The sequence below is a fragment of the Zonotrichia leucophrys genome, chromosome Z, assembly GCF_028769735.1.
Source record: "Zonotrichia leucophrys gambelii isolate GWCS_2022_RI chromosome Z, RI_Zleu_2.0, whole genome shotgun sequence".
NCBI classification, from domain to species: Eukaryota; Metazoa; Chordata; class Aves; order Passeriformes; family Passerellidae; genus Zonotrichia; species Zonotrichia leucophrys.
The window spans coordinates 26,117,151-26,261,329 of NC_088200.1; the positions used below are offsets into that span (position 1 = coordinate 26,117,151).

Consider the following 144,179-nt stretch of genomic DNA (forward strand, 5'->3'; position numbering starts at 1 on the left):
TACGGGCAACATTATTAAGCAGGATGTGTTCCCCCAACACTTTGTGTGTTCTGAGGGGAAGCTTCTCTTGCACAGCGAGATCCATACACCTGAGGCACTTTCTGTGCTGAAATGTGAGACCTGCTGGTAACTGTGCCGCAAGTTCACCCTGAACTTGCAGCTCTGCACACATTGCACAAGTTTGGCACACCTGTGCTATTAACAGCAGGCATTAGTGTTTCCTAATGGAATTCTTTTGTGGCTACAAAGTAGGCTTTGTACATCTGGAAAGAGAACCCACACAACTTTGCATTGATTGATTGTATTATGGTCTTGCTTAGTCAGAACATGGTGTTTATTGATATGCTCTGGTATCAGCGCAGACGAGTTTCAGCACTTAGTCCCATGCTGTTGGCTTATGAACATAGAATACAGGCTCTGCCCTTGTAGGGAAAAGGACTATCACATAACCTGCACTTAATATTAGCTACTGTAAAGCAGCTTTTTTAGCACTCATTTCATAAAATTGCCAAAAAGTGTTTCTCTCATTTAAAACAAACTTGAGGCTATTTTAAGAGTTCAGCACTTCAGGGCAGGTCTTTTCATCTTAACTTAAAGAAAGTCATTAACTATTTCGTTATGTAGAAGACTCTGATCCTGACTGACAGGTGAACAAAGCCGGATGCTAGAATTCTTGGGAAATGTAAAAACAAGGTTACTTAACAGATGGACTTGACAGGGGAACTCAAATGCTGAAGTATGTTCCAAGGCATCCTACTATTTTAACATGGTAATGCACACAGTTAAAGTACAATTCTGAGACAGAGTTTAAAAAAAATGATAATGGGGTTATAAGCTATAACCATATAACCATAAACAATAATACATAAATCTAAAAAGCATATTTAAAGAATAAATATATTTGAAGTTATGCAGTGATGCTTTTCCTCTTTTGCTATTAGGACTGCTATTACTATGGACATTTTCAAAGGTGGAAGGCTGACTGGAGATGGATAGGTGGGTATTTTCTATAGGTCAGGATTTTAGGATGGGGTTTTGTCCATCAAATCGTGATCACTTTGCAAGCTGTGTGTCTTCACAGAACATCCTTGGTGCTTGGGTTACAGAGCATCAAAGAAATGCAGGCTGAAAATTGGCAAACCAGAGTGTAATATTGATGTGGTAAAAAAAACTATTGACTGCCTTACCAGAGGGGGGTATTTCTGCTATTCCTAGCAAAAATAAACATCACAATGTCTTGCATATTAAGATGCAGAAAGAATCTGTCATTTCAACAGAAATCTGGTTTGTTTCTATAAAGAAATACATTTTGATAAGAGGAAACCCATCTCCCACACTTCACAGCCCAGATTAATATTACTGGAATACCTTCAGTAGGATAAGTGCAGATAACTTCTTTGGGAAATCTCAGACAGTCTTATTTAGTTGTTATTCCTATGATATAGTGTCAAACATTTTATTTGGATGCTATTACTGTATGAGAATTACCAAATTTCTCCTTTCATGTCTTCAAGATGAAATATGTGTAGGAGTTTCCAGAAGAGAGCTTTTGTCTTCTCAAATTGAAATTCAAACCAACCATTTCTGGAATGAGCTCCATTGTCCAGGCTGCTGCACAATTTATGCAGTGCTGCCTCCTTCACTGCATGTGTGGCACCCTGTAAATCCCTGGCACTGAGATGCAATCATGGAAGATTACTGGGATTTTTGAAGTAAAATTTCAAAAACTTATTTTGAATCATATTATGGGAAATAGGGGTAGAGTATGTGGACGGGGAAACCCCCATCACACTCTACAGAATACCTTGATCTTTGTTGTCTGGCCTTGTCTGGCTGGGTTATTCTTAAGCCTGTAGCTAGGTGTGATTTTGGATGACAGATGGCTTTCCTGGCCTCTGTCAACAGCTGCCAATTCACGTCCACAGGCAGAGGAAATCTCTGTAGCTGCCAGCCCAGATCTTACTTGCATGTCTACTGTCACCCTGAAATAAATGGATGCATAAAGCCTAGGTAGGGCTGAGCCCAAATCTGGTTCAGCTCAGGTAGAGCATGCCCGTAATCAAAATTCTGTAACCTGAAATCCTGCTCATTTTTATTGTGGGTTCTGCCATTTGAGCATTGCAGTCAAGGATGGAGCACGTCTGTTTGAGGAAAGTTGGGTGCTAAAGGCATTTCCCCCATGTCAGGTGGTTCAGTGTAAAAGAACACTTTCTAAGAGAGCCTTTGCTTTGGCCTGTGCATGCAGGTGTCAGTTCTGTTGTGCAAGACCTTGCTGACTGGCCAGATCATATATCCAGACCAAAAGTACTTGCAGAATATTCCCATGCCAGCAGGTGTAGTGGCCATTTTAACAGGATAAAATTCTAAGGCAGATTTTGTCCATGTTATCAAAATCCTCAAGGAATTCCACAATTCCTACTCCTACAGAAGCCAGAAGAGCCTGAGATGGATTGTCCTGAAGAAAGTGCTCCAGAATTAACACAGAGTTACCTTCTCTGTGAACACAGTCCATTTTACAGTAAAAAATTACAAAGAAAAAGTAAGGATTCAAGCAAGCATTGCCTAGATGGTTTTGAAAACTTTTAAAGTTGTTTAATTTTAAATTTTTTGTAAATTTAAAGTTTAAAGTTAAGTTTAATTTTTGAGTGTTATTAGATCTCCTGAATCCTTGAGACATGCTGCACTCAACACAGAGCAAAGTTGCATGCAAAACTGCTTTTCTGCTGGGAAAAATCTCTTACTTGAAGTTTGTCATAAAAAGTTTTTTGAAATCTGTGCTATCCAGGGCAACTTCACTTTAAAGGAAAAAGACCAAGTGACTTTCTAAACACATTTCCTCTGGGGAGTTGGTAAAGGATAATTTGCACCTGAACTTGAGAGATCCATTTGAACAAATACTGACATTTTACAAGGTGTTCTCTCAGGAAATCACTGCTTTAAATTTCTTACACCTTCAGCAGCTAAAATCTTCTTGAAATATTTCCTATGACAAATAGCTCACATGGCTTTTCCTTGCTCAAGGCACATCACAGAATTATAGTGTACTCACACCTGCTGTGGAAACATCAGGTTTGAAGAGGAAATTCTCAGGTGAGGCCCTGACTGAAAATGCTGATTGCTCTGTGCAGTTAAGACACCCAAGTTTCACTTTTTGAAGAAAAGCAGCACAGACATTTAAGCTATCACCTCTGGTCCCATGCAGAGCTGCAAAGGCTCAAGCAGACACAGTTCCAGGTAGGCACACATCAGGTTTTTTTACCTTTAAAAGATTAAAGTATAGAAATAGATGAAGTACAATGACTACTTACTCTCAGACGTCTGACTAACCGTGGCTGCCAGAACAACCAGAACAGTGACAAATTTCACGTTCATTCCTCCTGGGAGCCGCAGGAGCACAGCCGCAGAGCAGGTGCTGAGCCGCAGGACTAACACCTGACCCTACCTGTGGCTGCTGGGGATGAACGTGCCTTAAAGCCCCACCCTGAGCAGCAGCTTGGCGCCAGTTCTGTCCTGGGTGGCACTGTGGACTTCAGCAGGATCCCTCCTCTCACGTGAAGACGTGATTCAGTTTTTTGCCAGATGGGAAGACAGGTTGTATTCCACACAGCTCCCCAAGAAAGTACTGCCTTACATCCAGATCCTCACATCTCTCCTCACTGAAGAGGCTTTTCAGCAAGACTTGCCAAGGGTAGGAGTACTTCAGAAACAAGTACTTGCAGGATTGAGGATTGAGAAGAATACTCCTCTGCTATTAGGTGTCACTGCATGGAAGCTACACATCTGGTGCTGTGGGCCAAACCTGCTGTAGCACAAAAACCTCAAGGAGAGCCCAGCCTTGCCCTAGCCTTGTGTTGGACCTAGGCATTTTCAGTCTGTAAGGACCATGCTATTCCTGGCACACTCGGCTTTCGGCACAGTTTCGAAGCTTCCAAACCCCTAAAGAGATTGTGTGTGGTTTCAGTCTGGACTGAGTGCAGGGGCTGTAAGAGTAGCAAGCAGCTGCTGTACTCCACCACAGTGACAGCTGCCTGCTTCGACCTTTCCCAGGGCTGAACTAGAAAATCAGTCTGAGAATTTCCTACACTATTCAGCCAAGCTCATCTTTGCACTGGCTCATTACATCATTCTTACTATTCCTTACATTTTCAGACCACAAGGTAGAAGAAATTTTTAACCCCAGGGACTTTAGTCTATACTTACGTTGTCCCAACACTGATTTTGCAATTTCTTCTAATAATAAAATAATTAAGTGCAATCAATCTTTCTGGCTATCAGTGTTTCACTTTCTAGCTTTTTCTGTTATTCACTGTTATCTACCAGGACAAAAGACCAGGGCAAATCCAGACTACTATACTGTGAAGTAAAAGTCTACTGTAAAAATAAAAAAAGAGTAGAAGATAATCTTGTGTGTTGTTTAAAGTATGCTTTTGAGGAAGTCATTTATGTTGAAATCAGAAAGTTGCTTCATTGTCACCATTTAGTGTGTAAAAGCTACACCATCCTGGCCAAAGCTAAGACAGATTACAACAGCTTTATTAACCCGAACCTACATAAGGACAAGAATATTAGCAGCACTATTGTCCTTCAAAGTAGCATGAGGAGGAGAAAACTAGATTAAAAGAAATACAGTGAGACTGGTGCTACTGGAGTAGCATGTTAAAGAAACAGCTTCAGTCAGTATTGGATTTTGTATTCCAGGGCCTGGTTGACGCTGCAAATCAGGATGCTTTCTTTCCCTGCAGATAATTCATTTGTTTGTCCTGGCAAATTCTTCACAAGGGATGAGAGAGTTTTAAAGACCTGATACAGATTACGAGGGTCTTTCCACAGTGAGAGTATGGAGTACAGGGAGCTGTAGCAGTGATGGGGATGGAAGAAGAACCAAAGCTTTTTGTGTTTCTTAAGACCTGTTCCTGTATGATGAGTTCTAAGTGCTCCCCAGAGGTAACTCAGACAGGCACAGCTCCTGTGCTCTCAGAACCATGGAGTAAATACAGGAATCTGGGTATTATTTTCTCTGCTGCTGGCAACAAACAACAGCACACAAGCTTGAGCTCAAGTTTTATATCTTATGTTCCTCTGTCCTATGTTCATGGTGCCATTTATAGGTTCATAATTAAGTAAATGGCCATTTGCTTCAACATTGAAAGTGCAGGAAGGAAATTAGGGTTGTGTCAGAACCAGAACGTGCTTCCCATTTTATGGAGGCAATATAATGTGTCAATAATTTAAAATGCTAAACCTATTGGAACAGGACAAAATGTAAACTGGGGAAACAACACTGATTTATGAGACTGCGAAATTAAAAATGAAAACAAAGAGAACAATAGCAAATATTGTGCTATGGCTCCACATGAATGCGCAGGCAGCCATCCAACTTACAAAGGAAGAAGGAGTTAGCCAGAAATTCTTTTCCAAGAATTGGGCTGACAAGAGTTGACAGTGGCATTAGTTACAGGTATAGCTGAAAGAAGGCAAAAACTTTTATTGACATATTGACTTGGATTGCATTCAAAGCTCAAATCAAAGCCCTAACCTGCAGGCAGAAATTGTTGCAAATGAGAAGCTTGTCATTCTTCTATCCTTGAAACAAAGTAAATGCTTTTTAAAATCCTTTTTTGAAGTTCTCCCTTTTATTTGTAAAAGTAGAATGGCTAGCAAGGCTAAAACTGACCAATCTTTTAATCTGAGCCTTCAGTTTTTGAGCAGAGGCTAATGATTTTAACTTTTTCTACTTCAGTGTGCACTGTAATATAATCCCCTCAGTTATGTATATCTCTCTGCAGTTACTAAGCTGAGGCAAGAATAAATGCTTCTTCCTTTACCCATTCCTTGCAGTTAAAAAATGTTCTTTTGCCACAGGAGTGCTGAGGATTGCTGAGGAAGACTGAATCCAGTTTGCTAAAGCAGGATAATTAATGTTACAACAACTTTGGATCTTTACTGTTTCCAGCAAGACTTAATTTGATTAAGGCTTCCAACACATCAATAGATGGAACAGACTTATCATAGTACTTATTACACTGTAAATGATCATAACAACGAACTCACAGTAATAATTAAATTTTGATTTAAATAATGAAAGGACAGATTTCACAATGAAATATACTTTGGACTTCCTAACAATGTCTTAACTGTTTATGTGCATATCAAAACCCGAAACTGGTCTCGTCAGATGAACCCTATTCCAGACTGCAACGGCTGGCCCTGTGCCTATCATAAACCTCTGACTTTAAAATGGTTTGCATGACTCTCATTCAGCCCTCTCCATACCAGACATTTTATCTGTGGGGACTTCATTTTGCGGAAAAAAGAGGAGTCCCAAAGAAAACTTTGACCTGTGAAAAGTTATTAGTGCTTAACATGCAAATTCCAATATGCAAGTCAGATTCAGTCCTCTGCCCAAGAGGGAGGGTATGGATACACCCACACGTCAGGATACCTCTCCAGCAGCCAGCTAGGGCCTCAGTGGGATCTATCTTACACTCAGCACTGCATCTTATGGGTGCATAAAACAGGTAAGAAACTTGCGGAAGGACTGGAGCACCCATTCCCCTTGCACCAGATGAGTGTCCCCACAGATGATGTTCACATCCTGCTGCTGTGCTCAGGCCCCAGGACTCTCTGGTGACAGAGGTGCTGCACTTGCAGGAATTGCCAAGAGGCCTGTCTCTGTCTGTTCTGTTTCCTGGCACTCAAGGCATGGACTTCCCATTCCCTGACTACTAAATTTTGACAGAATAAGATGAAAGTTGAGTTATTGGGAAGAAGATGCAGGTATTTGTCCTGAAATGACATTTTGGGCTTTACAGACCAAGAAGGCAAAGGTGCCAGCTCTGGCTGCAATGCTAAAATTTCAGAGAAATACCTACTATTTCCCACTGTCCGTTTCAGCAAGTTTTATTGTGGGTATTTTGAATTCCATCTGGAGCAGCTGCCACACAAAGTCATGTACAGACAGACAGAATGGTAAACACCCCCAGGCATTTTACCTGAAGGTGGCTGTATAGACTTCAGCTCTTCCTGTGGCAGCAATTATCATCACCAATGGAATCAGCACAGAGGAAGCCCCAACCACTAGCACACTGCAAAAGGGATTGTTCCTCACAGCGCAGTGCTCTGGGGGACAAACCACAGGAGGAGGAGGGAATGCTGTGGCACCAGCGCTAACAGAGAAAATGACTGGCGCTCAAAAGAGAAGTGAAAATCTCTCTGAAGTGAGAACTATGAGAAAAGTGAGGCTGATACGAGTTCTGTGATTCTGCTCCTCTCTGAAAGAATGAAATAGACTGAAGAGAAGGTGGCCATGAAAATACTGCAGACTAGAGAGGCAGACACCCAGGAAACAACTACTGAAGAAGCAAGGAGTACCATTTGATAGACTGCTGTATTAGCATCATGTTGCAGGGGTTGGCTGGGAAGACAGCCCTGAGCAGAGCCCCAGGATTCATCTCAGAAACGTAATTCGAGACTGCCAAAGAGTCCAATATTGCTGGTAAACTGAAAATCTTGGCTTCTGATAGCATGTTTTGGCTATCTGAGATAGCCAAATTATAATACTTTTCATACATCCAGTATGATATTTATGCCTGACACCTTATTATGCAGCATGAGAGGAAGGACCTAATTTATTGAAGCAATGAGCAAAAGGACAAACTGAAGACCCTTTCCTTCTCAACCTCTGTTTAAAAAAAAATAATAATAATTTAGAGGATTATAAGGTGAGTGCTGAAAAAAAGATGTTTTCCAGGGCTGAATAGGTCAGAAGAAAACCTGATGCTGAGATGCACCATCAGGAAATAAGTACATTGGGAATTGTGTTTTTGAACAGAACAAAGACCAGTAATTCTGCATGCTTCCTTATTATTTTAAGAATAAATGTATCTTCTTGAATACATAGCTGAGTTGTTCTTGAAACCAAATTTAAAAAAAAAAAAAAGACATTTACATGAGTGTCCACACAGCCTCTTTCCAACTCTACCTCACAGGAGATTTTGCCTTCTGTCATGACAAAGCTGAGTGGCAAAGGCCAGGTACCCCTAAGTTTTGGATGTTTGGTTTGTTTTTTGTCCTAAGCCTTAACTGACTCTTGAATGAGGAACTGAGTCTGTGATTCTGATTCCAAAAGGCAAAACCAAAATGGGGGATGGACAGAAGGTGACAGCTCATGCCCTACAGAGGCAGTATCTGACCGCACAGGACAGTGGTCTGGATCAGCAGGAGGCTCTGTTTCTAGCCTGCTTCTCCTGCATCCTAATACACTTGAAGCTGTCTTTCTGGACAAGATGTGTCCTGAGCATCTGTTCTGATCTCCCTATCTTTTAAAACCCAACATTGTATGCACAGGATGATAACAAAAAGTGACAAATGTTCAATGGAAACGCATTAAGTCAAGTTTTTTGAAGAGGTTGCTGCTGTTTTCTGCCAACATAAATGCACTCAGAAAAGTCCTGGTGTTCCAGTTTGTCCGAACACGTTTGGGGGCAGAGAGGCTTGCGCAGGGCGAGCGCAAACAGGGCCTGCACAAGGTTATGCCGACACGAGTGTGAGCGGGGCACGTGCAGCGCACGGCAGCAACGCGTGGGGAGCGCAGGTCTTGCACCGCCCTCACCGAGAGCAAATGCCATCCTAACTCTTCCCTGACCCGAATTCCCTCACTCTGACAGCGGCTTGTGAAGTCACTACCAACCCTGAACTATGATCTCTTGCAGCCCTTGTTTATACCAGGAGATTAAATTTTGTTTTACGAACCGTCATGTCCTCATGTTACATGTTTGTTGTTTAGCCAGCACCGGGGCTTTTATAACACCTCACATGACCTCAGGTCTGCCAGGAAACAGGCAGCTGTCCCCTCACATCCCTGAGGCCTCTGAGGCCACGGTGCACTTGTCAGTCTTGCACAGCATACCCGGCTCTTTGTTTAGAGCTGAATTCACAGTGTCTTGGAGATCAGTAGAGGCCAAAACTTCCTTCATGCTTTCTATATCCCAGACTAAGAAATGTGAGGGTGACTCCAATGAAGGATCTTTCCTACCTGAGCAGGCCTTGTGGCCCTCTGTAAAAGAGTGTTTTCACTCATTGTCTTTGCGTAAATTTCCTATCAATGCCCATTCTGTCTCTGCAGCTCTCAGATAGCTTGGCACAAGTGGGGAAACTCACCACGGAAGGAGCAGCCATCCCAAACAGCTTCTTCCCCATGCCATTTTAATTTTTTTGGTTCACTTTTTTCCCACAGAATGGGACAAAATAACTTCAGTGTACAATTTCATCATGTGTTATGATGAAACACAGTAGACAGGACTGCAGTCTGTTTAATTTAGAAAAAAATTGGATTTGCTGTGCTTTCAAAAGAGGCCAGACTCTACCAACAACAGGACACAGAGAGAGTAAATTTTTGAACAGTAAAATGATGGATGAATTGGATATAGATCCTCCTGATCATTCTCCATGAGCTCATTGTCTCAGGAAAACATACTTAAGAAAATTTTTAAAACATGAATTTAAAGAAAAAGCACAAAAAACATGGGAGTATTCCTGGCCACTCTCTTTTTGGTATACCAAAAGCATGAATTCAACAAGTCCCTGAGATACAGGAAATGCCAACAATTTGAGAAAAGAACAACTCACTTGCATTCATTAATTTTAGTTTACATGTTTTAAGTCTGTTACTTGAATTTAAGATTACAATCCCTTTCTCTATTCTCATATTTTTACAGTTACATGTTGCCTTTATGATAAAACCAAAGTATTTACATTGTAAGACTACTTGAGCACAGACTGTCCTACTGTTAAACAACATCTAACACAATGAGTGACTGAAACCTCCCTGCACTAACACACACAAATAAAATATCAACAAGAATTAATTAATAAGGATGTTGCTAATAATATGTAATAACACGTTCTACGGTTCTTGCTCATTAATACCGGAAGGGTTTTGGTGGCTGGATTTAGCCTGCTTTTCTTTTGAATTCCTTTTGAGGAAATGTGGTCACCAAATATTCCTCACTTACAGTAAAGGTTGTATCATTAAACTACCACAGCAAACCAAGCTCATCTCACAGCCAGCAGATAGAGGCTGCACAGATGTAACAGAATTAATTTGATTTGTAAAGATACACAGGTATAAATCTGCACTTTAAATGCCTTTTATGTAATGTTAGCCACCTGAAATTTGGCAAGTAAAGGTTTTTTAAATTTCATTTACACTCTGATATCATTGACTGTATGTTTCCAGTTAAGGATGGACCACCCTGAACTGTTCACTTCTTCTGAGATCCAGTCTTTGGGTTGCAACAGAAATTAAACAGGAATAAGAGACAAATCTTTCAAGTAAATGTTGACCGTCCTGCCATGGCGTGGTTCTGTGCCCTCCAGAAGGAGGACACACACTGTCTTCCTGTAATCTCTTTCAATGCCTGCTTTTTTTTCAGATTATCCAGTGGTTTCCAGTCCATCAAATACTTGGATAGAAAGAGTCCTTCACATTTATATTTATTGAGTAACTTGGGGCATGGAGTTGATTTATTTTGGCAAGTGAATTTGATATCTTAGTTCCTCATCACTATTCCAGATCCCATTTCCTGGCATTGGAAAGTTGTTTGCAAAACCTGCTCTGTTTTTGTAGTTTTAAAACCCAAACTATTTCATCACTTTAGGTCAACTAGCAGGAAGTGACTGATACATAATATTTAACAATGAAGCTTCAAGCTAGTCCTTACAAAGTTTGAAACAAGCTCCTCTCTAGATCAATCTCTTTCTTGGAGAACTACATTTCATCATAACATTCTCCATTTAGCTCCCCTTCTTTAGCTTCAAAGAATTTATCTTTGGACATACTTATTGGCTCAGCCATTTTTTCATATTAGACAATAAGCTTTTTTTCCTCCTGTAAACTAATTAGGGGCCCAGTGAGATTGCGTAATTCTTACAAAGCATGTTGGAGACAAATTTGAAATGCTACCAGGAGACTCTTGGAGATAGAGCACAGAAAGGACTAGCCATGGACTGGAGGAAACAAAACAAGTGGCAGTGAAGTTTTATTTCTGTAAAGTATGAAGGAATAAAACATTCAGTAGCATGGAAATGTATTTTCTGTATGCCTCATAACACCTCTGCTCAACTGTTTTGACTTTGAAACCCTGGTGAAAAGCCTTCGGAACACTCATAAAATGGATTTTCTTCTGTATTTAACTCTACAAGTTCTTTCCTTCTGTGTGAAGCAGCTAAGGTTGGCAAGTATGGTTAACTTTGGGACAGAAAGGAAGCAGAAACAGTGAACACCCTTTGTAAACATGGCAGGATGTAAGTGTTTTCAAACAACATCTCCAATGCAAAGCAAAAAAAAGAAAAAAAAGTTGCCTTTTTTTTTTTTTTTTACATGTCTAGATGTAGCACAAACTTGGAAAATTTTAGTAGAAGCTATTCTCATTACACTGAGAACATCAATGTTTATTACCTCTGCAGATGTAATTTTGTCAGTATGGAATCTCAGCTGAAACGTAAAGCTTTTATCTCCAGCAGTAAAGTAACTCCGGCCAGGTTCCTTGAAATATCACCGGGGCCAGGGAAATAATTTGTTCTCTACCTCCAATCAATAGTAATCCTTTTGAGAGGTGCTTCCCTCACCCCTTCTTGGTATCACCTACCGCCAGCTGAGGAACAGAGCATTCTGCTACCATCAGGCAACTCACCTTTGTCTGTGCATTTGAAACCTTTCCCCTTCCAAACAAGCCTGGTTCATGTGCACCCTGTGCAGCAATGAGAACAAACCCAGTCAAGGGCCAGTCCCCCTGCAAGGCAGGGAGGTAGAACCACTGGGTGAAGAAAAAAGCCAGAGCAAAGCAATTCTCTCTTCGATGATTTGTTTCCCAATAGACTTTTTCACACTATCAGTTATTTTCTTGCCTAGAGTGTGTTATGTGAGCAGTTTGGACATTCTGATTAGGCATTCACTGTATGCCTAGTCCAAGGCATTTTCCGTCTTTTGTTGAATACTTTTCATAACTGTGACAGGTGAATGGTTATGAATGTGTGCCAAAGGCAAAAGGAGTTGTCCTCAATGCTTTCAAAGCCATCTACCTGTTCACTAAAAAGAGGGGAAATGCTCACACTCGGTGACTAAGAAAACGCATCCTTTTCTGCAAAGCTAATCCAGGCAACAGAGAACTACAGAAATGTGCCAACATTCCTCACTTTGAAACAGACAGCAGGAACATGCTTACTTGTAAATCAAGTCCCTGCCAAACTGGTTTTCTAATCTGAAACGAGTTTTCAAGAAATTTGATCATCCAACAAGATTTTCAGTGGCTGAAATTCATTGGGGAAAAAACTGTCTCTTTTTGAAGCTCATGATTTTCTTTGTAACAGAAGCAGGTTTTAGCACTCACAGAAACCACCGAGGCCTGGAGCCCCATACAGCACAAACTCGAGCCGTGGTTTCCCTTAACTAACCCTGCAGCCCACAGTATCAGGTGGTCAGCTTTTCTCTACTGCCACAGAGCTGGACCACCTAATACAAGCTCTACTTTGTGAAACTTAAACAGAGCCTCTTCTGTGTCAAGTTTCAAGGGAGAAAAAGGTGCAAACTTTCAACAGATTTCACGTTGCTAAGTCCCCATATACTGAATCTTGAACAAATCGTAAACCGAAGCAAAGATTTAGCACTGAAAACTTCAGCCATGATAAATATTCTCACCAAAATTGTGAAATCTTTCAAGGAGACACTCCTGTGTTTGGAAAGATGGTCACATAATTGTCTAACTTTACAATAAATGCTTCATCTGCATTTCAAAAGTTAAAATTAATTTTAAAAAGCTGGTCATCCCTTTACTGAAATATGCCAGTCTAGAAGCAACTATAGCATCAGTGCCTCTTGAGAACTGCCTCTAGTTGTTCCATTTTTTAATGTTTACATTATTATGTCACACATCAAAGAACCCCTGGATAAAATAGTCATTGAAAAGATGGTTTACTTCTCCAGCAAGGGGAAATCACATGAAGGACAGGAAGACAAGCCTAATCTACAATCTCAATTATATTCTTGTACTACCTACTTAGAACAATAGGTGATGATTGGAATAACGGAATTCAGTACTCCAGAAGCATACATCTCTTTTAGGATGTAAATTTATATCTTCTTTCAGGAAGATATAAATCACATTTTAAGCACCACTGAATAGACTGAGCAGTCACACACTGAATAAAAAGGGTCTCTATGATTGTTTACTACCAGACAGAGGTCTACCACTCATATTTGCTACACCTAGTTGAGCAATCTGTACACTGAGGCAGTAGGATCATGCTTATCATGCAACCCAAGTTAAGTCAAGCACCAGGAGAGCACATGAAATACTAACAGTGTCTCTCTAGCCATATAAAAGTACTAGAAATACCATTTGGTCAACATTTATATACATATTTAAATGCAAGATGCACGATGCTAAAGCATGTGGAACTTTTTTTCACCATGGGGAAAAACTGAAAATAAATCATACACACACATTTGTAAAGTTCTAAGTGTCTCTGCTTTGCTTATTCATGTACAAGGCACACAGAACACTCACACAAAAGATGCTGGCAAAGCACTCAAACTTTCACCTTAACAAAACATATCAAATAGAAGGGAAGATCTGTCTCCACATGGACTAATGAAACAAAAATTACTTGAGTTCAAAGGTCATATTAGCTAGAACATTTTCTACCAAACCTCCCTGAGCCATAACCATGTTTCCACAATAAGACCAGGAAATAACTGAGTGTTTGTATCCACACATTGTAAAAAGCTACATTAACAAGATGACACAGATATTTTGTTGGAAAAACGTTCATAAGGCCTTACTACTCAATTCTTAACAGTATTCACTTGGCCCAGAAAAACCTGAAATTTTTATAGCAGTCACCACAAAATTTGCTTCTAAATTGCTGGCAGTAATACATAAAAAGGAGGGGGTTTTGATAATCAACAATTTGAATGGAAATGTGAAACTGGAAACATTCTACCTTCTAAATTCCTTATGTCAATATTATGTCCACTACCTTTGATTTAATTTATTTTGCAGAGTTACTGTACTGAGCTTTTTTGGCTCATTTGTAAGAACTGATGTGAATGACTGGACAGCAGTTTAAAGAAATTACTCCACACCAGGCAAGGAACTCTTGCTTAATTTAATTTTTTAATGGAAAAATAAGATCAAAGCAAGACTAAATTCCCTTGGAAACATGAGGAAAGCTCCAGGGATATTACTAACATTCCTAGGCCAAAGGAGCTGTTTCTGTGGTGGATATAGCAACAGCAACTTGGCCAATTATCCCTGCAACAGTTTTAGTATACAAATCCAATTTAATGAAGATTGTTCACTCATATTTATTAAGACAAATGTTTTCAGTCTATTAGTTTTGATTAAACAAATCTGTTTTCAAGAGCTGCCTAGAAACCAACTGAATGCTTCCATCAAAAGAACAGCATAATGTCTTTTCTTATTTTCAGTATGTGAAGATTTCCTTGCACTAAAATGTTTCTGCTAAGTTGTAGCATGCCTGGTTTTTCACAGTCAGTGAGACAAACACTTCTACTCACTCCAGGGAAAACCAATACAAAATTAGCGGAAGAAATACAAAATTATTATATGAACATAGATGGAAAGATGTATGTGTATCAGTGTGTGATACATATATGTACATATACATAAACATATATATATAGATATGTATGTACATATAAAAAAGACAAGTACCGTTTAACTTTAATTATTAGGAAACAGTTTTAAATAACAGGTTTAAATAACAGGAAACAGCTCTACAATGCAGCACTCAAATATATAATTTGAAAATATAAATTCAAAAATTCAATCCAGAGGATGTAAAATTTGGGAAATTTTAAGAAAGAATTGAAGACACCAGCTTATAATTTTGAGGAAAAGCATTACTACTGGGTTTTTTTGTGATGAACACAAAGGGTACTTCAACTTGACAGCTCTTCCTTTGCTTCAATGCAAGGTCCGCCTGTAGCAGGGAAAAAAAACCTAGTTTGTGGGCTCAAAATTACCAGTTGATCAAAGCTCACAATGTAACACTGAGAATACAAAGCTTCTTCTGCCCTGAATAAATTTGCATAATTTACAGAACTTAGATTGGCTCAATTACACAACCAGACACGTACTCTTCTGATGCATTTCATCACCCAGCTTCATACTGACAGTGATGGAATAAAAACACATGTCCAAACTTAACTGTGTAGTAATATTTCCTTCAGACTGAATTTTAACCCCTTCTCTCTCCTTCTGGAACTTCATTTCCATTAGCAAAGGAAATGTTCTTCTCATAATAAGTCAGTATCAGTAGTGTGCTGTAAAAATTACTTCAGTTTAATTTAAACTTAGCATCATTTTTCCTGGGGCATGGGATCAATTATGAATAGTTCACTTACCAGTACCTTATTAAGGGCAAGTGATATAATATATACTGCACTGTAGTAGAAAATGATGCCAACAGTCAGGTGAAAATGCAGGTTAGATTTTAAAGTAGAAGACAAAGTTATAGGAAACATGTTCACGCATTCTGTTAAGGCCACTAGGGAATTAGGAAAAAAAATTATCTTATTGCTCCAGGACTGGGGGAAGAAATATTTTTCTTTAGCTTGAGCTATTAGTACCTACTTTTTACAGCAGAAATCCGTCAAAGCAAGAAAAAAAAGCAGCACAGTTCTAACAAAGTAAGTCACAAAACAGCAACACTTTGTTCAATGTTTTAAGTTCAACTTGAAAACACATGGGAAATTTTTAGTTTGGCATGTTAAAAGAATCACTGAAAAACCTAGCATTTTAGTGATATGTATCATACATTTTGCACAACATCATTAGCTTGACTTTGCAAGCCCCATTTTGTGCAATCACATGCTTTTTGTATTTTACATTTACCCATTATAGTAATGCATGCAATAAAGTACAAAGTCAGTATATTTTTAGTATCTTGGTTTATTTTTTTTATGGTTTTGCTAGACATGGTATCGATGCATAGTTGGAAACATCAGTGAATTTGAAATGCACACGGAATACTGGTAAGGAGTTGTTGGGCAATTCATCTGTAGCAGGCAGGTGTTGGGTGAAGAGGTGTAGCAGGATGCTCTGCCTGGATGGCAGTAAAACAGCTGGAATAACGCCCTGTTTGCAAAGCTATCAGAGGAGGAACGGGCTGTCCTTTTGGTGCTGCATAATGCTGAAACCTGCCTGACTCATCAATCCCAGAGTTAAACACTCCTGACAGAAAGGTGAAGCTGTGGCAGATCTGGTAAGGTACCAGATAAAGCAACAAACAAGTGGTACTGCTAACTTATCTAAAGATGCTGAGGTGACACAGCTGGTCTGGAAACATAGGGCCCATTCCTACTTTTTAATGAGTGGGGAGGTCCTCCAACAATCCCCTTTCTGAAAATTCCTTCCTTGAGTTGAGATTTGCCTCAAGGTTACCCGTCAAAGCTGAGAGAAAGCGATTTCCCCACAGTCATCGGTATCAGTGAGTACAATCAATCTCTACTTCCTAATTTCTTTTGTACCTTTGCTTCAATATTGCTTCAAAAATAGTGGACTGAACTAGACTAGTAGTTATAGCTACTTATACTGTGCAGTAAATAATTCTGATTAAGATCTTTTAGTCTCATCATTATCATAGTAAGTTATAACCCTAATAATAACCCTAATTTATCCTTAATCCTGTGGGGCAAAGCTGTGAAAAGATTCAATAATGCCTATTTAATGCATTAACATAAGCCATTGACAGGATCTGGGCCTGAGGCTGGATCCAGCTGCACCCAGAGGCCTCTATGAGGAGTTTGGAAAGCAAGAGGGTCCTGTCTGTGCCTCATGACTCAGGAGGGGGGCTTCTCTCTAATCTCTGTAGCTCCTGCTCTGCCCATGACACACAGGCTGAAACCAACACCTAACTTCCCCTTTGTACCTACCCTGGCTACCCACAAATTACAGCAGCACATGCCACGTGTCAGGTTACCTTGAACAGCTGCTGATGGCCTCAGTGAAAGCTGCCTAAATGTCAGGCTGAGGTGAGAGACTGCCATGGCTGTCTGGAGGGAGAAAAGTCATGGTACTTTGTACTTGTACTTGTACATGGTACCAAAGTACTTTGTACTTGTTGCTTTCCTTAATATGTGTCTGAGTTCATGAAGGGTTCACCTATTGCTGTGGTAGAACTGGAGTAAGAACACGGCTGGAAAAAATGGTGTTTTGAAATACAGCTCAAAGTTACTGTGAATGCTCACACAGAAATATCTAGACATAAAGAGAATTAAAATTCATAGTTTTAAAGAGAATTAAAATACATAGTTGTAAACTACTGAATATGTACCCATTAAATGGTCCTTAAACATAGCTAGAACAGTACAGTACTGATTTTAAGGACTGTGGGTAGACCTAATTACCAGAAACACTACAGCTACAGTCTGAAAGTGAGAAAGTGTAATTCTACACCTTGTTCCTATTATACATTTCCCTTTGAAAAAAAATCTGGATAAAGCACAAAATTATACAAACTTTATATCATGAAACAAGAATAGAGAAAATTTTCTACACAGGTTTCAGTCTTCACCCCTTGCACAAAATTTATTCATTATTGGCGTTTCATAGCCTGTACTTTAAAATACAAGATAGAAGTAAATGAATGAGCAATGCTCCTCTAGTAAACCATCCTGCATTTGGATGAAAACCAGTTTTGATCTGAAGCTCTAAAGCAAGATATTTCTTATGCTGTTTCTGGAAAACTCTAAAGGACAGAAATTCACAGCATGAGGATAAACCTCTAAGGGGGTTTTTGCTCTTCCAATCTTCTTTCCAACAAAGAAACCTTTTATTCATTTTATAATAAAGGCTAGACAGGCCCACTGTACTATCAAGCAAGTTTGCATTGGCATAAGTTTCTAACGTGAAGAACAGACAGGACAGTGACTATTCTTTTGATGCAAAGACACATTTTAAAGAGGTGCAACACTTTCCATGATTAGCATAGAATGCTTCAAACAGCCTTAAGGATACTGCAGCCACAGGAAGTTTCTGGTACTTATTACAACAAGCATCCCATTTAATAATTTTTTAAACTTTATTCTAATACACATTTAATAATGTAAATGTACACATCATGTTAAACCCTTACACCCCTTGGTAACCTAAGTTAAACACATGCTACCTTATACATGCAGTTCCATAAAAATGATCCCCTTTTGACAGCTATTCATCACAAGCTGGAGTAGTTAAGGCCCCATCTCTTTTATGGGCAGTGAATAAAAAATTTAAAAATTATTAATAGACATTCTCAGCTTGTATATTATAAACTGCACAAGTCTAGACAGTCTTGTCTAGTTAGACAAGACCAGACAACTTTTAATTTGGGACTCTTTCTGAGAGATGTCTATAAACAAAAACTGAATAGTCCATAGTGCAAATTACTACCTCATAAACTGCAGCATAATAACACTTGTCCTTATGGATCTTCTTTATGAGGAAATTTATATTTCTGTAGTATAATAATAATAATTATAATGCATTTTATTTTACACTTATGAGGATGATATTGCACTTAATGGAAAATGCTTTACTGAGTAGTAATATCTTTAAGCAAGCCTGTTTTATAAGCAAATTTTATTTTCTTGAGTCTCCCTGAATCTTCACACAATTCTTAAATATTAACTAAAATTCCTTGGTTTCAAATTAAACAGCATTCATATTTTGTGTATTTTTAAAAATTAAACAAATTGGACAACACAACATAATACTATAACCAATCTGTATACCCCTTTCTAATTTTGAGGCTAGTAATTATCTGAAAATTTAGTATTAAGCAATGACAGGGGGATACAGAATTTAGTAAAACACTTTGTGATTACAGGTTCAAAGAGGTGTGGATAGACAGTGTGAAATAGAGGCGGTGTTTCTTTTAAAATGCTTGAATGCAAAAATCCAGCAGGACTCCTAACATATTAATAAATTAGAAAGGCTAACAGAGATTTTTTTAGAATTCCCATACACTATTAAATTCTCAATAATATCTGCATTTATATAGAACTTCAAATTTTTAAAGTGTCATACAAATACTATCTGGATGAAACATATTCTCCAGAGGCAGAATAGAAATCCAAAGTGAATGGTGATCAAATGAATGGCACCATAACAGTAAAATGCAATGTAATTACTACAGAGAGAAACTAAGTACTTTATAATCAGCTCACTATGCATGAACTATCATGGAAGACCACACACTGTACAAGGGAAATGTAGAGATATAAAATTATTATTATTCATTAAATCATTAAATAGGTTCTGTGCCCACAAGGAATTGACACAAGAGCTGTAATTGGCTCCACAACTTTAAAATGCCTAATTCAGAAGGTGTAGGAAACACAAGGAAACCCTTCAGTGACAGACAGGCAGGTTATTTCAAGTGCTTGCACAAACCACCTTGAAACGCCATTATTCCTATACATCAATGCGGATTCCATGTTTTATGGACATTAATTCTCTAGTGCCTGTTAAATACATAATAAATGAACACAGATGAGGTAAAGATGCTGTAATTGCCACATACAGCCAATATGGCAAGGGAGGAGTTTTTCCAAACGGGCAGATCCAGAGGCCATGACGAATCCCATCACGGACATGATGAGAAGTCCAGGATATGAACAACATCCAGGGAAGAAAGCACCATGAGTCCTTAAGCCTGAAAAGCTGCATGATAAACTTTAATGTCAGAGCCACCACAGGAATCACAGTAGAACAATGAAGAAGTGGTCTCCGTGGAAGAGTCAGAGCAGCCTGTAGAAGAGAAAAATATTACTGCCAATGGCTACAACTGTAACAAGAGAAGAAAAGTTTCATGAGTGTATACAAGTGCATTGTCAGGTGACTAAATGGAAGCAGAAATAAAAACATACTTTCCACTGAAATAATTTAAAGCCAATTTTATGCATGAGTGTTGTGTTCTGCCCTGTCTCTATGTATGACATGAATCATGCATCCTACTAAGTACTATCGTCAGCAAAACAGGGAGGGAGAGGGATGAGGAATCCTGTTTGCCACACAGTCAGGTGGAACACGGGAACCTGTATTATCTGCTGCACTGATTATACATCTTTAATTTCAAGACAATTAAAAGGAAAACAACCATGCAATACACTTGAAATATTTAGTATGTTTTACTTGAAATAAATCATGTGCTTTAATGGTATTTACTCCCAGAAAAACATCCTGCATTTTACTATAGTTGTCACCTGTAAAGTTGGTTTAGTTGCACAGTGTTTTAAACACCAAAATAATTTTCAATAGGACAAAAATATGAGCAAAGTTACATGTATTTTGATCACCTTGAGACAGTATTCTTCATGGTCAGGCAAAACGAAGTTTATGAACAAAGATCTGAAACATTTGTGAGTGGGATTTTTGTGTCAACAACTTGTTTAACAATAACTCAGCTGAAAGTCCGATATTTGGTTTTAATATTGATGAAGCCTGATATTTGGTGAATGCCTAGGTACTGAGATTAGATTTAGCCATTTTAAGAAGTGATAATGTCAATTTAACACACATGTTTGAGGAGATATTCTGTGGGTGTACTCAGTCAGTAGCAACAGTTAAAACCATCACCCCAAATTCAAACACAATAAAAAAACTGTAGTGGCATTTTGGATTACTATTTCACAAAAATAAGTAGATTCTTGTGTCTGTAAGCACAGGAGAAACAACAGCACACTACCAGAAGGTCTACAGAAGTGCTGATGCCATACTCATTGGCTCAATTCAGTCGCTGGGGGACACTCAGAAAACCTGTAACAAGGCCCCAGAGATGTTAAGCAATAGTGTATCTTTGCTGCGTTGAGCACATCCCTCACTGCTCCTAGTGCATAAGGCAAACAAAGCATCTCTAACCTGTTCATTCTTCAGTTGTGTTAATCCTTGCAGGATTCAAAAGGAAGAGGGCCTGGCAGTGGGACTCTGCAATAGGTTCATCAAGCTCATGCATAATTTAGATAACTGCATGGAACACTACCTTCTCTGCAAGGAAGCTCTGATGTAGCTGTAGCCAGTTTATTAACTGATTAGAGATGGGAAGTTACAGGCTACCTTGAAAAAAAGCAGCTCATGCTTTAAACCACAGCCAACCATAAAAGGCCTGCAGAAAGCTTTGTTCTATTAGCTTGCCACCACACACTTGTCCTTGACTCCTGATCAGGTAATGGGATTTAAAAGCTCACAAACTGTCTCAACAATTTTTAACTCTAATGTGGTGGACGCAATTCCTTTAAGTTGGGGCAAAAGGTGTATTTTCTTCAACTTCAGTTCTGTTTCACACAAGCAGATTGTTCATTGATTAAGGCAGAAAAATCTTGTGATGGTGAAATTTTTTACCACCTGCCTTACAAAGAGTCCAATTTTTGTTACTGCCAACAAAAGGCTCAAAAGTACATACTAACTTAATTTTGAAAAAACCTGAATGTTTCCACAGATAATCTACTGACTGGCCTCTATTTCTGCACTTTAGAAAAAAACCCAGTAGAACAGTCTAAATTAGTCTTTTCCCTCTGGCTTATTAAGGTTAAGTGCCAACAGCACACAATGGGTAAGGAAAATTTTAATCATACTTACGTACACTTAGTCTATCAGTATTGGTGATAAATTCTTAAATTCTTTTAATATAAAATGAAATATCATGATTTCATTTTATATGAAAAGAATTTAAGCATCAGTAAGGTGATGCTTAAATTCTTTTCATATAAATTTCAGATGGCAGGGTTGTTCATATAGCAAACCTGAGTGTTCAATGACAGCAAGAGAAAGTTCTATTCTGTAACTGCAGTAAGCCATCAAGCTTCTGAGATGCTGTTGCCCAAGGCCTGAGAGAGTTTCCTCTTTTACATTCTGTGACTAAAGGAACATTTACATCCTTGAGTTGCCAAGCCCTGGACACAGACAGGTAGTTCTGTTAGCTGATTTAAGCTGCTACAATCTCTTTTTCCTAACAGGAAAACTTGTTTGCCTTTAGAAAGCACCAGATCTTTAAAAAACCCCAAAAACCACAAAAACAAAAAAAAACCCCACCAACAACGAACAAAACCAAAAAAAACCCCACTGCAAAACACAAAAAAACTCTTTTCTGCCTTAGACCTCCTGGAAAAAGTTGCAAACAGAATTTATTTCCAAAAGACCTTTTCCATTTGCCTACATATGCAATCAGATGCAAGATCATCTTGCAGTTGCTGCTTCTCCAGCCTCTCTAACTACAATGAGCAGCTGGAGACAGGATACAATAATTGCACGCAGGAGAACCCACGCAAATTATCTGCTTTAATGCTCATGGAAACGCAATGGATGTTAGGTAATAACAGATGCTCCCTCACTGATACTCTGTGGTGCTTCACAACCCTGAAGTCTTTAGTTCATAGTAACATATTCAATGTAACATACAGTAGCAATATTAACAACATAGTAACATATTCAATCCTACATCAATTGTGCTAGCACAAAGCTTATTCTCCTTCCAGAAATGCTCCTGTACAGCCTGGGTCAGTCATGGGCAGCACATTTCCCAGCAGTGCCAGTGTTCTGTATGTTTGCCACCAACTGAATGTTCTACACTTCCAAAATTTGGTGACTGTTTAGCACCAAGACAGCAATTTCTGCATGTCTGTTCTGCAACGTGAGTGTCTGGGCTACAATCCTGGTGGAGTCTGGGAGCAGCCCATCACATCATACCAGCATTCCTGACTGACAACAGGCTGCAGGAACTACCACCTTTGGAGCAGTCAGTGGGACAGGTTCTTCTATACTTGTGTGCACAGTAAAAACCACATGGAGCACAAAGAACTACAAATTCCAAGTAGTGGAGTCATTGTAGACTATCATACTCGTTGCAAAAATAATGTGGGCAAAAGGTCAGATCACATGGTACTTGGTACACAAGTATTTATCAGAGCAAACATACAAATACCACAGGTGACTATTTACCCTGAATACTGCAGAAAAATAATGATGACCATGAAAAACAGACCAATGGCCAAACAATCCAGGTGCTGAGTGGCGTCAGCAGGAACAGAAGTAGGTGACTAGAGTAGTGTGAAGGTAGCAATTGGAGGCAGAAAGGCAGTACCGCCTTGTGCCGCACAGAAAGATTACTCTAGAAAAAATAACTCGTCATCAGATTTAAAAGTGATGATGATGAGCTTTACAGGTGATTGTGTGCAGTAACGTGAAATATACTATTGGTACAAATTAGTAATAATGGTGTGGTTGGTTAATTATATGAATTAATTTTTTTAGTTATTTAGTAATGTGTTGCAAAAGCAGTAAACATGTTAGTATCTTAAAGCAGTTACTCTCAACCATGCAATTTAAAGACAAACAATGGGATTGTAACTACAAAATATGTAGTAAAAAAGTATCCCATGAAGTGATAAATTAAATAGGTGACAGCCTGAAATTATGCCAAGAAACTGACAAGCACATCATATAAAGCCAAGGAAAGAAAAATTACATACTACAATCAGATCTAGCTGGCTAGACAGCACACAGAAGAAAAGTTTATGAGGATTATGTTACATCACAAACCAAAGAGACTGATGGCACTGTAAGAAGACAAAATCTGTAACAGATTATTACTCTTTTTTTAAAGGACAGAAGGATTGTACTTTTCTGCCTTGAAAGGAATTAAACTACAGTATTTGGCTCAAATGAAGTCTCACCCAAAATACTACTCGTGGTTTTGGACAGGACCCTTTAGAGGTAATTTAGGCAAAGAAACACAAACTTGTTTCCTTAAGATTTTTTTTTTAAAGTTATTTAGTTGAGAAGAGAGTCTTTGCAAAGCATACGGGCTTTGCAAGTTGTAATGACAGTCGAGAGACCTACACCGGATTATTTCCTTTATTAGCCCAGTTAACATATGGAAAGCGAAGAAGTTGGTAGGCAAATCACTTTGAAAAAGCCTTTGAGCATCTTGTCTTTTCCTTACCTCAGCTAAATACATTTGGCTACTAAAATGGGCTACGATTCTATCGGCAATGTTTTGTGTTTCTGATTTGAAAAAAATTTTGAGGGAGATCACAGAAGTCAGCTGTCTTTTGCAAAAAAACCCTTAAAGAACAAGAGAACTAGATCTAACTGCCATCAACAATTAGAAAATTAACTGCTATCTGCTTGGGAACTGAAACAACACAGGAAGAAATTAGGTCACAAAATTACAAAAATTTGCTTGGTTTCACATAGTAGGGATAGTCTAGGCTACAGAAACATTCCCCATCAAGGAAGGTGTAAGTATATTTAACCTTGCCTCCCTACCAAGTGGCAAGTCACCTCCCGATTCCATAACACAATTCAGCAGTCAGCTTCTCAAACTGATATCGGTGAAGTGTGACATCTAGTGGTCATAATTAAGAAAAATTCTGGCAATCATCTCAAATGCATGAAAAAGCAGCAATAAAATTTTAATACTTTCTAATAGCTAGCCATTCACTTACTTGCATTCACTGATTTTAAAATAAGAAAAAACAGATGAGACTAATAAGAGATTTAAATTCTATTCCATATTGCTATTCAGCAGTAACATGCGATCCATTAATCAACCAAGATAACTTTCCTTTTCTTTACATAGTTTTGTAATTGCACAGCATTTCCACATGCAGGAAGTACAGAAGAGAGGAGAAACAGGGACTACTCAGGGAAGAATGATGCCAGGCACCAAGACCTGGTGGAGCCTGACTGTCCATGTGGCAAAATGGTGGTCAGTGGTATCCTGGACTGCACTGGGAATGTGGCCAGCAGGTTCAGAGACGCAATTCTTCCCTTTCCCCTCAGCATTGGTAAAGCCAAGAGGGGAAAACTGACCACACTCACAAATAAGAGGCATATTTTCTCTACAATAAATAGTGATGCTCTATGTAAACAAAAATTATTTTTCCATTTTAAGTCTGATTTTTACATCTCAACTAAAAGCAATATTTGCCTCTTGCACTTAGCTGTCACTTAAATGTTTTTTAAAAATTGGTAAGCCATTGTTGTTCTTTACTTACATGAATATAAAAAACAGGGGTTTCTTCCTCCCTCCCTCCCTCCCTGCCTGCCTTTTACCTATTTCCCTATGAACAGTTAGCTATTCCCCATGAACTTAATAGTACTATGAGCAAACTAGAGGAGGAAAACTTCTGGAAAAGAGCACCATAATCTGGTAGTACTAATGCCATTGAGAAACTCTATTCTAACAAGCAGTTCTGCAAGTAGATTATGATCCATTCACTGCTTAACAAGAGCCAATACACCTTTCTACATTTATTAATAAGCTGACGCTTGCTTATCTACTAATTTTTAGTTTGGTTTTTTTTCCTCCAATGAACTATATTTAAATGCAACTCAAATTGCCTTTTTAGAGGTGACAGCTCACATATAGCTTGTTTGTGGGATAAATATTTAGGGCTGGCTAAAACAAATGTACTACTGAATTATAATGACTGAATTAAATTAAAGAGAAGCTCTGTCATTTACATTTCAGGTATTTCTAACCCTTACTGTAAAGAGAAGTTGGAATAATCCACTTCATCCACAAAAGTGTGCAAGGCAGCTTTTAACTCCATAAGCTGGATAACAAAGCAACTATGTGATGCATGTAGAATAGCATCTACATGTGCAAAACTCTTTTTTTCCTTTCTAAGCAGCAGAAACTGAACACTAGATGTAAAATATTTTAATGGCTTTTAAAATTGCAACAACTGCATAGAAACATAATTCCTGTATATCTATGAAATTTATTTAATTAAATTATTAACAGAACTATTTTTGTCTAGGACATGGTAGGAGAAAAGTAATGTAAACAGTGAAAAAGTACCAAATTACTGATCTAGTGACTTACCTTTAATGACAGAGATCCAGCAAGAAAGAAGTGGTCCACATCAATGACAGAGGCAAGAAAGCCAGCTAGGGTGACCTCAGTGAAGTCACTTTTCTTCCTGAGTCCAATCACTATTGCCCAGGACCACATCCCCAGTATGCCATGCACTGCATTATCAGATAAGGCTCTTAGCCAGTCATTCTGCTGAATGAAGGAAAACTGCAGGAGTCTGTCTGCTACAAAGCAGAATATCCCCAAACCTAGACTGGAAAGAACCGACGCTGTGCTGAAAGTCTGGAGAAGAGCGTGGGCCTTTTCAGTCTCAGATGCCATGACAAGAGCCATGCTGCAGCACACAAAATGTCATCAGGACACACACTGTGCATTGTCCTTCGTATTGACAGTTGTTCTGTAAATGTCAGAGATCAGAAAGGAAACTATTAAACAAAGAATATCCACTAGCACAAAACATTTGTCACCACAGCTACAATTGGGCATTAAGATCCCAATTTCACTGTTTGCATTTAGCATTCCCAGGGAAATTTTTTATTTCAATTAGTTTATTGACTAGAACACTACAGCTTTGAATTAAAACACCTGCCTTTTTTTAGAACCAGCACAAGTAACACAGAGAGCTCTAATTCTACTTACTGAAACCTTAAATATTACAAAATAATCTGAAACATCTCTGTGATAATTCACTGAATGTGTTTCAAGCTTCCTTCTTATCTTAAATACATTATTTAACCCAATTAAGTACTTTACACTATAATAACCAAAGAAGATTCGGTTTGGAAGATTCTTATGACTGATGCACAAAATTCCAGCTTTCTCTATAAAACAACTGTTAAAACTGAGTTTTCAATGTACAATCCAAACCACTGCTTTAATTTACATTCTTAACATATGTAGTACTCCCCTGGTACCCTTTCCTGAGCAATGCCTTGTTTAATTTGGAGACTGGAAGGTAGAATAAGCCTTAAGAAACCCAAACCCACTAAAATATATTCATTATTTATAATTAACACACAAACAACAGCCATTTAGTCAAGCAAAGTAATCAAAATAATTTCCTTACAGAGCAAAACTACCTAAGCTTTTCCTCAGCATGTGCTCCAGCAGAAAAGTTGGCTGTTGCTTTTAGGATTTATCTACCGTCTGCGACCTTACCTTCGTAACTCCTCTTTTTGCAAGGGATGATCTAACTGTCCCAGCTGTTATGCAAGTCTTATTTGAGAAGCTGTATAGACAGACCAGAGTTTTAGAGCCTACATCCTGCCTAAAAATGGATACTTCCCATCAGTTCACCATTTTTGCACAATACATTTAATCTTGACAACCCTTTTTACTAGATAAATTCTTATTCTGAAGGGCCTTTTTGAGTGTATTAGACTTTCTAAGCTAATACATAACAATTTATGATTTTAAACATACTGTAAATCTTAGAAGATATAGATGTTTGCTCCGGATTATTTACATGCCTGCCTGTTGTAGAATTATCTGCAAGAAAGAACTACTGGCACTCTCTGTAGGAAAAGAAAAAGCCCACTGAATCATTTATTTAGAAAACATTTTAAAAAGTAAAAGAGAAGAAAGCATGAATAATACATGGACTTTGCACAGAGATAAAAAAAGTGGGTCAAGTTTAGAGTTGGTTAACATGACAGTACTTCTTCTGAATGAATGACTCCTGAAACAATGGAAGTGTTGTTTTCTGGTGGGCACCCTTATGGTACACAGGACATTGCTGAATAAACTCCATGTTAAGGAAAAAAATGGCAGTCTCTTCGCAAATGTTTATTCTATATGGCCATCGTGTCAGATTTGATTTAATTTAAAATTACCATAAAGGCTGTGTAATAATCCAATCTGTGAAGAGGTCATGTAGCAACATACCTTTAAAAAGCACACCAGTAATTAGAATCAAACTTCCCCTGGGACTAGGACATTTTTTTTCCCATCACAGGTGCCTTACTCCAGTAGGAAATGTCTGTGGTCTATGCCTCAGCGTTGAGCCTCTGTGCTTTCTGAATCCAGTCTGCCCAGCCCAAACACCACTTGTTCCATCCTAAATTAAAACAAACCAGGCACTGGTAAGCACTGATATTAGGGAAAACAGCATACATGAAATATGAACAACAGTAAAAAAATCCAGAAAGAATAGACATATAGTCAATTAATTTGTAAACAAATATAATTGAGGTAAAAGCAACCTCAGCTAAATTTTGAAGTGCTGTAAAAGAAAGCAGAAAAAAACCATAAAAAACCACAAACCAAGAGAAGAGCAGAAATAAAAATGGAACACGATAGTAACTAAAAAATAATAAAACACAAAGTCCAAAACCAAGTCCAGTCTTCTACATAACTGCATTTCAACAGATAGAGCAATCCCTTTTCATAGATTTCTTCTTGTGTCTAGAAGATTCCCACCTAATGAAATGTTTAAAAGTCCCATTCAGGGATCTCTTTTTAAATTCCACCCCATCACTTAGTGACCCTGGAATAGACAAAGAGAGACCTAGAAATTCATATAGCAACAGAGGTCTGTGTCAGTTCTGTTAGGCTTACACTTGTGCTATGGGTGGTATTAGCATGTGTTCCTTGAGCCAGAATGAAGAACAGGATGCAAAACTGGCTTCAGGTTGACCATAGTCAAGAGCCATGTCCAACTGTTCTTTTTAAGCCGTCTGTTTCAGCCTCCTTTTAAGAAAAAGATGAGTGCCACCTATGTAAAAATCAACTCACATTCCCAGGTACAACAGAATTTCCCAGAATTTTTCTACAGATCAAGAGAGAAATCAGACCACAAAAAGCAAACTCTGGAAAACCAAAATAATATCTGAAATTATAAATTTTAATGTAAAACTAGACCATTTCTTTCTCCCTGAAAAATGATGCTTTTCAGGCTCTTTACAAAATATCACAATAAAGTGTAGATTTTTCCAGCCTATAAATCTCAGAAAGCAGTAGCGTAGCTTACATTCTTGCTAAAACAAAAAGTGGGGAATAATTCATACGGAAATGTTTATAGACCTCTGTGTGGTCAATACAGTTAACATCCTGAAGGGAAGTTCTAGGTTGGTTTTATGTAACAGCTGAGAGAGTAACCCAGCTTTGAGCTGTGGTTTCTCATGACATTTTTAAATGCAATGAAGCACTGAGCAGAATCTCTGTCTATATTCTCAAAATGGAATTTTGTAGATATGCTTACTTTAATTTAAGGACGTTACCAAAATAATTTTAAAGAACACACAGTTAACACTTTAAATTACTTTCACAAGAAGTTATTTAGATCAAAATTGTACATACACTTTTGGGAAAACAGCTAAGAAGCTATGGTGTATGAGCAAAACAAAAATCAAATGGCTAAAATTATCACTTAGAAATATTGCTCTGCATAATTTTTGCCCCAGTTTTGCATGATGCTATTAGATACATGAATACATATAGGAATTTAATGCATGAAGTTACAGAATCACAGAATCAATAAGATTGGGCAAGACATCTGAGATCATCTAGTTCAACCTACAACCAAACAACACCCTGCCAACTAATAGAATGATGCATTCTACATAGGAAGTTAAAAGACTTGTAATCCCTTACAATTCTATAATCTCCTAAACCCCTTGTTATTTGATATTGGATGTTAATTTATGTTAAAAACTGCATGAACCAGAATTACGACACCAGCTCAAACCTTTAGCATACAATCTTGTCGTAAAGGAGATCCCAGCCTAAGACTGACTGTGAAGAACTGACAGTGGCAATATTTTTAGGTCAGATAATTATAACACATTATTGGAGTGATCATGCAAATATTTTTGAGCCAGACATAATTACAACGCCTTTTTGGGGTTGGAGAGGGCAAAATCCCAGAAGGAAGCGGTAGGATTTTACCAAGACGCCGAAGAACAAACTAAATTAAACCGAGCAGGAAATTAACCTGCGAACCCGAGATCAGCGGGAGCTCGAGGGGAGGCGCGGGCCTCGGAGCCGCCGCCGCCCGCCCCGCCCCGCCTCGCCCACCCCGGGGCCCACCTGGAGCGCGGCCGCCGCCATCCGCCCTTCGCCCCACGGGGCTCGGCCAGCCCGATGCCGGCCGGAGCGGGCGGGCAGCCCGGAGGCAGCGGGCTGGAGAGCGCCCCGGGCAGCCGGTCAGGAAGCATGCGTGGCCGCGGAGCAGGCTGGGACCCGGGCCCGCCTCCTCTCCGCCCAGCCCCGCCGGCAGCGGCGCTTGTTGTGAGGGAGAAGCGTTTCCTGGATTATTAAATGGAGGGTTTGGTGTTCGCGCTTTGGCTCCTTTAAATGCTGGGAGGGACATCGATGATGGGAGTTTAGTGTTTTGTCATTTTAGGACATAGTGCGCCTCTGACAGACCACAGAGCAGAGTAGCGTCTTCTGTCCTCAAATTAGTACTTATTTACTCATAGAGAGCACTATAGAAAGCATTTGGGAAACATTTTATTCAGTATTAAGACTTCTTGGTGAGAGCATCTGAACAAAAGCACGTTTTTACAGTGGAAACTTGCCATGTCCACCCTGGTCATTCCAGCAGCAATCCATCAATCAAGTTGATTCGAACATATATTCAGACATTAAAAGCAGCACTGTCAGGTCAGGGCTGATCTATTTATACAGCAGCGCTCCATTATCGCAACTGTTTCTCTGCCTATACCAAATATGGCACTGGCGTTATTAGTGATATTACACTGGCACCTGACACACTTCGCCGGGAATACACCGGCAGCCTGTCCCTCTGGCCTCAGCCTTCATTCCTGTCTCCCCGCAGAGCCTCCTCAGACACAGCTGTGACAGCTCCTGTCAGGACAGGGAACACAGGGCCTCACCTCCCAGAAGCGGCAAGCAGCGATTCAATATCTTGAATGACTTTAGAAGTTTTTTCCAAAGCTTCCAAGACGCAATCTTCATTGAGTTCTGTCTCATGCCCGTTTTCTTTTTGTCTGACAGTGATACTAGATGGATTGGATTTTGTGGCAGTTGACCTTTTCAGAATGTTGCTATTGTCTAATAAAACTAGTGTTACTTTGTTAAGAAAAAAAATCAGACTCTTCCTCCTAAAGAGAAAAATTAGACTGCATTTGTATTCATCATTCTGCCTTGCAAAGTCTCACATTTTGTAGCATGGTAATTACATACAGGTGAAAAAAGAAAAAGACTGTATTACTTAAAACTGTCTACAACATTTATAGAAAAATGTCTTTTAGACTTCAATTTATCCAAAAGTTACTTTGAAAAGAAAAAGGGTGTTACACTTCAGTTTAACAGCGTGCACTTTTCATACTAATGGAATTGAACACTGGCTTAAAGACAGTTTTAGAGTGGCTTTAAGCAGATTCAGCACAGTGCACATTTCCAGCTGGCTGAACACAATAGAACAATACTAAGGTAGCTGATTAACAGAAAGATACTGTACTGCAAATACAAGCCCAAAGGCAACTGTGTTGTTCCTCTTTCAAGAACAGATCAGCAGATGACTCTTAGCAAAACTGATGCAATACACATTGAAGAGTTTTGTTTTCTGGCAACTTTTCATTTTTGTTTTGTACTTCAACACTGTTTTAAATTTTTTTTAATCTTTACCACAAAATAAGTGATAAAACAAAAAAGGTAAGTAAGAAAATTAGGTTTTTAAAGTGATACAGTAAAAGAAGGTAAGATCAGGATAGACAGCCTTTGATGATCTAAAGTGCAGATCTGAACATGCAGAATATAAAAGTGAAAAAGATCTTTACAGCTTTTAAAAGGATACAATTAAATCTCTGTATTTTTTCAAGCTCAGCATCAGCAGACCTGTCCAAAAAAAGAAAGGTTATTTCTCAAGGGTATTTTCTACTTCAGATTTTATTTTTTGACAGTTTCCAGCAATACTGAGAATTAGATTAGCAAAATCTGTCTTTGATACCATAGTTCAATGGCTGACATTTGTAAATCATTTGTGTTTCCAAAAATTTGGTCTCTGCTCTAAGAATAGTCTCTTTGCTGTAAGTATGTATAAATAGAGATAGAATTTTCATTTCAGCAGCTATAAATATAACATAGCTGATGCTATAAAATTCATCCGCTGAATCTGTTATAATTTAAGTAACAAGTGCAATTGCAATTGATTTCAATTAGCACATTTTTAATATCCTAATGTTTGCAGATGACGTAAGTAGATTTTTGGTCAGTAAGTAGCAAGTGCAACTGCAATTGATTTCAATTAGCACATTTTTAATATCCCAATATGTTTAGAGATGATGTCAATAGATTTTTGGTCAGTAGCATGTATTAGAAAGGACAAATACATCAGCAAGAGATACAACTGTCATTAGGCAGTTCAAAGTACTGCTTTAGATGCTTGATGTTCTGTTAAAAAACATCTTTCTTGGTCTGATATCTTTACAGTGCAAGACACCATCTTTGTAACATTAACTGTCCTTTGACAAAGTTACCATAATTCTGATTTTTAAGACAGGCAAAGCACAATGAAACAACCTTAACCTGAAACTCAGTGAACATTTTAAACACTGAATGAAAAATATCAAACCATATACAAAATAAATGGACTTGAAAAAAAAAAATTCATTTTTGCCCATTAGGAAATGCAAGATACAAAATTCAGATTATAATATTTTTGAGCTTTGTTTTCCACGTTATTTATAGCCAATTATTTGGGATAAAGATGAATACCAATTTTCTTCAGTTACGGAGTGTACAGGATATTCAGCAATCTCCTTCCTTTCATTCAAACTTCTGCACCATTCTATTGCTGTTCTGATGTACCTGTGTTAATATGAAAATTCAAAAAAGTAGTTATTTATTTAAGAAATAAACTCCATTTTTGAGAGAAAAACTGAAGGCACTAAGGAATACACTTGTATCTGAAAGAAAAATCTATGATTCAAAATCTGTATTTTTCTCCTAGCTTGCCTTGCCATTTTTTCTCTGGAATCTTTTTCATATTTAGATCTATACAGTTATAGTAAATTATAACAAAGCTGTATGTTTTGCAATGAACAGTATACAAATGTTAATTTTTGTTTGTGAATATCTCCATGCTAAAATGCAGCACAGAAAACTTCTGATTATTCCAATAATGAGGCTGTAATTACAGTAAGCAGATTAGAAAACAATCTGTAGGCAGAGGTCAATATCTGTAATAAAGCAAAAATTACATAAAGTGCTGTTCAGTTCTATATATCAGGTCTATATAGGACACATGCTTTTGGGTTTTCTTATTTTTTTTATCCACTGTAGTAAATGCCAAGTTGCAGATCTAGTTATTTTTCTAGAAAGACACTGCCATAACAGTTATAATGGAATCACAGCATGCAGTGGCCCTGAGTCACACAGGTCTTGAATCTTTGCCAGAAATAAGATGGAGCTTTTATCACTACATGTTTAGTCCACGCCTACCAGTTTATCATCAGAAAATAGTGTTTCTTCATCTAAGAGGATTTATAAAGAAAAAAATTTATATTTAAATTGTTTAAATTGAACAACTAATTTAAATTACCTTTCATAGACTCCAGGATCACTTATTTGAATTAGCTGCTGTAACCCATCAGGAGTAGTTAACTTACACCAGCCTATATCTTCATTTATCTTAGAAGAAAATAAAAAGCAAACTCAAATATTAATTTTCTGCTTAAGTCCAAAGAAAAAACCAAGCAAGTATAATATGCCAATTCAAGAATGAAATATATATGAACAATCCACTTGAAAAACTTGCAAGTCTGTGGTTTGCTAGGGATGGAATCTGCTAAAGTCTGCTATTACAAATGCAGGGGAAAAACACCTGGCACAGCCCCAACTCTTCCTTTGTGCTATTCAAGAATAAATTATTTCTAGAAGTGTGTAAAAATGTCTCCAAATCTGTAGAATTCTCAAAGTCTTTTTTTGTTTCTGTATTTTATTGGCATCAGACTTCTGTTTGGTATTCTCATTAATTTCCTAGTAACACTTTTTCATGGATAGTCCTTCCTCTAAGCCACATGTTACCTGGATCTCACTACAGGAAGAGCTGAAATCCCAAACCATAGTCAGGATCATCCTATCGCAAAAAAAAGCATGGACTTTATGATCTGAGTACACAACCAGTCTTCCTGTGCTGGGAATAACCTTTTCATGCAGCAAAACCGGCAACATTTCTTGTCCATCAGCCTCAGATACCTAGAACCAAACAAATACATTAAAAACTTGAAGAAAGGCTATTTACATCATTACAACTGCCTGTATCTGTTCCAGATATTTTATTCACTTGTTTTTCCAGATCACAACCAGCTCTCTTCATCATGCAATTGCTTCTTAAATGTAACTTTTAAATCCACGCTTTTGGTTCCCAAATATCTGCCTTCCTATCTGTGAGGATACACTCACCATTCTTCGCTCTAAATTAAGTCCTATTCCCTACAGTCTGTATAATCATGCTTATAACACTGCAAGATTTATACACTTTCAGCTACATACCACTTTCCAGCAGCAGAGATGATAATTATGACTTAATGACAGTTTTGTTTTGCAGCAATACTGAAGAATTCTGAGAAGAGGAAAAAAAATCAGACAAGGTATTAAGCATTTAATTCCTACTATGTCTTCTAAGCACTTGAAAATTTTGTTCTGTAAGTTTAGACACACCCTCAGGGCTAAGATAACTTCCTTTAATTTTTATACTTAAAGTAATAAGAAGCGTTTTGTGTGATTTTAACTCCTGTCCTTTCTAAGTCAGCAGAATTAATATAACAAAGGTAAAGTTACTTGGTTGCCTGAGTAATAATGGAGGATATTGAGTATGGATGTCCTGGCACATCTGGAGGTAGGCTGCTCACTGAATACATCTTTTCTTCCATCTGAGTAAAGAGCAGAAAGAAGATAAGTTAGTTACAAGTCCCGTAGCTTCAAAACAGAATTAAGAGCAAGTTATGAAATTTCTAACCTCCCAGAAGCCAACTATAATCACGTTTGAATCTGCCACAGAACATAGACAAATATCTGATTGAAAATCATATCCTTAAGCCTACACCTGTGTGAAAAAATATTAAAATATTCCATTTCTTTACACTCAGCAAGAACCAGGAACTTCTCTCATCAGACTGTAGACTACAGGTCATTACTGAGCGGAAATGTTTGACTACAAGTTAAAGATTGCGTTCCAAGAGTACAAATCTGATCCTTAATTCTGCTTTAAAAAACCAAGGTGTTGAATTAGCACTTGAGAGGGCCTCTCCTCTGGGGGAACTTAACAGACAGGCACAGAGGCAAAATCCTTTTCCAGCACTGAACAGCTGGTCTGCAGCAAAGCCAGAACAAAACCTGCATTTTCTAGGTTCTGTCCTCATACAGTAGGAAACATTTCCAAGTTGTCATAGGTTGAAAAAGTACAAAGAGATTAAACTCTAATCAATACATTAGCTTCAAGACTAAACTTCTAAATTCATGGAAAATAGTTGTTGTAGAATCTTACTCTTGAGCTTGATAAAGTAAATGTTACAATGAGGAAAAATTTTCTTATTGTGTAAAATTTACAAAAATACCTTCTGAAACAGAAGGAACAATCTCATATTTTTGTATGACTGATAGCTTGATAACAGCATTGTAGTAATGACCAGTGTAGGGACTTCACTACACACTGCATAGACAAATGTCTTAAGGAATCAGCTAATTTGAAGGAATTTGGAACATCCTTTTAAGCAGTTCTAGTTTTTAGATAGTTTTGTACCTTTTTTGTTCCTTTTTGAATTGCATAGCGTACAAAGTATTTTCCCAAAAATTCTCCCTCTGACTTGAAATATGAGTCATCACCAGGATAAATTTCTGTGATGTTTGTCCTACCATGGATAAATCTAAGAAAAATAATAAGATTTTTAGCAAGTATTTAAAATGCTGTGTCACTAGACAAGCAAAACACATTATTAAACCTGAAGAAAACAATAAGTAGAGACACATTTTCAGCAACTCAGATGTTATAAATTTCTACGGTTTCACAAAGAGTAGAATGCACTGATAATGTCTTTTAACAGAGAATATTAATATTACTAGGCTCTTTGACATATGCATGGGGGTGGGATTTTAGTAAGCTAAAGAAAGCTTTTTTTGCGTCAAGGTAAACACCTTCAAGAGCTGCTCATTCCACAAAACATAATGATCCTGTAAAGAAAAATCCAACCTTCTTAGTAGACCAGCCACATCTGGTGTACACAGGAAAATGCCGGACTGAACAACTCCTGAACAATCGAGAGGTCTTAATTGAGAAAAAAAGCTCTGAAAAATCTCTGAAGTGTGGCTAAACATTTTGTTTAGTTGAGATAAAAATTTAGGAATTATACTGAGGAAAAATTAAGAACACTCAGCAGAAAGATTAAAGGGCTAAACACCAGTGATGCTTTTGATGCTTTTATCAAAGACTTTTAGGTGCTAATAGCAGTTATAGCAATTTCAAAGTCCTGTTTTGTTTTTGGTTTTTTTTTTGTTTTTTTTTTTTTTCCCCTTTTTTTTTTTTTTTCCTTAATCATATGGACAAGGTGACTTGCCAGGACAATCTACAGCTGAACATGTGAATTATGTAGGTCACCAAGATAAACACTTCTAAGCTGTGAAGTCTTCAGCAGCAAGAGGAGAGAACTAATTTGCAAAGAAACTAAGTACCATTATTTTAAGTGAAATCTGTGGTAACTCCAGCTGTCCAGTAAACCTTTAAGAAATCAGATTATCAGATCACTTAAACATGACTTCAGATTAAGGCCTGATAATATACTGTGCTAGAAGTCCAGTGGAAAAAAAAAGCAGAAACAGACTTTGACATGAAGACTGTGTTCCATTTCTCAAAGAGCAAGGAAGGGACAAAGTAAGACATTTCATCTTAGAGCTTAATTCTCATACAAATAAAGTCTTCCAGATAACAGAAGATCTCTTACATACCTGTAGAAAACACCCTGGCACCACACAACTTGAATTAGCTGATGGAATGAATACTCGTCTCTATCTTCATTCTGAAAGAAGTCACAGAATGCCCACCTGTGTGTGTAAAATAGAATGACAGCCTCACTAAGTCCATATATTGGTTGTTCTTTTGTGTGTGTGTGTGTGTGTGTGTGTGTTTGCTGGTAATCACTTCTGTAACTAGAACTGAGGTGTGCACACTTATTCAAATGATAAATTGACACATATTTTCAGAGACCTCCAATTCCTTAGTGATCCACTTTATTTACCAAATTAAACTTCTCAATCATGCAAATGATTTTTTAAATTATTTTTAGTGATGCTGAGAGACAACATATGCCACTGGCCCACTTCAGAGATACTCTTTTCAAAACAAGAGGAAAAAGCAACCCACTCCAATACAACACCTGTGTTCTTTTTTCAATAATCTCTTTTTCATTTACATATTCATAAAGCATGTCAGAAAATATATTTTTTTAAATCTGAGCTAATCACTATAGCTTCATTAGAGTAGGTTACAGAATGCTGGTTTTACAAAGTCAAGTTTCAAGAAGTTTCTAAAAGACCCACAACTGATAGTAATTTTAAACTTTTTTTATAGCTAGTATTCAATTATTTTGCTAGAAGCTCAAGATCCAAAATGCAGAATTGAAAAGCATATGATAACAATGACAAAGTAAAGAGTTTAAATTACCTGTGTAGATGTGGGGCTCTGCAGCTGAGTGGCAAAGCTGTAGGTAAACAAGAAACTGTTTCATATGTTTCAGAGTCTGCTAAAACATCACCCTCAACAGCTGTACAGCTGTTTGTCTCATATGTCTTTATTACATTTTCCACAGTATGTAAGTTACAGCATTTTAGTGCCAAGGACAAAGGGTATTTCCATTCTTCCGGGCACAAGGAAACAGTCCAACGCTGTGTAACCCATGTGTATTCAGAAGAACAACTTGTGTGGAACAAAGGCACTCCATCTCCAGCTTTTTGGTCCTTTGGTTTGGCTGGTTCCCTATACCTACCTTCAGCACAACTACATTTATCCCTATTCTCTATTCTTCTTTGTTTTGATGAGACTTCTGCAGAATTTTTACTTGGTTTTCCACACTGATCTCCGCTTTGATAGTTGCTGTTCTTTTCAGAGGAGCATGAGGATGCTGCAGATGACTGGCTGACTTTGCATAAGAACTCCACTGTAAATTCTTGCTGCAATTCTGACAAGTAAAGGTGAGCATAGCCATCTACAGATGAGATCTTCACACTGCCATTGTCTAAATATCTTGTCAGATCAGCTGTTGCAGGGTCAGGCCATTTAATTTCTGAGATATCACTGAGAAGAACCTAATACAAGAAAAAGGATTGAAATATTGCAGCAAGACAAAAATCACATGCCTCCCAGAAATTCAATGGAGCATTTACATTTAAATTAATTCAGTCCTTTTGCAAGGTGATGAAAGGCAAGAAATGCTGCTCTGTATTTATCTGTGTGTATGAGCTCAGAGGAAGCAAAACATCTAATCTTCATATCTGCTTCCTCCTGTACTAACAGAGTTCTATCAAGCAATAATATTTTAATTGAATCCATAAATTAGTAAGGTACACACGCAACTGATCAGGCACAATTGTACATGTTTGTGCTTCCATCGGCCTCTTCAGAAATAAGGGACAGAATGGCCAAATTATCTTGTTCAGAGCAACTATCAGTAAATTTGATAAAGAATTGCAAAAGGACACTAAAAAATAACCAATGCCAGACAACAAGGCTGCAGATAAAACTTCAGTTGAGATAAACCTCATGTTATCTCAATGAGGAAAGGCAATCCTAACTATATATAGTTATATATATTTCCATATAGGAGGATGGGCTCTGAGCTGACTGCCACCAACCAGAATCTTCGTGTTGTAATTCTCAGTCCCATGTAAACACACTCAATGCTCACCAGCAATTTAATCAGTATGAAATACTTGAAAGTTCTAGGAATGGAACAAGAGCAAACTGACGTACCACTGAATACATATTCACAGCTAACCTGCATTTTGAATACTAGGTGCAGTTCTGAACTGGCCAGACCACTGACGAGATCTCCCTCAGGGAGCTGTCTAGACAAGTGGGTGGCTGGAATGGCCAAATGAGAGCCTAAGCACACCACAGGAACAGGTTGTTCTGAACTCAAGCATAAGGCAAGTAACAGAGTCTAAGTGTTTTTGTGCCCATGAAGGTAGGGTGCCCATGGTAGTAACAGGCCTCAGGCCTTAGGTTAACTCTGCTAGGCCCTGGGCTGCCCTGTCAGGCTCGTTAACAATTTGTTATGGCAGCTGAAGCTTAGTAACTCTTACTTTATTATGGTGGACCACTGGAGTGTGGGAAACGCAAGGGCCTTGAAAACATGGGCACTGTTTGATAACAGGCCACACAACAATAAAGTGACAGTAAATTGCTGGACAAGGGCAACCTCAGGAGTTCTAAAAAGAGTATTTTGGCTTTATGAAAAGCAGGAGTTTTTCTCAAAGTGAGGGGCAAGAAACCAAAGCAACAGAAAAAGGGTGTGAGGGAGAAACCAACCAATATGGTCAAGTGCTTGCTGTGGCCTAGGAAAGTTATTCTTCAGCATCCTGAAGCAAGTAGTCAAAAGGGATGCTGTAAGTTAAAAACAGCCTAGAAACCCAGCCAATCTCCAAAGGAGTTAGATCGTTCAAGGCCTGAGAGAAGGTGGAACTTACTCCTCAGTGCTAAGAGCAGAGCATCAGCTCTTTGCACTGACTGCATGACTGGTAAGGACTCCTGTCTTTTAATTAAGTAGATAGTGACACTGAGTGACAGTGCTTTAGGCAGCTAAACATTAGCATGAAGGGTGTTACTACTGAAGGGTCAGTCTAAAAGCTTTAAAACTTGCCTGATTAATCAGTTGTCTTAAGATTCCCACCACGCTGTGCAGACATTCATATTCAGTGGGAACCCAGAGAGATACTGATCTGGAGCAAAGCTTCCAGAAATGCTAAATTGTTCTCTGCATGGATGTTCAGTCTGACCTGGACATTGTTCCATTCCTCCCACAGACCCCAGCAGCATTTTCACAGGGGTACTCCAATGGGGAGATCTGACAGCCTCAGAAAATACCATCCTGTTGCAGTGTGACCTCCCTGAAAAGTTTCTACTGCCAAAATACAACAACACAAAAAATTCCTAGGTTTTACATTTGCTAGGAATAAACTAAGTTTTAGTATTTTTTTCTACAAAGAAAATGCGTTAACAGACGTCTAAGTAACAGTTAAAACTGTAATTTAAAACGGCAGTAATTTAAGAAAGATGACAACTCCATTAGCCAAACTGCATTCGATAGATCTTCACGGGCTGTACTCACACACAGGCATGTGAAATTATATTAAATCCGCTGAATAAATTTTTTTATGAAAGCATTACTCGCCTAATGTGCAATACCACCTTTTTTCTTTCTGGAGGTATAAGACGTGAAGGCAAGTATGGGCGAGAAGAAAACGCGTTCCGGAAATCTAGCGCTCGTAGAAGTTGTTCCTGTTTAAGTGCAGAGAAAAACAAACCCTATTACGATTTTTACATGCAGTGATAACATTTTGTGCTGATCTCACACTTTTTGTGGAGGCGAGGCTATGAAACCCGCTCCGTTTTTTACAGAGAGAAACATGAACTCCCGTTGGAGCCGTGATTCCCGGGCCGGCCCGTTTCCGAGCAGGGAGGCAAATGCTGCACTGCCCAAGGGATGCTCCCCGGGACGGCGCAGGGACGAGGGACAGCGCTCCCGTCCCCAAAAGCACTGCCCACCGCATACCCGGTAGGCACTGACGACAAAGGCGACCCGCTGGCGGGTGGTCTCCGCCGGCTGGAGCGAGTGGGCGGCCGCGGGGAGCGCCGCTTCGTACAGATACTCGGAGCCGCAAGGAGACAGCAGCAAGCGGGACCCTCCCGCGTAGTGCACCTCCACCGAGTCGTCCCCGAATAGCACCATCAGCCTTTCCGCCTCCATCGCTCGGAGGCAGAGCCAGAACCGCGGACGGCGCCCGGACCGAGGAGCCTGAAGAGGCCGCGCCGCCGCACGGCGGGAACAGCGGGGCGGGGAGACCGCCCCAACTCCCCCACGAGCTCCGCTTGAACTTCCACCGGAGCCCCGCCCCCGAGCTCCCGTCGAACTCCGCCTGAACTCCCGCCGGAGCTCCGCCCCAACTGCCGCCGAGCTCCAGCCAAACTCCCCCGAGCTTCTCCCGATGTGCTGCCGACCTGGTCTCTTACCGAGCTCCTCCCCAGCTCACTCCGCCGGTGAGGTAACCGCGCCTTCCTGATCCCTCAGGCAAGATGAGCGCATTCCGTACACACATCTGTAAAATAAGCTTGAGGGAACTGCTCACGGTGTCCTTGTAATTTTTTTTTCCTTAATAAATTTTAAAATAATCTTTTATTTGCTGAAAATGGCGCGGTGAGCCAACACACAGCTCTGTACCTAGGACTGGGCGGTAGAAGCCCTATCTGAACAGAAAGGCCAAGATGCCAAAGGGCAATTTTAACATGATGACAGTTGCCTTTTTTTATTATTATACACACCCTCCACCCACACCTACAGTTTAATCAAAGCTGTTTAAAGTGGCTTGACAGTTCACAGCTGAGTGACAATTATTATCAACCCCCACTCCCAGCCCTTAGCAAATGGAGTTGAATATCCCCACTAGTCCATATGGTCTCTCTTAGCTCCCTAACCTGCTTAGGGAAGTACAGGTTCCTCAGGTCGACTGACTGCATTCAGTAGAGTTTTCCATTCTTGACAGCTGTTGTCTCAGCAGAGAGCAGATCAACACCCAGTCAAGTGGCTGCTGACACAGCCATGCATCAAAATACCCTGATTCTATTCAGAATACCCCTTTTTAATGAGTATTATTCTGTTCAGTAGTTGTCAGAAGCAAGTTTCAAAGTATATATTGGGATTATGAATGAGTTATGAATACTATTATTTATGGATGATGCATTGCATTTTGCTCACAATTTCACTGCCCTGGTTGGAACCCTTAGCATAGGAACTGTGGAAGTAGGTGACACAGGCTGAAGTAGAGGTGGCAAATTAGCAGTTCAGGGTACAGAATGGTATCTTCCCTGAGTTTTGGCTGGAATGCCATTTTCTGGTCTGGTATCAACTAGATGATTTCGATAACTGGATGATTAGAACTATAATTCAGTCAGGGAGAAGTTGGAAACTTCAGCTGTCAGTAATTCAATGAGTTGTGTGCAGTAGGAAGGAAAAGCAGAATGTGATAAGGAAATAATGTCCCAGTGGAAAATAAAGATTACTAGTACAAACCAGACCGAGTGTCACTAACATTCAGTGCCACAACAGATTATTCTACTGAAAAAAGAAAACAACCTAGCTATGTGCAGTTTGTGATACTGCATGTGGTTGGGCCAGTCTTACTTCTCTCTAATGGTACAATTATTCTCAAACCCAACAGTTAAAACCCAGTGATGTCATCTGTTAAAAAAAAAAAGACAAAGGCTACTAGCAAGAACTTCTTTGCAGATTTTAAAGGGAAATACTGAGAACAAGCTGCATTTCTGGATATGAAAATCATGCAACAGCAAAGCGCATGCAAAGCAGCAATTCTTGCAGCCCATTTTGAAATTCCTTCAAACGAAGTGTAATTTTCAAATACTAAACATTTTTGCTAAATCATAATAATTTGTTAAGAGTGGGAAATAGTGTGCACACTTTTACTGATCTGCAAAGCCTGGGTCTCATGCTCAAATTTGAATGTGAAGTCTGTTTCTTTTCAGAACCAGTGCTAAAGAATCTTGCTTCACATCTCCCACAAATTTTGCTTTCCATGCTTCTGTGCCTTCACTGATTTACCATTATGCCATTAAAAAACCACAAATTTTTTAAAAGTTGTATATTTGCAAGGCATTGTTCAGAAACCTGTAGATGAGAAACACTTTTACACATTGCATTTGAAATTTGTAAATGCTAAAATTCAGGTGAAATAACCTTTAAACCTCTCGTGACTTATCTCTATCATACACAGAACAATGGGTGATTAGGTGTGGGCAGACAAGCAGCAAAGGGCATCCTGACAGTGAGAAACCTGCTGCTTTCTTTTACTCTCTCACATTCACTAGCTTGTAGTGAAGTTCTTTGAGATTTAAGATAAGTGGGAAATACTTGAGTGTTTAATGAAAATATTATCCTGTTTTTTTAATGCAGCAGGACAGAGTTAAAACCAATTTTTCCCTGCTGCAGTAAAGACTGAAAGCACCTACAAAGTTCATATGCACAGACTATAAACTTCTACACTAGTTTGAATGAAAGTCTCACTTTATGATTTTTAATATTTTCAGTGAAGGAAAAACCTTGCATTGCAAACTTGACTTGAGCTGTTCTCTATATATACAGTTCCTGATTTTTTCTACCCCAGGATTTGGCATGCTTCTTATCTACTCATAAAATTACTGTTTCCACAAGCTGACAGTACATCTGGAATTGACAGCTACCTGACAGAAAAAGATGACTCACCACAAATCATGCAAAACTAAAACATGTAAAATGCATGTCCCTTTGAGTCACTGTTACCTTACTGTAAAGCATATATGAATGCTTGTTCCTTGGGATTATAAGTTCTGAATAAAAATAATTTCCACAAGACATCTGCTTGTAAAGCCAGCAGAAAGTCTGACCTGTATTTAGATTAAAAGTTTTGTATGAAAATTGTGCTCAACTTAGAGAATATGTATTTGAAAGTCATCTAGTTCTCACATTTCTAGTTTCTGACTTTTAGTCTAAAGACTTTGGAATGCTAATACAGTCTTTCTGAGCATACTGCATTTTGATACATTTTATTTTTCCAGCAAGAATCAAAAGATAATAGACTCTGCAATTGTATACTTTGAAGAAGAGAAAGGAGTGCTCAGTGAAGGAAAGATAGAAGAAGATAAAATATAATTTTTGTTTTAAAGCAAGAAGACAAGGTAGTGATATTATACCAAAGGAAATAAAGCTAGTTAAATTTTATTTTCCAAAACTCCAGCCTAAATAAGTATGTTAAATATACATCCAGAAAACAGCCACTGCTTACTCTACTAGCAGATGCACAACTTATTTAACCAAACGAATAACAGTGAAATATTATCAGAATTATTTACATGCATATTTACAATGCGTATTCTTTAGAGTAGCTAACTGTTGGGAAATACTTGTGTTTGGTTTTGGTAACGATTTCTAATCAAGTCTAACCAGCAACAGGTAACAGGAAACACTTCAACTGAGTTTGGCAACAACAACAATGGAGTATCCTAGGAAAACTAACATGATTATATGGAGTCAAAAAAAGAGCAGCTGGCTTCAGAATGTTAACATTTATAAAATATATGAATTTACTCCAAGTACAAAATTAAATCAAACTACATAAAATTAGAAGAATAAAAGAAAGTTACAGGGGGGTTGGGAAAGGTTAGACATGTTAGATACATTACTAGAAAAAAAAAAGCAAAAGAAAAAAAGCACTGCACATACTCTTGAGAAGTGTGGTTTAGAACATAACTGTATTACTATTGCCTTGAAGAACACAACAAATTACAGAATAGCTTTTTCTTGTAGATTTGAAGCTTATCTGAACCAAAAATCTTGAAAGCACCTCACTTCCAAAATACTGCTTGCTTTTTCACATATCAACATGTAACATATTTATTCCAGGAAAAAAGAAAAGTCCAGACCTCACCCATGTGTGTTTTGAAAGAAGAAGAAAAAGGAAATGAACAAAACAAAAACTCATACACAAAAATTTCACAAGCCACTTTTCATGATTGTGATATACAGAAAAGAAATTTTCTTGCTTATTTGGATCACACTCTTCTTGGAGGGGGAAGTGGAGGAAGTAAATGCAAGACATAGTGTATATGGTAAATAGGATGAGTAAATCCCAATATATACTAAAGCAAACAAGCAAGCAAATTCAGATCATTATTCTTTCCCATTCTTCCTCAAGGGAAGTTTTATGGGACAGTTCCCCATTAAATTTTAATTTCAATTATAACTTTTAAATAATTTTTATTGCAGCCAAAACATTGTTCAAAAAACATTTTTCACAAAATAAACTATGGTATATACACAACATTTTAAGTTACAGGGTATAGGTTTACATTTTTTGGCAGGTTCTGTTAAAATGGATAAAATTGTGTAACTTTAGTACTTGGAGAAACTCAAGTTTCTCATTTTGGTAAAAATGTTTTGTGTCCCCCTTCACTCTAAAATGGTTAAATAAACTAACATTAATACATAACATCTCACTGTTTTCTGTTATGTTCTGATTCTAGACAGAATTTTTCATATGCTTCTTCAATTTCTGGATCCATCTCATCATCAATCTCATCAAAATACCTGAGGGGGGAAAAAATGACCAAAGGTTAACACTTTACATACAGATTTACATAAAGATTTTCAGAGCCAACAGATTTTTAGAATTTGTGTAGATGTCAAGAATAAGACAAACTTTATAAATGACTGTTATTTATGACATTTTCCTAAAGGGAATGAAAAGGAAAAAAATAATGGATACTAGGAAAACAAATAAACAGAAACCTCAAAGCAGCAGATATGTTCAAATACCTACAGTGTTTGTGACCTTTTTAGATCACCTTATGCAGCCCAGTTTAAAAGACAGAAGCACCTAAAGTTTCCAACATGACAGAAAATTTAATAATGCATCTGTACTGATCCAATTACAAAAAACCATAATTAATAACATATTAGTGTAATTTTGATTGGTCAACATCCTAGCTCAAAGACAGAATACATTAATATAGAAACACTGCATTCCTGTTTGTTGATATGTAAAAGAAGGACATAGAAAATATGTAAGGAAGTTTTTTTGCTCCAACGTGATGTGCAATCTACATATTTGTCATGTGTTCCTTTGTTCTTGTAGAAATGTAGCCTTCAGAAGAAAGGGGCTTCACAAAGAGCCCTCCTCCCTGATGTCATAAGAAATAGCTGACAGAGAATCAGCAGACATTTATCTAAGCTTTTCTTAAGTCTTCAACAAAGAAGGTTACAGTCACTGCGCTTGAAGGTTGACTCAGTGTGTTCTAAATGACACTCTTAGGATTTGCTGTGTTTTTAATGGATGTCTGTGTTCAATTTGCATTTTTCTTCTAAGCAGAGGTCCAAATGTGTCCTTTTTTCCCTTCAGTACAAGCTTGTTGATTTCTGATGACATCTCTAATATATCTTCCAGTTCTTCATGTTCTTTACATTCCCCTCAGCTAGGTACATACTGAAAGTTTTCTAATGTACTAAAAAAATACTGATCTAGGCCTGCACTATTATCACACATAAAAACAACATTGAAAATGTTCTTGTGTGTCAAATACTGGTCTGAAAGTCCTCTTTAGTGAGCAAAAAGCTCAGAGCGATTTATTTTAGACCATATTTCGTATAATGGTGCCAAACTGGTCTGGCTATATTCTGGTGCCAAAACGTCTGGCTATGTTCTCAACTATTGCTTCCCCTTTTGCCATTAGGTTGCTTTTCTTGCTCTACAGGAATACTGACTAGTCGTCTAAATGAAGGGAATAGTCCTTAGGCTGAAGAGAGAAAGTTAACACTTTCTCCCTTTCAAAGACACTGGAAATTTGGTAATCATCTCTTGCTGGGATGTTCATGCACATCAGTCAAACAAATTTAGTTTGCCTCTCTACAAACACTTGAAGGCTTGGTGCTTCATTTTGCTGGCAAATTTTTTCTTAAGTGCAGAAGTATGTTTGCACATGTGCACAAAACATCTAAATTACATTTGAAATGTAATTACCATACTCAGCAGAATAAACATGAAATAGGTTTCAAACTTGTGTGATTAAAAACCAATTTAAACCTGAACAAATACATTCACTGTAGAACTAAGTAACAATTACATTATTTAGTTTCATTTTTGTCAACATTGGAATCCTAAGTCTGAATTATCACTGCATCACAGTAAAAATAAATATTATTAAAAAAACACGTCACTAAAAGGAAAACATACAGCTCTCCAGGTCCTGACAGATCTGCTCCATTTTCTTCATAATATGGAAACAAATCCTCTCTTTCAAGCAGCTCTTGGTATTTTTCTTGATAATCTGGCAAAGTAAAAATGAGACTGAGTAATGTAGAAGACTACTCTGCTAAATTAACAGAAATATATCAAGTTTGAAAATTGGCTGGTTAACGAAATCATAAAAGGCAGGAAATGTATTAACAGGAAAAGATCCTTCGGCAATGTTTTCTGAGGACACGAATGGATGTCTAAGAATGATGCCCAATTTCCCATAGAATTGTAAAGGTTGTGATAGATGTCTTTACCTCAAATGATGTTGTGCCCCGTTGTGCTCAGATTACACAGAAGGAAACCAAGGATTTTGATTTGATTTTGATACTAACAATGGACAAACAAAAGAAGACTTGAATATTTTTGGCTTTCTGGAAAGGTCAGATGCTGTGGATTACTGAACAAGTTCTTCTGACCTATATGAACTCAAATGCACATTCTCCATTTCAAACATCTACCTTCTTTAACACAGAATAAATCCTGTGCTCCACCAGGAATTCAGGCAGAATTTTGTCTTTTAAGCTGAATAGCTTTTAGATTCTTGAAGAGTAACATTTTATGTTCTTCAACAGGCTGTAAACTTAATTACAACTTTTTAAAGAAGACTGAGAAGACAGGTAACCTAAACTTGTGCCATACCTGGGTCTGCTGCAGTGAAAGGAACGCCATCAGAAGTGTAAAATGTTGGTTCATTCTAAAAATAAAGTCATCCAGAAAGTTATATGTATTCAGAGAGAAAGAGGCTTGCAGTTGCAAGTAATGCAATTGTCTATTAATCAAACCAAATTCACATTAAATTAAAGAACTGAAATGTGCATATATTCTTACCATAAAATAGTTTGGGTCATTTTCAGGAGTAGCTTCTGCATGTGGAGTTGTTCCATGAACTCTACCCCAGTTACTAGATCGCAGTTCTACAAGTTTCAGAAGCATGTGTTTCACATCTCTGAAATAGAGAAGCACTACCAAAGTTAGAATGTTTTGTGCCAAGCAAGAAATTTGGCTTCTCTTACTGTGCAAATACAGGATAGTTAAATCCATCCAAAAAAACAAGTTCAAGAAGGATAATATTTGGTCCATTGTGTAGATAATTTTGCATTCAATTTTACAACTGCAAGTCTAGATGCTTTATGTGTCAGTAATGAGATATTCAACCTCTTCACTTCCTCTGCTGTTAAGTAGGGAACTCACTTGAAAAAGGAATTTTTACTGAGATACCACACCTTGCAATACAAGTTAAAGAACACAATCCTTTTTGATAAAGGATAATACTGGGGAAAAAAGGAAGATTATCTTTGAATTTTATTTTAGTTATCTATTCTATCCTCCTAACTTTAGTTTTCTTCATCATAATGAAATGTTTTAGTCATAAGTAAGACATAATGCCCCCAGTACATTAGATATCAACACGCATTTAATCCCTACAATAAAAGAAAATTTCTTCTTCTTTTAAGCTAGTCTATGGAGAAGTGTATCATTAAAGAATACATTAAAAAAAACCCACCTGAAATTGATGCCAAATTTATTTTTGCCTTTTTTTTTTATATAGATTCTCTATATTCTTTACATGCATATTTATAGCTCCATAGCCTATTACAGTATTTGCAGATAGCATTTTATCTACTATATTACACAGAAAGACAGAAGAAATTTCCCCAGCAGCTCCAAGCTGGTGGTGCAGGGTTAGATTATCTGGAAAGCCAAGGCTGAGACCAGCTGTCCCAGACACATTTTCATAAACAAAGTTTAGTTCCTATCTGAGGGGGGGGAGGAATTCAGAAAGGGCTGCCCTGGGGGGGAATTATCTCACCACTTATGTCTCTACCTTGGGATCCCTGTCAGTTATGCTAATTTGCTAAACATACAGACATTGTCTACACATTATACTGGGTGTCCATCTTCAGCTCTTTTCCACCCAGTGAGTTGAGCACCTAAGGATCCTTGTAAGATAAGCCCTTTTTGTCACCTAACTGTGTCTAGCTCATGATTTTAGGACCAGCAAAAAGGCATCAAAACTTGTTTGTTGCTCTACATCTTCGAGGCCTCAGCTTGTGCCATCTATTCTGGTTCCTGAAGCAAAAATTTCCTCATCCTCCTTGGGCAGCTCAATTACAACCCACAGATGTTATAAGCCACTCTTGGCCTCCCTCCAAATGGCAAGAGATCAGTGTTTGAGCCCTCTACAGGTTTATAGTAAGTTTGCAAGAAGCTGAGGATGAAGCACAGAAGAATCAGATAATGTCATGCACTCAGGTGGTTTTATGACAATTTCATGATTAGTCAGTCACTAATATATTAGTAATACATTACTCAACCACTCGTTTTTTCCCAGATTAAAGCTAAAACCTTGCCAAAAAGATATGCTCTCCAAAAAAACCCAAAAAAACAAAAACCAAACCACGAAGTATATTTCATTTTGCCTTTACATTTATAATAATTTGTATCTATTTAATACTGCTACATATTTAGTACTCTTTGTAGGTATTTAAGCCTGTTCAATTAAAAATGAAAAGTATAAACTATGAGATGTTGCCCCTATTTTCTCTTTGTATATACTGACTTTAAGAGCCTAAAGCACTCACTGAAGATATTGAGACCTAATAGGTTAAAAAACCTAACTGAATAGTGGAACTTGAATCTCTATTAAAAATAAAATACAAAAAAACTCACCTCAAAACAAAATCAACCCAACTGCTAAAAAAGCCACATTACCCTTCAACTGAAAAACACCACCTTTTTTTACATGGAAAATGACCTGCACACACAACACATTAATTTTCATAATTATAAATTTCAAAGAGAATTTTTTTGCCCTCTTCATTATAGTTGATGATTTTTTCAAGGTATTCTTTTTCATATAAACAAAACACTGCACATAAACTTCTCACCTGCTACAGTTTGCATCCAACACAACATTTTCAATTCTTTGAATCACTTCCTCCATATCATTCTTTCCTTTTTCTTTCCAGGCATCTTCTAAGACAGAACCTGTCAACTAAAGACAAGGGATTAGTATTTTTTTTTAATTAGATATCCTTAATAAACAGCCAACTTAAGAGATTCTGTAACAATTCATGTCACTTGAACTACCTGATGGCTGACACTCCCAGCTGCCTGTATCTCTTTGCTAAACAGATTAACAGACCTCGTACATAGTTTATTTTAAACTACAGGCAGTATAGGAGCTTCATGTCCAATATTTATGTTACCTAGAAGTTCACAGCCACTTGTTTCATTCTTGAAATACAATTTCGAAACAACTCTCCAGTGACATTGGGCAGATCTTACTTGATTTAAGTACATACTACCATCATTTATTTCCTTTAAATCTTATTTTTGCAGCTGATTCCACCAGTTTACATGACAACAGGAAATACTTTATTGAGCTTTAGAAACACTTCAGTCAACTTGGCTAGCATCACACATAAGGGAAGCCAGAATTATCTGAAGCCAGCCTGAACTTTAATATAGAAAAATGTATGAGGCTAGAACTGCTGCCAGGAAAGCATTAGCAGGAGTCAGTCTAGAGCAGCTGTGGATGAAAGCTTTTTACTACAAGAATAGGTACTTCATTACTCAATAATTGTACAGGAGAAGTTAAATCAGAAAAATAATTAGTTTGCCACTAGCAGCAATCTCCTCAGCCTAAATACATGATCAAAAATGCTTGGAATGGTGCTTGATGATACAAAGGATAAAATCCCAAGAGAAAAGCAAGTATATTGGTAAGCATTTGCTTGACATTCATAGTATCCCACAGTGGTCTCACCTTAATCCTGGATAATGAGGTAATAGCATTAAGATTAATTAAAAAAAACATATTGCACAGCAAACAGAAAAAAACCTGTATCTATCACTGTATAAAATGGAAAAGACAAAATGAGACATTTATTGCTTCAGTAGTGAAGCCAAGGTTTCATGAGGCAGGCCAGTCTAGCTACGTATATACTCAACATTTGTAGATTCTATGTAACGTCAGAAAACATTTGCATGAAAAGAAAGAGTGTCTGTTCTGTAACACTGTTTAGATATAGTAATCTGTCATAAAACAATTTAGACCACTGGTTTTCTTCTTTTCTTCTTTACTGCACTGTAAAGCTTCCTGATTTCTGTATTGCTGCTTAAAAAGGTTCTTCAGTGGGCCTTGCCTCAGGGAAGCACTGACAACATAAGGACTGACCACAGGAGTGAATGTTCTCACTGAGCACGATCTCACACTTGCTGTGAAGCAACCTCCTTAAACATCCAAACGTCAAATGAAGGTTTTAAATTACAAAAATCTCTTTTCTCTACTCTATGTTTATGGTATCAATAGAAACTGTCAGAAATTAAATTCAAGATAGAGCAGGTTGAGAAGCAGTGGAGTATGAGGGAAGGGTAAGGAATGAGGAAAAAAACCAAGCCAACCAAAAATCTTCAGGAAAATACTGTTTAGCATTTAACCTTCATTCCTATTTTAAACTGTTTTCCCAACTACAAGTATAATGATACCTAGTGAAGATAAGAGTTTCTCCTACATAAAGGCTAACAATTTTACAAGAAAAGCTATGGGTTATGAGCAAAGAGGTTTATCTTCCACATGAAAGAGAAATCTCTATATTTCTACAATAGTAATGACATAGCACAGAAAGAAGAAAGAGATATTAAGGACCTTTTGCCACAAAAAGTGGTGGACCCCAATGGCCAGGTGTCCTTCAGAACACAGAGCATACCTAAGATATCACAATTCATTCAGACATGTTACAGTTTTCTCCTACACCAGAAGCAGCAAAATAGGATCTAGAGGAAAAATTTATTTTTTGGCACCTCAACTTCAGTTCTATTGCTCATTTGTACACAAATGGCCTTGAATTTATTTTCAGAGCATCTTGTTACTTTTTTTGCTGGCTCAATTTCCTAATGGTACTAAGGAAAACAAAAATAGCAGTTTGCTCTGCTAACGCTGTAATGCATAAACCCCTGTAAATACTTTCTCATTTGCAATTTAGCCAACTATTCCCTATATTAAAGCTAGACAGTTTAAAAAACATGATTTTTTTCCTTTTAAAACTACTGTCTCACCTTCAGCAGTTTCACTGCACATATCAAATTACTGTCCACAGGATTAGAGAAGAGTGCATTCAGTAATTCCCGAAGGCCTTCTTGAAGAATTTCTGCCCGTGTAACCTGTCCCTTTGTTCCCTTAACCTGCAAAACATATAAGAAACCCCCCAATATTTAAATTCTTAGAAATTAATTTGGGCACATTTTCTCTCTTGAATGCTGTATTATTTGGTTTGTGATCAATATAGTTGACATCTATGTGCCAAATACTGTAACCATTTTAGAACACAGACTTTTATGGAATCACAGCATGGTTTGGGTTGGAAGGGACTTTAAATATCATTCAGGTCATCTTTAATCTGGTGGCCATACATCTTCTGATGCATGTTATGCTGAGGTCCTCATCCACCAACACCCAAAACCCTTCTCAGCAGAGCTGCTTCTGACTGATTCCCCACCCAGCCTGTATTTGTGCCTGGCCCAGATGAGTACTTGCACTTGACCTTGTTTGCATGGTCCCACCTCCCAAGCCTGTCTTGGTCCCTCTGGGAGGCATCCCTTTCTGCCAGCACATGGACTACACCACACAGCTCAGTGTCAGTGGAAAACTTACTGAGTAATTTCCTTGCAATTCTGGCATAACAATTCATGTCTAGAATTTTGTTTCTCTGCTAAAATAAGAAAAGCTACGAAGTGCCTGCCTAATGGTCCAAAAATTACCAAATTCCCAGAACCTCACGCTCTTTTCCACACTGCATTGCCTATTCTCTACAGCAGTGGTAGCTTAGCTCTAGAAAGCAGTCTTTATATAACTAAAAAATTACAGAAAATGGTTTAAAACCAAAAGGTATACTCCAATGACTATGGCATACTCCACAAACGAACAACTTCCCCTGTCCCAAAGTCTTTGAAAATCTTCATTGTTTTCATCTAGCAAGTGAAAAGTAGATTTCAAGGACCACTTACGGTCCAGAAATGGAAGAGTTAGAGAAGGATCTTCCTCATGCCAGCCGAATATTTTTATAGTGTTTGCTTAAATCAAACCACTGAAACAATCAAGTTATATGTGTATTTTCAACTACGCAACAGCAGGAAGTGAACTTGGCGAATGCATAGGCATAAAAATAAAAAAAAATTGTACACATTTTTGAATATATCACAGATGCATGAAGTTGCTAAATACAAGATTGCATGCACCAATGACTCAATAATCAGAAGAAGTACCTTTAAAAGTGTGCATTTTTAATTCCTCATTTTGAGGATTTTCACATCTGCCTCAGGTGTTTGTTAACACCTCTTATTAGCACCTGAATACTGAAAAAATTACATGTTTTTCATCCTGATCTGCTTCTGCTAGGCATTTAATAACATTTAATATATTGGTTAAGTATAGCCATCTAGGGGTTTTGCCAGTAAAAAAGAAAATAAAAGCTTCATTTCAAAGATGTTTGTGGTTGGTTCTTCCTACAAATTCTTACATTTTCATTTTTATACATTTCTCTTCTAATGATCTTGTCCTTTTTTGTTTATATATTACTTGGACATATCCATCATAATGAAACTGTTCTAAAAGTTCTTTTACTTTACTGCCCTCTGCCTTTGGAAAAACACCTCAAATTATAGTCCACTTCAGTGTTTACCTACACACACCAAAAAATCAGTGAAGAGCCACATGACAGCCGACCTTCTTCTTACCTCTAAGTTAAGATAAAGTTCAGCTAAGAACAGCACAAAGGCATGAAATTGTTTTCTAGTAGTCTCATCCCCTTTAGTAGCTTCATCTCTGTTTTCATACTCTGTTCGACACCTGTAAAAATCAAAGCACAATTACACCATCTGTAGCCATTCCAACAAATGTAACATGCTACTCATTTAAAGGAATGCTGAGAACTTATGAACTGCATGACAACTGTTACATGCTGAAAGTTGGGATCTATGATCTGCTGTGAAGGGAATAAGAGGCATTCACAAAGAAACAGTGGATTTGCATCCTTTTAGAGAAACACATATGATTACATGATTAAGTCTTTAAGCACTGAGATATCTGATGCAGTAAAATTAAATAGAACAACTTACAACATGTAGAAATTAATAGTTACACAATTTTTACAACTGAATATGGGTCCAGGATGTGCAACAGTAATACAGGGAGCCAATACCCAAAGAAATGAAGTAGACACGTTCCCTTCTTCAGGGTGCTTACCACATTGTCTTAGATGCCTTTACACTTATTTCATTAATTCTTTATCTTGCCATGTTAAGTGACAGTAATACATAATTCATGACACCCAGCTGAGCGATGTTAAGTGACACTCTAGAGGGGAGGGATGGCAAACAAGAGGGACCCTGACAGGCTTGAGAGGTGGCCTTGTGCAACTCATGAAGTTCGAGTGTAAAGTTCTGCATATGGGTCAAGGCAATCCCAAGCAATAAGAACAGCTTAGGCAGAGAGGTAGTTGAAAGCAGTCCTGCCAATAAGGGCTTGGGGGTGTGATGAGAAGATCAATATGACAGTGCATGCTTGAAGCCCAGAAAGCCAACTGTATCCTGCATCAGAGCCCCGTGGGCAGCAGGGGAGGGAGGGGATTCTGCCCCTCTGCTCTGCTGAGACCCACCTGAAGCACTGCATCCAGAGCTGGGGTCCACTGAACAGGGAGGACACAAACATATTGAGTGAGACCAGAGGACACCACTAAGCTGATCACAGGCCCTGAGCAGCTCTCCTGTGTGCACAGGCTGAGAGAGCTGGGCCTGCCCAGCAGGGAGCAGAGAAGGCATCCCTGACACATTGTAGCACTTTCCAGTACCTAAAAGGGACCCCAACGAGGGCGGGAGAAGGACTTTTCACACTGGCATGTAGTGACAGGACAGAGGGGACGGATTCATACTAACAGAGGACAGGTTTAGACTAGATGTTAGGAAGAAACTTTTTACTGTGACTGTGGTGAGGCACCGAGACAGGTTCCACACAGAGAAGCTGTGGAGGCCCCATCCCTGTGTTTAAAGCCAGGCTGTATGGGGCTCTGAGAAACCTGGTCTAGCAGAGGGGTTTGGAACTAGATGATTTTTAAGGCCTCTTCCAACCCAATAGTTCTATGATTCTGTAATTTAAATATAAATACAAAAATAGGATTAACATACTGTGGCAGTGAAGTAATTTTTCTAGTATTTAGCACTGTGCCAAACCACACAAGTTTACATAACAGTACAAAAATAAAATTAAAAAATATTTGAGATAAAAGGAAACCCAGACAAATTTTAACGTATTCTGAATGATTGTGCAATGGATTGAAAAAAAGTGGAGAAACTGGAAAATCTTAAGAATTGAAATACAAAGTTTCAGGTAGAGACTTAGTTGAGAAACAGAAGATGACCTCTCTGCAGTCACATTATTAGGTTGTTTATCTGCACACACCCTCCCCACTCTCAATTTCATCCATATTAGCAAGCAAAACATAAGCAACTTTAAACTAATATCTGGTGCTAACATTAATGTTATCAATTGGGTTTGCTTCAAAACCAAGAAGCAAAAAATGCAACATTAACAGGGAATTCTTTTCGTGTTCAAGTAACAAAGTAACACACAGTTAAAAAAAATCATAAGCAATGACTTTGAAAGAAAGAATAAAACAAAATAAACAAACAACAACAATAAAAAAAGGAGAACAACAACCAAAAAAAGAGAGAAAAATTAGTGTCTTCAGCTTCTGCAGCCCCTGGTTTTAGCTTTTGCCTCAGTGTTTGCACTACATCAAGGACTCTTCTGCTCCTCACCCCAGCCCAGCTGCAAGAAGGCTGGGGTGAAGCTGAGGGGAGACACCACTGACCCCACACTGACCCCACAGATATTCCATCCCATGTGCCCTCATGCTTAGCATACAAACCAGGGAGAAAGCTCTGGAGGCCGCTGCTCAGGAACTCTCAGGGCATTGTGGGTGGTGAGCAATCGCAAGGTGTGCCTCTTGTTTTCTATATGCTAATTCTTTTATCACTGTTATTATATCCACATCCTTTTCTGTTCTAATAAAATATCTTTATTTCAACCCGTGAACACTTATTTTCCTGCCCCCAAATCTCTTGCCTATCTCATTGGGAGGGTGAGGGAAGTGAGTGAGGGGCTGCAAGGTGTTTAGCTACCTGCCAGGTTAAACCACAACATTCCACTCATGATAAAAGACCATTGGAATGCACTACAGTAAGTTTACCACACTTTTGCTGGATTAAGTAAAAACTTTTCAAATAAGAGGCAAACCCAAAGCTTAGAATGCTGGTCTTTAAACAAAAAGCTGTCTTTAAACAAAAATCAAAAGGTAAATTTCTAAAGAATTCTGAAGTGTCTAAAACAGTACTCCTTTAAATGTCATGCAGTAATATTTGAGAAGATATATAACAATTGAAAAATGCTGCATTTTTGTCAATTACAAAGTCTAATCATTATTAAGTGCAGTCCCCAGAAATTTGCAACAACTGAAACTGAAAAAAAATTATCCTTCTGGATTTTATACAACTATTTCCTAGATACAAAGTCAGTTAGCCTATCAGTGAATAAACCTCACACAGCAATTCCAGGCAAAAATCCAAAGCACTAATTAAAAAACCACAATTAAGTACATACTGGCAAGAGTCAAAGGACAAAGACAGTACCTATATGTGCATTTAGTATACTTTTAAAATAGATTTATTATACTTTTAAATAAATAGATTTAGTATACTTTTAAAATAGATTAACTTTCCAATTTGCACTATTTTGGGGATCAGCCTAATATACTCAGTTCAAAAGATCACACAGACCTTCAAATGGAGCCCTATTTTTGTATTTAAAAATATTAAAATATTTTAAGTACTCAGCGTGTACTTAAATACACGTTTTGATACTCCTCAATCTGTAATATTTTAAATAAGTATCTCTTTGTATGCAACAGAAGGAGTTAACACACATACCAGGAAGATGTAACTGAAGAGAATGAGGCTTAAACTGACTGATACTGACCTTTGAAGCAGCAACTGTCGGAAGTTCCCACTTTGTGGACTAATGGTTAGGTGGTGAGACAGATAGTTACACAACCGGGCTCCCATGTATGAAAAATTTGGGACAGATGTGGCCTTCCAAAATAAAAATGGAAAAATAAATTATTTATAAAAGTAATGATTAGGCTCAGAAAATATTTTTAAAAGCTTTTTTGAAATCCATGCTTAATGCTGATCATACAACTCATGAGCAGAAAATTAATGATTAATAATTACTATTTGCCATGTTCACTTTTGTATTGCTTCAGCATGTTGATATATGCACTTCAGCAGAACTTAAAAGCTCATTATACTGTAATTCTATGAAATTACATGGCTCTAAGAAAACAACCACCACTATGCCACGTGTCTTCATACAACTCTACTTCTGCACTGTGACCTACAACTGAAGAGTGTCTCAAAGCCACTTACAGACTGCTTATACAAAAAAATCAACAGTGGTCATTAAGACACTTTTTAAAGAACACATACTCTCTCAAGGAACAATGAGTACATTCAAACAACATCATAAAAAGTTGTCTTCTTTCAGTCTATAAGCTATTTATTCCATAATCACTTTTTATCATGGTTAATATCTAAGGAAAGAGTGTAAGAACATGGCAAGTAAAGAGAAATACTTTCTCCCATACATCCTCCAGCAATCTGCAGAATTGCAAACTTCTGAATCAGAGAGTAAGACTAGACCATTACAAGTAACACGCTCAATGTAGCCTTTTTTTGCTAAAACAAGTCCTGTTACTATTGAACATCTACACCTTTGTCATGCAAAAAAACATGGTAGGAATGATATTGTGTAAAAAATCTTCTATTTTAATCTGATAATTCAAACGTTAAAGAGGTGGAAATTTATTTTGTTCAAGCCTCCTCTAACAACACCTGAATTTCAGATTATTTCTCAGATGCAGTTTCAGTGAAAAGAGGTTCTGCTGCAAATAACTTCACCTGCTCTGTCCAAAAGAAAATGAGGATACTAAGAACTCAGTAAACTTCTCCTTTGGAGTTATAATCTTTGAGTATTTTTTTGCATCTTGATCATCTATCAGTGCTACAGATATGTTTACATGCTTGAGCTGTTCCAACATGTTTGAAAAAAACACGTTGGAACATTTTTTTCTGTTGGAACCGAAAAAAAGGTCTTGCTAATGCAATTATACCTAGCTACCTCTCAGAGATAGAGAAAAAGACATAATTCTTCTACGTGCATAGAAAAAAATTAATGGAAAAAAAATTAAGTGTCTCTGGAAAATACAACAACTTTAAGTAATTAAGACAGACAAATGGAATTCACTTTCCAGTAAGGGGCATGTGAACTACCTAAAAAGACTTTGATGCTGTGGTTCAATCAGTTGCTCTGACTAGAAAAGGTACCCTTTTTTTTATAAAGTGAGCCTTTTCAATACTTTTTCCTAACGAAAAAACTCCAACCCAACAAACCCCCGGCAAACAAAAACTTTAACATCCAAACACATACAAAAATTCTTCAAATTTCAGTTGTATTTTTTAAACATTATCTTCCTTATTAAGTTGGTCTGTACTTGTGGTTATACCAAACATTGAAATAACTAAATTTTAGGTATTATGATCTGGTGTAGCACACACAGACAAAAAAAAATATCTTCCTAATAATCAATCATTACACTGCAAAACTATATTCTTGTAACAATTATTGCTGGTAATACCACTTTATCTCCAATTCAAAAAAGTCACAATCTAAGCATGAAGGCTAATCTACCAACATATATCTTGGGAAACTGTAGTTGCTCTAACAGGAACAATCCACTGCATTAACTAGACAACAGTAAAGGTTCTTAAACTATGAAGTCAGTGTCCAACTTTTGGAAGACTGTCACAAAAGAACTGTCACTTCACTCTGTTCAGACATAAATAAGACGATAAGTATATAATTATGATTTATAGACAGGCTAAGATACCTTACATAGAAGTGATGGGAAGACCCTACAGGACATGGGTTTATTACATTTCAGTAATTACCTTTACAAACCTAGCATCTGTAAATCTAGTTAGTTGGGTCAAATTTGTATCACTGAAGCAGATGCTTAGAAGTTAGAGCAATTTTAATTGTTTTGTGAAAAAACAGGAGACAAATGCTTGAGTCTCAAGAAAGAAAAATAATAAGTATAGTGGGCTTTGCTTACACACTATGCTAGCCTGATACATAAGATATCGAAAATCAGATGCTTGTGGATACTAAGACAGCTTTTCAGCATTAAGATTTATTTTTCATGTAACTTTTTCATGTAAAATTTTCAGACTAACGTTGAACTTCTGAGCTGAGGAAGTCACAGTAAACCCCAATGCTTTGCTTCTAAAGGGGGACAGAGAGGAAGAGGTAACATTAAAGACTTCTATTAAATGCAAGTCAGTGTATTTAAAATACATGAAGTTAAAAATAGCATAAAATCCTCTTTTTTCCGTTCCAATAAATTATCCTCTGCGGGTTCAAATAAAGAAGGGTAAAATGATGCTGCCTAATGCAGCACAGGTGATCATCATGTCTAACTAAACTGGTCTCAATTAAATTTGCATTAATTCTGTATAATAATGAGAAACCTGAGATTCTACAGTTCTGTACAATGGCCAACCAGTCATTCCACCTCCACATACACCAGATTAAAATATTCTGCAGGTATCTTCACTTAAGTAAAAGTCTGCTTTCTTACTTTTATTCAAGGTAGAACTTGTAAGCAACAAACCTATGAAAGGTTTGTTGGGATAACAACAAATAATAAAGAGCCAGCCAGAAGCATGGCTTCCTTTTCTGCAGTGAGCCCAAAAGACAGTAACAGCAGCTCATTTGCTAAGCAACACATATTAAGCTGTTCTTTCCAAAGGCTCCCCCAATTAGTGCAGAGTTCAGCTCAAGGTCTCTGTCCTCATTTCCATGGCCATCAATGGGGCTGGAACTAGTTACCCTTACAAGAGCTTTCCTTTTCTCCAATTATGCTGTTCTGAAATAGGTATATTTCAAATAAAGAAAAAGCCTGGCAGAAAGGAGGTATTTCCCAAAAGATGGTGTGCACAGTAGGTATGAATTTAATTTTTTTAAATACCTAGGAATTAAAAGTGTCTTAGGACTATAAAGATTTTTTTTTTGCACAAGATAATAAAAGTGTACAATATTGTATAAGTTTCTTCAATCTTTACTAACAAAAATAAAAATACTTCAATTAAGTAGCATAATTTCAATTGTAGTATGTTATCCAGGAGAAACAAACATAGAACAAAGGAAACAGCAAACTGGGGAAAACGTATACAATTTAGGCACCCGAAATCTGAGCTACCATTTCAATTTACTGAGCAAAATCCTTCCCTATATATTTCAGTCTAAAGGGGAAAAATATCAATCATTAAATTACTACATTGATACAATAATGGAACAAATACTGGAATGCCTATTTTGGACACTGGGTAACTGAGGCATAATGTCCATCTTGTAATACATTACCTGCTGATAGATGAGTTCAACAAGCTCTTGTAAAGCTTCATCTGCAATAACCCAGCCATTCAGGGTTTCAGCAAACTGTTCTATTTCTGTTTCAAAACAACCTGGCTGCTCTGTGAGGTGATTTAGGAAGTCTTGTACATATTCTGCCAGAGTCAGATAGCCATCACATCTATCTTCAAAGGAAGAATCCTGTAGAAGTGAAAGAATATGCCAACTCCTTAAAAACAACCTTGCAGAATTGTTACACCTTCTGTCTCCAGAAATAACCATACAGCCCTGAGTTCTGAGTCTCTGTATACTGGACTACACAGTTCACTTCAACATTTTTACAGAGCATAGACCCCCAACACCTCCTGGAGTACAGACTTCAGAAACCTCCAATCACCTTAAGAACCAGGCAAAGTATTTTTACAGACATTAGGGTCTCCCAGTAAAATACATGAAAAATGGATTAAAGAGAAATAAGTTTCCCAAGTTGGTTACAAGATTAACTAACAAACCAAGTTTATCTGTTAAGGGTAGAACTACCAAACTGAGGCTCAACACCCATTCCTGGTACTGTACTGTGGATTTATGAACCATAGAAGTAAAAAGAAGGGAAAATTTGAAACAAAGTATTTTGGGCTTAGATAGCGTGTACAGTGCTCCAAAAATATGCAGAAGTTAAGAGTAATTAGAGAAATACAATAAATACATAGTACTGTTCCCATGTAAGAAGTATAATCAGGAAAACTGCTATTTTAAAGTCAGAGTATTTTTATCTCTTGGCAAAAGATTAAAGATTATGAGGCATGAAATGAAGCTATTCAAATTGAATTGCATTAATTTACAGCTACTGAGGTTTAAAACCAGACAAGACAGTAAACACAACTGCTCTCTAAACAGAGGAGGGGCTACCCAGTACCACTTTATTGATATTTATGCTCCCACTGATGAAACAGAATTTTTGTCCGTTCAGAAATGAATCTATGTGAGAGTACCTAAAGTCAACACTGTTCCAGATGATTATAATGCAGGTATATCAAGAGAATAGAAAAGAAAGTAGCATCCTTCGTGATGTCACTAGTAGTAACACAGTCCAAATAAACAACTTTGTCACACTACACAACAGGTTGTGTAAATCATCTAATACATTTCAGAAAAGTAAGCAGGAGCCTGAAGTGGCACTTCTAAAAAATATGACTTACAATTAGCAATTCAAGACATAAGAGAAATGTAAAGAAAATCAGAATTCTCAACTGTTCCACCATTTAAAAATGCTTAAAGGGTATCCACGGCAAAGCTGAGCTAAAATAAAGCACTTTTTCTTTACTTAATGTACATAAATATATTGACAAGGGTTGTAACTATATTGTCCCCCTCCCCTTCTACTCCCTTAATAGGGATTTTTAATTTGTTTGTCTTCTAAATGCCTATCTTTCCTCTACTGAGAAGCAATATGGATCTGTGAAAAATTTCTTGCTGAGTATGAGCTATGAGAAAGACAAGATACACATTCTTGAAAATCACGTCCTGATATTTATTGCATGACTTGTGAAGAATGTGTGGGTAAAAAAGCAGACTTTCCAAAATCATTCAGACATGTCATAAGTTAGTGAGGTGGGACATACATCAGTGTAACAGAGGTAAAATATATTTACCTAGAAGATATGCCAGTTAATAACACTAAATGCTAAATAACTTACTGTTGCCCACCAGAAACATGAAAAAAAATATGGGTTTATGGAAATAAAGGAAAATTATTACTACATAAAGCCTTTGACAACCTGAGGATTGGAGCATGGGCACTTCAAAGGTCCTTTCTAAGCTAAAGTTTTCTAGGATTCTAATGGCTTGGAACTTACAAATCCAAAAAGTAAAGGCTAACAGGCCTATGTATGTCTTGCTACATACTCTGCTTCACTAAAGAAAATCAACATTTATAAGGCAATTTCAAATAGGCCAGTAGGAGTTCTGTACAATAAAATTAAAACTAGTTTGTTCCACAGAACTATTACTGCGCAGCTACTGCAGCTGAATCACATACAGCTGAACTAGCATCTCTCCAAAAAACTCTCCAGCCAGGCTGCAGAGCATGCAATTGCTGTAGCTAGTAAAAGAAGCTGCTCCTTCTGACAGCCGTCAGATTGCTACAAGGTCCTCCTTCAGCAGAGAGGAAGGTATTGTCCTCTCACACTCACTTGGCAAGAATCCAGTCTTAGAGAACATCCTTGTGTTGTAAGGGATCCCAGGTGCCATTTGGTATACTAGTGTCCCTGTTGTATACTCTTATCTTCAGTTTATAATTATGAGACTAAACACAGAATTAAACTCTGCACTATATTCATCTACATGTACTATATATGCAACTTCAAAAGAAGTCTAGGTTTCAGGGAACTGAATAAATGGGAGAGAAAAATGAGTACTTTGGAAATTCAGAAATATACAACTTTATTAAAATTATTTATAATTGATTTCTTAAAATCCAATTAAATTTAACTTCTAGAAATAAAGTACTTGCACGTCTCATTGTCAGATTTTAAAATTTAACATTAACGTAGAACCACGCAATGTATGAACCCAAGGAAAACAAAGCAAATGGCTATGGATTATTTTGCAAGAGGAGTTGGCTAACAGAAACCTGTAAGATTACACATCACTACAAAGTTATAATTGAAAGCCACAAAAGTAAACTAGAGATTTTCTCTTAATTTCAATAATTACTCCATTAAGTCAGTGCTCCAATTTCTTTCTCTAATCTTTGATAGCTATAGGATGGGGTCCTGGATTATTCACAACAAAAGAGTAACTGATGAAAAGATTATAGGTTTTCCTCTCTGTTATTATGTGTCAATTCATGAGTTTACATACAGAAGGGTAGAAAGCTAAATAGGTAGTAGAACTCCTCTGATATACAAAAAGATGAAACAAAGTCTATAGCAAAGATTCATGAGACAAATCTGCTCTTACTCAGTTTCTTAATGTGTACTGATTGCTGTTTTCCTTTATCTACTAAATTAATATTTCCACCTATGAATTTAGTCACTAATAACAACTTATTGATTTTTCTTCAGATTTCTTAGGAACAAGCTTTTTGTCCTTTCAGTTAAATGAACTCAACAAGTTTCCAATAAAGTTATTGCAAACCCAAGTTCAAAACTAAAAACCTCTATTCATGCTGAATGAGGTTAAGAGGCACTCTCATGCTTGGTCTTCTGATGGAAATTACAGAAGTTAAAAAAGAAAAAAATGGGAGGGAAGGATTGTGGAACCCTAAAACAACAAAAACCTGATTCCTAAAGCTATGAAGTAAGAACATCATTATGCCCATCTGATGGAGCGACAGCCATATTATTGTCATACAGCCATTCTAAGGAACAAACCAGGTGTTTCCTACTGGCAATTCAAACCTATCTAGTTGCTAGCTCTGGAGCAGACAACTACAATTTCTATGGGTCGGACTCTGTATGAAAATAGAGAATTCCATGGAGGCTTGTCTTCAAAGTCCCAGTAAAGTTGTTCTGAAAATTATACAAAACCTTATAAGCTGTACTCCTTAAACCATCTTCACAGGTAATTGATAGTTTTGAGCATCAAAAACTGGAAAGACTGGAAATTAACTGACTTAATAGCAAATGTTACATGGACAGACACAATAATTATAATGGTGCATAGTCAAACAAGAAATCAACACTATTTTTAAAATAATAAATGTTATTTTGCTATTGCAAAACAACTGTGTATTTAATGACAGAAATACAATATTTCAGATCTAAAAATTCAGGAATCTTTACAAATGGAACCTATTAAGTACTAATTAAAGTAAAAAAAGTTTCTCAAAACTTTGTTTTGATTCAAATTTTGAAACTCATGCTCAAAATCACTGTAACTGTAAAGTGTGTTAAATTTTTTATTTTTATGATAAGTGAGCACAGTATATAAAATTACTTCAGTTACTAAACTAAAAAAAACAACAGATTTTCTAACAGTGAAGAATGAAAGAAAAATACCACTGCTTTATGTGTATCATATTCTAATTAGATTAAAGTCCCTGCAATAAGTTTTGCTAACATTTTCAGAGGTAGTTTATTAATAGATGAGTCACATTCATAGCATATTCCAACAACATAGCAACCAGGCACTGCCACATGCTTGTGTGTTTTTGCAAAACAGCTGAAAAGCAACATTGTTGGCATTGAAACTTTGCAGTTTAAAGAGTGTGCTATGTATGTATGTATGTATGCTATTGGAAAGGTTGTTTGGGTTTTTTCTTTGTGTTGAAACTGAAACATTTTACTTATAGAAAACATGTAACAGTGCTGGGGCAAAGCAGTTATTTTTTTCCCTAGATTATCAATTCACCAAAATACGTTCACACTGGCATTAATAGTTGTATATTGTGTATTGGCTGTGGGGTTTATTATATAGGACAGTAATTACATTCAGTAAACAGGCAAAGTGGGTAACACTAAGGTAACATCAATTTTACTGGTGAGGAAAAGACTTCAGAATACCAAACCACCATATTCAGCATTCAAATGAGGTGTTTTTCTACCAGTTATCAAAAATCAATTTGACTCAGTATCCCTCTTTTCTTTTTTTTAATCACTTGATTGTATTGTAAAAGTTCCCATCTGTTTAGATATAGTACCATAGTCTGACTGTTTGCATAACAAAAGGATATACCAAGAATTCACAGACGTCTTGCCTGGAGTAGAGTTACTGAAGCAGTAACATGGAAGACAATGGAGCAGAAAACAGAAGTACCTGCTTTTACTACACGATGCATCTACAAACTGATCTGAGTCTGGCTGGAAATACATTTCTTACTAGGTGTGTTGGTAGGTAACTGTTAACTTTTTTTGCCCTTCGGTGATACAACACCACTGATGACACATGATGCTACACTAGCTTAGGCAGTCATGAGGAATGGTACCTGTGGCGCAGGAAATTCAGGAAAGGCAAAGCTTGCGCTCAGAGAACCTAAAGTTCAAGCTTTCTCTCCCTGTGAATTCTGCATAAGAGTGAAGCTATGCTTTCATTTAAAATGCAGTATAGATGTAACTACAACAGTGGTAGTCACCAAAAAAACAGCTTACTCTCATACTGAATGCAACCAATGCCTGGTGTAGTCAAAAAGGAATATGGTTATCTGCAACAAGCTTTGGCAAAATATTTCACAGCAGAGGTGCTCATGTACATCATAATATTCACCCCATATCACTTAGCATCCTGGCTGCAACTCTGGAGGTTATATTCAGAATATTTGCAATACCTTAGCAAATACAGAATTCAAATTATCTGACATAAAAGATATCAAGAAAATATTATTAATTTGAATACAAGTAAATTGGCTCATATTAAAGAAGTTAAAACACTCACTGTAAAATTCTGATTGAAGTTCTGGTTGTAACCTGATGGATAAAATTCAGGTGCTTTAGCAGACAAGTTTGATGTTGCTACAGGATCCACAGCTAACTGAGGTTCAGTCATTTCTGGTCCAGAATCAAGAACTGAAACTTTGTCTTGAGATCCAGATGGAATTCCCGTCCTTTGCAGGTGTTCTGAAAAATTTTTGTTAACAGCTTGTCTTAAAAATCACTAAATTGGTATGTATTCACACAGAGTAAACAAAAAAAAAAATATATATATATAAAACTTAAAGTATGGTTTTTCTATAAACATACTTCCTTTAAATACATAGTTTTTTTTTTTTGCTTATTCTTAGGTGTGGATATTCATTTAAGCACACTCCACACTCCACATGTCTTTCTACATGATGGAAAGTAAACAGTGGTCTTGTGCAGATGAACAAAAAAAAAAATGGAAGAAGGGAAAAAAACCTTATTTTCCATGTAAACACATTATCTAAGTTAACCTATGCAACTAGTAAATCTGCTTATCTGATTATCCTGTGATTTTTCATTGATTTCAGATACAGGTACAAGATACATTTGGAAGGTCAAAAAATGACAGACATTACTGATTTTGACCAACACTTATTTCAACAAAATGCTGAAAGGACACTTGGCTATTCTTGTTCTTATATACCATGTGCCACAACATCCAACTGAAGTGTTTTTAAAACACTATTTTCCAAACCACTCTTTACAGACTAGCTCATAAGCTTATTGAAAACAGAACCTGATACCTACCTGAAAAAGCTAACCAACAAACATTGCTTTGTGTTACTGTTGCATTGGGTTTATTTTTTTGCAAATAGACTGGAATTCTTCAGTGGGGGAAGGCTGAGACCATCTGCAGTCAGATTAACAGATGGATAAAAAAGTACACTCAGATGTGAGAGCAAAAAAGAGGGGAAAGGACAGAGAGTATTGCAAGCAGCTGCAATACAACATCCTTTACCTGGTCCAGGTCCATAACCCAGTATGCTGGTTTCAGCTGGGACAGAGTTAATCTTCTTGCTAGCTAGTACAGCATCATGTTTTGGATTCAGTAGGACGCAAGTGTCAATAACATGGGTTTCCCATGCTGTGATGGTGAGCATGGGAAACCCCAAGAAGCAGGGGGGCAGCAAAGACTGGACAGCTGATCTGAACTGGTCAAAGGGATAATCCGTACCACTGAATGTGACGTTCACTATATAAACCAGGGGGGGAGTTGGCCAGGAGTTGTCAATTGTTGCTGAGGGACAGGCTGGGCATCGGTCAGCAGGTGCTGAGCTGACTGTACAATGCATCACATGATTCTCTTTGGTTTTGTTCCTCTTACCCCTCCCTAGTCACCCAGGTGTCCGCCGGCCCCAGGGCTCACCAGGCTGACCCGGCCTCAGCGCGGTGCCCGCATCGCACACCCGGGAACGGGACCACGCTCCCGAGGGCGGGTGCCGGTGCCCCTGCGGCGGGCGGGGAGCTGCGCAGGTGCCCCGCGAAAAGAAAGAGCGGGGAGAGCAGCCCGTACCTGCCATCGCGGTGCCCAGGGGCGCCGTCTTCGGAGGCCGCAATGGTTCCTGCTGCGGGAAGAGGCCGCCCGGCTGGTGCTGCTTCTCCTCAGCCGAGCCCGAGCCGCGGGACGCGCTGCCCGCGGGCCGGGCCCCGCCGCCGCTCTCCGGCGCGCCGCACCCGCGGCCCCGGCCGGCACCCGGCGTTCGGTCGAAACTCTCCGACATGCTGAGGCCGGGCGGCTCGGGCGCTCATGGGAGGGAGGGGCGCCGCGGAGCGGAGCGGGGCGGGCGGGCCGCGGGAGGCGGGCGGAACGCGGGCCCGCCCCGGCCCCGCACTTTCGGTTTCACCCCGCGCAGCGTCGCGATGGCCGCGCCCGCCCCGAGCCGCGGCAGCCTGGAAACAGCGTTTCCAAAGGCACCGTATTCCCTGCGACTGCATCTCCACGGTAACGAGCGGGGCGAGGTGACCGTGGCAGGGCCAAGGCTTCAGCTACAACAGGAGAGACCTGCAGCCACAGGTGCATCACGCCACGCTGTGCATACACAGATGTTTACACCAGAGAGGGATGGAAAAGCTACAGGCGAAATTTTAAATTTAACCCCATAAAGTTAAGCCTCCAACACGATCATATTATTGTATGGTTAGGGCTATTTAATGAAACGATGGTGGTTCAGAAAAAATATATTTTCATGTATAATTTAGGCATGATGCGACAACAAATGCTCTTCTGATTTAATGTTTAACAACCACCTTCCACACCAATAGGAACCAACCGAAGAACATGGTTCATGTAATGCATTTTTCTGAACATTATTACATAAACTGAGAACGGTTCGACTCACATGTCCATTTACAATTTAATTAATCTACTCTTCTTCAATTTCATTCCAAAGTCTTTCTCTCGTTGTTTTGCAAACTCTCTATCACAATCAGCTTTCAAGATGGCAAGGGCAAGTGTGATCTGGTGTGCCACAAATCCACCTCAGCTGATCATGCTGAGGGAGTTTATACTTTGTCTCCCTGAACAGTCTGGTCTGTGCTGTCCTTGCCACTTGTTCCTGCCACAAAAAAAATCCAAAGATTGTGTGGCACTGGTTCCTGCTCTGTTCACCACTATAAAGGGGTGAAAAAAATAGGCGAGTATGTATAAAACATTATTAAAATATCACAATAGTGCTGTCTTGTATTTAAAAAAATCCAATTGGATTGTAAAATGGTGTCTTTAGAAGTCAGGTTCCTACTGGGTTTATTATTATATGTTACCATTTTCAATTATTAACAGGGGAGGGGCAGGGTATAAAATATTTGTTAGCTCCCCAAGGCATGAATTGGATTGATTTTTGCCAAGATAAAAAGATGGCCAGACATTAAAGGTGTCACAAGTTAAAATTAATGAGGCTCATGGGGAAACTGTTCCTAGGCAACCCTTCTGGAAATATAGAATGGTAAACTAATAAATCTATACTCTGCAACTGGAATGTGAGCCAATGCAGGATGTTTTGAATGAGTCTTAAAAAACCATTATAATACTTCACTTGTGTAAACCATTGTCAAAACTAATTTAAGCAGCATTACCAATTCTTTAAAGATCACAAATTAGCTACTAAATTTCTCCATTAAAAATATTCAGTGTTCTTATGTTATCAGCACCAGTTTTAATGCCTATATTGTGACCTCTGTCCACATCTGTAGATTTTGCCGTGCCAGGAGGAGAATGAAAAGCTTACATTGATGTGAAGAAAAATTAAAATCTCCATCATTATATTCTAATGGAGAATATGCCAATTTTGAATATGCCAATCTTTCAGGTTAGCAAATCTCATTTTTTAAAGTTTACACCTAAGAGGAATTGAGTGCCTTAAGTTATGGAACAAGACAAGTTTTCACCTTTGGACATAAATGTGAATTCTTTTCACATAGTAGACATTTTATGTTATATTAATTTAATAACCGTTTGGCAACTGCTTACCATTTAAAGTGGAATGTGATCCCAAATCCATATTTTTCTTAGAGATGCACTACTTAAGTTTGCATGAACGCCGTTGAGTTTGGTTGGGAACCCAATTTCCTCTCCCCAGTGTAGACACCTAAAACAAAATTTAGAAAAATAATCAGGTAGTTAATTCCAAAATAACAAGCCCCAAATACTGCCCTCAACAGCACACCCCTTTAGGTTGCTTAACATTATGCTTAGAAGGCTTTGGCCTGAGTAACTGAAGTCCTGTGAATTACTTCAAGCCTTGGAGGCCACACAGCAGAACCCCTGCGATCACTAAACTAGACAGACCTAACCTAAGCACCCAATGACTGTATTAAAACTTTAACCAAATACAATTATGAACACTTCTAGGCAGTCACTAGGAGATACCTGCTTTGTCCTAAGTGTACTACCAAATAATTTAAAACGTAGCTAAGAACCAAATCCATACACACCTTCAGTGCCTGGTGCCAAGAAGTCGCACACCCGTAACCTTGTCACTATTCATAACACAGGCATTTTTATTTGGTCTACTTTTTTTTAAATGCTGATAATGTATTTCTAATTAGAAAAAAAGGATAGGGCAGGCTCTAGCTTCTGAACTGTAATTCATTGTTACTAGCCAGAATTATTCCAATCACTATCACACTGATAAGGCATGTTTTTGTAGGAGTCAGTCGTTAATGAGCCCAAAACATAAACCACAGGCGTAATCTGTAGCTCTAAAGCTTTACAGATTTCACACAAGCTTATTTAAAAGCACAAAAGTAATGAACGTTTATTAGTAGAAAATCCTATTAATTATTTTCAGGGTAACTCATGTTTTCAGTGCTTTTCTTCACTTGGTAAGTCACCATTTACAAGTCTGAAAGCTGTGTCATCTCCAGCAACATGTAGTTTGCATGAGCAGCTACACAGACTTCAGTAAATTAAAAAAAAACAAACAACAAGCAAACCAAAATACGCCTCATACACGGAACCCACAGATCATGTGAAGTGAGACAACATATGCAAGACTGTGTGAAGACAATGCATGGAGGCAATGGGCAGCGTGGCTGGCTGTCCTCTGGAACTGCCTTTCCAACCCCATGTACTCTTCATCCAGCCATGTATTATTTCAACAGCTATAGAATCACAGAATCGATTAAGTTGGAAAACACCGCTGAGGTCATCGAGTCCAACCTACGACGGAACATCCCAACGACAATGAGACCATGGCACTGAGTGCCACGTCCAGCCTTTCCTTAAACACCCCCAGGGACAGCGACTGCACCACCCCAACATCAAATCACCCTTTCTGTGAAGAATTTCCTCCTAATGCCCAAAGATGACACAGCTCCGCGTTTTCTGTTCCCCTACTGCGCCTACCACTCCGACACCTCGCTGCTTTATCGCGCATTTTAAGAAGTAACAATAACGAAGAGGACGCCACTTACGCGCTATGGCGTTAGCCCCACGTCCAACACGCGCGTTTCGGCACGTCTCCTCGCCAGCCCCAACCTTCGCCTCGGCACCGCGGCCAGCCGGGCACGCTTATTCCGCTCTGCCACCGCCGGCGCCGCGGGCTCGGCCAGCACCGCGGCAACCCCGCGCCGCCGCCCCTCAGACGCCGCGTGACGCGGCCGCCCGACCCCCGCGTGCCCCTCAGTCCTTCCGGGTTGGCGGGCACGGGTCCGCCCCCGCCCCGCCCCAAGGTCGGTGGGAGCCGCGGCCGCGGCACCGCGGGTGTGCGCGCGGCGTCGTGCGGGGCTGCGGCGGTGCGTGAGTGCGGCGGTGCGCGGAGCTCTCTGTGGAGGCCCGTGGAGCGGGGCTGTGCGGGCTTGGTGCGGGGCTGTGCGGGCTCGGTGCGGGGCTACGGGAGGAGCGTGTGCGGGGCTCCGTGCGGGGCGTGTGCGCCGCGTCGTGAGGGGCTGCGCCGGCACCGCCTTGTTCTCCTGGTACGTGTGGGGGCCAGCCGCTGTTGGGGAGAAGGTATAGCGGTGCCACGCTGTCGCGGGGGAGGGAGGGAGCGAGCGTGGCGGGATGGACGTGCAGGAGGAGGCAGGCGGTCCGGGAAGGGGCCCCTGAGAGCGGGGAGATGATGGCTGCGGGGTGGCCCCCGAGCGGGGACGGTGCATGGCGGGGGCCGAGCCGCCCGCCCAAGGTCATTCGGTGGCCGCGGGCTACACATAGTGACGGGAGAGAAAAGGGGCCGCTGCTGGGGGGCCCGGCGGGATTCCGGGCGAAGAGCGCATTCCCGGCTCCCCTGCCCGCAGCCCGGGGTGTCCCGCCCCGAGTGCATGCTCTGCTGCGCCTCCCAAGCAGTGTCCCACCCTGGGTGACTCCTGAGGGAGCTGTGGCACGGATTGGAGTCGTTTGTTTGGTGCCTTGGGGCGCCGCGCTTTTCCCGTACCAAAGTTCCCGTTTTAAAGCAGCGGTGTAAAGAGAAAATGGCCTTGAGTCGCAGAAATGCGATCCCGGGTCGCGGCTGGTCACGCCAGTTGCTTTGGTTAAGAGCTGTCTTACTTAAGTTGGAAAAAAAAAAGTGTTTTTTTTTTTCTAGCCTGAAAGATAAAGGTGGTGAGGAATGATCGTCTCGTGGCTACTGGCAGTCGACTGGTTCTAAACCTGCTGCGTTTACATGCCTTCTGTGCAGTGTCATTAATAACTCTTGATTTGTTTTCACATTTGCTGTAGGGGTTCCATACGTGGCAAGGAATTTGTTGTGAGGTCTGGGTGCAATGGCGAGCCTTCTGCGTGTTGCTGTGGGTGGATGCTCAGCTCCTGTTTTTGGCAATGTGCTCCCGTCGAAGGCGCGTTCTGCAAAGGTGCTTTGCTTGCGAATGTTTAGAACCCACCAGGTGCTTGGGTCTCAGGCAGCTCCAAAGCCAGGTAAATTGATTAAAGGACTGTAAGCAATGTTTTATTTTAAAACATGAATTTAAATGGTTTCTTTCTTTTTTCTTTCTTTCAGATCTGCATTAGTACAGAAAAGACTTAAAATAGAAAGAACACTCTTAAATCATGTCAGCAGCGTACTTGAGTCAGTTGCAGCATAATTTTAGTCTGACTTTATAGGGCTTACGCAGAAGGTGTTTGTGTTTATTATGAATAGTTTGGATCCACGTAGTTTTTGTGGTTAGAGGGTTTGAGCTCCTGCTAATACTTTCCTTGCTTGAAGGAAGTATTTAAATAAATGCTTTTCTTAATTAAAATCCTGAGTTCCTAATTAGTTTTGGTAGTGCAGCTATTTGCACGCATGTGAGAAAATACAGACCTCACAAAGACGACATCTGCTAGCATGAGAGTATGTAGACATTATTATCCGATCTTAAAAAAACCTCTTAACTTTGTTTAGGAAACACATTGTATCACTTTGAAAAACTATTGATATGTATCTTCACGTGTAGGGTTTGTTAGCGTATTTGCAAAAAATTGCATTTCGGCAGATAATGGACAAGTTCTGGTATTTTCAGAAAAAAAAAAACCTGGGAAAGGAGGCACTCTTATTTCCAGTTTCTGCTGTGAGCCTGCTACATGAGGATCAGAACTGACAATTTTTTTCTCTGTTCTGTACTGTATATAACCTGAGAGTTGGAAGGAAGACTGAAGAAGACCTTAGTGCAGATTTAATGCCTGTTATTGTCCATTATTACTGAATGGGTTGTGTGTCCCTTGCAGAGACCCTGCTTCTGTGCAGATGTAGGATCTTAGTCTTTGCAAAAAATTAATGTGGAGAGTTGGACTGATTGTACACATGACATTTGATTCTTCCAAATATACAGAGTAGGTAACTGCAATAGGTACTTGAGAGTGTGAGGAAAGTAGTGCTGCTGGAAACAGAAGTGTCTGCTAGTGAAAACAGGACACAAAAGTAACATGTAGTAGTTCAGAGAAGCCTGTGTTGTGTAGAATTTGTGGCAGTACTAACAGAAAATGGTGCATTTTGTGGTCCTTTCAACTTGGTGACTGAAGATTTTGGAACTTGTGAAGACATGTCATGAGGGGAAGTTTCTTTACTCTGATGGCTTCTGATAAATCTGTATCACAGTTGTGTGCTGAAACCAGAATGTCTGTGATAGATCTGAGATGCTCTCAATTTTTTTTCCATGTTAAATATCAGAATGAAAGAGACATCTGTCAGTCTTCATATGGCAGATTGCCCCTTGGTTGGGAGCATAAACTGGAACATAGGAAACTAGGTTCAAATTTCTTTTTCAAATACCCCAGGTAAGTGTCCTTGCTTGAGTTTGGAATCAATTTTGTATTTGGCTTTGACCACAAATTTCATCATGAAACTAAAGAGTCTCTTCTGTTTTACTGAAATTGGTATGCTACTCTGTGTGTGTGAATTTTCTCATTTTTAAGAATAACTTTTGAAAAATTTTCCCACAAGGATGGAGAATTCTGATTAGTGGCATGTTTAATGCTCAGTGCTGCCCTGTCAAATCTGTTGTGTGGAAGCCCTTATGTAAGGATTAGTAATATTCATGAAGTGCAGTTATTTAATGTGGAGAATTACAAGTTTGGTAGTCTTTTGGTTGATAATTAAGCTGTCCTTGTAGTATGCTTTGGTAACATGTGACTTGTCATTTGGTAGAGGACAAATCAAGGAGAAAACAGCAATTTAATGACAAATTAGAAGCAGGGCTATTGCTTATATTTACTTTTTAAATGCTCTTGAATCAAAATGGAACAGATTCAAAAGAACTGTGTTTTAGTCTTTCAGAAATTAGCTTTGATTATTGTAACACTTGGTAAAATCACTGTATTAGTAAGAAGAGTAAATTTTCTGAAAAGACTAGTGTCACAGTGATTCTTAAGGCTGTAGTTATTACTTAGTCAGGTTAGCTTTCATTCCATCCAGGCTATGTTATGTGAAAGAGCAATAGCTGCTTGAGGAGAAGAAATATGGAGATAGAGAGTCAGCTGAAAAGTGAACTTGGAGCATGGATAATTTTCTTACTGCCAGCTATTATGCTGCTACTTGCTTAATAGAACTGTAAGAACTTTCATACAGATGTAAACAAATATTCCCATAATCTGTGCCAGGTAGTCACTAGGACCAGTTACTTCAGAAACAGAGACAAAACTTTCTGAAGCCCTGGGAAAGGTGCATGTGGAGTGACTGAGCTTCCCAGTATACTCCCAGATTAGTTTGTCCTACAGCTCTATTACTTTTACCCCTATCTATTTTGGGATTTTAAATATCCTTTTTATTTTGAGGCTTATTTCTTAAATTTTCCTGCTTTTTTCTAAACCTGTAGCCGTTCATTTTTAATTAGTTCTCTAGGTAAGCTTTATTTTATTTAGAAACAAAGAAATATTCTCCTTTAATTTCCCTTTTTAAAAAAAATCCTTATTTATGTAATAGGAGGGATCAGGTGTTCGTTTAATCTTCTGTATCATTTTTTTTCTTTTTGCCAACGTCATATTGCTGTTCTTCGGAATATGTCCTCATCTCCAGGACAGGTGAGATGGTTTGTTTAAAGGTTATTAGAGTAACACTAAAAATAGGCATCCTGTTTTCAATCCCTGAACATGTGGCATATAGTCAAAACCTCTCCTTTATCTTTTCCCTAAGTCACTTTCTATTGGTTGATCCTGTTTTGTTGCACACTAATTTCCAAAGTCAGGTTAAGGAGATCAAAAGACTGTATTTCCTGCTATAGTTTTGACTTATAATCTTCTCTAAGATTCTTGTAGATAGAAGTTACTTGGAGAAAGTCACAGTTATAGTTTTGTTTACTTGAAGTTTCACAATGTCTGCATTACACAGTTAGGATTGTAGTAAGGGAATGAGAGAGTGGCTTCTTGCTAGTTTTTTTAAGTTCTAAGTTATGTACATGCCAGAGCATTTCACTGGAATGTATATTCCAAGACCTGTAAAATGTAATGATTCTACTTCTGATAGTGGGAGAATCTAAGTACTGTGTATCTTCTACTCAATATATTTAAAAACTTAATGAGTCAAAAAGGTGCTCCAGGTATGTTAAATCACTCAGTATTTGGAAGATGTCCATGATGTCATAAAGCAGCACTAAAACATACTCAAGGCAGTACTTAAAGAGATTACCTGACATGAAGGATTAGAGAGACAATTTGTAGGCTTCACACTCTAATGTGACTTTGAACCCCTGATAGGGATAGCAGATGGGCTTCCTCAAAATAAAAACTAAATCAAGGTCCTAAGTTTATAACCCTAGTTTTCAACCTTTCAAAACTATCGACTTTGATGAAATTGCTGAATCCAAAACCAACAAACCAAATCTGTGTTAATCACAAAGCTTCCTCCAGCTCAAATATTGATCATGCGCTGTTGTGTATGTCAGCACAGACAGGCAGGTGGGACAGCCATAAAGTCATGTCTAGAATCCAAAGGGTAAATTTATAATTTATTTCCATTACTTTGCTAACAGGGTATTGCTGAAGCAGCACCTGGGCAGAGGAAAACAAGCAGGGACACTGGCACCAGTAAATCATCACAGACCTGCTGTTCACATAGGCTTATCAAGAGTTATTTCCAGCTGAAAGGGAGCTTTGCAATCCTCTGTGCCAGTGTTCCACTTTTTAACCCTTTCTTCCCAAGACCTGTACTGCAGTTTTAAGATAGATCTTTGTTTTTGAGCTGTAGATATCTGCTCCATTTTGGTGCTGAATCATGTGGAGGCTTGGGGCAGTGTACTTGAAAAATGTCCGATACCTACTCTAGCTATAAGCTGGCAATTTGACAGTTTGCTTATGTATTCATTTGCTTTTATATTTATGGATTGCTGGAGTTCTGGTAGTGGGATAGAGAAGAAAGGTCGGTAGGCAAACAAGACTTGTTGGATATTTATCTTGGATTTGAGCTCATAAAGCTCTGAGAAGGGCATGTTCCTCAGTGCTGGTCTGTGATCATTCTGTTTACTAAATAAGGTGCAAATACTTTCTATCTGAAAAAGTTGTACTAATTTTTATTGCATGCAAGATGTACCAATAAAGAAGGAAGTGAGGAATGAGGAAACATATCTGGCATCTAGTGAATGTATATTTCTGTCATTTTACTCCTAGCCATTTACTCTTCTATTCTGATACTCCACACAGAAGCAGATGAGCAAAAGGAAATTAGAAGCATCTGTTGTCATTTGAACCTTAGGAGCTATAGAAGATTTGCTTGAGAAAAATAAAAGCTTTAGTCAAATGTCTTTGTACCTTTAAATTTGCAGTTATCTATTTCCTTTATGCTATAATTTATTCCTTCCCCTATTTTCCCCCATGTTTTCCCCTCCCTTTTTTCCTTCCTCCTTTCCCCTTGTTTTTCCCTTCCCCAATTTTCCCCCACGTTTTCCCCTTCCTTTCCTCCCCTTTGGCTTTCTTGTGCTACACAAACTTCCAAAAGGAGAAAGGGAAAGTAGGACTTTAGTTCTTAACTTCTCTCAGTGCTTTTCAAAAAAATGTTTTGCATCCTATCCTACCCTAGAGCTGCTTCCTCTCTGAAATTCTGGTTGGTCTCTGTTATCCTAACAAATTTCAATCTTCTAGGTTTCATTCCTGCTTCTAAAAGACAAGAGATCTCATTTCCAGCAAGTTGATTTAGTGAAAATCAGAAGCAGTACTTTATTGTGTAGTAATTAGAAGAGATGAGGAGAAAAGTCTCTTCAAATGACAAGAGTAATTTGAGTGACAGCAACAGTTACCACAGCTGGTAACAAGTGGTTAGTGCTGCTGTGGTGCGTATGGCCTGAGTTGCACGGTGATGCTTAGATTTGGTGTATGCTGGTGGCACAAATCATTGCAAAGCTCTGTTACCTTTGTGGATCTGTTGTTTTAGATGTGTATTCTTGCTCCTGTTTTGGCTTTATGTTCTATGAATGTATGTGTTTCTGAATCTGAGTGTTGTCTTGTGATTAAAATATTTCAGATGTTCTGCAACATATAAAACATCACAACACTTCTATCTTTAAATTATTTGTTACCATTTTATTAGTCAAATTTTAAAGGCAAAGATTAAAAAAAAAAGTAGAAGTAATTTGAATCATAGAATCATTAAGGTTGGAGAAGACCTCTAAGATCAAGTCCAACCTTTGGCTGAACACCAGCTTGTCAATTAAGCCATAGCACTAAGTGCTACATCCAGTTGTTTCCTGAGCACCTCCAGGGATGATGGCTTGACCACTTCCCTTTAGCAACCCATTCCAGTGCTTAACCATCCTTTCAGCGAAGAAGTTATTTCTGATGTCCAACCTGAACTTCCTGTGGTTCAGTAAAACCTCCCCTGGTGCAGCAATTAGAAGTCATGAACTTCTTTGTCTGGTGAGCTGTCATTCTGTCTTCTTGGATGTGTTAGTATTTTTATTAGTGTGTTAGTAGGCTGAGAAATAGGTACCAGTTCTTAGCAGCTCTGTACTGGTTTTTCAGAACATAGTAAGTTGACAGTAGCTTGAAAATTTCTAACCAAAATAATTTTCAGATTGCCAACTTTAGGCCCATTGTAATCCACGTTCAATTTCATAGATAATTTATTTTGGTATTTTAAATCTAAATCTAGTTCCTCAAAGCTCTTATATTGTAGTGTGTTTTTAGCTTTTTTTTACTTGTTTCTATCTGAAAGTCAAAAGGAGGCCTTCCTAAAACTTATATTCTTTGCTTCGTACAATTTTTTGTAGCACAATACACAGTACTGTTGGACAATTTAAAGAGATTTGTAATTTTAAACAACCCTCTCATCCACTTTCTCCCTTTTTTTAGGTTTGTGGTTTCTTTGGTGGGTTTTGTTGTTGCTGTTGCTTGATCATTAATATGAGTGACTGCTTAGATTGCGCAAATTATAGTTTATTAATATTCATGTGGTGTAAATGTCTTGCATAGTAATGTCACAATCCGGTTTAAATTCTGGATAGATGTAAGTGAGAGCTGGTACAGGATTTAGCCTATATGTTGGACTGCATGCTGTCAGTGTAATTAAAGTAATGTAATAGTTTTATGTGTGATTATTCTACTTGAGCCTGTGTATTCATAAATAATGTATTTAAACACTTGTTTGGATCAGAGAAGTTTATCTCTCAGATACAAGACTGAAAGCCCCCAAACTGTACTCGAATTAAGTTAGATGTTTGTAATTTGAAAACTTTAACTAAAACATAAATTTCAGCTTCAGCAGTTTCCTGGTGTTACTTAGTGGAGCTTTGAACAAGTTAAGACAAATAAATAACTTTGATGATAAATACTTTGTAGAAACTAGTAGCTGGATATTCATTTATTCTTCAACTACTTCTGAATTCACATTTCTCATTTCTGTGGCAACTTTCAGAGTACATTTTTGATGTAGTTATACCTTTCAGTGTCCTTTGTGGTATGTATGTTGCATTCAATAATTTGGCATAATTTGATATGCATTACAAACATATTCAGTTAAAATGCAGTTCCACTGTTCGAGCTTATTTATTTCTTTCTTCACAATAACCTGGAAGTGACTAGAAAGCGATTTAAATTCTGGCCTGAGGCAGCATGTGTTATCACCAGTATACCAGGTATTGTGTAAATCATAATGCCAGTTACACAATCAGAGCTGTGTAAACGACAATGAGTATGAACTGCACCAAACACTTGTTACTGCTTGTGTGGCTCATTGTGCTCACTTGCTGATCGCTGAGAAAACAAGGATCTCTAGGAAGATGGTGTTATTTAAGGAAATGTGAACGATGTTCCTAGAAAATAGCATTCTGCTTCCTCCTCTGGAGAGAGAATTGCTAACTGTGACATGTGTTTGCATGTGTCTGTACAACATTGAAGAGTGTCCCTTATACCAGTTAATTAATGTTTAGTACAACTAATGCTGTCTTATCTGCCCCTCTTACAGGAATTCCATATAAACAGCTGACTGTGGGTGTCCCCAAGGAGATATTTGAGAATGAGAAGAGAGTGGCTCTGTCACCGGCTGGAGTTCAAGCCTTGGTTAAGCAAGGCTTCAATGTTGTGGTGGAATCTGGTGCTGGAGAAGGTTCTAAATTTTCTGATGACCATTACAGAGAAGTCGGAGCGAAGGTCCAGGGGACCAAGGAAGTCTTGGCTTCTGATTTGGTTGTGAAAGTAATTACTTTATTAGTATATTTCCTATTACATTGTTTTTGGAGAAATGTATAAGTAATTTTTTTTCTGATAATCTGTGGAAAATTCAGTAAGTAAGGTAATTTAAATTAGTGTTTTCCATTTTGAGTTCTGATTCAAGTTTTGGGTTTTTTTTAATAGCTCAGGCATGCACCTACACTAAAAAAAAGTAAATGACAGTGTTGAAAAAAATGTGGATAATGTCTCTAGCAAGTTTTTAACTACCTAAGAGTTGTGTTCTAGAGTGAGGTAGACTAGTCCTGGAGTCTAGTCAGATGAGATCCCTGCTCTAAGAAATCTTTTGTCCAAAATTGGTAACATATAACTCTCGTTACTTTTTAAATAGTGCTGTTTGTGATTTAGAAAATAGGATTGTGTAACTTCTCATTCACAGCAAAGATATGTTTAAAAATTTGAGAAAAGAACTAAAAGCAATCTTACTTGAAAGGTCTTAGGTTGTGCAGAGTCTTGAAGGGAAAAAAAGAGAAAAAATACCTTTGCCTTACTGAGGCTTCCTTCAGTTGCTCTGTTTAAAATTATCCCATCAGCACTGAACATTGAATTTCTGTGAGCTGCTTTATGAACAATGCTTTTAAGTAAGTTTCTGTTTGGAGAAAAGTGAGAAACTCAGAAGTGAATATAGATGAAGATGAGTGTTTGCTGGACATCTGGCATGAAATTCCCTGTATGTAGTCATGCACTGCAACCTTATTAGTGATTCTTAGTTTGTAGAACTTAATTGTCATATCTGTTGCATAGTCATTGTGCTTAAAAATAGTGGGTTTGGGGGTAGCTGTTTGTAACAAAAGCAACTGCCAGTTAAAGGTCATCAGACCTTTGTGAAGGTGTGTGCTGACGAGGTGTTTGCCCTGTCACCAATCCACCTAGAGCCAATTCCATGATGTGGACTGCAGCTGATAAGTGCAGTTACTCAGTTCAGTTGTGTAAATCGCCTTTGATGTACTTTCTTCTTTCTGTACTTTTTGAATGGGAAGGAACAGACTACAGCCTGAGAGAAAGTAAGTGAATGTGTTCTGATTTTTTTCCTCTGATTAACTTAGAAACTTCTGTCTTTTTCAGGTGAGAGGTCCTATATATAACTCATCTCTAGGTGTACATGAGGCAGATCTTTTCAAGACAGCAGCAACCCTGATTAGTTTTATCTACCCAGCACAAAATCCAGACCTCCTGAAAAAACTTGCAGAAAAAAAAGCTACTGTCTTGGCTATGGATCAGGTTCCACGGGTCACCATTGCTCAGGGATATGATGCACTTAGTTCCATGGCCAACATTGCTGGGTATGATTTTTTTTGCTCTTTTAAGTATAGCTGGATTAAAGTCATGTGCTTTGATATTAGGTATATCTAAAATGATTCTACATCTCTGTTTTCATGCAGAGCTGTTTCAAGCAGGGTAGTGTTAAAGTTTTTTATGGTTAGCTTTATAGCAGATCAGAGCAATGCTTTTAAAATAAACAAAACTGAATACAATTCTTCTAATTCCTTGACTGTTTTGTCTAGCACCTTTTTGCTCTGAACTAAGTTATCTTGAATGCAGATTGTCTGTCATGGGGATCTGGTATTGTTAGGAGCTAACTAACCCAAAGAACACTCAGTATGAGTGCAATTGCCATGGCAGTTACAAACAAAAGATAAAATATTGTCAGACTTCTCCATAGAAGTATGAATAAAGACTCTTGAGCTTGTGTTCAGTGGTAAAATACTAAGCTTGCTTTATCCTACACATATACTGTGGTCAAATATTCATCTTTTAGATTGATGTAATGAATGGAATTTACTGAATCTGAGAAAACACTGATATGTGTTCGTCCTTGATTGACAGTTACAAGGCTGTGGTCCTGGCAGCAAATCACTTCGGTCGGTTTTTCACCGGTCAAATCACAGCTGCTGGCAAAGTTCCTCCAGCAAAGGTATGTGTCATTAAACAAACATTGTGGCAAAAGAAAATGTGAATTTCTGAGCAAAGGTAGCTGTTGCGGAAACTATGCTAAAAGGCTTTTTTCCTGCCTTTGGGCTGTTTCTAGAGACTTCAGAAATCACTGTAATTTATTCTCATACCACTTTTTGTTCACGTCTGTTCTGGTTTTGTTTTGGGAATAATAGAATAATTTGAATTTTATTTAAGATTGCTTAGTTTTAAACATCAGGTTAGCTATAAGGGGTTGGATTAATTTTTTTTCAAAGTGTGAGAAGGTAAGAAAGCAGTTAAAAAATTCAGAGAGACTGGTATTTCTTGTGCATTGGGGAGTGCAATGGAAAGATTTACTTGATTGGAATTACAGGTGGATTGGATTGAAATGAAATGAAATTAGAATTAGGGAAGGAAAAAAGGAAGATATCAAGGAGAAAACCTATGTTTACTTAGAGAAACTACTAGCTACAGAAGAGTTGCCTCTTAGATATGTGTAATTAGGAGTTACAGCTTTTAAACTGTTGAATATATGGGGCAACTCTGCCCAATTAAATTTGGTTTTATCATAAAGTATCCAGTTTAAATGGCTGGTTAATGAGATTTATCATTTTAGGTGCTGATCATTGGAGGAGGGGTTGCTGGTCTGGCTTCTGCAGGAGCAGCAAAATCGATGGGTGCAGTGGTTCGTGGATTTGATACTAGGTAAGGGTGTGAAAATTGTAATAAACAAATTGAAATTACTTGAAGATTAAATTGTTTATGGCTGTATTAGAGTGAAATAATTTGTACTACACTGAGTCATAATTCACTTCCTATTATTTTTATGCCATTATTAGTCCTTTATGTTTTGTTTTCAAATCTGTCTAAAACTTTTCCATTTTTATTTTAATTCCCTTCTTAAGTACTCTCGATACTTTTATCTTTAGATTCAAGAACATTTATGTTTAATTCTCTGCATGTTGTCACTGTTCACCTAACACTGAAATTTAGTCTCTTTAATGTGATGTCAAATGATGCGAAATAAATTACAGAATATTGGCAAGCCACAACTTCAAACACCCACCCCCTGATAATTTTCCCCGTGAAAATAAGATTTACTTATACTTCCCATCTCACAGTTTAAAGACAAGGTCATGGGTTCTGTGCTTATCTCCCATTTTTGGCACCTTTGTTTGGGCTGTAGATTTACCAAGTCGTGACAACAGCAATGCATGAGGAGAGTTAATCAGCAGAGCCTCAGCTTTGAGGTTTTTCTTGAAGCAACTCTGCTGACTATATGGGAAACCATAGGCTACCTTCATTCCTTATTGAAGTCTGACTGGAACTTGAATTTCTCAGTGCAATTATTTTTTGCACTGAATACAGAAAACTCAGGACTTTTGTTATGGTCTCCTTAATACTAAAATAAGTTTTACATCACTTGTCCGAAGATTGCTACTTAAGTCACTGGTCATGATGTATTTTTAAAGTAGTGGTTTTTCTCTCAACTACAATTTTCTTTTTCTAGAGCTGCAGCCCTGGAACAGTTCAAGTCTCTTGGTGCTGAGCCGTTGGAAGTAGACGTAAAGGAATCTGGAGAGGGACAAGGTGGTTATGCTAAAGAAATGTCCAAAGAATTTATTGAAGCCGAAATGAAACTCTTTACCAAACAGTGCCAAGATGTTGACATTATCATCACTACAGCACTTATTCCAGGTATGCTTGATGTGAAAAATGAAAATTTTCATTCTTCTAGGTAAATTGTTGTATTTTGAAGTTGCATCTGCATAAAGACAGAGGAGATAATGAATTATGTCTGTGTGAACGTTCACCTTTACACTTCTGTGATAAAGGCCTGGTTTTAAAGTATTTCCTTTTTTTTTAAACAACTTTTGTTTTCATGGACGATCAGTATGAATCAAATATTGTCATGTTTTTCTTACTAAAAAGGGAGTATTTAGTAATAAAGTGAGAATATATAATTCTCTTGCATATCTATTGCATCACGACTACACGACTACTTCTGCTATACAACTTGTGCACTGAAGCAAGTCTGATTGAAATGGAACTGTCGTTTGTAATAGAAACACAGTAAGGTATAGCTTAGATTTTAGTGCTCTGTGTCGCACAAGGTCTCTATTTTACTAGCTGGCAATGTGGTGGCTCTTTTTTTTTTAAATTTTTTTTTGTTATGACTGAAAGTGTGAGATTGGACTGTCAGTTTGCTGGCAGAATTGGACTTATCTTTGGTAGACTACCATGCATAACTTTCCTGTATGCTTTTGGAGCAGAATGTTCTAGCATTTCTTCTGTCTTTCTAAAAAAACCTTTTGTGTGTTTTTTTATCCTAGGTACCAAATACTTGAAAATTTTGCTTACGAAATTAAACCTTGTATATAGAGCAAAGAGGAGAAGTCATCTCCTGAGCTCAACAGATAGAAAGCTGTATTTTGCATTTAACTTGCTATGCCTTGTTTTGTCAGGCAAAAAAGCTCCAATCTTGTTTAAGAAAGATATGATTGAATCTATGAAGGAAGGTTCAGTTGTTGTGGATTTAGCTGCAGAAGCAGGAGGAAATATTGAGACTACAAAGCCTGGGGAAATGTATGTTCATAAGGTGAGCATTTTAATCTGCAGTTCATTCTCAGTTCACCTGGACAAAACTGTAAATTGTATGCTGAAAATAAGCAGCTGGATTTTCAACAGTCTTTCAGCTGCTTTGGGCTCAAGTAATCCTTTAGATTTGCATTTGGTCACTATTTAAATAGATCAATTTGAATATTTTTAAAGAAACTAACACCTTTGTATTGTGTTAATTTGATTGTTAATGGATATTACAGAAATCTTGCTACTTAAAATTCCAAGTCCAGTGTTTGTCTCTTCTGAGTTGAAGGTGGGATTTGATATCTATTTCTTGGTCTAGCTAAAAAACACAGCAGTAACGATAGGTTCTTTGATTTGCTTATCACCTCCCATGGCTGGAGATAAACATTTCCTGTCATAGGCAAAGCTAAGCAGGTTCAGACTCTGTGTTTACTTCAGTACAAAGTCTCTGGCTTACTCAGTACTATTTCAGCTTCAGGAGGGTGCTGACTTTGCTTTTCTTTATCTTCCGTAATGTGAGTGTGTTGCCCGTAGAGCATCCAAAGCACTTGAAACCCAAAGTAGATGTAGCATAAATTGGTTCCTTAAAGAAAGTCCTTTGGTCTGGACTGAATTACTCTGGTTTTGCTCCAGTGTTCATTTGCTCAGTTGAGAACTTGTCTTTCTGCTTTTTGGATTTTGTTTTTGATGCTTATGTGAAGTCTGCTACCAATTACAGAAATCTGGGTGATGAGATTTATAGTAGCAGATTTCCTAGGGTGTAATTTGGTAATGCAAGTATATAATGCCTTTATTTGGGAAGCCTGTAGGACGCTGCTGCCATGGTTGTTGTTGACATAAGCAGAAATCTGTTTGTATATATCAAAGAATCACATGTTGCGCTTGTCTTTGTGGCTTTCTTGGGCTTTTGATGTCATTGCTTAAAACTGAAACTAGAGAATGTAGAAGAGAAGTAAGCAGATACTTGCATGAAGGGTTTATATGGAACACTTTGTCAGAGGAGTATTACCCCTGGATTTAGTGTACTGTCTCTGTGTTATGGAAAATAGGAGCAGTGCAGAACTATTAGGATTGTGCCAGAGCATTGCATTAGGAAGCCAGAGTGTGGATCTTAGCTGTAAGTTGTGGGAGCAGTGTTTTAACACATGCCTGCATTTGAACACCTCAGAGTGTATGCCAGCCTCAGCTTCCCATTCTTTCCTAAAGCCTGATATCCTTTAGTTCTCATTAGTTCTTTAAGCAGTGAGGATATATTAGGCTACATTTTTACATCCATATGAACTCAGACATATTTCTTGCACAGCTCTGAGGGAGCTCCCTTCACTCCAGTGGTATACAGAAACTTGTCTCCCGTGCCTGACTTCCAGAAAAACTGAGAAGATGCCAAGCATTAGATGGATGAATCTGTTACCTGATTGCTTAAAGAATTTGGGTTCTGGGAGAATGTAGGATTTGGAGAAGACAAGCTCTTGCACCAATATGTCTTTCTCTCTGTGAAGTCTTGTTGCTGATAGAGTTTCAGGTTTTGGAATTGATCATGTTGGATTCTGTAGCTATTGTGAATGATCTTTCTCTGATGTAGTAGAATCAGAACTGCAGGTAACCAATTTAGTTGAGATTATAAACTGAGATAAATGATACAGTTTGGATAGATATTTCTAGAAGGATATACTGGAAGAGATGATACTTTTTCAGAGATTGTACAAATCCTTATTATTTTACTTGGATTTTTTTCAGGGTGTTACACACATTGGGTACACAGATCTGCCTAGCAGAATGGCTACTCAGGCCAGTACCCTGTATTCTAATAATATTATCAAACTTCTGAAAGCTATTAGTCCTGACAAAGAGAACTTCTACTTTGATCCAAAAGATGACTTTGACTATGGGACTCTGGATCATGTTATTAGAGGAACTGTAGTAATGAAGGTGAGCCGCTAAGTACTCTATAAATACTCTATTCTTAATTTGTGAGTACAGACCTATCATTTATAATTTCTGTCTCTTCAAAATGCGTTCAGAGATACTGCATGTCAGCAGATTTCAGAGGTGGCTTGGTGGAACGTATGGGTAATGGTGTGTTTATTTAGCTGAAAATTCCTCAGTTTCTTTTTAGTCTTGTCTTCTTGTCAAGGGTAAATCTAATGTATTTACCAATGAAAAATAGGAAAAAAGATAAAGTTTGTGTGTTTTGTGTGATAAAAACATAGCTATTTAAAACGTATTTGAGGCTTTACCACACCAAGACATTCTTCCAGAAAAACATTCTTCCCTTTAAAAAATAAAAAGCGTTCCATTTATAGTAAGAGAAAAAATGGTGAAACTAGAATATGCAAAATAATTGAAGCTTTATCAGAAAATAATAAAATAAAAACTCAGGGCATAGACTTCAGCTCTCCCAGGTCATTGAAATGTTGACTACAGCTCAGTGCTGATAGCTCCACAGAGGCCTGAAGATTAACAAAGAATGTGGGATATCATCCTTGGTTTCTATCTGAGGTCTGGAAAGGCTGTGATTACAGTTCACATCTGTAGCAGATTTTGTTATTTCCAAGACTTAGTTTTATTTTGCCTAGATGTTTTCCATTTAAGGAACTTTATCTCTTTACTTTTCTCTTGTTTCTGCTCTGCAGCCTTGTGCTGTGTCTTCACCAGGTATTCTTGGACACTAATATCAAATCTTGTGTGAAGAATGTGTAAACCAGTATGATAAACTTGGTTGTGCCTTGCAAACTTCTGCCGATGCAGAAAAAGAGCTTATTCCTGGGTGTGGCTGTAGGATGTTAGCGCTTGCCTGAATTGCAGGATTGAGAAGAAAAGTACTAAGCGTATTCCATGCTAGACATAACTGTAAATATCTCTTGTCAGGATGGCAAAGTGATTTTCCCAGCACCTCCACCAAAAAACATTCCTCAGGGAGCGCCAGTGAAGCAGAAGACTGTAGCAGAGCTGGAAGCAGAAAAAGCAGCTACTGTTACACCTTTTAGAAAAACCATGACTACTGCGTCTATATACACAGCAGGTAGGCAACTTCCATAGCTGGAGAGCCAGTGTAGAGTACTTGTCATTTGACTAATACTTTTGAATGACCCATCATCCAACTCATTTAATTGAATAGCTAATTGGGGAGCAATTGATTGGCTGGTGTATCCTGATGCAAAATCAGCATAGTGTAAGAATTGCTTGAGAGGGAAAATAAAACTTCTGAAATTTTACCAAAAGTGAAATACCAAAAGTATTTGACATTCCAACACGTGCTGATTCTCTGCATATATGTATGTTTGACTCTACTTAAAAATATTAGTAAAATGCTTAAAAAGCAGGAAGGACTCCTGCCGGGGGCTGTGCCCCAACTTTGCAGCAGAATCAGTTCAATGGCTTTTGCTTTCTTCAGATTTTACTGTATGGTGTGAGACTTAAATGACCACAGTCTACTGAAGTATTGGAAATAGGACTTTGCTTTGACAAAGTGTATCAGAACTTTTGCATGAAGTAATTAATGAATTCAGTAGTCTTAATTTTAATATCTGTTCTTCATGCATATGCTTTGATACATCTAAGCAATATCGCAACATAATTGTGACTTCTACATTTTTTCCTACAGAACAGGGGAGTGACAGGATTCAGTCAGTGTTGGTGTAGAAACCTATCTTGGCTGCATTGTGTCCATGTGTAACAAATATGTGTGGATTATATTTATGGCTTTATTTTCTGTTACAAAGGAAAGATTAGCACTGAAAGAACGTAGTGTATTTGAAAAAATTATCTCCCTGATTTTGAAACCAGTCCATGCAGAGAACTCCATTTTGCTTTTGTGTCAGTACTAGGCTCCTGTTTGATACAGTTTAAATGTAAGAAGTTATTGAAAAGTTACAGAGCTTTCCTATGCTTTTCTTCTAGGTTTAGCTGGTATGTTAGGGCTGGGCATTGTAGCACCTAATGATGCTTTCACACAAATGGTGACAACGTTTGGCCTCTCTGGGATAGTGGGGTACCACACAGTGTGGGGTGTGACTCCTGCTCTGCACTCCCCACTTATGTCTGTGACTAATGCTATCTCAGGTAAGTGGCTGTCACACAGCCTCTTGTTCTCTACTTGAAGCAGTCACAACTCCTTTTACCTGAATTAGTGCTGGTGTGCATGTTTGAGTTTACTTTCATAAATAGCAAGAAAACCTGAAACAATGTGTTCTCAGAGTATGTTTTTTTCAAAAGAAAGACAAATGTGATGTTTTAATTTATCCTTTTGATATCCTTTTAATTTTCTGAAGTAATTTTTACACTTGACCTATTTGCTTAAAAGTTTGTTTTATTTGGAGTGATGCAGTCTCCTTTCATAGACCACATCTTTTCTCCCATCTCTTCAAAAGATTTTCCTGAAAATAATTAATCTTTCCTATTTCTTACATTCTTCCATTCATCTCCTAAAACTATGTGTTTTCAGAGAGGGGAAAAAAGAAAATCAATCCTAAAATACCCATGAAATTCATAATTCTTATAAGTAAGATTTTTAATATCTGTGTTTGGCTATATGTGTATCTGCTTTGATTATTATAAACAAAGTTTCTTTTATTGAACATGTACTTGGCTAATTCTGCACCTGGGGCACTGTTTTTCAAAACTACATTCGTTTATTTGTTTTTGTTTTCTTTTTTTCTTTTGAAGCATGTTTGTATTCCTGAAAAAGACTGTGGTAGTCTTCTTTTAAGCATTAATGTGTGAAGTAGGGGTCAAAATTTGAGTTGACTGATATTTGTCCAACAGTTGAAAGGAAATTCCCTATAGGTGTAGCGCCTTTTATGATTATACAGTAACCTCTTCCAGTAATGTTTTCATCTCTTCGAAACAGGTCTGACTGCAGTTGGTGGGTTGGTACTGATGGGAGGACACTATCTCCCTCAAGACATTTCCCAAAGCCTAGCAGTGCTTTCAACCTTTATATCTTCAGTCAATATTGCAGGTATGAATGTTAGTTTTTCTCCTGAGGATAACTTCAATTACTCGGGTAATTTTTAAATTTCTTGTAGTTATTTAATTGTATAATTCCAGAAATACTAGTCTGAGAATAGACTCTGAGAGCATTTATCAATAAAAACCCATCAGCCCTCCAATTTTCACAGTAGTTATTGTAGATATTTTGCATACCCTGTGGAGTAACCTCTTTTAGGAATTATTTAAATGTACATTTTCCTTTCATAAATTTGGCTGGTGATTATATACAATATTTTTTCCTGTGTAACCCAAGGGGGTAGTTGTAGAAGATTTCTACTGGTATTAATTTTCCTACTTGAAATGCATACTAGCAGCATAGAACAAAATTCTGTTTCTTTGAGCTTCATAAGTCTCAGCTTCAATAATAAAAAGGCAACAAAGTAAGCAGTGTGACTTAGAAATACCACTTTTGCTAGAGCAGGTTGGGAAAAGAGTGCAGTCATAAACTAAGATGTATCCTACAGTCAGTGTAGAGTATGGAGCCAGAGCAATTCCTCTTTTTCTTCTGAAAAGGCTAAAAGAGACAGCAAAATCTAACACTGATTATGCTTTTGTTTCCCGGTAGTTTTCCAGGTTGTTAGCTTTATTGGTTGCTGAATCATGTGGTAATATGGTATTACTAAATACTTCTCTTATAATTTGGCATGTGCTTGATTTCAGATTTTATTTTTTTAAGATTGCTCCTTTACTTTGTCCAGGTGGCTTTTTAGTTACACAGAGAATGCTGGATATGTTCAAACGTCCCACAGACCCTCCTGAGTACAACTACTTGTACCTGCTCCCTGGTGGTGTATTTGTAGGAGGCTATGCAGCTGCTCTCAGCAGTGGCTATTACATTGAACAAGTAAGACGATAACTTCATGGCTCTTAGCCCAGTGCTCAGTGTTATGTTTCTTCATGCCTCTTCAGTGGAGGAGTAGATAACAAATAATCCAAGGTCTTTCCATCAGCTGCATGTTCCCACAAGGCTAATCTGAAGCTGATTAACTGTGAGCTTGCAGTCACATAGCTAACATACTTTAAAAGCTCTGTTGTTTGGTTTTGTGTTAACATAGCAGGTGCTTTTATTTATTGGATTGTTTTCCTAAACTGCAGTCTAAATAATACAGTAACTACAGAAATCAGTCTTTGTTTTAAATGTTTCTGAAAGTTCAGCTTGGCATGACAGTTAAAAAAGGATGGAATCAGTTTTCAGTGCAGAGGGATGTACAATATATATATATATATATAACTATATATTGTTATATATAGTTATATAAATGGTTATTGTATACTATAACACTTTTATAGTAAACTTTTGTTTACATTTGTTTTAATAGTAAGAAAAATCACTTTATATTGCCTTGTGCATTTGGAAAAAGTGAATCCAAACATACTGTTATAGCAGAGGTTTGTAATGTATTTGTGTTTTGTCAATTATCTGGACATTTATAGCTCAGTTCATGTAAGTTTGTTTATACTTTTTGCAAACAACAGTTACAGAATGCCACAGAATGATTAATGTAGGAAAAGACCTTTAAGAACATCAAATCCATCTGTCAGCCTTGCACTACCACCATGGTCACCACTAAACCATGTCCTCAAGTACCATATCCACAAGTTTTTTTGAACACTTCCAGGGATGGTGACTCCACTTTTCTAGGCAGCCTGTTCCAGTTTCCATGACAAAAAATGTCCTGATATCTAATATAACCTTCCCCATGAACTTGAGGCCATTTCCTCTTGTCCTCTCGCTTGTTACCTGGGAAATGAGACCAATTCCCACCTGGCTACAATCTCATTTTGAGGAATTGTGCAGAGTAATAAAGTCTCCGTTGATCTTCCTTTTCTCCAGACTGAACAGCCCCAACTACTTCCTCATCAGACTTCTGCTCTGGATGCTTCATCAGCTCAGTTGACCTTCTCTTGACTTGCTCTTTATTAGAGTGAGGGGTTGTCCTGGTTTAGGGCAAATTTGTTAAAGAATCTGCAAAGGAGGGCCCCTCCAGAGAACGAAACCCACACGGCCCCTCCCCCCAACCGGTTCAGGAAAAAATTCCTCAGAGAGAGGTGGAAAGAACCTGTTTATTTGACTGTCCCCGCACCCCCCAGCACACAAAATGAACAATACCCCATGACACCGCTCTGAGAAAGATGACAAAATCAGAAAGTCTCTTTCAGGGGTGGTTGCTCTGTTCTCAGTCCCTCCGGCGCTGGGGCAGCTGCTGCAGCCGACCCTTCGGTGTTCCCGGGTCCCAGTCCGGAGCAGGTTCGAGATGGTCACAGGAACAGGAGAGGAGAAACAGTCCAGGAAGCAATGTGGACTGTTTAGCTAGAACTAGCTAATAAGCAGAGGCAGAAAGCAGAGCAGAAGCAAGAGCAGAAAAAGAGAGCAAGCAAAAGCAGCAAGCTGAAGCTGGAAGTGAAAAAACAGCTCTGTGTACCGCTTTCCGCTGTGTCCCTGATAAGAGAAACCCAAACAAAACTTCCACTCTTCAGAGCCGGTCTTAAAGGCACAGAACAGATGAATGGGGATATACAAGCATCATAACGTCACCCCAGGACATTCCACCCCTTATCCCCATATCATTCTTACCCCACAATCAGATCTCCCTGAGGTACACATCGTGTTGTTCCATCTCTTTGCATTATCCACCACGTGCAACCTGGTCCCTGAGCAAAGACAACCCCACGAATGGGTTTGTCTGTACTCGAGGCAGAATTGATCCACACAGTCTTCCCTAACAAACCTCTGATATGTACCACTGGGACTTTGTCCCCTTCTATTACATTCAGGGACTCAGACTGGGCAAGACCTGCTCGGTTGATGGAACCTCGGGTGTTAACTAACCAGGTGGCTTTTGCCAGATGCTGCTCCCAATTCTTGAAAGATCCCCCACCCAAAGCTTTCAACTGGGTTTTTAGTAGTCCATTGTACCTCTCTACTTTTCCTGCAGCTGGTGCATGGTAGGGGATATGGTACACCCACTCAATCCCATGTTCCCTAGCCCAGGTGTTGATAAGGCTGTTCTTGAAATGAGTCCCATTGTCTGACTCGATCCTCTCAGGGGTGCCATGTCTCCACAGAACTTGCTTTTCAAGGCCCAGGATGGTGTTCCTGGCTGTAGCATGAGACACAGGGTAGGTTTCCAACCATCCAGTGGTGGCCTCCACCATGGTCAGCACGTAGCGCTTGCCCTGGCGTGTCTGGGGCAGTGTGATGTAATCAATCTGCCAGGCCTCCCCATACTTGTACTTGGACCACCGCCCACCGTACCAGAGGGGCTTCACTCGCTTGGCCTGCTTGATGGCAGCACACGTCTCACAGTCATGGATAACCTGAGAAATACTGTTCATGGTTAGATCCACCCCTCGGTCTCGTGCTCACTTATAGGTGGCATCTCTGCCCTGGTGGCCTGAGGCATCATGGGCCCATCGAGCTAGGAATAACTCTCCTTTATATTCCCAGTCTAGGTCTATTTTGGACACCTCTATCTTTGCAGCTTGGTCTACCTGCTCATTGTTTTGGTGCTCCTCGGTGGCCCTACTCTTGGGTACATGCGCATCTACATGGCGGACTTTCACAGGTAGCCTCCCTACCCTGGTAGCAATGTTTTTCCACTCACCAGCAGCCCAAATTGGTTTCCCTCTATGCTGCCAGTTAGCCTTTTTCCACCTCTCCAGCCATCCCCACAGAGCATTGGCTACCATCCATGAATCAGTGTAGAGGTAGAGCTTTGGCCACTTCTCTCTCTCAGCAATGTCTAGGGCCAGTTGAACAGCCTTGAGTTCAGCAAATTGGCTTGATCCACCTTCTCCTTCAGTAGCTTGTGCAACCTGTCGTGTGGGGCTCCATACGGCTGCTTTCCACTTCCGGTTCATCCCTACGATGCGACAGGAACCGTCAGTGAAAAGAGCGTAGCGTGTTTCCTCTGGGGGCAGTTGGTTATAGGGAGGAGCCTCTTCAGCACGTGTCACTGGTTCTTGTTCCTCTTCATCTGTGACACCAAAATTCTCACCTTCGGGCCAATTTATAATGACCTCCAAAATCCCAGGGCGATTCAGTTTACCTATACGGGCGCGCTGAGTGATGAGAGCAATCCACTTGCTCCATGTAGCACTGGTGGCATGGTGAGTGGAAGGAACCTTGCCTTTGAACATCCACCCCAGCACGGGTAGTCGGGGTGCCAGGAGGAGTTGTGCTTCAGTGCCTATTACCTCCGAAGCAGCCTGGACTCCTTCATAGGCAGCCAGGATTTCTTTCTCTGTTGGAGTATAGTTGGCTTCAGCCCCTCTATAGCTTCGACTCCAAAATCCCAGTGGTCGACCCTGAGTCTCCTCAGGCACCTTCTGCCAAAGGCTCCAGGACAAGCCATGGTTCCCAGCTGCAGAGTAGAGCACATTTTTCACCTCTGGTCCTGTCCTGACTTGGCCAAGGGCTACTGCATGAGCAATCTCCTGCTTGATCTGGACAAAGGCCTGTTGCTGCTCAGGGCCCCACTGGAAATTGTTCTTCTTGCGGGTGACCAGGTAGAGAGGGCTTACGATCTGACTGTACTCAGGAATATGCATCCTCCAAAAACCTATTGCACCCAAGAAAGCTTGTGTCTCTTTCTTATTGGTGGGTGGAGACATTGCTGTGATCTTGTTGATGACATCTGTAGGAATCTGACGCCGTCCATCTTGCCACTTCACTCCCAGGAATTGAATCTCACGAGCTGGTCCCTTTACTTTGCTCTTTTTAATGGCGAAACCAGCTCCCAGGAGGATCTGGATGATTTCCTTCCCTTTCTCGAACACTTCCGCAGCTGTGTTCCTCCACACAATGATGTCATCAATATACTGCAGATGTTCTGGAGCCTCACCCTTTTCCAGTGCAGCCTGAATCAGTCCGTGGCAGATGGTGGGGCTGTGCTTCCACCCCTGGGGCAATCGGTTCCAGGTGTACTGCACTCCCCTCCATGTGAAGGCAAACTGAGGCCTGCATTCTGCTGCCAGAGGAATGGAGAAAAATGCATTGGCTATGTCTATAGTGGCGTACCACCTTGCTGCCTTGGACTCAAGCTCATACTGGAGCTCTAATATGTCTGGCACGGCAGCACTCAGTGGTGGAGTCACTTCATTCAATGCACGATAGTCCACAGTCAATCTCCGTTCTCCTTCAGATTTTCGCACAGGCCAGATGGGGCTGTTGAAGGGTGAGTGGGTCTTGCTGACCACCCCTTGGCTCTCCAGCTCTCGGATCATCTTATGGATGGGGATCACAGCATCTCGAGTGGTCCTATACTGCCGTCGATGCACTATGGAAGTGGCAATTGGCACTCGTTGCTCTTCTCCCGTCAGGCATCCTACTGCAGATGGATTCTCAGACAACCCAGGCAAGGTGTTCAATTGCTGGATGCCCTCTGTCTCTACAGCAGCTATTCCAAATGCCCATCTGAGTCCTTTTGGGTCTTTGAAGTACCCACTTCGAAGGTAGTCTATGCCCAAAATACATGGGGCCTCTGGGCCAGTCACAATAGGATGCTTCTTCCACTCATTTCCCGTTAGGCTCACATCAGCTTCCACCAAAGTGAAATCCTGGGATCCCCCTGTCACACCAGCAATAGAAACAGACTCTGTCCCCACATGCCTTGATGGGATTAATGTGCACTGCGCACCAGTATCGACCAAAGCTTTATACTCTTGTGGTTCCGATGTGCCAGGCCAACGAATCCACACAGACCAGAAGACACGATTTTCCCTGGCCTCTACCTGGCTAGAGGCAGGGCCCCTCTAAGCCTGGTTATCATTCTTTCCCTGGGTGTATGTTTTGGATGTTCCTTCGAGGGGGTCAGACATGTCATCATCATCATACCTGGCCGTTCGGCTACGGGCAACTGGAGCTGCTTTCCTCCTGGTGGCTTCCTTCAGTTCACGCACCCGTCGTGCCAGAACAGCAGTAGGTTTCCTATCCCACCTTCTCATGTTTTCCCCACAATCACGCAGGTAAAACCACAGCTCAGCTCGTGGGGTGTATCTTCTCTCACCATCTGGGAAACGTCTGCCTTGGATACCGGAACCTCGGATCTGTACTGCTGAAATTTGGAGAAGGTCTTCTTTAATCTCCTCTCTAAGCTTCTTATGGTTCTCCTCTATCTTATCCTCTAAGTTCTGCAGACGTGTTTCTACCGCTGCGATTCTGGCATGTGTTGGGCCTTGTACAGCATCTGCATGTGCTCGGAGCTTCCTTGCCATGTCAAGCACAGTCTCACCCCTCTCATCCCTCTTCATGATGGCTAAGGCAGAGGCATATTCTTGTGGCCCGAGTTGTACGAGTTTTCGCCACATCACAGACGTGCATGGTACTAAGTCTGGGTTCCTAGTTGTTACATCATCTGAGAAGATAATCTCGGCCACGGCCATTTCTCTCAGGCGTTGGATCCCTTGCTCTATTGTCTTCCACTGAGTCTACTGCATATAGAGATCGTCTGCACACAGGTATCTCTCTGCCACACTTCTTAGGACCCGTTCCCAGAGGCTGTGAGAGTTAGCCCCCCTCATCATTCCTTGGTCAATGACAGGATCCTGTGACAGGGATCCCAAATGCCTGGCTGCAGTGCCATCCAAAACGGTAGCCTCGCCTGCAGCATCCCAGAGACGGACCAGCCAACTAATTATGGATTCATCAGACCTTCGAGTGTAATCCTTCCGTAGGCCACGAAGGTCCTTCAGGGAGAAGGACTCAGTATTGGCATCTGATCTTGCACCTGCTGCTTTGACTCCTGACTTTACGTCAGGAGGCACTGAGGTTCCTTCTCCTTCATCATCATCATCATCATCATCATCCACTGGTCGATTGGTCTTGGCTGTGCATTTCCCACTTCTAGTGCTGGTAGCAACAGCCATGGGTTTGGCTGCTGGCTTCGAGCCTGGAGTGTTAGCTGCAGCCTGAGTCGCCGGGACAGTTGCTGATTTATCTCCCTGCCCCCCTGCCTCTGTCTGCTGCCTAGAGTATCTAGCAGTGTGCGATAAGCATATGCCAGGGCCCAGCTCACTGCAATGACCTTCCTCTCCTTAGGCTCATCCTGGTACTTCTCTTTCAGATATTTCCCCACCTCAGCTGGGTTCTGAATTTGTTCATGGGGAAAATCCCACACTATAGGGTCAGAGAATTCCTTCAGGATTTGGCCCATATCCTCCCATTTCCCACACCACTTAGGATTTTCCACACCAGGGTTTACTCCTGAGTCAGGGGTCTCATCAGCCCGTCTAGAAATCTCAGCCCTCATTCTAGAGAAGCAGCAGGCTGTATAGAGGAAGGTTACCAGGTTGAATACCAGGAAGATGGTTTCTTTAACATTGAGGGGAAACTGAACATCCTTCACTAGTGATGCAACTGATTCATAGGAAAAGGAGGAAAGCAGAGGCTGAAAAACCTCATTCCCTCCTGCTCCCCCTGCGACAAACTGGATGCATAACCATAGCCATGAACCAGTCATACCTGGAGCAGACCCCAGCATGTTTATAAACTTCTTGCACATTATTGCCACCAAACCCAGCAGGATAGCTATTCTGGTCACAGCCCCTCTGATGTAAAAACTACGTATTAGGGGCAATACTAAAGCTTTTTCTGGATACAAAAATAAACCTAGGGACCAGAGAGGTATTAAAATCTCAAAAAACCCTAGGGACCAGAAATGCATGCAAACCTTCACCCCAACAGACATTATGAATCCAAAAAGCATGGCTATTAGCTGATTTAAACGAACATAGAGTAATAGCAGCCAAAATGCAGTCAAAACAGGGTTTTTCCACTCTCTCTCTCGCCTCACGTTTCGGCACCAAAAATTTGTCCTGGTTTAGGGCAAATTTGTTAAAGAATCTGCAAAGGAGGGCCCCTCCAGAGAACGAAACCCACACGGCCCCTCCCCCCAACTGGTTCGGGAAAAAATTCCTCAGAGAGAGGTGGAAAGAACCTGTTTATTTGACTGTCCCCGCACCCCCCAGCACACAAAATGAACAATACCCGATGACACCGCTTTGAGAAAGATGACAAAATCAGAAAGTCTCTTTCAGGGGTGGTTGCTCTGTTCTCAGTCCCTCCGGCGCTGGGGCAGCTGCTGCAGCCGAACCTTCGGTGTTCCCGGGTCCCAGTCCGGAGCAGGTTCGAGATGGTCACAGGAACAGGAGAGGAGAAACAGTCCAGGAAGCAATGTGGACTGTTTAGCTAGAACTAGCTAATAAGCAGAGGCAGAAAGCAGAGCAGAAGCAAGAGCAGAAAAAGAGAGCAAGCAAAAGCAGCAAGCTGAAGCTGGAAGTGAAAAAACAGCTCTGTGTACCGCTTTCCGCTGTGTCCCTGATAAGAGAAACCCAAACAAAACTTCCACTCTTCAGAGCCGGTCTTAAAGGCACAGAAGAGAACAAGCATCATAACGTCACCCCAAGACAGGGGTCCAAAACTAGACATAAGATTCGAGGTGTGGCTTCTCCAGTGCTGACTACAGGGGAATGATCACAGTTTTACTCCTTCTGGCCACACTCTTGCTAGTAGTTCAGAACTATTAAAGCTATTTCTTAGTTCAAATTTGCCATAAACAAATTATGAAACTATCCTTATAATGAGGAGGACCATATAGTTTTGGATTTGTGTGCTAAAGGAAAGGTTGCTTCTGAACTAATGAGGAAAATTGGTTTGGCTTTAATTAATAGTCATTTTCCAGATTAAAAAGGGTCATCAAGGGAGGGAAAATCTTTATAGATATCACATTTTAATTGGCCAAAACCTCATCCTGTAAAGTTTCTTGACTTCATTTAAGAATTGTGACTTAAACACATTCTGGAGAAATCAGTCATTTTGTGTAATTATCAGAGATGTTTTATAGCAGTGCAATTTGTCACTACTTCATACTGATGTTTTTTCTTCCCTTAAAGATGATGTATCTGGGCTCAGGACTGTGCTGTGTTGGTGCCCTGGCTGGTTTGTCTACCCAAGGAACAGCTCGTCTTGGAAATGCTTTGGGTATGATTGGTGTTGCCGGAGGTTTAGCTGCAACTCTTGGAAGCCTTAATCCCACTCCTGCATTGCTGGCGCAGATGTCAGGTGCAATGGCACTTGGTGGGACCATAGGTATGTGTATGATGAACTAACAATCTATGTTCCATGCATGCGTATATGCAACCTGTATATACATAAAATACTGTATAGCTCCCAAGTGAATTGACTAACTGACACTTGTGGCTTGTGCAAAATTATTTGGCAAATGTGTGAACAAAATATTGTAACTGTCAGGGCTTTTGTTAATGCTTTACAATGTGGTAAAGAATGTGCTGACTGAAAAGTTGGGACCACATAATCTCTGATAGGAAAACTTGTGTCCAGAGGTAAATGATCTTGCCCAACTTTGTACTTCTGTTCAGTTCCTGACCGAATACTGCCAAATTCTCTCTTTCATACTGTACCTTTGTCACAGAAAACAATGAATTTCTCAATATTTGGTGAAGCTTCTTAGCCCATGATATGCTTTACTCTTTCTATTTTTCATGATGCACAAAATTCACATGTGCAACCTTCGGTTCAATGCCATAGGGATTTCTAGTTGGAAAAGACTTGTGTATGTGTAATCATTGCATACCGAACCATCCTGTACTAATTTCTAGCTGAACAGGTGGGTTGTGTTTTCTAAGACTTCCCTTCTGTCTTTATCTCTCAATAGGTCTGACAATTGCTAAACGCATCCAGATTACAGATCTGCCTCAGCTAGTGGCTGCTTTCCACAGTTTGGTTGGTTTGGCTGCTGTGCTCACCTGTGTAGCAGAGTACATGATTGAATATCCTCACTTCTCCAGCAATCCTGCTGCAAACCTCACCAAGATTGTGGCATATCTTGGCACGTACATTGGTGGAGTGACATTCAGTGGCTCTCTTGTTGCGTATGGAAAACTGCAAGGTGAGACCTCCTGTTCAGAATTAAAGATTTGTTAAAGGCTTTTTCTTCCCTCGGGATTTGACTCTACTTTTAGACTGCTATGTAATTGGAAAAAAAACCATTGTATTTTGGACCAGGTGAAAGTTTAAATGTTTAATTTTTACGAGTACTTTTTTGTTTCTAAGTCTGTTTAATTTGTGTACAGCTTTAATTATGAAAAGTTGTCTTTAGTGCTTTGACATATTATTATTCATCTTGTCTAGAAATAAGTGTTGCTTTGGTGTTAAGACACTACTTGATGCTTTTTCTCAAATTCATTTAATGAACTTTAATGATCACAACTTGTATTTCTGAGCAGAATTTTGATTGAAACTCTCATGTTGCTGTATTCAGTGAGCACTAGTAATACTTCTAGGATTTTGTTCTTAACACTGCAATCTTCATTAAGGTAGGCAGCCTGCAATATTGAGGCTGCCTCACTTTAAACCATTCAGTTCACTGTCTATTTACCTACTGCACAGACTCCATGCTCCATGCCTCTTGCTGTTTTAGCAAATATGTTTTCTAAGTTAAATACTCACTAATTCCTGATTATTATGCATGTGAAGTTTTCTTTATTGCATTTATTTTTGGTTTTGTAAGCACACAGCTTTTGAGAAGCTGAGGTGATACTTGTGCTAAGAATTTCAGGCTAAGAGCTTCCTATTACTAATCCTGTTGTTAACTTTGCAATAGTTCCTTTGGGAAACATCTCTTTGCTTTCTTCAATGTTTGTGAGACCAGCCTTTGAAGGAGGAAATATGACAAGGATGGAAAGCTGTCTTCTCTAATAATCTTTTGAAGGATTTGTCAGTAGTATGTATTTCTGATGTATCTCTGCTAAGTAGTTATTAATTTATTTGTTCTGAGTTATTTTTTCTCTCTCCATTGTACCTCCTCAGTGATTTGTGCGCATGTCCCTGGTAAACTTCACTGCCTGTTTGAGCCTGCTCTCCTATTTTTGTTTACTTTTTTCTTCCTTGCATTTTCATATCAACATGGTATGAAATATGAAGTTTGTCTATATTAGCAAACTACTGATCCTATGGTATGGAAAAGGGTAGTAAGCCACACACTTTGACTCCCCTGGCTGAGACCATTAGTTCATTGTTTCCCTTGAATTCAGCTTTTCTCAAATTTTTATGAGAAAATTAAAATGAATGAAATGAAATGAAGATGAATGAAATGAAAATGAATTTTAAATGAGAATTTTTTTTTTTTTTTCAAATCTAAATGAGACGCTTATTTCTGATGTAAGTAATTACTGGCAAACTTGCATTGTTTCAACCCTTTGTCATGTGGTTTGAAAAAAACCAAACCCTAGTATGAAATTAATGTGACTGTCTTTTTTAACTGAATCACAGAAATACTGAACCGCCTTTTCCCCTCAAGTTTCTGCAGATGTGGGAAGCTGTGGGAGTTCCGTGTGACTGAGAGTAGTTGTGAAATTAATGCATTTGAAAATAGGAATGTTTTATACTTGGTGTTACCTGTGTAGTCGTATTTTTTTAAGCACACAGTTTTTGAGAGACTGAGATAATCCTTGCGTAGAAGTTCCAGCTAAAAGCTTCTTCTACTGTGTGTCATATTCAACAAAGAATATCAAATTCATCAATATCATATTCATCAAAGAATATCCTTCCACTTTGTCTCCAGGTCATATACAAAGACCTGGAGACAAAGTGGAAGGACTTTGTTGAAGGAAAAATAAAAAGGCTTTTCAAAAGGAAAAGAGATTTTTCTAGCTATTCTGGAGCACTTCAGTGAAAGAAGAAGTAAATACAGTTTAAAGAAGAGTATTTGAGAATCTAGAGGAAGTTTAAATGTCTTGCAGTTCAAAGACAGCAGAAAATCTCAGCTTCCACTAACTTGTTTTATCTTCTACCCCTCCCTTTTTTCTAATTTTTCTTTTGCTGAGTTATTCAGTCTTCTCTGAACGTTAGCAGCAGGCTTCCTTGAGTGTACATGTTCATGTCTGAAAATGTGTTTGATCGCAGGTATCCTGAACTCTGCACCTCTGCTCTTGCCTGGTCGGCATGCATTGAATGCAGGATTGCTGGCTGCCAGCTTTGGTGGGATGATACCTTACATGCTTGATCCTTCTTACACCACGGGAATTACTTGCCTGGGTTCTGTGTCAGCACTCTCAGCCATAATGGTAAGTTAAGGAATTGTAGAAAGTAAAACAAGTTACAAAAGGAGTTTATTCTCCAGTCCTGCAAGTTTCCTCTTTATTCATTATATTTTGCTATCCTGAGTCACAGTGGGCATGGTGCATGCCTGTGTGGTAAGTTGAAGTAGCAAGTAAGAACTGACTTTTCTAGATCTAGGTGTAAACGAGAACTGTTCCAGAGAACTGGAATGTATTTTTATACTTACGTTTTGCAGCTACTGATTAATGAATTTTTTTATGCAACAGAGTGATATTAGAGAAGACTTTTTAGAAAGGTAATCCCTAAAATACCTGAAAGAGCTCTGATTTACAGATTATTATGATAGCCTCTTGAGATGATGTCCTTGTGTAACTGCTGCCATTCACCTACACCAGTGTATGCCAGTGTTGCAAAATTTACCTTGAATATTGCCATTCTGTAAACTGAGTCTTGAAAGACTGTTCAATATGAATGCCTTAATGGTATGAACAGTTCCATGGAGCTAGTAGGATAATTTTGCAAGTAAAAAAATGTGACTAAGCTGAGCATGAGAATGGTGGGGTACCTTCCTGTTCTCTCTGAAAAGGCAGATTTGGCAAGTTGAATTCTCAGCCTGGATACCTACACTGACAATACTTGAATAGGCTCTAAGTAACTTGATAATTGCTTAGAAAGGTTGTGGATGCCCCATTCATGGATGTGTCCAAGACCAGGTTGGTTGGAGCCCTAAGCAACATGATTTAGTGGGTATTATCCCTGCCCAAGGCAGGGCAGTTTGGACTGGCTGACCTTTAAGGTCCCTTCCAACACAAACCATTCTATATTTATTTTTCAGTGCTGTAGGCTGGTGTTCTCTGGGTGTTCTCCTTAGTGATTGCTGACATTAAGTATTTTCTTTCCTTCTCCAGGGTGTCACTTTAACAGCAGCTATTGGAGGTGCTGATATGCCTGTAGTTATTACTGTCCTGAACAGTTACTCTGGATGGGCTTTGTGTGCTGAGGGCTTTCTCCTGAACAACAACTTGCTGACCATTGTTGGTGCACTCATCGGCTCCTCTGGGGCCATCCTCTCTTACATCATGTGTGTGGTAAGAAGTCAACAGAAACTCTGCTTGTTTGAGTTATGAAAAAGCTTTTTTAACCATGTTTTTAGGAAGATAAGCCATTGGATCTCAAACTGTTACATGTTTATAGACTAGAAAATTCTTGTTTGAAACTGTTGGACTAGATGTCAGTAATTTTTATTTGATTTGGTGAGAGACATATCTCAAAACTGAGGAAAGCCCTTGCATTGACTTAAGCATTAAGGATTTGTATCTGGGCTCAAAGAAGTATGATTGCTTGTGGTCAGCTATTTTTTTTCCAGTCATACAGCTTCTGAAATGTGGTTAAATTTAAGCTAGATTTAATATGTAGCAGGAGATACTTTAAGAAGTGTGTTCATTGGTCAGGCAGTGATTTGCAGTTTGGTTTTTGGAGTGCAGAAAAGTGTGCCCTTTTCTTCACAGCAGCTACTTTGGATCACAGCAGCTACTTTGGAATACCACGGGGTGGCAGCAGGCCTGCATGAGTTCAGTGCTGTGTGTCTGCAAGCTTGAGATTCATCTCGGTGTGAGAGTTGTATTGTGCTATAGTAATGACCTCCTTTTCTCTGCAACATTTGCGTAGAGGCCTTGTATTCAAAGATGGAGAGGTAATGGTTTAAAGAAAACAGTTTGCAGCACCACAGCTGCCAACTTTCTCGTTCTCTATGGTGTAATCCTGCTTTGTTTCTGCCCTTGTGCTCTTGTGTGATCGGTGCCACTGTTCTCCTGTCTGATGTTTTCCTCTGGTCAGCTCTGACAATCATCTTTTACTTCATCTCCACTGATAAATAGTATTGTTACCATGTTAGGAATGTTCAGTATCGTTCTTTTTCATCATTCTTGAGGAAAAATTTCAGAAAAGCTTAAAAAGGTATTCTTGTAAAACTACATGAAAGTAAGTTAAAATTAACAATTCTAAGTATGAATTGCAAAGAATCTCTTTCTTGAACATTTTCTGTCTCCTTATCAAAAGGAAATCATATTATGTAGCTCATATATTTAGTTGTATACATTCAGGAATTCAGTCCATGTCAGTGGAAAAATAGTGCTTATGGATAACGCAGGTATAAAACTCTTTTAAGAATCAAATTCTTGTAAACTTCAGGGAAAATGTGAACTGTTTGGTGTGTGTTTACCAGTAATCTATCTATACCTTCATTTTTGTTTTACTCTCTCTTTCCTTTCTAATATTGCTCACTCTCCTAGCACTCACAAGAGAGTTTTGAAATACTTACAGAGTTGGTTGGAGGAGCCTAGGTAAATAGGAAGCCTGAGGGAGTAGTTAGCAAAATAGTTAGGCAGTGACAGAGTGACTTTCCCCAGTGTTTCTCAGATTACAGGAAGTTTAGTTTTTGAGGTAGTGTCTAGAAATATTGTGCTGCTTTATATATGCTTAGACAACTGAAGTTCATCAACCAGTAAAATGAAAATTATTTTGTATGATTTCTGCACAATAAGCAGAATAACATGCTCTTAGCCCAGAATTTTTCTTTTCTGCTGTACTTCCTTTAATGGAAATCATTACTTTAGAAAGCATTGTTATAATCAGGGCATTCAGTATCATTGTCTTGAAGCTGCATTTCAGGAGAAGGAAATGCTCAAGAGTTTCAATAAATTCTGCGCTTGGTGTTTCAACCTGGGGAAATGAAGCAAAAGTTTCTCCTTCCCCTTTTTTGTCCTTTTTTTTCCTGTGGGTTTTAGGGTTTTTTGCGGGGGGATTTTTTTGTCGACTTATTTTTGGTTGGTTTTTTCCTTCTTTTTTTTGCTTTTTTGGGTTGGGTTTTTTTTTTTTTTTGCTTGTTTGGTTTTTGAGTTTTTTTTAATTTTCTTTTTTTTGGGTTTTTTTGTTTGGTTGGTTTTTTTTGTTTGTTTTGGTTTTTCCCCCCTACTTTTTAGTATGATTTCTGTCAAAGCTAGTATATTTATTGATACTTACCTAATTATCCATAGTCAGTCCTGAGTCTTTTAAAGCCTCAGTTGATAACTGAGTTAAAGGCAGGGAATTTAACTTCAAAAAACAAAGGCCTGTACTGTTTGCTTATTCTATGAATTGTGAGTCTTTTAAGACACCAACACAATACATTTTATTCAGAACATTTGATTGTTAGCATGTCCTCGTCACTCCTTTTTTACCCAGAGGTAATGATGATTGCAATTCTGGTATTAGACTCATCATGGGATCCAGAAGAAACTTAAGGTTGAAGAGGAACCATTAACTGGGTTGATGAAACAGAGCAAGAGAGGGGACAAACTGTGTTAGTCTTACAAATTATATGCTGACCATTTCTGTGTATTAGCTGTGACGTTTCTGTAGGCACAGTGGAAGCACTTGCAGTTCTCAGGATTCAGGTATTTGATTTTCCCTGGACTGTAAGCTCCTGGCCATTGTTGTTATTTGTCTGTGGTCAGCATAGAGGGCTTTTTGCCACTAGTTGGATTATCAGTGAGTGATGAAGCTTGCACTTTATACCTCCGTATTTGTGGTGTGTGGTGGTAAAGAAAGTGGAAGAGGCTACAGAAGAGTTTTCACACTGTCCCAGATATGTTGGTTAATGATTGCTTGATAAAGGTCTTAGCTCTTCTCTGCCTTCCACATTTTCTCTTGGAAGTTCTTGGCTCTTTGCAGTGGAGCCAGGCAAGGGTACTTCAATCTTATGCTTGCTTTTAGCCAATTCCCATATTTCTAATTATATTTTATCTTCTTTTTTTTCCCCTTTGACTTGGTCTAACTGTTGTCTTTTGGTTTAGATATGTGTAGAAAGTGCTGTCCTCCCTACAAGCTTGGCATGTGCAACATCTGCAGAGGGTATTCTTCTGTCTAGGCTGTCCTACCTGACACAACTGCTATAATGTTGAGATAGATGCCAAAGGCAGTGTGTTCTCAGGGTATGTGAAATACTGTGTGCTGTAGACAGTGAAAAATATTGATTTCACCATGTTTGTGTGCATCCCTTACAGTATCTGACACAGTGATGACTTATCAGGAAAAACAGAAGTTCTAACATCATCATTTTGCTTATTTGCTAGGTAATAAATTTCAAAGAGTGGCACACCTTCTGAGACTATGGCAAAAAAACTGTGGAGCTGCATGATTTGAAATGTGGAGAATAGATATCTGGAAGCACAATTTTGTACTTCCTCCTACTCATATTTGTGACTCTCCAGATCCATTCCTAAATTTTGTCATGGCTTCTCAGCTAGTACAGAAGATGTATGATTCATATGTGTAATTAAAGAAGCATTTTATCCTCTTACTTTCCTGCTTCTAAAGTTTTTTATCCCCTGCAGTTACAAGTTTTTCCTATTTCCCGTTATTGACAGATATTACTTTGGGACCACAGTCACGAGCAGGCGTGCCAAAGAAAGCATTTAGCCAATGGCTTTTTCTGGCTATGTGTCTAATGGAGCCAGATTTTCAGGGTGTGTTCTTCTCTTAAACATTCTAGTTAAAATCTCTTGTTTTCCTTTGGTGGTCAGCCAGTAAGTCAATGGTCCCCTTCAGTTCTTTACAATGTGGCTGGTTCAGTGTGGCTGATTAGCTGCTTTTGAGTTTTCCTGTTTTGTTGCTGTAGCAGTTTTGCTTCAGTACTACTTGTAAGAGCTTTGTGGATTCCATGCTGTCATGGAGCAGTGCTGTGCTTACATGTAAATTGGTTAAAAACTATGGAAAATATCTTGCAAAAATGTGTGTGTGTATATGCCAATGTAAAAAAAAATTTTAGAAACTGTCATCAAGCATGCATTCTTTCATATTCTTCCCTTTTAAGAATAAAAAGAGACCAATATTTGCTATTTGCATAGTTTTGTTCTTTGTTTTGGAGAAATATTGGCGCTCTCCCACTATGTGTGTAATGTAATGTGTTGGAAGCTGATGTTTGGTGATGGCTGTGGTAAATTGTTTTAAAAAGCCTGTTTTAAGAGTCTTTGGATTATAAGAAGGCAAAACCAGCTTATAAAGACTATTTTCAGGAAGTCTTTAATATTTTCAGAAATCTTCTTCAGAAGTTTTCTTTGTGGAGTGTCACCTTTATTTTTGGATTTTATCTGTATATGACCAAAACCATCCTGTCTTTTAGGCTATGAACCGTTCCCTTGCAAATGTGATTCTTGGGGGCTATGGCACTGCATCAACAGCTGGTGGGAAACCCATGGAAATTACTGGAACTCACACAGAAATCAATTTGGACAATGCAGTTGAAATGATAAAAGAAGCTAATAGCATTATTATTACTCCAGGTAAGACTCTCTTGACTTACACAAGATGTTCAGAGGATGTGATTTAAAAATAAAAATCCCAACCAAACAAAAACACAAAATAAACCAAAGAAAGGTAGCAGCAAAGAGATTGCAGTATGGCAGCAGCATATCAAATGTTGACTGAGTCCATGTGATTTGTTTTTGTTCCCTGGTCAGATATCATTCCCCTGTGCAGAGATGTGTGCCACTTCATTTTTGTTTATGTGTCATCAAAGTTTGTCTTTTTTATTTGCATTTTAAATTCTTCAGAACAAAAGCTATCTTTTGTAAATTAAGTTTACACCACAACAGCTGTACACAAAATTAACTGAATTCCAAGCACAACTACAATACCAGTGGTACCAATTTTACCAACAGATCTGTTAAATCGTGAAAGACAGGATTTTGTTTACACTTCTCATGTACTTGTTCAATTCTGCATTTGTTTATGAAAAAGAAAGGCCAAAAACCCCCATCCAAAATGTAGTAAATATAAATACTGTAATTAAAGTAAAACAACCCAACCTGAAAACTAAAGCCTGAATTGTCTGAAATGATTATGTTGGCTGTTCATGTCGTTTAGTAGTACGTTCCCTGAAAGGAAAACTCAGGTAGGGGACAGTTTAGGATTTCTCCTTTAACTAAATGGCATGACTATCATGTTAAACTCATTTTAACACTGGAATGTGAAGAATGCTAAAATACAAAGTTATCTTTCATTTTGCTTCAAGTTTAGAGAGACCATCAGTGAGGTAGGGTTCTAATTTGGTAAGCTACTTTTTTTCCTGATGAAGCTTGCAGTCATCTTCAAGGAGTTTGCGTCTTTCTCCTGTGGTCAAACCTTGAGCACACCATTAATAATACATGTTTTTTATTTTTATCTTTGGCATAGCTGCTCTGATGAATTACCTCAGAGAGACTGAAAAAATTATTTGCTGCTAAAAGCCATATCTAGCTACTAGATTTGCATTAAGCTGATTGAAATTTTGTTGAGGGTAATGGTTGTCAAGTAATCTGACAATCACCCTTTTATGAATTTTTCAAAATACCTGTCTGAAACATCCTTTTCTGATATAGAAAGGAACATGTCTTTTTGTGAGGGCGAAATAAGTGCCTTTGTAGTTTGACTGGTCAAATCACTGCACTGTAAGTGGTCAGGAGATCAAGAAAGAGATTAATTACAGTGGTCAGGCTGGGAATGTGTGAGAATCTGATGTGCGTTTTTAAAATTTCTTTCATTTATTTTTTATTATGAGAACTTCTCTGTGTGTGGAAGGTACACTTATTGTCTGCAACTGGTCTTTCTGCACTAAAACAGGAAAATACATTAAAATTCTGAAATTCTTTCAGGTTATGGCTTGTGTGCAGCAAAAGCTCAGTACCCAATAGCTGATCTGGTGAAGATGTTGAGAGAACAAGGGAAAAACGTTAGGTAAGTGCTTTTCTTGATGAGAAGTATTACAGGTGGTTTGTTTTGGTTTTTTTCATTCCATTAAAATCGCTAGTTTTGGTTTAATGTTTTTTTCAGCATTGACAGAGGCACAGGATAGCAAAGTTAAAGACGCCTCTGAAGATTGTCTAGTTCATCCAGCCCCCTTACTCAGACCAGGATCAGCTCAAAAAGTTGCCTGGAATGTTGTCCAATTGGATTTTGAATGTCTTGATGGAGACTGACAACCTCTTTTGGGCAGTTTCTTATGATGTTTAGTCATCCTTAGGGTAAAACCAGTTTTTTCTGTGTTGTAATTTGCAGCTGTTGCCTCTTGCCCATTCCCTGGATATCCCTGAGAAGAATTTGGCTCTATCTTTTTTATTGCCCTTCATCTATATTTATACACAGCGATAAGATTCCATTGATCCTTCTCTTCTGCAGGCAGAAGAATCCCAGATTTCAGTCTCTCCTCTTGTGGCAGATAGTCCTAACCATTAAGCAACTTACACCTACACTTATGGGGCTCCTGTAAGATTTTGCTCTTGCAGGCAAGACTGCTATTAGAGTTCGTTGAGCATCTCATGAAAGGATTATGGGAGTGCATGTCTCCAGTCGCCTGAATTTATTCTGCTGGAGTGCTATTCCAAAAAACAGAGATAATTCTTAGGTTTCCAGTATTGGCCTCAAGTCTCCTTTCCTCCTTCACTTTTTCTGTAGACCTTATATATTCTGAAAGTACTGGAAAGCAAACATTATGTCTATCTTGCTGATTGTTTGAAATTTTGCTTGTTTTCTATTTATGATAACTTAATATTTTAAAATCAATCAAGGCTCAGTTTTCATTTCAAACAAGGTATTTTGGGAGATGCTGGTTAGCCAGACTCATTCTCTGATTTCCATATGTTTATTTCAATTAGATGGTGACTTCCCTTTGGAATCATTCCTCTAGTAATTAGGGTTTTTTTGGTTTTGTTTTTCTTCTTCCACTACTTTTCCAACCTTATTAAAAAGTTGCATGTAAGCTTTTGCAGCATATTACAGCATTGTGTTGGGTAACAGTAGAGTTCTAGGGTTTAGCAGCAATAACTTGTTAGTGTTTAACCAGAATTTTGTATATAAAATTGCTTTATGGATGTATTTGTTTGTGCATGAGAAATGAGGGTGTGTGGTGGTGTATTTGCTTCCTGGAGCAGTCTTCACACCTTGATTCTCCATGTTTAGCAACGGCTCTGTGTGTGTCCAGATCGCATTTGAGGGCGCTTAGTTTTGCAACAAAAAAACCCTTTCATGGCTAATGCGATGACAGTCGTACACTTCTGGCTTTCCTTTCAGTGCTTCCGTGGGGGGTTAGCTCTTTTTTGACCAACCTTGGTGAAATAAAAAAAAAGAAAAAAAATTGGTTTTGCCTTTTATGTTGGCTTTGCAGGAGAGAAAAGTGAATGAGTTCTTGAAATAAATGGCTTATACTTAAAATGAATCAGTTTCAGGAAGGGATGACTGCAGTGGTTACCTAGTATTTTAATGAAAGAAATCTGTATTTACAGTTTGTGGTAATTCAGGCCTTTCATCACTTTGCTGGGCTCCCATGGTGTTCATTGAGTGCAGCTGTTGTCCTCTGGTTTCAGTAGGCCTGGAGTGCCTCGGGACCCTAATGCACTCACCATCCAGATGTAGTGACACTCTCACACACGCTGTGGAGGGCTGCCAGCATGGACACAGGATTGCATCAGTCTGTAATGCCCATCGTGTGCCAAGAAAAATTGCGACTGTCATATGGTCTGGTTTTTTGTTTCATGGCTCACCCCTGATCCAGAGAAGCTGTTGTTTTAATTTGCTTTGCCTATAGCCATAACATTCTCATTGAAGACCGCAGATTATATAACATGATGCATAACCTTTGACTAGGATTTAAATTTAGAAATACAGGAGAGATTTTGGAAACTTTAGACTGTTTTAGTTACTCAGTTGCTTAGCTAGCATCATCGCTCACTTGAGATGGTCTTGCAGCAGATCACATCTTTAATGCATTAGTGAAGTCACAGAGAAAGCTGGATATTACTGAGCCTTGAGTATAGCTTTCCCTTGTCATGGATGGATAAACAACGAAACTTTTTATAGGCTAAATCCCATAGCCCCCTGAATCTGTTGGCCTTGGAGAGGAAATGGCTGTCCTACAACTGGTGTTGTATTTCTGCAAAGTTAGAAGTAAATAAATTGTTGAAAGTTCTTGCCTTACTGACGTTCATCAGTAATGCTGAAGTTCACATGTAATGTTGTTTGTAGAACTCTGGTTGTGAAATTCTGATTTTTCCTATATAATAAAACTAAATTCTGTAATAATTTTATATATAGAAACATAATTACAATCTAAAACTGTATGTTCTCATATATGCAAGGGTTGTTGATGCTCTCATATCCACATCCAGTTAACTGTCCTAGTTTTTACCACAGTATAACTTTCTTGAGACATTTGCTGTCAGTGTGTTTAGTTCTCCTGCATAATAAGATGTTCTTAATAAGAAAAATGCATTTTGGTATGGAAGGACTCTTAAAATTATGCTTTGTGTAGACTTTCTAAATAATTACGTAGTTAATAAGTTGATTTTCTAGGAATTCATAGTTGAGGGACATGCACATTGCCTCTTTAACAGCTTTTCAAAATAGTTGCTAGGAAGTTAGTGTTCTGGTTTGGTTTTTTTTACCTTTTTAAAGGTAGATATCTTGAAGGACTTGGCTTTCTGTCTTTTGGTGCTGGAGAATGTAATTACTTTTGAACAACATGAAAACAATTTCTACATTTTTGAAAATATGGTAGTATTGATTTAATGTTGTACCTGTGTTTTTAAGTTTTTCTTATTGATATGTCAGTGGTTGAAGTCTAATCAGATGTTTAGTGTTCTGATTTTTTTCTCCACTCTTTAATTTCTTGTAAGTAATAGAATGTGTGCATGAGTATCAGTTACACATTTATCTGCAAATAAATAAATAAATAAGCCTGATTACCTAAAACTATTTATGGTATCAATTTAAAACCATCATCTGTTGTGGCTCTACAAGAAAATCTAGAAGAATTTTTAAGGATGAGCTGTTAAGATGCTGTCCCAAGCAGCCTTAACACACTGTGTAGCTCATGTGCAAGATGGAAATTACTGTCACTGATGAGAGGCAGCTTAAGGACAATGTGTGCTGGTGCAGGTTTCTGGGAAGCTGAGTTATTATACACAGTATGAAAACACAAACTGTACCTGTGTGTCAGTTCTTGGTTTGTGGTAATCAGCTTTGGTGTATGGGTTCTGAATTATTAATGCTGCACATGAAGGGACAGCTGAAGTCCATCAGGTCTGTTTTGCTCCAGTGCTTTATTTCTATAGTTAGAACTTGCAAACCATGCAGTGCCTGATGGCTTCTGCAAGGATGCAGCTGTAACTGTGTTCTAGGGGAGTATTGTAGGTGGGCTGTTGGTTCCATATTCGTCAGCTCACCTCTGGATGACCTTACTAGGTCAGTATATGATGCTTTGTGGAAGCAGGGTCTTGTTTTTTGCCTGTAGTTGGGTTCTTGGGAAGGCTACTGCACAGAGCTAAGATCCATCTGCATCTTGACCCTGCTGTCATATACCGTAGTGGTTGGAAATAGGGAGCCGGTGTCAGCCCTTACTTTAGTATGTGTAATTTAGCTGTCTAACTTAATTTAAATTTAACTGGCTTGATTGCAGCAGAGCCACCAAGCTTGATCCATGCCATAGGACTGGTTTTGGGGGCATCTGTTGCCTTCAGCATGACAGTAAGTCTAAGCTAGCTGGGTTAGCTTGTAACCTGCAGTTGTCCATACTTATGATAAACATTATACTCTTAAGTCATTCCGCACTGCAACTGTTGTTATATGGCAGGATTCAAGATGTGGAATACTTGAATGATGTACTTCTCTGTTCATATAGTTTGTTGGTGGCTTTTTTTCCCTTCCCGTTACCTTGAGTGATGGATTCCTGTTTTTACTGAAAACAGAGCTGAAGAGTGGTGTCTAAATAAAGTGAATGAGATGTGAGAACCTGTTAGTGAAGCCAAGCCCTTGGGCAAATATGACATTTAAATTGTTGAGTAAGTTCACTTAGGCACCAGGCAGATGCTACTTGGCTCTGCCCAGCTCTGGTATAATGACAGGAACCCTGTCTTCACATTAATGAAGTGATCCTGAAACACTTTTGTGCTGGGTTAGGTGCTGCTATTGTGAGCCAGCTCTTTCACTTTTGATTACAAGAATGTTATTTAGCCAGCTGTAATAAAGATAGATACTGACTTTATGAGCTGTATGAAAAGTAATTTCTATTTTGAGATATTTCAATAATTTTTCATGCTATAGCTGTCATTTTGATATTGCTGAGTTCGTACTACTTCAGCCACCTTCAGTCCTTTCTATCCCTCTCAACTCCAAATGCAGTTTTCTGTGCTGAAAGTGCTATATATGTCAGGAGTTTTAGATATCTAGTCTAAATTTAAAATAAAATGCTGCACTTTTATATTACTTAAAAAAGTTCAAAACATAAACTTGTGCTCTGTGTTGTCTTTATAAAACTATAAAACTAAAAGGTATTCAGTAGAGGCTGGTTAAAAGAGTTGAATATCCTTGCCTTAAGCTGTTTACCTATCAAGTGTGAGTAGCAAGGTGATGTACACTTACTTCAGTATTTGACAATCGTTGGTGGTAAGCAAGCGCCACATTATGTTTTCAAAGTCAAAAGAAAAAATTCTTGTTGAATTCTGTGTTTCAGTGAAATACTAGAATAATGTTTCAAGTCATACACAACATGGCTGTGACTGTGTGTTGTGGTTTAAGATTTCTTCTTGATTTATAAACAAACCAACCAACCTAAGGGAGTTCCTGCATTACTGATGACAAAAGAGTATCAAAGAAACTTTGCAATTTTTCACTTGAAAGCATTTTTGCCATAAAACATGTTTCCCTTTTAAAATAATATGTGTTAAATTTTTGAATATGAATGAGGTTCATGTTATGAACATCTGAGACGGCATATGTAACAAAATGTTCCTGAGGAAATGCACATAACTTTGAAGAACTGCTGCTGTTGTGAGTTGGAAGCAAGATTGCTGCTTTTATTTGACCCATTAGGAGCCATCAGGGATTTTTAGTATTTATTTTGCACAGTTACCTGAATTCTGAATCCTGCCTTCTACTGGATAGGCTGATTTCAGTCCAGAACTGAGTAAGTGTTGCCTTGTGACATAGTGAGAGTCTTAGAGAAGCTGTAATTTTAAATTACTCTTTTTTTTACATTCTTGCACATCCAGTTTTGAGTTGTACTGGCAAACTACTGTCATATTTGGTTAACAGACTCTTACAAGCAGACTTTTGGGAGTCGCTTCAATATTTGTCCAAAAAAGCTTTTTGTATGAGCAGCTTTCTCAAACTTTTTGAATACACAGTATGTGGTTTCAAGCAGAGTCTGTCAGAAGTCTGTAACTACTGATGGTTCATGCCATAACTCTTCCTCTATGAAGATAATTTGTCCCTTTCTTTTCTTCTTTCCTTGCCTCTTGCCAGTAATGGCGAAGTCAAAGGTGAAATTCATTCTCTTGGCAGCTTAAATTTTGGCTTTCCAGCCCTTAAAATAAGATTGTATGTGTATATAGTACTTAATAGAAACCTCACGAGTGTTTTGTTTTGTGTATTGCCAAAGCAGCTTTGGTCACAAAGGCACTCAAATAATTTTATTAGACACAAAAGAGAATTTTGTTGGAAAATCTATTTTCACTGCCAGAGGAGTGATGAGTTTCTCAAGGGTACTTCAGAATAAGAGTTCTCCTACTGTTCTGTTAGTGATCAAATTTGGTACACTTAAGATCTATCTGCAGTACTACACATGGCTTGTGTTACTGAGTGGTGTGAAACATAAGCTGTTAGTAATTTGTGCTGTATGTTTGCTCTCCTTCTGATTCTAGGTATTAGCCTTTGCAACAGGGTCCCAAATGTTTACTAGCTGAATTCGATCTATTCCTGTTCTTCTTTAAAAGCATTCCTTCTAAAACTAGCTTTTAACCTATTCTTTGACCTAGAGCTTAAAGCTGTATTATTTCTAGTATTATGTGGATTAATCATATGTCCTTAATTTTGTTGCTGGAGTTCCAATTGTCTTGTATTTTATTGTATTAATGTTGCCTTGATGATGGAGTGCTCAGTTGCCCATTTAAGGATGTATTTGTTCAGTCTTTAATTCACAAGTGATCTGTGTTGATTGGACTGTGACTTGTGGTCCGTCAGTCATTCCCATTGCAGTGGAGTTGAAAATAGAAGCATATGACTATCTATCTGTCATGGCAAATTGATTTATTAGTAATTCTCTCCTTTCTGAAGAATTCTGAATTACTTTCATTTAATTCCTGATTTACTTGGATTTCTGTTCAGAAATTTCTCTTCCAAAATCCAATAATTCAAAAATCCAAGGGTTTTTTTTACTATTTTCCTTCTTTTCCAAAGTATCTGTAGACTTCTGAATTAAACATTATCTTCAGCCCCATACAATCTTAATCTGAGGCACTTCTGGCATGCGTGAGTCAGCATTGCTTCTGGTGATAGCTTCAGAGATGGAAAGACAGAAAGTGCACATGACAGTAGACATGGATATGGCTTGCTTGTAAGGGCCAGTAGATGATCAGAAGAGTAACAACAGGAAACAGATTTGCTTCTAACCAAATACGTCTTTGGTTTGCAGTGAAACCAGCTTAACATCTCCATTCTGGCTTTTTCAGGTTTTTAGTCTTAGGGAGCTGCATACATATATGCCTGAGCACCAGAGGTCTGTTGGTCTGTCTGAAGCTTTAGTAACTCATGAGCAGTGTAATCTCTCTATGTTATTTTTGAGCTGTTCTGAAAACATTTTAAAAAATGTTTATGCTTAAACTGTTAGTTTTTTAGCTCTTTACCTTTTCACTCCCCATCCTTGTTTTTGGTCCCCTTTTCATTTCCTCCTAAAGTCAATCCAGAGAAGAAAGTGGCATGTTAACCTAATTCAGCTAGACATTCTCTTGTGCTTGAAGTCTTGTGCTGTTAATTTTTCTGTTGGATTGAAAGTGTTCATACAAGTGTTCCTTGTACATACTCTAGACATACCTGAGTAATAAAGTCATTTGTTAAGGGCATCTCTAGGTCTAGGAGTAGTTTTGCTTCAGAAAGGTGGCATGGTCTCTGGCCTTTCTCATGGCAATTTTATTTAAACAGTGTGGTGTTTTCAGTGATGTAAAGGACCTGAAAAACATACTAATGTGGATGGTAGTTTTGGAGTTAAAAGGATCTTTTGTAAAAGTCCAAAAGAATCTGTCACAAGGTTTGAAATACAGTACTGCTTGGAAGGTGAACTGTTAAATTTTAACAGATTCTTTTCATTAATTGTCATTTGTGCTTATACTTAAGAGCTTCTCACCCTTCTAAGTCACAGGTGATAGTTTTAATGTATAAAACACAGTAGTCCAAACTTACTAAATAAGTTTCTTCCCTTTTAGGTTTGGTATTCACCCTGTGGCTGGCCGTATGCCTGGTCAGCTGAATGTACTGCTAGCAGAAGCTGGTGTTCCCTATGATATTGTACTGGAAATGGATGAAATCAATGAAGACTTCCCAGGTTAGAACATGAGCCATAAGCTTCCACTAGATTGAATGATTGATTTGCTTCTGTTTTTGCACTGCACAGGGATTTTAACAATAGAAAGTCAAGAAGTCAAGCCATTCAGTTTCTTTTGTAGAGGACTAGAGGTCTTTTGGAGGGAGGTGTGGGTAGGGGGAGCTTTTTTTGAATTGCTTGTAGCTGTGAAGTAAATGGCAAATGCTATATCCTTATTATCTCTGTTACTGCCCTGTCCTTGCAGAGCAAAATTATTATTACTTCTTTAGCTCAGTTATTGTTAATGACATGACTTGACCCTGTCATGTACAGCATTGTACTGGCAACTTCTTGCTTTTTTTACATTTTTATTTAAAAGGCAGAAGTTTGCTGCTGAAAGTTTTTCAGAAAAATATTCAAAAGAAAAGCCAGGCACAAAAAAATTTGGAAGTGATGTGTGTATTCAACCACATTTAAATATCAAAAGGTTTTAAATTTTGTGTGGCAGGGTTGAATTGGATTGTGAATGTGTGTAGTTTGTTAGCGGTAGCTGGCAGCACATTTGAACTCTCACATATAATTGGCTTGAGAAGTTTGTAAAATACTTGTGAGCATACTTAACCATTAGGGGTCCTTCTGCCTAGAATGTGCATCAGCCTCAATGTTTCAGTTTCAGATAATTTTTCATCAGTGTTTTCTTTGTCTTGCTGCAGAGACTGACTTGGTTCTTGTAATTGGTGCAAATGATACAGTTAATTCAGCAGCTCAGGAAGATCCGAACTCTATCATAGCTGGAATGCCAGTTCTTGAGGTCTGGAAGTCCAAACAGGTGAGATTAATGGAGTTGAATTATCACCTACCTTTAGCAAGCTTTTAAAAATATGGTTTGTAGGATAAGCTAACAGGATTTTTCACTATTCTGGTTTCCACAAGAAGCTTTTCTTCAGGTTGTCCAACAAAATGGTTAGTGCCTTGCAAGTGTGATGCACTTTTCATGATTTTAGAATCATCATCAAGTGCTTTAGTGAGACCAATGATGACTGCAATAGAAAAGATCAATTAGGCTGCTTCTGCTAGAATGTGATTAGAATAAATGGTGGTCTGCTTATATCCACGGCCCTGAAATATTTCTGTACTCATAGCTGTTTTGTTAAGTTTATAGTTGACAACTTTAATACTGAGGTAGAAATACAAGAATGAATAGTATGCTTAAATAAAATAATAAATAGTAATTAAAAACCAACAAACATCCCTCACAAAAAAAACCAAACAAAACCCCTAAAAAATGCATGACTGAGACAAGTAGAGCACTTAGACTGTCCAAGTTGAACCAACAGTGTAGTTACTTTAACAGTTTTGCTCTGCTCTAAAGTACATATAGTGTTTCCTTGGTGTGAAATCTTTGATACTTTGTTTTGAATGAAGTCCTGACCTCAGTTGTTCTCTGGGTTATCCATTCAAGTTCTCAGACATATACATTCATCAGCAGTGTGTGTAGCTATGGATTGCAATTTGAGAAATAAAAATGGACACAGTTAAGATAAAGTTTCTCAGTTTCTCTGCTAAAGATGCCATGGTTAACTAATTTTACACTCAATAGGTAAAACTGGCTATTTTTTTTAATGTCCTATGTATGAAGTAATACAGATGAATGGTAAAGAGACAGTTGCACCAAGTATTGGTGTGAACACTTATCTGAATTTTGTTGCTATCAGGGAATTTAACACTTCAAAATTAAAGTTTCAAAACACTTCAATGTTATGGTCATTAGTAGACATGCCATGCTTTGGCTTTATTATATAGAATAAAGTAAATGCATGTGCAATGTCCACAATCTCTTAATCTGAAATATAGCATTGTTTTTAACAAGAAAATGTTTCTGAAATTGATCTGGATATCAATTCATCTTCTATATTAAAATTTGAAATACAGTTTCATAGCAGTGAGCGCTCTGTTTTGGTCAGAGGTTTCTCTTTATTTGTTGGTTTTGTGTTGCCTTTGTGGAAGGGTGGTGGCTGTGCTTTGCTGTTTCAAACATGAACTCTTTATGTGCAGGTCATTGTAATGAAGAGATCTCTGGGAGTTGGTTATGCAGCGGTGGACAATCCCATCTTCTACAAGCCCAATACTGCCATGTTGTTGGGAGATGCTAAAAAGACCTGTGATGCCCTGCAGGCCAAAGTCAGGGAATCGTACCAAAGCTAAATACTGATTTATATTCTGCTCATATTTCCGACTACAGTTTTGTCACAGAGGTCACAGAAAATGAGAGGTGGAAGCATCTCTCAATATCCTAAGGCAGCTGGCTTTTAGAGAAGACTGCATTGTCTCCTAGGAGATGTAGTTCAGTCAGGGGATATAGACTTTTATAAAAGATGGGCAGATTAGCCCTTCAAACTAAATCTCCAATGAGACAATGCATAAAAGAATAAAAATGTTTTTTTTTAAGGTCAACATTGTGCTGTTACAAGAAGAACCTAATAACTCATGGTCATCTTTAAGTAGTTACTGACTTCCTCCTCCTTACTGTCTGTAGTTCTGTCATGGAAATTCACTAAAAAATACTGTGCCAAAACTGTATTCAGTCTTATCATCAAAGCTGTTTTTTGGCTGGTATGGACAATGCAACTTTTGATTTCATCAAAACTTAAAAATAAATTTCAAACAGATGCAAGAAGAAGAAGAAAATCCTTGCATGTCCCTTAGAACTCAGGACATTCTCTGAGCTAGATGTGTACATGATTTGAGATCTAAGCATAATGTTCTTTTTCTTTTGGGGATTGTATGGATGCTGTGAATCAGGAACATTTTAGGAAAGTTACTTTACTTTAAAATGCGGTTCCACTTTTTATGGTGTGCACTTATGCTAAATGAAACACAGGATATCAGGCACTTGCCAAGTAATCTTCAAGTCTGACAAGGAAATGTACATTTACTTGCACTGCTTACATATTTTAAGCAGCTGCTAAATTGTCCATCATTTCCAGTCCTTGCCTTTTTAAGTGTCTGAGAAAAAATATGGTCCAGTTCTGCACAGGCAGAATGTCTTTCATACCTATCTGTTCACAGAATTTGGACCACAGTGTTTCAGTTTGTTCACTTAGCTTTTAATTGTACTTACTACTTTAGTAGTAGTGATGCTTAGTGATGCTTTCTTAATTAATATTGTTGTGATGCTGAAAAAAACACATTTGAATTCTCACTCTCTATTCTGGTCTTGTGAGATCCCACCTGGAATGCTGTCTTCAGCTCTGGGGCCCCCAACACAAGAAAGATGTTGACCTGTTGGAACAAATGCAGAGGAGGCCACTAAGCTGATCACAGGCCCTGAGCAGCTCTCCTGTGTGCACAGGCTGAGAGAGCTGGGCCTGCTCAGCAGGGAGCAGAGAAGGCATCCCTGACACATTGTAGCACTTTCCAGTACCTAAAAGGGACCCCAACGAGGGCGAGAGAAGGACTTTTCATACAGGCATGTAGTGACAGGACAGAGGGGACGGATTCATACTAACAGAGGACAGGTTTAGACTAGATGATAAGAAATTCTTTGCTGTGGGAGTGATGAGGCAGTGGAACAGGTTCCCCATCCCTGGAATTGCTCATGACCAGGGCCATATGGGGCTCTGAGCAGCCTGGTCTTGCAGAAGGTTCCCTGCCCATGGGGTTCCAATTGCACCTGGATGGTCTTTAAGGTCCCTTACAGCCCAAGCCATTCTGTGCTTCTATATTTAAGATACTGAAGTTCATTAGAATTTTTTTCTATTGTTTGGGCAGCGCAGAAACATACTAAACTTAAAATCCAGTGCTTTGATTGCTTTTGCTAATTTAATTAAAAGCACTGTTTAATTTCCATAATAAGTCCAGCAAATTTAAATTATGACATAGATTGCCATTTCATTTTTATTCTGTCAAGTATCCTTGACTGAAATTCAAATATTTGCCTAATAACATGAATTTGTCATATTTCCATAATGATATAGCAACTGTCCATGGTGAAAAGGCAAAAAAGAAATCACTGTCTTTGTGTTGGAGAAGACAAACTATTATGAAGAAAGTCTTGAAATTAATCCATTTTGGTTGAGAGAACAAGCATTTTTTTATTACACCATGCATAGAGACCTCATATAAAATACAGCATTTCTTCTTGGCTACCTCTGTTTTTATGTGAAGATCACTTAAAACACAGATTTTGAACAGGTGATACATTAAAAATGTAACAATATACAGCAGATCTATCATTTTTGCAGATCTCTTTTCTATGATTTGACATAAATTTTTTCATGCAAGCCCTGTGTTGCATACTGCAGGAAAAGGCTTGTAATTGAATTTTAATTTAAAACACTGTGACAGCTATATTTGAATGTAGCATGTATAGCTTCTCAATTTCATTGTATTCAACTTTTCCTTCAGGTCTATAAAAAACAGGAGGGAAATGGGAGAAGAGAAAAGACAAAGAATTAATTCTCCATATCCCTCCCAACTAAGCAAAAGAAAAAAAGGGGATTTGAAGGGATCTAACATGCTGAAGCATTAATTTTTGTCTTGTGAAACTTGAAGTATCCAGCTGCAGTATGCATCATGTCTCTGTTCATAGATAGCTAATAAAAGATCTAGCTTTTCTTTAAAAAATAGCAAATGAGGGAGGGGGAACACTTTTTCATTTGTATTTGGAGAAAAACCCCATTCTGTTACTTTATGTAAGTAGTGCCATGGTTCTCTTTAACATATGCTTTACCGTGGAACACTAGATAATTGCTGAAGTGCTAATAAAAAGCCAGTTATTTTTCTCTGATCACTATGTTTGTTTTCTTCTGTTGTTTTTCCTGAGTAGTTAACTAGTCCAGTGTTACTTTTGAAAATTAATATAATCAAGCTGCCACCAAAGGATATTGAGATTGAAGGCTGTAGTGAATGGAAATCATAATAAAATATTCTTTTTCTTTTTTCTTTTCTAATTGCATTGGTTCTTTGCATTTTTTCATTCTAGGTTTGATTGTCACCTGACCATAGCAATTTCACTTAGCTTTTCTAGTGAATGAAAAGGGTTATACAACTGAGAGTGATTGAACAAGATATGTGTTGCTTTTTTGAGATTAAAGAAGATAAAAGAAAAGCTATAATAACTGACTAGTTAATTACCTGAGTAGTTAATTTTCTGGTGGCTGCCGTGTGAGATGAATATTATCCCTTTGAGCCAGATACCATGTAGATTTGCTTCCACTGTTTTTTAGTTCTGCAAGACTGTTGAGTTGATTACTGTGATTCCGGTTTCTACCTTCAGAGTGGTAAGTGAATAATTTTAGCCATCTGACAGTCTGTTCAGTAATATCTCAAGTCTGACAATGCAGCTTTCGTGTTTTCCTCAAGCTTTGGTGAAGCCCAGACTGGAAGTCTCTTCCAGAGGCTGCAGCCTGGCATTGGCCCATGAAGTAACCTGTCTTCCCTCTTAAAGGAAGAAGGGAAGCATATACAGAGAGCCGGTTTGTAGTGTGACAGAGGGTAAAGATTAGTCTATGTCATGTGGATCTGACTGCTGCTTTGAAGATTTTCTTCTCTCTACCCTATCTCCAACCTCTTATTACCACCCAAGTGTTTGCTCTAGTCTGACTCAAGCAGGCTATGAAAATCTGATCAGGTCATGGCAAAGCAGTGCAGCAAGAACAAGAGTACTTGTCTCTGTTCAGCTGTGAAGCTTTTGCAGTTTGCAGTGTGTGTCCATGACCACTAAGAACTTCAACCTTTGCTTTTTTTTTTTTTTAATTTATTTATTTTACAATACAAATTGTTACAGTACTAAAGCTACAGAGAAATTTAGTTTGAAAAGATCCCCTAACTTGCATCAGTTCCCTGCTGAAAACAGATCCAATTTGATTAGATTGGTACAGGCTTTCATTTGAACTTCTTGGTGGAGATGTCTGCCTCCCTGTTGTTGCAGTGTTCAGTTCTTCCAGTTGGGAACAAGTGATTTTTTAAAAATTGTAATTGGAATTTCCTTTTCAACTGTAATTATAATTTCCTTTACTGGAATTGCCTGCAACCTCAGGAGACCAGTTTGCCCAGTTGTTCCAGTCTCCAGCAGCACTTCATATCCTTTAGCAGGCTGATGTGCTTACCCATCTCTGGAATGCATTAATTGTGCAAGCATCCAGACCCCTCTGCAGTACCCACCCGGTGTTATCTTGGACAAACCACATTGAACATCAGAGGAGGCTGAAAGGGAGGGGATGCATGGGGGGAAGATGGACTGAAAACAGAGCTGAAGCCCAACTATTTTCCATCATTTTTCCACTCTTCTTGAGCCAGAGACTTATTTAGATCAGAAATTAAATTTATAAAATATGGTATTTCATAGAAACATTTCTTACTTCCTGTACTGAGAAGTACAAAATTTTTTGTGCTGTTAAATTGGCTTTGAAATCTTCTGTAAGTAGGGCAGTTTGACTGTTTAGAAAATAACAAGGTTTACAAAATGACAAGGTTTCCATTATGTGATCTATCAGTCTGTCTCTCAGATTCTTGCTTCTGTATGAGATGTGGTTTCTGAAATTCCAGTCTAATGTGTCATGTGTAGCCCACTACATTGGTATCAAGCAGCAAGCATGTAATTCTGGTCCATTCAAACAGAGAAACTGGGGTTTGAACCTGCTTCTGTATTGAAGTTGGGCTAAAACCCCCAGCATCTGGAGTTTTATTCACTTGCTAAGTTTTGGATTCTGTTGCAGGGCACTGTTGGAACACACAAACCTGGATGTTTTTGAAATTAAGCTAGAAGATATATTAGCACCGTGAAAGAAGATTTAGTCTGTAGGACTTAGATTAGGGGTCATCCATAGCAAACATCCTCAAACAAAGAGCAATGAATTTCATGTCCTCAGCACAGAAGGCGTTGTTTGCTAGGTTTGTTTCCAGAGTGCCAGTTGAAGTAGTCTTCCAGATCTGCAGTGCATGAGAAAGAATGAGGGGAAATATTTCAGTATCTTCCATTCTAAGCCTCAGTTATTTGTAGTAAGTAAACAGAACATTTAAATTCAAAGAAATGCTCAAAATCAAAAATGTTTTGTACTATCAGTGCATGTGAGTTTTTGTGTAAACTTTCAAATTTGCAGGAAAACTTTATGGAAGGGGACTTGAGTAGTAGGAGATCTGAGTCCTCTGTTCTGTACCTAAGAAGTGCAGTTCAAATACTCATTTCATAACACTTGCAATGAGTATTGTTCCATCAATATGATTAGTGTGGGGTGGTTTATGAATAAACAAATTACAAATGGTAATAGCTTGCATAATCCAACTGCTCTGCAGCTGCCCAGAGGATATATTGCATTGCTGTCTTAGGCTGTTTTGATACATGGCTCTTTCTGAGAGGAAAATACACAATTAGATGTTTCCATAAATGGAGTCAATAATATTTCAGGCTCTAAGTTCTCAAAAAGATCATTTTTTTAAGCAGCAGAAACAATCCTAAAATACTAATTTAAGGTATTACTTGAGAAATTAAGGGACTAATTTATAGCCCTTATTCCAGAGTGATCATCCTAATTACTTCTAAGGAAAGAGTGTTTTCTCCAGTTGCAATGATTAGCTAATGGGAAGACAGCAATCAGAAAACAGGGTTGGAGGAAACAACTGTTCTGCTTTGTCTTTTTCACTTTTGCCTGGAGACACATTTTCCTTGAGAATGAGTGGGATCATATTATTCAACTGAACATACGAAGAGGTTATTTTGCATTCTTCCTTTAGTGACAGTTCATCAGTTTTTTTTTACCCCATGCACTCACGGGCTGAACATAGGCCTCTATATCACTTTGAAACCTGGCACTTCGGAGTCCAATTTTCTGCACAGCATATATAAATTACATGTTAATCCCCATTTTTACTCGCTTATTAGAGAAATGGCCGTGTAAATTCTCCATTACTCAGTGAATTCCCACCTCTTGACATTTTTTGAAGTCTGTAGATTTTACTTCTGCAAAGCAGTTTTAATTGGAAAATGATATGGAAAACAGCTGTTAAACTTTATTTACCAACTACAACTGTTTTTAGAATATTTAGATATTATGTACAAAACATGTCTGTTACTCATTTTGATAAGAAGGTCAAAATGGGCCAGAAAAGGGGAAAATAATTGTATGTCAGAGAATTAAAGGAGTCATGCTGTAAAGATCAAACCTCACATGTAAGTATGGCCTTAAATTGAGGTTATACATGATGCGATTCTGTAAGATGTGCTAAGGATGACATTTACAAAGTATGATGTTTTGCAATTAGACATGATACTTTGAAAAAGGCTCTGTCTGTCTCCTGACCATTTTTTCCTGTCCCTTGTTGACAAAACCCCATAAAACTGGTTATTATCCATCCATTTCCCTATGAAAGGAAGCAAAAAAGGAACTGGAAGAAAGAAGGACTGAAGGGGCTTCATACTCAATAAGAAGTGTTTTCTGAAAGAAGATTGAGGTTGAACTTTAGCACAGCATGAAATTAAGTTATTCTATTACATGGTCAGTCTAACCCATAATTTAAAAAAATCCCTAACAGAAGGGAAGCTAACAGCTAATGAATGTAAAAAACTCAAGCAGATGTTAAAGCTGTCTCATGCAGTAATAACTAGCAGTTGCCTATTCCCCTTATTAAAATATTACAGATGTGGGTAAGAAAAGCCATTTAATTTTCTGATTTTACATTCTCAAAAGCTCATTTTTGTTATGGACCATGGAACAATGAACTTCAGTTTTCAAGAGTTTTATGGTGGATTTATTGATGTACAGACACAACATAGGAAGTTGCTAATCAACATCAACAACCTTATTTTTCACTATAATTTTGTCTCCCAAAATAATAATTGAATAATTGAATGTTAGTTTAGTGAACCATATAATTTGATGTGATTGAATTATATCTGAGTTTTGAAACCTGAAAAAAAGTAAAACATGTCAACAAATGCAATGTGCTATGAATTGCTATCATTTTCATGTCATATTGCTGATGCAACACTGACTTATTTTTTTTAACTTTCAAGAGATATCATACACCACACTTTGTACCGGATTAATTTGATCTGTGAAGAGTGTTAAGGTGATCCATGGAGCTGCTGAACTCTGGCTGTAGACCTTGGAACCATTTTTATTTTTTTCCCTGCAGGATGATACAGCAAGTAGCATCTGTTGCCTTTTTACCTACTCATTCCATTTTGTGTTCTGTGAGAAATTATCATGACATTTGGTACTGAAATGTTAACTCTTTCTGAGGCATCTACTTTCTGTTGTCTACCTCAGGAGCTAGTCATCTTGGCAAAATTTTTATGGAGTTATTTTTACAGGAAACCGTACAGTAGCCCCACCTTACTGCCCTGTATCTCTAACTCTGCTGCCAGTTTTAGAAAAGAAGGAGCTTTCCATTTCTTCTGGACCAGCTGTCATGGTTGTTCCTAAAATGTTACTTGCCTGGTGCTCATTTGTCTTTACAGCGAGGATGATGAGGCACTGGCACAGGTAGCCCCTTATGTTCATTACAGGCTGGATGGGACATGATGTGAGTGAGAAGCTCCAGTTTTAATGTGGAAACATGCCCTAGTGTATTGTGTTACTTTGGGACTACATAGTCTTCATGTTAGACATATGTTGCAATTCCTTGGATTTGTTGAAGGTAATTTCATTAAAAGTTTAAGTAAAACAATATTGGGATGAAGTTGAAGTGACTGAAGACCAAAATATAGCTTAAAACCTTAGTGTAATAAACGGTGTAACACGGCACATGAAAAGCCTTGCTTTCATTTTCCTGCAGATGCATTGGATTGATCTCCCTAATGAGTTGCAGTGCATCCCTCTGAATAAGAAGGAGACATCTGAAATTTCATGTCCTTTGCTGATGACATGAGAAATGAGAAAATTTTCAAGAGAGGGTGATTTTGACAGCTGTAACAGTCAATTCTCTTTCCCTCTATTCTGTGGCTTTGGGCTGAACAGTTAAATCTCAGTATTTGCAGGGGCGTGATATCCTTCCATCTCAGAAAATGTACAATGGCTTACAAACAGCAACCATTTTTTAAATAAAGTAAGTAGTAGCCTTAGCAACACATTGTTTCTGCATGCATTCTTCTCAAAATAATTGTTTTCAAAATTGTCAGCTCTTAAAAAGAGAAAGAAGAAAGCTGGATCTTTTGCCAGTCAGAACCTGGAACACATGTAGTCTACAGACTGGTCCCTTGCTGCTCTTGTGTTTGTAAGGTGGTATTCTACCCTTGGATCTTAATAAACCTGTAGCACAGGCTTCTGTGGATAAGGTAACTTCTCACTCCAAACAGCTGTAAAAGCTGTTTAGCCTACTTGTCTCTTTAATTTAGGAGTAAGTTCAGTATATGAAAGACGTGTATTTGAGAGGATGTTTTGTTAGAATTGTTCCTGTAGACAATGCTTTTTCTTTCCTCAAAAAAAAATCCCACGCCAGTGAGGTGTAAAAGTTAGTATTTGAGCCTTAGTGTTCAACCAATATCTTTTTTATTCTATCCTCAAAATATACTGATTTGATTCTTGTCGAGACTTATCCAATATATTACAAACTTAGGACAGGGAAGTAGCTCAGGTTTTGATCAGTTTGACATTAGATTTACCATACCTGAAGAATTATGTTCTTTGCAGGAAATACCAAAGCATTTTGCCAGAGTTTATGTTCATTAATATTTTTTTATTTCCAAGTCGAGTTAGTATCAACTTGCTTTTATCTACCTAGTTCCAAAGATTATTTCCCTCATGGCTTTTACTTTTAAGACTAGTTGTAATTGCCTTGGGAATTACTCTGATGATCTTGCAGTATAAATTTTGATGCATTCATTTTGTGGGTGAAAATTAGTTTTGGTAATTTTCTTAATTGTCTGCGTTTTGTGTTGGAGGAGGTGGCCATAGTTTGTAGGATTAAAAACATGGGAAAGAATTACCATGCTTTGCAAGCAATTAAATTGTGTTGAATACAAATATAATAGGAAGGGAACAGAGACAAATAGGAGTTGGGTATCTAAAGCATCTTTTTTACCAAAAAACTTTTGGTGTTTTTATAAGAAAGTTTCCACAAAATAAAAAAAGATACTTTATCCAGTGTAAAGTTGATGCTGTATCCAAAAATTTCTGTACTCCTTACAGGAAGTACTTATGATTTATTAAAGTATTCATAAGCTTCCAAAAAAAAAAAAAAAAAAAGAAAAGAGAAAGTCATTTAAGAAATGTAAATGTTGAGATGTTTCTATATGACATTCATGTTTTCTGATTAATGAGTAGATAAACCATTATCCTCTTACTGGATTGTATTTGCTGTGTAGAAAACATTTTCAGCATCCCAAAACAAGGGATGGTGGAAAAGAAAGACCCTTAATAACGGACCTTTCTTTCCTTAATAACAGCCCTTCTCAGCAGGGGAGTCCCAGTTTGCCCCTTGTCTGCCCTGTGATGGTAGCACTAGTTTACAAGAGGACTTACGATCTTTGTCACCCCAATCACTACTTAAGTGTTCAGGGTGTGGAACACGAGTTCCCACAAAATAAGAGGACCTTTAAAGGCCAACGTTTTGCCATAATTTATTAAAATTCTGTAGAAATAAATACTGTTGAGGTCTCAACAGTGGGAGTAGAGTGCTCTGCATGTGTCGCAGTATGTTGTCAAAACCTGTATCTCAGAAGATTTGTATCTTCACAAACATAGTTGCTCGAGTCTCCAAGACTTTTATATATGTTGCTGCCTGGTTGCATATTTAGAGAGTTTTTTTGAAAGCTTGTTCCAGACACATCAGTTAGGTTGCTTTGGCTTAGCTTGTATTTGCATTACCACTGAGAATTAACCTCGTGCAGAATGTGTAATGGAGCAGCTATGGCATTGTATTCTGAAAAAGACCTTTCCCTCTTGGTGGGTTGGTTGTTGCTATTGTTTGGTGGTCTGCTGTTGTCATAACAGACTAAAAATGAAAGGGAGAGTTGACATCTTTTATTAGGCAACTGCTGTAGTTGGGAAAAGAATAGACACATTTTTTTCAGCCCTCATTTTCTTCCTCTGGTCAGAAATGGCCTTGTGCTTAGCTTTGAAGTATGCTTAGCTTGAAATATTCTGGTCTTTTTCCAAGCTATATTGTTAGGTCTTATATTATTTGTTCTTACAAAACTTGCTTTCCATGGCATGTCAGGCAAACCTTTATAAAATTTCTTATTGCTGTGGGATCTGAAATTATTGAACAGTAATATGGCACTAAATATATCTAGTGTGTTTTTTTTCCTGGTATTTATTCTTAAATGAATGTCTGTTTTCCTTTTTCTCTAGCAGAAATATTTGTTAATCTTATTGTAAATCCTAACATCCTGAAAATTCTTAAATAAGAATTTAAAATGGAATGCACATGTTTCTATTAACACAGCACAAATTAATCTTGTTCCTGTAAGTTAGCAACGGCAAATAAAAGAGTATGTGCATGCATGGTAAATAGGCAGAGATGAGATTTCAAGATAGGAAAAAAGGGCAAAATTTTTAAAATACTGCATGGTGTTTTGTGGCCTTGGATGTCTTTCACACCAGAGTACTTGATTTGAATGATTTATTAAATATACCTTTAAAGTTAACTGAAGGACTTCAGCCTCTTACAGAATTACATATCTTGTCATCTATCATTACTTACCTGGATCACTGCATCCAACCATAAACCTTACACTCTTCCATGTCCCTAAGTGACATGTAGTAGTTTTCATGGCACAAATGGTCAGCAGCTGCCTTTTGATAGGGTCTGACCTGATTTTCTGTGTCCTTTTTCACTGAGTGCTGGTGGTAAGAACAACAGCAAGGTCTAAATCTCTGATGCTGTGTTGGGGCCTTGTGCTTGTGACTGTCACAGGAATCACTCCAGGGTATCCAGGTGGAAGACCTGCCCATCCCCATCTTCTCCGGTGTATACATTCTGCCCATGTGATGCTGTTGTGAGTAGTGCTCAGGAAAACAGGTTAATGAGATGATTTCCTAGGTCTTTATGTAACCATCTCTTCTAAGAAAGTATGAAAATGCTTGATTTTTGAGCTCATAAAAATGAGGCTGAATGTCGTTTATAAGTGTGAAAATACCCCATAACAGAATACAGAATACCCAGGAAAAATGCCTAATGCAGCAGCTGTGTTGTTTCCTAGTCCTAGAATAGTCTTGCTGGGATTTTTTAGACACAATCTCTAATATGTCGAATCATTTCAGCAGTGTTTTTTGAGAGTATTCTATGCAGCACTATGAGAATTGATGAATATCAGACAGGTAGCAAACTTCATCAGACTGCCTTTGGGAAATCAACTTTCATTCTGCCTTTTTGAGTATTAAAACAACCTGCAAAATAAATAGTCTTGCAGTCAAATTCCACTGCAAACCTGAACATCAAAATCGTCATTTAAATGTAGTCTGGGCTATTTCTGTACCTCCCTAATCCTTGTGTCAGTCTCCCATGTGATTTTTCTAGTGAGCGCCTTGAACAACCTCTTTTCAGTCAGAAAAATTGGTTTGAGCACTTGGGCTAAAGAGGGGGCAGAACAAGAGAAGAAGAAAGATGAGGATGCTGGAGCACTTGGCTTGACCGCTGAATGGTAATTGACTGCACCGGCCGCTGGATGTCACTTGTTCCACATAAATACATCTAAGCAGCTCATTATCTGGCTGCAGAGACAATAGTTAGTGTGTGCTGAGAACGTGCAAATGGTGCCTAAGTAAGCACAGGCAGCAGAATTTTCCTTTCCCTGCCTTATGCTTTTTCATCTGAAAATCAAGAGAGCCTAATTTGAAGCAACATCTTGTTACTTTGGAGCCACAAGATGCCTGTGGCTGACTTTTGCCTATGCTGCCCTTTTTAAGTTTGGATGGTGGCTTTTCCTGGAATGTGGAACTGTGAGGCAGCCATAAAGAGGGTCCTATTTCTCCTACTACAGTGCTCATCTCCATGCCCTTTGTAGCAGTAACAGTGACTTGCACCATGAGTTGAGTCAACAGAAACATGGTTTGCACAACAGTGCTTTTGATTTCTGTGTGTAGGTTTGCCTTAAAGATGAAAACATGGGTGTAGAGAAAGATACATTAAAGTCGGAAAAGGAAAAAAAGCAGGAAAAAACCCAAAACAAACAAAACAAAACAAAAAACCAAAAAGAGAGCAAAAAGATAGAAAGGAACAAAGCCCAAGAGGAAATATTCTGTTCTTGAGGTAGAGATGGTTCACTGCAGAAAAGCTAGCTAAGGAAATTCACATATTGGAAAAAAATGTGTGAGCAATGTCAACATCAGTCAAATATTTACTGTCCTTTAGTGTGTTGACTTATGTAGTTTTCTGGCCATGTGGTGTGCAAGCAGAATTGTGCCTAGATGTACAGCCCGTTTGTCACCCCTGAGAGGAGGCTGTAGCCAGGTCTTTTCTCCCAGTTAACTAGTGACAGGACAAGAGGACACAGTCTTAAGCTGTGCTAGGGAAGGCTCAGGTTGGACATCAGGAAGAATTTCACCACAGAAGGGTTGATCAGACATTGGGAGGGGCTGCCCGGGGATGTGGTGAAGTCACTGTCCCTGGAGGTGTTTAAGGAAAGACTGGACTGCCATTCAGTGCCATGGTTTAGTTGACAAGGTGGTGTTGGGTCACAGGTTGGGCTCAATGACCTCAAAGGTCTTTTCCAGCCTGACTGATTCTGCGTGATTCTGCAATTGCATCATCTATCTGACAGCAATCAAAAACTGTTATAAAAGGAGGAAAGGCCTTTTCCTGACTGATCCTCAGATAACTGTGTCAAGTCTTTCACCTAGGTGTCAATGCCACCCTCAGCCAGAGCACATTGTCCCATCACTTCTTTTCCAGGCTAAATTTTCATCATTCTAATAAGTATGTAAACTATGTGAAAGTTTACTATAAGTTAACTATAAGTCTGTATAACTATGTAAAAAAATTAATTTCAAATATATTCATTCAATAGGAAGACTTGTAAAATAATCTAAAATATATACAATGCCTAATATTAATTATATGTATATATAATATCCCATAGTTAGTTGACTTTATGTCAATCCAGGCTTTCTGTAGCGTCAGCATATTTTTTTCTACTGAAATGGTTCTTGTCAAGGTGTCAGCTCTTAAAATTTTCCTAGCATGATGACTTCAGGCTGAGCAAGATCTTCTTATGTGAGCTGAGTTGTTCTGAAGTGTTACTGCATTCTTGGAAATAAAAAAAACCACCCAAACAAAATTGTTCCCTGTCATCTGGGAAAAAACATTTTAAAAATCATCCAGTGAAAAAAATAAATTCTGATTTTTATTTCTAACCAAAATTTGTTCAAAATGAAAATACGTGTTGTTGCATCTTACAAAATTCTTGCATTTGACTTGAAGAATGGGAGTTCAAGAGTGGATCCAATCTAAAAACCAGTAATTATTGTTAACGATTTCCTCCTACTTGTTATTCCCTTAAAACTTACGCATAAGTTCACTTATGCATTGTGCAGTGCATAAACACTGAAGTGATAGTGTCTTTGCAGGGTCCATGAACAAATTTTTGATACAATTGTATTTGTTTGTTTTTATTGTTTTCACCTGTTTATAGTAAATTGCTATCTTGATGTTTTATTTACTGCTTTGGACAACTTTTAATTTTTTACAGCAATGTTATCAAATACTACAGGTATTTAAAACTGAAATAGTGATTGTTTCTCTTCTATTTGTGTTTTCTGCATCTGATGTCATCAGCCATTAAAACTCAAGTAATGGTCACTGCATTGTAGAGTCTCAGGTATTTGCTGCTTACCAGCTTTACTGTTGTTACAGAATGATTTGTTAAAGAATAGTCTCTTTCCAAGGGTCTTTCAGTGATCACATCTATTATAAAGGATTTTTGTCTCCTCCATTCTGTTGTGTCTTAATACTCTACAGTGAAGTCTGAAGTCCCAGTTTTTCATAACTCTGTAGAGTATAAATTTCCCAACAGCAAAGGTTGTCTCTGTTTATTATAACACCATATTAGATACCAATGGAAACAACAGAGCTTGTTTACTCTTAATTACATAAAATTCAAGCAGTGTATAATACAAACCTTTGCTAATTTTGTTTCAACAGTTAAACATATTGGTCAAATTTGGTAAATGATGCCCTAAAGGACTGTGCTATAGATTACAAGAGTTGTAGGAGCTTGTAAGCTGCTTTCTGGCACTGAATTTTAATTAAAAATGGGAGGGGACCTTTTGTAATCACACACATGTGAGGACTGGAAAAAAAAAAAGAAAGATTAAAAAAATTGACCTTTAGCTTATAGTTGCACACTTTAACATATTTTTTTCTTCTAGCAGCTATACCATGATATTTCAAATGTTCCCAAAGTAATTCAGATAGGGAAGGAGACAGCTAGTTATTTGCATGACAGCTGTTCATGGAGGAAGGCTTTCATGTGCTAGGTCTCCTTCCCTGCTTTCAGTAGGAGCTGTATTCACAGTTTCTCACTTCTTGTGATGACTCAGGGATATTCAGCTTGAGCCTCCTTTCACATTTGGGGGAGCAAGGCACTGCAGGTAGTTAGTGACACGTATTATGGTTTCACGTCCTCTTCCTCCACTTCCCTTTTGTCCTCTGAGCAGTGTGGATTTCATCACAAACAAGCTCTTCCAGGTAGTTTTATTTTGGTTGGAGCTTTTTTGTGCAGCTTTCTACTTCATATGATAAGGAATTTCAGGAACAAGAACAAAAAGGTGACAAGGTTGGTGTGTTGTGAAGTTTACACTTTGCCCATGCTTTGCTGGGTAACTGAGAGACACCTCGCTGGATTTTTATTAATTTACCTGCCTAGGACTCCTATAGGCCTTTTTGTTTTGTGGAGTCAACCAGTTTTAAATTACAGATGAGTAGACATAAGCAACTTGCTGGTCTTGATTTGTATCAGCTGCTTCCAAAGGAGCTCTTCTACAAGTTTCACAGAGTATCTCCTACCTCTGATCCATAATATTGAAAACATAATTTAAGGAAGCATTTCCTAGCTTTAAAATCACATTATGTGAAGTCATAGATTGGTATCAGATTGGTATCAACAGAAACACATGTATATAATGGTATCAAAAATACAGCAGATCCTTAAGCTAGTAGCATTTTAGTCATAAAAGAGCCCAGGGCTGTAAATTTTACTACAGTCAGGTTACAGACAGTGTAAGTGATGAAATGAAACAGTACCTACTTGAGTTCCTCTTCATGCAAACATTTCAAACAAGCTCAGGCAAAATGAGTAATGCATGCATTAGTGTTCTGCAGCGTGATATATTCATTAATTCTTTTAAAGTGTGTGGATCTCCAGGTGAATCATGAGAAAATACCAACTTACAACCTGCTGAGTGTCAAAAAATGGTAGGAAAAACTTATTTAGGTTTTGTTTTGTTCAATCTTTTTAAAGTGTGTGTGTCTGTGTACTTTAAGCTCCTGATAGGCTATTAATTAAAACAGGCTTTTTTCCCTTTTTCAATTCTTCTTTCTTGTGCAGCAAATAATGAAGCAGTTCTGCCACTGGTATCTCAGAAAAGAAGTAGAGAGAAGAAAAGTTCAGGCAAAATATTGTAACTAAAAGTCATATTTCCAAAGAAAACAGGCAAGAAGATGAGACTATTTTGTTGAGTTCTGGCAAGTACCAAATTACTGACGTTGCAACAGTGGGTACACTTGGGTTCCATGCTACCACCCAGGAAAGCTTTGAATTCCATCTCCTGAGAGACTTGCCATTAAACTGGGAAAAAAAGTCTTTGCATGGAGTGTGAACATCCTCTGCCAGAGGATCCAGGCTGGTGAGGTGACCACAGTGTAGAGGAAAAAGGTACCTTGGCTCAGCTGAGCAGAACTCACTTCTCCCACCCTTCTCCCTCTGGTGAGGCAAGTTTTAGCCTCAGCTCTGTCATGCTTGGGTGAAAGATCCCTTTGCAGCAGAAAATCTCTTTGACTGTGGGCTCAGGAGGGCAGGCCCGGCCGGGAGTTCCAGGCTGGTGTTGGCACAGCCGGCGCAGCTCAGCACTCACACGGATGCTGAGGGTGAGCGGCAGGTAACGCCGGATTTCCCGCTGCACCTCGCCGGGCACACACCTCCCGGGACTTGAGGCAGGAGAATTGTCTGCCTAGAGAGCTGCCAGGGTCTGGAGAGGTTTCATTCCCAAGGATCAGGCAGTGGGGAAGTGCCAGCTTGCGCACAGCTTGTGGAAGGCAGGCATTCCTTCCAGTGAAACTGTGCGAGTGAAACTGCGCAGAGAGACACTCGAATGCAATTCAATGAGCAAAGTCACATGTAGTGCTTTCACTAATTAAAAAATGTTTATGTGAGTGCTTTCTCTTAGGAAAATGGGGGGAAATGATCATTTTTCCCACATTCTGAACTCTAGAATGTGACCCTGATAGGAGAATTACTTTTGCCAGCATTTTTTTTTTTCCGTGAGCAATACTCTTTGGTCTGACATTTGAAATTTGTGCCAAAACCACTGAGGTCAAAAGGTAGAATTAAAAAATTCCAAAACTCCGTTTTCCTTTCTTTCCTTTCTTTCCTTATTTATTTATTTATTTATTTATTTTTTTAAGGAACAGGTATGTTTCTCTATACAGAAATTAAAGAGATGGAGTGTTTTTTGCCTTTCAAAAAGTTACTTATTCACTAGAAGTTTTACAGAAGGAAAAATTATTTACACACTGGGCAAATATGTTCTGTTTATCTGCCAAGACAATTCTTGCACCATAGTAATTCCTTCTGAAGAAACAAATGTCCCCTTTCACATTACAGCTATGCACAGTTTACATGAATTTTTCCAGGACTCCACTTTAGAAAACTGCAGCAACACTTACATGTTTTTCTTTTCCTTCATGTGTAAGCTGTGACCTTTTTATCATGGCCACATGCTTATACAAGCCAAAGCGCTGGTAGGTGATAACCTGTAGGTGTTATGAAAAGTACTTTGCTAAACAGGAGCACTGCAAATTTTGTCAGAGCAAATAGTTTTACCACATCCGTGTTAGAAGGGCAGACCAGAACAGGATTGAGGAGCTCAGAGTCAGCAAGCGTGGAACTATGAGATCCATGAAAGACAGCCTTGATTTTTCCCTTTCTTTGGGTCCCCCTCTATCAATGTTAAGAGGCCCACTCTATGTAAAGCAAGTGTCCTAACATTTGTTGTGCCAACAATTCTGGTATTGCCTACCAGAGAATTCTTCAAACAAAATCTTGAGCCTGTGCTGAGTGATGCCCTTGGGATGCTAGTCCACTGGGAATTCTCCCAGGACACTTAACCCCAGTGGCTGAGTGAAACTGTATTCCTTTCAAAATATAGTTGTACAGATGCTTCATCTTAAAACAAGATTGGCACACAAAATGTCAGCAAATAACTATAAAATAACTTCCTGCTCAGAGCAGGCTCCAGAAGTAGAGTGTGTGCAAGCCATGAGGAGACAACTGCCTCCTCAGAGGACTAAAATGTGTCTCCAAGAAGGTTCTTAAAGAATGGACTTCAAAAACATCTCACACTTTTATTGTATTTCAAACTAACCTTGTGTTTTGGCTCGACAGGTGTCTGCCAAGGGAGGTGGGAACCTCCCTTGGAATGGAGACTGACGCCCTTCCCTCTGAATTATTATAACTTTGAAATTAAGGCGCTTTCAGGCAAAGATATAGGAGAAGGAACAAAAGTTTTTTACTGGTGCATGTGTGGAAAACAAGGAAAACAAGCAAAGAGAAAACAAAACAGACACAGAAAGCCCAGGGATCTCTCTCGGCTCCTTAAGTGCGCTCCCCTTTGGTGCAGTTCCGGCTGCAGCCAGCAGGGGCGCTGTTGGCCCCCGGCCGGGCCCGTGCGCCGTTTCCTCGCGCCTGCAGGGGGCGCTGTGGCGCGGGCTCGGCCGCGCCCCCCTCAGGCGGCAATGGCAGCGGACTGGGCGGGAAGGTGGGAAGCAGCAGATACCTCGGAGCGGCAGTTGGGGGGCAGAGCGGGCTCACCCGGGGCAGCAAGAGACAGCAGGAACCGCAGGGCGTCCCAGCAGGCAGAGGGTATATGGATACAATGTAGCAAATACCCCAGAGCAGTGTCAAACCGCAGTAGCTGGGCACTGGCAGCCCGGCTCCCAGACGAGCCAGGGAGAGGGTCCCTTGGAGGGGGAAGGGGCTCAGGATTCCGGGATTTCCCCTGAGACACCCAGCAGAAGCTGAAGGGTCCCCCTTGGTGAGGTCAGGTGTGGATGAGGTCCCAGAGCAGTGGCCGCTGCTGTGTGCAGAGCTCCGCTGGCGGGAGGAGAAAGGCAGCGGAGACAGAGCCCCGCAGTGGAGGCGAATCCTCCCCAGAGCGACCGCGGCCTCTGGCACCCCGAGGCCGAGAGCGCCAGAGCGAGCGAGGAGCTGCCTCCAGCCCCAGACCAAATCCTGGCCTGTTTCTGCTCCTCCAAGAGAAACACCTAGGATAAGAGAAGTGCAGCCAGGCGCACTCCTCCCCCTCTGCCGTGTGAACATATCTTTTGTCTCTTCTTAAGTACCGGTCATTATTGTCTCTATTATCAACAAATGGGACAAAATTCCTAGACAGAAGGAAACCAAAGGTAAAATACTAACCCCTAACACGTTGGCGTTGTAATTATACCAGTCACACGCTTTTAGAAAAGGGGTGCACAAGTATGGGTTGTGAGAGGGGAGTTCGGTTCATCTCCATCTTTGGTGAGTTTAGTGCTGTGATCAAATTTATTGCTCCTGCTGGCCATGTCTGTCTCAAACTGGTCGTGCACAAATAAACATCTGTAACAAACCTTTTGTGGGGTGGAGGTCTCTGACCATTGTGAGTGGCCAAAGTAAAGCTGGTTTTGCTGGACTAACACCCCGCAGGTATATCGCCTCCACCAAGAATTCTCAATAAAACCCAAGAAGCATTTTTAAAAACTCATAACTGCTCGGGTATTTCTAGTTGCATATCTTCGAAATATTTTGCATATCACAAGGATTAAGCATTATTTGGTTTGAGTCACCTGTGCCTTGGAGGCCAGCAGTTACAGATTTGATTTTACTCTTGATAGTGCCTTACTTTAGTGAAAAAATACTGGTTTTCCTTGCTAGCAAGTTCCTTTTCTATTGGTACTGATGTATAGTGTCATTCACAAAATACCAGTGACATTATTTATGTGGTGTATGTGATTCACAGAAAATCTTCTTTGATTTTAGCTGAGCAGAGTGATACTATCTTGATAAGCATCATTTTCCAAACACCTTGTGGAAATTGTAACTTTCTTATGTTGTCCTGCATTTTAAAAGGAAGGTAAAAATTGTCAGAAATTAAATGTGCAACACAAGTTTTTATACAGTAAGTTCAGATGGAGATATTTCCTGTAAGAAATGCTTCACTTTATAAACATATTTCTTTTTTTTCTGGAGAAGAATTTGATCAGTATTTCCTGTGTTTTTAATACTCTTGACGTATTTGTTATGATTGGTCACAGGAAAAGTAGCTAGACATTTGGCTAGTGGAAATGGAAGATATATTATTGTTTTCATTACCAATGGTAGCTTCACTATTAGGACAAAGGAATGTATTTTCTTTTAAAGGATGATAGGTTTCCAGATTCTAGGTGCTTTTATGAAAAGCAATATTGATATGATGTGTGATTAATATAAGATAAAACATTAAAATGAAAATTCTGAAAATATTTTAGTTAGATTTTTTTCCCCTTGCATTGTTTTCCTGCCTGTGAAGTGAGAGCAGGCCTGTGTGTTGGACTTCAGAAAAAGAATCTATTTGGTTTCAATTACCAGCTTTTATAGTGTAAAATGTTTCTTAGAAATGCAACAACATTAGGGAACACTTTAAATTTGAAATGTTCTTTTTGCTGGGGCAGTTTAAAATCACCTTAGATTTTGTATTAACTTCACATTTTTGTTTAAAATTTTATTATTAAATTCAAAATTTAGGCCTAAGCTATGCTGACACTGTTTCTTTAAGGGAATGTCAGCATATAGTAAGCACTCTGGATATGCTTTAGGTTTTATTATTGTAGAGGGGTTTTTGTGGGGGAGGGGAAGGCAGGAGTGATATTGGACAATTCAGAGCATAGGGGAAGAAAACCTAACAAATTCTTGGGTATTGTCCAATTCCTGAGCTAAGCCATGAACTCCATATTTGGCTTGAAATAAGGAATTTTCTCCTCAACAGCTGTCCCTGGAGTCAATATAAACTATTTTAAAATATTTAGTTACCAGAAGAGAGATACTACAGGAGACACAACCAAACTGTTGTAAAGCACTGGGCATTGCAAGGGAGCCTTGATTCACAGACTGACATTGCATAATGATGCAGCTATTCCCCAGCGTGCTCCTGATGTTGTGACATGTTACATAATGAGAGGGCTTCTGAGGCACCCCAGCCATTCTTTTGGGAGGAATGATGCAGGGATCAATAAAGCTGTTTGTAAGGAAGGAATGCAGATCCAGGCATGATGATAGAGGCTGAGTTACCTTTCTTTTATTCCTAAGAAAACTTCAAAAAAGAAAGGATGATGTTCACCTCTTGGCCTGTCTTGGTAGTTTTTAAGGACTTGCTGCTCTAATAAATGATGATTTCTGGAAACACTTTCTGACAATGGAAGAAATCCAAAATCCTGTTAAAACCTAAATGGAGCAACAGAACTGACAGTACCCTTTGAGTAAAACTTTACCATTTTAAATGAACTATGTATTCAATCAAAGTCTTGAAATGCTACTTAAAATGAAGCCTGAAGAAAGACAATACCACTTTTAAATCTTCATAAAATCAGGACAAAAAGTTCTTTGTAATATGCTGCTTGACTCCTCAACTGATGAACCGAAACTTTATGCTAATTAATTATTTGACTGAATAATGAACTGATACTGAGATTACCTACTCTAGGTTGTGTATTTATACTGCTAGAGAAGCAGCAATCTTACTGTGTATTTAAACAATGTATAAAAGAGGGTGCATGCAAATAAAGAATGTCAGGTAGATATAAACCAGAACTGGTTGGAGGAAGGGGACTGTGGAGCTGCATCTTCTCTTATGGAACATTTTGCAGTCTGCTAAAAACTGTGTATTTTATTATCATCAACATTGACATAGAAGGCTTGGATATAACTTCTGCAAAGCTAGTATTACCAGAATGCATCCCTGGAAATAATGTTTTTTTTTGCAAGATTTCTCCCTTTTAAGGGCAGTTAGAAAAATGCAACAAAATGGGTTAATTTTGAACTGAAATGCAACAACTGGGAAGAGCTGTCTTGCAGCCAATGCTAAAGATTAAACCTGTGTTGAGGTTGAATGTTGTACAACACCAAGAGGTTGAAACTAAACTCTTTAGCTCACAGGTGTTAAATAGATTGCTGGCACCAAACTCATTCATGTTTTGGATGTTGTCTGTTTCAAATGTGGTTGGCCTCATTCTGTTAAACTGGAGGACTGTCTATGCTGTTACTGGAAAGAGCACAGTACAAAACCCCCCAAATCAATAGCTTAACTTTTACTGCAGAAAACAGAGACGGTGTGGGAAGATGATGGCCAGGCACAGGAAAATATAGACAGCAAAGTAGACACATAAATATGTTCAATATGTAAGAATGCAAATTACTGTGGGCTCTGAAAAGATGAGGGTTTTTCTTGTATTGCTCATAATATCTGGGGACTGAGTAATTCCAAATAATGACTAAATTTTGTATTTTCTAAACTGACGCAAAAGTTGGTATGAGATTTCTGTACATAATTGCCGTCTTTCTCAGCAAAACTATTGCCGTGAATGAATGACAGTATCATCTTAAAATTATACCAAAACACAGAAAACAATTTTTACATAAAAGGGATCATATGATTTGGTGTGCAATAACTTCTAAATGAAAAGAAGCCACTTCCTAGGGACAGTCTTCAAGAATGATTTTCTCTGAAGCCATGGCAGTGGTTGAGACAGCTAGCATGTGCAGTCTGGCTCTCCCCTCTTCCCAGCAGCCGACTGTCAGATCCCTCTGGCAGGCTGGTGGAGAGCCCAGAGTAGTGTTTTACATCCCTCCCAAAGCTGAATGCTCATCAGCCCGAAACAGCTAAGGTAACCTATAGCACAACAGGCGGTGCTGTGTTGTATTTTCTTACCTTTGCTGCCTGTAGCTGGATTGACAAGCTTACAAAATGATGTCTTCCACTTCTGCCCCTTGTAGAAAAACTACCTTTGGCTCTCCAACTTCCAGCTCTACATGGAGAATAAATTAAATGGTGTTCAAAAGAGATTCAGTTAAATTTAGGATGGATGTGGAACTGAAATGCATGCTCATGCTGTCAGTGAAAATCCTTCTAGAAAGCAGAAAACTCAAGTTAGTAAAGTTTAAATTCATAAAGCTGGAGCTCTGTTGTAACCCCTAAATGAAGTTTATTCCCCAGAGATAATTTTTTTTATGTGTGGGCATATACTTTCAGTAAAACTCTGATATTTTCTGCATCTGCTTGCATGATTTGATCCCCTGTAAGAATTTATGTAGAATAAGAATATCCAACATTTGAATGAAATCTCCTTGTGTAATTTATTGTCTTCAAATTTTATTTTCCATAATATAAAGTGGGCTGTTGACAGTTATAATAACGATGTTATTGTGTCAACACTAATAGTAACAAATAATATTTTAAAAGGGTATGATGACTTCATTTAAAAATATAGATGGAGGTCACTTCTGAGAAGTTCTGAATTCAGGGTTTTGATTAAATTATATTTGCTTAATACATAATGCAATGTTTCTATACAAGTTTTAAATTAGTAATGTGTGGTTTTCAAGTTCTAGACCATTGTTCATTTGTTTTGTTATGGGACCTCTGCAATGTAAGAGGTTGTTTAAAGCCATCAGTCTGTAGTCTATACTAAATCACATCTTATTTCTGTGAATTTTACTGAACATATACTTGCAAATAAAAATTAGCTCTTAGCTATCAAATGTTGATAATTCATATTTGTTGAATGTTGGGAATTTAGCTGACTAGAGAGACTGGAAAAGTACAAAACCATGGCTAATTCCAAGTCCTGCACCTGTGTTGATAGCGTGTCCTTGGGCCTAGCTGTAGTAGGATAACAAACAGTGAAAGAGACATGAGAAAAGAGAGATGTAACCCCTAAGGAATGAGGAAGAGTTCATGGTATAATTTAACCAGTAGATTGCTTGGCTTACAGAATATTCATAAGCTTATTATTTGCTGTATAAGTGTTTGATATTTTCTTCAATAAACTGGACTGGACCTGTGTTGAACCATCTGGTGTCCTGGTCCCCTTCCTACGACAGTTGAAGTAACTGATTTTATAAAAATATCCAGTAGAATGTATACTTGGTACTTGGGCACAACCTGCACTCAATGTGGAAGCAAGTTTATAAGTATTAATGTGATAAAATTTATGATGTCAATAACCTTTCATTTCTGTGAGTATAAGCCCTTGAGATTTAAAATTGTTTGCTGTTAGAAACAAAATGAACTGGATGGAATTCTGCTTCAGACTCAGAAAAACATTTTATGGGACTGTTAGGGGGATTTTTAATTTTCCTCTGAGGACAGCACAATAACCGTAAGCATCAAGGTCTTAAGTAGATCTGGTTTACCTTCATTTGGCCCAAGTTTGCTCAAAGTGGCCACAGATATATTAATGAGATGTATAGCTGTACTAATAAAACAGCTCTCATAGTTCCTGGCTGTGGCCCAAACCAGCTGGTACACTCACAGACGAGACCCAGCTGTGAGACCTTCCAGCAGCCATTCCCAGGACCTGGATTGGATTCTTCTACCCTTTCTTCATGGGTGGATAGGGATGGGGATGCGTGTGGTGTGCACTGTGCATGGCTGTTGGCTTCAAGGCCAGCAAACTCTATCAGTCCTTCTGTGATTATGGCCAAAAACATTCAGCAAGGCTGAATAGAGCACACTCCCTCTTGCTTATAGAAATCTTTTGTGGGCAGGAACAATATATCAGTACCTTCTGGAAAAACACTGAATCAGGAATTTCTGTTACACTCTAGAAAAAAAATCTGTGCACAGAACTTAAGCAGGGAAGTATATTTTGCAGGGGTCTGCTCCGCAGCAGCTTATTTTCTCTTGCTCTGCCCAAAGCCCCCCTCTGAGAAATTGTGATGTATCTTTCCTTTGCCTTTCTGGGCCTTATTTCACTCCTGACATGAGCTGGGACTGTTTCTTTGCAGATCATGCGGAGCTAACACATCCCAGGATACTACGCTGCAGAGTCTCCCATAAATGCAGGTGGACACACAGCTCCATTGATTTCTCTAGCAGATGTAATGTCTCTTCCTAGTATCTTATCTTACTGAAGAACATAGTTTTTTAACCATTTTTCATCCCTTTCAGAAGAAAGAGTGAAAAAAATAAGTCTTCAAATCTTATGACAGTAGTACTGTAGTGAGAAAAATCATGGATAACCATGAATTTTGTACATAAACTATTTATGGTGAAATTGAAATTTCTTCCTCCTGAGCTTGATTTCACATTAATGTGTGCCAAAATCAGGACCTGCAACACAGTCTATTGATGATTTCAGTCTCCCAGAGAGAGGGGGTCCACAGGGCACCAATTATTTGAGTTATGTTTGCCCTTCCAATATTACCATCTGAAATTCATAATCTCTGGGACTAAGAGGTCAAAAATCATTTGGATACAACTGACAAAGGCATTTTTTTGTTGTTACCGTTTCTAGGATTAGTGTGGAGACATTTGTCTTCTGCAAACTTTAGTTCAAAGTTTAGTTCTGCCACCTCATCTCTAGTCTGAATCTTCTCGTGAAGACATTAGTATCTCTTGACTAGACCTTAAAATTGAGACTGTTCATGGCTACACCACCTTCTTTTGGGATCTTCCCAAAGCTGACAGGCTAAGCAAGGTAGGACATGTTGGGAAACCTCTGGGGAGAGTCTGCAGTTGAAACTAAGGGCAATCAGAAAGTCAGTCACAGCATAGCTTTCCTGGGCTTGCACTTAGTTTTTCATGCAGCTTCTCGTTTCTTGGTGTGACTGAGGCAGTATCTGGTGACATGCCCAAGTTCAGCTGCCAGGTTTTTGGGTCACTCAGCGGTGTGTCAAAATGCTTTGCACCCACACTACCCTTGTCCTTACCACATCATCATCATTGCATGGTAGACATTGTGCAAGCTGGTTGTGAGGCTTTTATTGAGTGGATCCTCAAAGTATGGGGGCTGGGACTGTCCTAAGCTGTTGCATAAGGGTGTGGTAGTACATCTCTGAGATATGTATGCTCTGCTTTTAGGGGCCTGTATGGGCAACCCAAACAGGGAAACTTCTTCATCAACCTCCTGCTTGCACTCCTGTGGGCTGTGAATGCAGCCTCGAGGGATTGCAGGGAGCCCCTTTGGTGTGGAAAGTAAGAGTGATCACATGTTTCTACTGGTTCTACAAAGTTGGGCATCTTTCCAAATCTGTTGTTTTATGCCTTGGTTTCCCCCTGATTTAGAACATCATGCCCTTGTCTTAGAGAGGAGCTCTGAGAACAAAGGTGCCAATGAGTGCAATATTCTAGGGTACCATTGCAATAGAGGCCATTAGTGTATTTTCTTTCTTCTGTGTGAAAGTCTAAGATTTCAGATGTCTTTTATTAATTTCTTGGCTTGTAAGTGTTTCACTTTGGAAATGATGTGATAAGTAAGTACACTGTCATTTGGTAACATTACTGTTAGAAAAACACCAGCTAGGATTTGGTAAGAAATTATGGAAGGCCTAGTTTGTTCTTGTGTGTGCTGTAAGTTACACACCAAATGACATATGTCCACAAGACAAATAGTTTTTCACTTCTTTTTTTCAACACCATCAATATGGTGTAAATTTTGTTAAATAAAAGTTTTGAGTCTGTCTGCATTTGTATTTTCCCAGGCTCTTATAATGCCTGAGGGAATAATTTATAGGCCTATAATTTTGTGGGTTACTGTGTTATGACCATTTATAAATGTCTCCTTAGGGCACTAAAAGGGCCAAGAATATGTAAATACAAACACAAAACAGAAACAAATACCTGCAACATGAAGAAACCTACAAGGAGAGTGACCATATGGCCTAACAATTCAACTCCACTTAATGGCTCCATTCACCTCCAATTGAAATAAAAGCATGTTTTACTATCGACCATGGTGAAAGAAGAATTGAATGCTAAAACCTCATACGTAATGTGACAAACACCTAACTCTGTGTTTGATAGTATTCATACTAATGTATTTTTTTTTTTTATTATTAGGCATCAGTTCTTTACTACTAAATATAAATCCTTGTTCCCCTTTCCCTCCAAGTACAATAATTAATACTTTGCCATATTCCTTTAGCTTTGGGCTGGGCTGATTAATAAGCTCTGTATGATTTTTTTATATTGGAGTAGTTAAAGGGAACTGTTGGCTGGGACACCTGATGGGAGTCAGGCACTGTGGTTCCAGTTCAGTGTTTATGGAGAGAGATGCGTGCTCCCACACAGAGAAATGGGAGCTTTGCTGGGCTGACCTGCCCTGTGGAAGCACACACCTTATTGTCCAGAGAACCCAAGAATCAGTCAATGGGTAAAACATTTCTTCTCAGGGCATTTTTGCTTAATCTATGTCCACTTCACATAAACTTCTGAACATTGATATGGCTAGAGAGGAAAAAAGAGAAAATCAGCAATAAAAAAAATTCATGCGCTAAAAACTTTTCCCTCCCTCTTTCCCAGGCTTGACTTCCCCTGTATTTGTTGGGGTTAAAGTCAGTCTGTTCCATTTACTCTTGTCAGATGATAGATGACATAGATCTGTGTCTGGGTCTTGTGTATATAACTGTTTTTTCTGCTGTGCTCTTCACTTATTTTGTTCTGTTGCACATTGCTTCTTACAGCATTTTGTCTGGT

At 38.6% G+C, this 144,179-nt stretch overlaps 4 protein-coding genes across 10 annotated transcripts; 1 reads left to right on the plus strand and 3 right to left on the minus strand.

Moving 5' to 3' along the window:
* Positions 1 to 14,866: 14,866 nt before the first annotated feature.
* TMEM267 (transmembrane protein 267) lies at positions 14,867 to 30,057 on the minus strand. Its single transcript, XM_064736327.1, has 4 exons — positions 29,911 to 30,057; positions 27,769 to 27,940; positions 25,894 to 26,281; positions 14,867 to 19,814 (listed from the first exon to the last, which is right to left on the minus strand). The coding sequence occupies exons 3-4, from the start codon at positions 26,215 to 26,217 to the stop codon at positions 19,479 to 19,481; spliced, it is 660 nt and encodes a 219-aa protein (XP_064592397.1). The 5' UTR covers positions 26,218 to 26,281; positions 27,769 to 27,940; positions 29,911 to 30,057; the 3' UTR covers positions 14,867 to 19,478.
* A 210-nt stretch (positions 30,058 to 30,267) lies between these two features.
* CZH5orf34 (chromosome Z C5orf34 homolog) lies at positions 30,268 to 40,898 on the minus strand. The gene is made up of 12 exons (XM_064736925.1): positions 40,611 to 40,898; positions 40,247 to 40,336; positions 37,505 to 38,145; positions 36,790 to 36,885; positions 35,591 to 35,714; positions 34,630 to 34,721; positions 34,342 to 34,411; positions 33,874 to 34,044; positions 33,389 to 33,477; positions 32,563 to 32,655; positions 31,643 to 31,683; positions 30,268 to 30,906 (listed from the first exon to the last, which is right to left on the minus strand). Exons 1-12 carry the CDS (start codon positions 40,803 to 40,805, stop codon positions 30,716 to 30,718), a joined length of 1,893 nt encoding a protein of 630 aa, XP_064592995.1. The 5' UTR covers positions 40,806 to 40,898; the 3' UTR covers positions 30,268 to 30,715.
* Positions 40,899 to 43,787: 2,889 nt separating this feature from the next.
* Positions 43,788 to 70,946, minus strand: PAIP1 (poly(A) binding protein interacting protein 1). 2 transcript variants are annotated; one of them, XM_064736927.1, is made up of 12 exons: positions 70,732 to 70,946; positions 69,287 to 69,404; positions 65,795 to 65,976; positions 60,434 to 60,622; positions 56,930 to 57,042; positions 53,635 to 53,746; positions 51,958 to 52,083; positions 49,785 to 49,891; positions 47,725 to 47,842; positions 47,536 to 47,590; positions 46,834 to 46,927; positions 43,788 to 45,191 (listed from the first exon to the last, which is right to left on the minus strand). In XM_064736927.1, the coding sequence occupies exons 2-12, from the start codon at positions 69,315 to 69,317 to the stop codon at positions 45,098 to 45,100; spliced, it is 1,221 nt and encodes a 406-aa protein (XP_064592997.1). In that variant the 5' UTR covers positions 69,318 to 69,404; positions 70,732 to 70,946; the 3' UTR covers positions 43,788 to 45,097. The 2 variants fall into 2 exon arrangements, with proteins under 2 accessions (XP_064592997.1, XP_064592996.1); XM_064736926.1 differs by lacking the exons at positions 69,287 to 69,404; positions 70,732 to 70,946 and adding an exon at positions 67,334 to 67,546.
* Positions 70,947 to 70,966: 20 nt separating this feature from the next.
* On the plus strand, positions 70,967 to 120,301 carry NNT (nicotinamide nucleotide transhydrogenase). 6 transcript variants are annotated; one of them, XM_064736920.1, is made up of 22 exons: positions 70,967 to 70,989; positions 71,972 to 72,166; positions 79,116 to 79,345; positions 80,444 to 80,661; positions 81,206 to 81,293; positions 81,909 to 81,997; positions 82,803 to 82,990; positions 83,758 to 83,891; positions 85,616 to 85,807; positions 86,747 to 86,900; positions 87,779 to 87,940; positions 88,728 to 88,838; positions 89,569 to 89,714; positions 97,763 to 97,958; positions 98,545 to 98,778; positions 100,794 to 100,954; positions 101,858 to 102,037; positions 106,111 to 106,270; positions 107,621 to 107,702; positions 115,217 to 115,335; positions 116,028 to 116,143; positions 117,370 to 120,301. In XM_064736920.1, exons 2-22 carry the CDS (start codon positions 72,016 to 72,018, stop codon positions 117,517 to 117,519), a joined length of 3,261 nt encoding a protein of 1,086 aa, XP_064592990.1. In that variant the 5' UTR covers positions 70,967 to 70,989; positions 71,972 to 72,015; the 3' UTR covers positions 117,520 to 120,301. The 6 variants fall into 6 exon arrangements, with proteins under 6 accessions (XP_064592990.1, XP_064592989.1, XP_064592993.1 ...); XM_064736919.1 differs by having other exon boundaries at positions 70,987 to 71,052; XM_064736918.1 differs by lacking the exon at positions 70,967 to 70,989 and adding an exon at positions 71,006 to 71,232 and having other exon boundaries at positions 117,370 to 120,300.
* Positions 120,302 to 144,179: the final 23,878 nt, after the last annotated feature.

Excerpts from the sequence above, each read along its gene's own strand:
- TMEM267 (XM_064736327.1), bottom strand. The coding sequence starts at position 26,217 with ATGGCTCTTGTCATGGCATCTGAGACTGAAAAGGCCCACGCTCTTCTC. Across the intron at positions 19,815-25,893 it reads CTGGATCTCTGTCATTAAAG|GCTGCTCTGACTCTTCCACG; the intron begins GTAAGTCACTAG and ends TCTCTTCTACAG.
- PAIP1 (XM_064736926.1), bottom strand. The coding sequence starts at position 67,541 with ATGTCGGAGAGTTTCGACCGAACGCCGGGTGCCGGCCGGGGCCGCGGG. Across the intron at positions 57,043-60,433 it reads TTGAACTCATCTATCAGCAG|GCCACATCTGTCCCAAATTT; the intron begins GTAATGTATTAC and ends TTATTTTGGAAG. Across the intron at positions 45,192-46,833 it reads CTGTCAGGACCTGGAGAGCT|GTATTTTGATGAGATTGATG; the intron begins GTATGTTTTCCT and ends TTCCCCCCTCAG.
- CZH5orf34 (XM_064736925.1), bottom strand. The coding sequence starts at position 40,805 with ATGGAGGCGGAAAGGCTGATGGTGCTATTCGGGGACGACTCGGTGGAG. Across the intron at positions 34,412-34,629 it reads ATTATTACTCAGGCAACCAA|AATTCTTCAGTATTGCTGCA; the intron begins GTAACTTTACCT and ends TCCTCTTCTCAG. Across the intron at positions 31,684-32,562 it reads TCCGTAACTGAAGAAAATTG|GTCTGCTGATGCTGAGCTTG; the intron begins GTATTCATCTTT and ends TTTTTTGGACAG.
- NNT (XM_064736920.1), top strand. The coding sequence starts at position 72,016 with ATGGCGAGCCTTCTGCGTGTTGCTGTGGGTGGATGCTCAGCTCCTGTT. Across the intron at positions 79,346-80,443 it reads CTTCTGATTTGGTTGTGAAA|GTGAGAGGTCCTATATATAA; the intron begins GTAATTACTTTA and ends TGTCTTTTTCAG. Across the intron at positions 106,271-107,620 it reads TAGCATTATTATTACTCCAG|GTTATGGCTTGTGTGCAGCA; the intron begins GTAAGACTCTCT and ends AAATTCTTTCAG.